The following is a 136,515-nucleotide window of genomic DNA, read 5'->3' as shown; positions in this document are numbered from 1 at the left end:
TTTTGTCAGAAAAAAAAGCCTTACTATACATGGTCGTTTTTTCGTCGGAAAAAAAAGCCTTACTATACATGGTGGTTTTTTTGTCATAAAAAAAAAGCCTTACTATACATGGTCGTTTTTTTTTGTCAGAAAAAAAAAGCCTTACTATACATGGTCGTTTTTTTTGTCAGAAAAAAAAGCCTTACTATACATGGTCGTTTTTTGTCAGAAAAAAACAGCCTTACTATACATGGTCGTTTTTTGTCAGAAAAAAAAAGCCTTACCATACATGGTCGTTTTTTCGTCTGAAAAAAAAAAGCCTGACTATACATGGTCGTTTTTTTTGTCCGAAAAAAAAGCCTTACTATACATGGTCGTTTTTTTGTCAGAAAAAAAAGCCTTACTATACATGGTCGTTTTTTTGTCGGGAAAAAAAAGCCTTACTATACATGGCCATTTTTTGTTGGAAAAAAAAGCCTTACTATACATGGTCGTTTTTTTGTCAGAAAAAAAAGCCTTACTATACATGGTCGTTTTTTTGTCAGAAAAAAAAGCCTTACTATACATGGTCGTTTTTTTGTCAGAAAAAAAAGCCTTACTATACATGGTCGTTTTTTGTCAGAAAAAAAAGCCTTACTATACATGGTCGTTTTTTTGTCTGAAAAAAAAAGCCTTCCTATACATGGTCGTTTTTTTGTCCGAAAAAAAAAAGCCTTACTATACATGGTCGTTTTTTTTGTCGGAAAAAAAAGCCTTACTATACATGGTCTTTTTTTGTCGGAAAAAAAAGCCTTACTATACATGGTCGTTTTTTTGTCTGAAAAAAAAAAGCCTTACTATACATGGTCGTTTTTTTGTCAGAAAAAAAAGCCTTACTATACATGGTCGTTTTTTTTTTTTGTCAGAAAAAATGCCTTACTATACATGGTCGTTTTATTGTCGAAAAAAAAAAAGCCTTACTATACATGGTCGTTTTTTGTCAGAAAAAAAAGCCTTACTATACATGGTCGTTTTTTTGTCAGAAAAAAAAAAGCCTTACCATACATGGTCGTTTTTTCGTCGGAAAAAAAAGCCTTACTATACATGGTCGTTTTTTTGTCGAAAAAAAAAAAGCCTTACTATACATGGTCGTTTTTTTGTCTGAAAAAAAAAAGCCTTACTATACATGGTCGTTTTTTTTGTCGGAAAAAAAAGCCTTACTATACATGGTCGTTTTTTTGTCAGAAAAAAAAGCCTTACTATACATGGTCGTTTTTTTTTGTCAGAAAAAAAAGCCTTACTATATACATGGTCGTTTTTTTGTCAGAAAAAAAAGCCTTACTATACATGGTCGTTTTTTGTCAGAAAAAAAAGCCTTACTATACATGGTCGTTTTTTTGTCAGAAAAAAAAAAAGCCTTACCATACATGGTCGTTTTTTCGTCGGAAAAAAAAGCCTTACTATACATGGTCGTTTTTTTGTCAGAAAAAAAAGCCTTACTATACATGGTCGTTTTTTTTTTTTGTCAGAAAAAAAAGCCTTACTATACATGGTCGTTTTTTGTCAGAAAAAAAAGCCTTACTATACATGGTCGTTTTTTCGTCGGAAAAAAAAGCCTTACTATACATGGTCGTTTTTTTATCGAAAAAAAAAAGCCTTACTATACATGGTCATTTGGTTTGACTCAGCCTGGGATCGAACCCACTACCTCAGTGTCTGAAGGTAGACACTCTACCACTAGACCACAGGGCTGTTAGCCTGTTTACTGGAAAGAGGGGCAATTTAGTTTAGTAAGTATGACTAGGATTTGAAAAAAAAAAAAAAAACCTTACTATACATGGTTTTTTTTTGTCGGGAAAAAAAGGCTTACTATACATGGTCGTTTTTTTGTTGGAAAAAAAAGCCTTACTATACATGGTCGTTTTTTTGTCAGAAAAAAAAGCCTTACTATACATGGTCGTTTTTTTGTCAGAAAAAAAAGCCTTACTATACATGGTCGCTTTTTTGTCAGAAAAAAAAGCCTTACTATACATGGTCGTTTTTTCGTCGGAAAAAAAAGCCTTACTATACATGGTGGTTTTTTTGTCATAAAAAAAAAAGCCTTACTATACATGGTCGTTTTTTTTTGTCAGAAAAAAAAAGCCTTACTATACATGGTCGTTTTTTTTGTCAGAAAAAAAAGCCTTACTATACATGGTCGTTTTTTGTCAGAAAAAAACAGCCTTACTATACATGGTCGTTTTTTGTCAGAAAAAAAAAGCCTTACCATACATGGTCGTTTTTTCGTCTGAAAAAAAAAAGCCTGACTATACATGGTCGTTTTTTTTGTCCGAAAAAAAAGCCTTACTATACATGGTCGTTTTTTTGTCAGAAAAAAAAGCCTTACTATACATGGTCGTTTTTTTGTCGGGAAAAAAAAGCCTTACTATACATGGCCATTTTTTGTTGGAAAAAAAAGCCTTACTATACATGGTCGTTTTTTTGTCAGAAAAAAAAGCCTTACTATACATGGTCGTTTTTTTGTCAGAAAAAAAAAGCCTTACTATACATGATCGTTTTTTTGTCAGAAAAAAAAGCCTTACTATACATGGTCGTTTTTTGTCAGAAAAAAAAGCCTTACTATACATGGTCGTTTTTTTGTCTGAAAAAAAAAGCCTTCCTATACATGGTCGTTTTTTTGTCCGAAAAAAAAAAGCCTTACTATACATGGTCGTTTTTTTTGTCGGAAAAAAAAGCCTTACTATACATGGTCTTTTTTTGTCGGAAAAAAAAGCCTTACTATACATGGTCGTTTTTTTGTCTGAAAAAAAAAAAGCCTTACTATACATGGTCGTTTTTTTGTCAGAAAAAAAAGCCTTACTATACATGGTCGTTTTTTTTTTTTGTCAGAAAAAATGCCTTACTATACATGGTCGTTTTATTGTCGAAAAAAAAAAAGCCTTACTATACATGGTCGTTTTTTGTCAGAAAAAAAAGCCTTACTATACATGGTCGTTTTTTTGTCAGAAAAAAAAAAGCCTTACCATACATGGTCGTTTTTTCGTCGGAAAAAAAAGCCTTACTATACATGGTCGTTTTTTTGTCGAAAAATAAAAAGCCTTACTATACATGGTCGTTTTTTTGTCTGAAAAAAAAAAGCCTTACTATACATGGTCGTTTTTTTTGTCGGAAAAAAAAGCCTTACTATACATGGTCGTTTTTTTGTCAGAAAAAAAAGCCTTACTATACATGGTCGTTTTTTTTTGTCAGAAAAAAAAGCCTTACTATACATGGTCGTTTTTTTGTCAGAAAAAAAAGCCTTACTATACATGGTCGTTTTTTGTCAGAAAAAAAAGCCTTACTATACATGGTCGTTTTTTTGTCAGAAAAAAAAAAGCCTTACCATACATGGTCGTTTTTTCGTCGGAAAAAAAAGCCTTACTATACATGGTCGTTTTTTTGTCAGAAAAAAAAGCCTTACTATACATGGTCGTTTTTTTTTTTTTGTCAGAAAAAAAAGCCTTACTATACATGGTCGTTTTTTTGTCAGAAAAAAAAGCCTTACTATACATGGTCGTTTTTTGTCAGAAAAAAAAGCCTTACTATACATGGTCGTTTTTTTGTCAGAAAAAAAAGCCTTACTATACATGGTCGTTTTTTTGTCAGAAAAAAAAAAGCCTTACCATACATGGTCGTTTTTTCGTCGGAAAAAAAAGCCTTACTATACATGGTCGTTTTTTTGTCAGAAAAAAAAGCCTTACTATACATGGTCGTTTTTTTTTTTTTGTCAGAAAAAAAAGCCTTACTATACATGGTCGTTTTTTTGTCAGAAAAAAAAGCCTTACTATACATGGTCGTTTTTTGTCAGAAAAAAAAGCCTTACTATACATGGTCGTTTTTTCGTCGGAAAAAAAAGCCTTACTATACATGGTCGTTTTTTTATCGAAAAAAAAAAGCCTTACTATACATGGTCATTTGGTTTGACTCAGCCTGGGATCGAACCCACTACCTCAGTGTCTGAAGGCAGACACTCTACCACTAGACCACAGGGATGTTAGCCTGTTTACTGGAAAGAGGGGCAATGAGTTTAGTAAGTATGACTAGGATTTGGAAAAAAAAAAAAAAAACTTACTATACATGGTCTTTTTTTGTCGGAAAAAAAAGGCTTACTATACATGGTCGTTTTTTTGTCTGAAAAAAAAAGCCTTACTATACATGGTCGTTTTTTCGTCTGAAAAAAAACAAAGCCTGACTATACATGGTCGTTTTTTTGTCAGAAAAAAAAGCCTTACTATACATGGTCGTTTTTTTTTGTCAGAAAAAAAAGCCTTACTATACATGGTCGTTTTTTGTCAGAAAAAAACAGCCTTACTATACATGGTCGTTTTTTGTCAGAAAAAAAAAGCCTTACCATACATGGTCGTTTTTTCGTCTGAAAAAAAAAAGCCTGACTATACATGGTCGTTTTTTTTGTCCGAAAAAAAAGCCTTACTATACATGGTCGTTTTTTTGTCAGAAAAAAAAGCCTTACTATACATGGTCGTTTTTTTGTCGGGAAAAAAAAGCCTTACTATACATGGCCATTTTTTGTTGGAAAAAAAAGCCTTACTATACATGGTCGTTTTTTTGTCAGAAAAAAAAGCCTTACTATACATGGTCGTTTTTTTGTCAGAAAAAAAAAGCCTTACTATACATGATCGTTTTTTTGTCAGAAAAAAAAGCCTTACTATACATGGTCGTTTTTTGTCAGAAAAAAAAGCCTTACTATACATGGTCGTTTTTTTGTCTGAAAAAAAAAGCCTTCCTATACATGGTCGTTTTTTTGTCCGAAAAAAAAAAGCCTTACTATACATGGTCGTTTTTTTTGTCGGAAAAAAAAGCCTTACTATACATGGTCTTTTTTTGTCGGAAAAAAAAGCCTTACTATACATGGTCGTTTTTTTGTCTGAAAAAAAAAAAGCCTTACTATACATGGTCGTTTTTTTGTCAGAAAAAAAAGCCTTACTATACATGGTCGTTTTTTTTTTTTGTCAGAAAAAATGCCTTACTATACATGGTCGTTTTATTGTCGAAAAAAAAAAAGCCTTACTATACATGGTCGTTTTTTGTCCGAAAAAAAAGCCTTACTATACATGGTCGTTTTTTTGTCAGAAAAAAAAAAGCCTTACCATACATGGTCGTTTTTTCGTCGGAAAAAAAAGCCTTACTATACATGGTCGTTTTTTTGTCGAAAAAAAAAAAGCCTTACTATACATGGTCGTTTTTTTGTCTGAAAAAAAAAAGCCTTACTATACATGGTCGTTTTTTTTGTCGGAAAAAAAAGCCTTACTATACATGGTCGTTTTTTTGTCAGAAAAAAAAGCCTTACTATACATGGTCGTTTTTTTTTGTCAGAAAAAAAAGCCTTACTATACATGGTCGTTTTTTTGTCAGAAAAAAAAGCCTTACTATACATGGTCGTTTTTTGTCAGAAAAAAAAGCCTTACTATACATGGTCGTTTTTTTGTCAGAAAAAAAAAAGCCTTACCATACATGGTCGTTTTTTCGTCGGAAAAAAAAGCCTTACTATACATGGTCGTTTTTTTGTCAGAAAAAAAAGCCTTACTATACATGGTCGTTTTTTTTTTTTTGTCAGAAAAAAAAGCCTTACTATACATGGTCGTTTTTTTGTCAGAAAAAAAAGCCTTACTATACATGGTCGTTTTTTGTCAGAAAAAAAAGCCTTACTATACATGGTCGTTTTTTTGTCAGAAAAAAAAGCCTTACTATACATGGTCGTTTTTTTGTCAGAAAAAAAAAAGCCTTACCATACATGGTCGTTTTTTCGTCGGAAAAAAAAGCCTTACTATACATGGTCGTTTTTTTGTCAGAAAAAAAAGCCTTACTATACATGGTCGTTTTTTTTTTTTTGTCAGAAAAAAAAGCCTTACTATACATGGTCGTTTTTTTGTCAGAAAAAAAAGCCTTACTATACATGGTCGTTTTTTGTCAGAAAAAAAAGCCTTACTATACATGGTCGTTTTTTCGTCGGAAAAAAAAGCCTTACTATACATGGTCGTTTTTTTATCGAAAAAAAAAAGCCTTACTATACATGGTCATTTGGTTTGACTCAGCCTGGGATCGAACCCACTACCTCAGTGTCTGAAGGCAGACACTCTACCACTAGACCACAGGGATGTTAGCCTGTTTACTGGAAAGAGGGGCAATGAGTTTAGTAAGTATGACTAGGATTTGGAAAAAAAAAAAAAAAACTTACTATACATGGTCTTTTTTTGTCGGAAAAAAAAGGCTTACTATACATGGTCGTTTTTTTGTCTGAAAAAAAAAGCCTTACTATACATGGTCGTTTTTTCGTCTGAAAAAAAACAAAGCCTGACTATACATGGTCGTTTTTTTGTCAGAAAAAAAAGCCTTACTATACATGGTCGTTTTTTTGTCAAAAAAAAAAAAGCCTTACTATACATGGTCGTTTTTTTGTCGAAAAAAAAAAAAGCCTTACTATACATGGTCGTTTTTTTTGTCGGAAAAAAAAAGCCTTACCATACATGGTCTTTTTTTGTCGGAAAAAAAAGCCTTACTATACATGGTCGTTTTTTTGTCAGAAAAAAAAGCCTTACTATACATGGTCGTTTTTTGTCAGAAAAAAAAGCCTTACTATACATGGTCGTTTTTTTGTCTGAAAAAAAAAGCCTTCCTATACATGGTCGTTTTTTTGTCCGAAAAAAAAAAGCCTTACTATACATGGTCGTTTTTTTTGTCGGAAAAAAAAGCCTTACTATACATGGTCTTTTTTTGTCGGAAAAAAAAGCCTTACTATACATGGTCGTTTTTTTGTCTGAAAAAAAAAAAGCCTTACTATACATGGTCGTTTTTTTGTCAGAAAAAAAAGCCTTACTATACATGGTCGTTTTTTTTTTTGTCAGAAAAAATGCCTTACTATACATGGTCGTTTTATTGTCGAAAAAAAAAAAGCCTTACTATACATGGTCGTTTTTTGTCAGAAAAAAAAGCCTTACTATACATGGTCGTTTTTTTGTCAGAAAAAAAAGCCTTACTATACATGGTCGTTTTTTTGTCGGGAAAAAAAAGCCTTACTATACATGGCCATTTTTTGTTGGAAAAAAAAGCCTTACTATACATGGTCGTTTTTTTGTCAGAAAAAAAAGCCTTACTATACATGGTCGTTTTTTTGTCAGAAAAAAAAAGCCTTACTATACATGATCGTTTTTTTGTCAGAAAAAAAAGCCTTACTATACATGGTCGTTTTTTGTCAGAAAAAAAAGCCTTACTATACATGGTCGTTTTTTTGTCTGAAAAAAAAAGCCTTCCTATACATGGTCGTTTTTTTGTCCGAAAAAAAAAAGCCTTACTATACATGGTCGTTTTTTTTGTCGGAAAAAAAAGCCTTACTATACATGGTCTTTTTTTGTCGGAAAAAAAAGCCTTACTATACATGGTCGTTTTTTTGTCTGAAAAAAAAAAAGCCTTACTATACATGGTCGTTTTTTTGTCAGAAAAAAAAGCCTTACTATACATGGTCGTTTTTTTTTTTTGTCAGAAAAAATGCCTTACTATACATGGTCGTTTTATTGTCGAAAAAAAAAAAGCCTTACTATACATGGTCGTTTTTTGTCAGAAAAAAAAGCCTTACTATACATGGTCGTTTTTTTGTCAGAAAAAAAAAAGCCTTACCATACATGGTCGTTTTTTCGTCGGAAAAAAAAGCCTTACTATACATGGTCGTTTTTTTGTCGAAAAATAAAAAGCCTTACTATACATGGTCGTTTTTTTGTCTGAAAAAAAAAAGCCTTACTATACATGGTCGTTTTTTTTGTCGGAAAAAAAAGCCTTACTATACATGGTCGTTTTTTTGTCAGAAAAAAAAGCCTTACTATACATGGTCGTTTTTTTTTGTCAGAAAAAAAAGCCTTACTATACATGGTCGTTTTTTTGTCAGAAAAAAAAGCCTTACTATACATGGTCGTTTTTTGTCAGAAAAAAAAGCCTTACTATACATGGTCGTTTTTTTGTCAGAAAAAAAAAAGCCTTACCATACATGGTCGTTTTTTCGTCGGAAAAAAAAGCCTTACTATACATGGTCGTTTTTTTGTCAGAAAAAAAAGCCTTACTATACATGGTCGTTTTTTTTTTTTTGTCAGAAAAAAAAGCCTTACTATACATGGTCGTTTTTTTGTCAGAAAAAAAAGCCTTACTATACATGGTCGTTTTTTGTCAGAAAAAAAAGCCTTACTATACATGGTCGTTTTTTTGTCAGAAAAAAAAGCCTTACTATACATGGTCGTTTTTTTGTCAGAAAAAAAAAAGCCTTACCATACATGGTCGTTTTTTCGTCGGAAAAAAAAGCCTTACTATACATGGTCGTTTTTTTGTCAGAAAAAAAAGCCTTACTATACATGGTCGTTTTTTTTTTTTTGTCAGAAAAAAAAGCCTTACTATACATGGTCGTTTTTTTGTCAGAAAAAAAAGCCTTACTATACATGGTCGTTTTTTGTCAGAAAAAAAAGCCTTACTATACATGGTCGTTTTTTCGTCGGAAAAAAAAGCCTTACTATACATGGTCGTTTTTTTATCGAAAAAAAAAAGCCTTACTATACATGGTCATTTGGTTTGACTCAGCCTGGGATCGAACCCACTACCTCAGTGTCTGAAGGCAGACACTCTACCACTAGACCACAGGGATGTTAGCCTGTTTACTGGAAAGAGGGGCAATGAGTTTAGTAAGTATGACTAGGATTTGGAAAAAAAAAAAAAAAACTTACTATACATGGTCTTTTTTTGTCGGAAAAAAAAGGCTTACTATACATGGTCGTTTTTTTGTCTGAAAAAAAAAGCCTTACTATACATGGTCGTTTTTTCGTCTGAAAAAAAACAAAGCCTGACTATACATGGTCGTTTTTTTGTCAGAAAAAAAAGCCTTACTATACATGGTCGTTTTTTTTTGTCAGAAAAAAAAGCCTTACTATACATGGTCGTTTTTTGTCAGAAAAAAACAGCCTTACTATACATGGTCGTTTTTTGTCAGAAAAAAAAAGCCTTACCATACATGGTCGTTTTTTCGTCTGAAAAAAAAAAGCCTGACTATACATGGTCGTTTTTTTTGTCCGAAAAAAAAGCCTTACTATACATGGTCGTTTTTTTGTCAGAAAAAAAAGCCTTACTATACATGGTCGTTTTTTTGTCGGGAAAAAAAAGCCTTACTATACATGGCCATTTTTTGTTGGAAAAAAAAGCCTTACTATACATGGTCGTTTTTTTGTCAGAAAAAAAAGCCTTACTATACATGGTCGTTTTTTTGTCAGAAAAAAAAAGCCTTACTATACATGATCGTTTTTTTGTCAGAAAAAAAAGCCTTACTATACATGGTCGTTTTTTGTCAGAAAAAAAAGCCTTACTATACATGGTCGTTTTTTTGTCTGAAAAAAAAAGCCTTCCTATACATGGTCGTTTTTTTGTCCGAAAAAAAAAAGCCTTACTATACATGGTCGTTTTTTTTGTCGGAAAAAAAAGCCTTACTATACATGGTCTTTTTTTGTCGGAAAAAAAAGCCTTACTATACATGGTCGTTTTTTTGTCTGAAAAAAAAAAAGCCTTACTATACATGGTCGTTTTTTTGTCAGAAAAAAAAGCCTTACTATACATGGTCGTTTTTTTTTTTTGTCAGAAAAAATGCCTTACTATACATGGTCGTTTTATTGTCGAAAAAAAAAAAGCCTTACTATACATGGTCGTTTTTTGTCCGAAAAAAAAGCCTTACTATACATGGTCGTTTTTTTGTCAGAAAAAAAAAAGCCTTACCATACATGGTCGTTTTTTCGTCGGAAAAAAAAGCCTTACTATACATGGTCGTTTTTTTGTCGAAAAAAAAAAGCCTTACTATACATGGTCGTTTTTTTGTCTGAAAAAAAAAAGCCTTACTATACATGGTCGTTTTTTTTGTCGGAAAAAAAAGCCTTACTATACATGGTCGTTTTTTTGTCAGAAAAAAAAGCCTTACTATACATGGTCGTTTTTTTTTGTCAGAAAAAAAAGCCTTACTATACATGGTCGTTTTTTTGTCAGAAAAAAAAGCCTTACTATACATGGTCGTTTTTTGTCAGAAAAAAAAGCCTTACTATACATGGTCGTTTTTTTGTCAGAAAAAAAAAAGCCTTACCATACATGGTCGTTTTTTCGTCGGAAAAAAAAGCCTTACTATACATGGTCGTTTTTTTGTCAGAAAAAAAAGCCTTACTATACATGGTCGTTTTTTTTTTTTTGTCAGAAAAAAAAGCCTTACTATACATGGTCGTTTTTTTGTCAGAAAAAAAAGCCTTACTATACATGGTCGTTTTTTGTCAGAAAAAAAAGCCTTACTATACATGGTCGTTTTTTTGTCAGAAAAAAAAGCCTTACTATACATGGTCGTTTTTTTGTCAGAAAAAAAAAAGCCTTACCATACATGGTCGTTTTTTCGTCGGAAAAAAAAGCCTTACTATACATGGTCGTTTTTTTGTCAGAAAAAAAAGCCTTACTATACATGGTCGTTTTTTTTTTTTTGTCAGAAAAAAAAGCCTTACTATACATGGTCGTTTTTTTGTCAGAAAAAAAAGCCTTACTATACATGGTCGTTTTTTGTCAGAAAAAAAAGCCTTACTATACATGGTCGTTTTTTCGTCGGAAAAAAAAGCCTTACTATACATGGTCGTTTTTTTATCGAAAAAAAAAAGCCTTACTATACATGGTCATTTGGTTTGACTCAGCCTGGGATCGAACCCACTACCTCAGTGTCTGAAGGCAGACACTCTACCACTAGACCACAGGGATGTTAGCCTGTTTACTGGAAAGAGGGGCAATGAGTTTAGTAAGTATGACTAGGATTTGGAAAAAAAAAAAAAAAACTTACTATACATGGTCTTTTTTTGTCGGAAAAAAAAGGCTTACTATACATGGTCGTTTTTTTGTCTGAAAAAAAAAGCCTTACTATACATGGTCGTTTTTTCGTCTGAAAAAAAACAAAGCCTGACTATACATGGTCGTTTTTTTGTCAGAAAAAAAAGCCTTACTATACATGGTCGTTTTTTTGTCAAAAAAAAAAAAGCCTTACTATACATGGTCGTTTTTTTGTCGAAAAAAAAAAAAGCCTTACTATACATGGTCGTTTTTTTTGTCGGAAAAAAAAAGCCTTACCATACATGGTCTTTTTTTGTCGGAAAAAAAAGCCTTACTATACATGGTCGTTTTTTTGTCAGAAAAAAAAGCCTTACTATACATGGTCGTTTTTTGTCAGAAAAAAAAGCCTTACTATACATGGTCGTTTTTTTGTCTGAAAAAAAAAGCCTTCCTATACATGGTCGTTTTTTTGTCCGAAAAAAAAAAGCCTTACTATACATGGTCGTTTTTTTTGTCGGAAAAAAAAGCCTTACTATACATGGTCTTTTTTTGTCGGAAAAAAAAGCCTTACTATACATGGTCGTTTTTTTGTCTGAAAAAAAAAAAGCCTTACTATACATGGTCGTTTTTTTGTCAGAAAAAAAAGCCTTACTATACATGGTCGTTTTTTTTTTTGTCAGAAAAAATGCCTTACTATACATGGTCGTTTTATTGTCGAAAAAAAAAAAGCCTTACTATACATGGTCGTTTTTTGTCAGAAAAAAAAGCCTTACTATACATGGTCGTTTTTTTGTCAGAAAAAAAAAAGCCTTACCATACATGGTCGTTTTTTCGTCGGAAAAAAAAGCCTTACTATACATGGTCGTTTTTTTGTCGAAAAAAAAAAAAGCCTTACTATACATGGTCGTTTTTTTGTCTGAAAAAAAAAAGCCTTACTATACATGGTCGTTTTTTTTGTCGGAAAAAAAAGCCTTACTATACATGGTCGTTTTTTTGTCAGAAAAAAAAGCCTTACTATACATGGTCGTTTTTTTTTGTCAGAAAAAAAAGCCTTACTATACATGGTCGTTTTTTTGTCAGAAAAAAAAGCCTTACTATACATGGTTGTTTTTTGTCAGAAAAAAAAGCCTTACTATACATGGTCGTTTTTTCGTCGGAAAAAAAAGCCTTACTATACATGGTCGTTTTTTTATCGAAAAAAAAAAGCCTTACTATACATGGTCATTTGGTTTGACTCAGCCTGGGATCGAACCCACTACCTCAGTGTCTGAAGGCAGACACTCTACCACTAGACCACAGGGATGTTAGCCTGTTTACTGGAAAGAGGGGCAATGAGTTTAGTAAGTATGACTAGGATTTGGAAAAAAAAAAAAAAAACTTACTATACATGTTCTTTTTTTGTCGGAAAAAAAAGGCTTACTATACATGGTCGTTTTTTTGTCTGAAAAAAAAAGCCTTACTATACATGGTCGTTTTTTCGTCTGAAAAAAAACAAAGCCTGACTATACATGGTCGTTTTTTTGTCAGAAAAAAAAGCCTTACTATACATGGTCGTTTTTTTGTCAAAAAAAAAAAAGCCTTACTATACATGGTCGTTTTTTTGTCGAAAAAAAAAAAAGCCTTACTATACATGGTCGTTTTTTTTGTCGGAAAAAAAAAGCCTTTTTGTCGGAAAAAAAAGCCTTACTATACATGGTCGTTTTTTTGTCAGAAAAAAAAGCCTTACTATACATGGTCGTTTTTTGTCAGAAAAAAAAGCCTTACTATACATGGTCGTTTTTTTGTCTGAAAAAAAAAGCCTTCCTATACATGGTCGTTTTTTTGTCCGAAAAAAAAAAGCCTTACTATACATGGTCGTTTTTTTTGTCGGAAAAAAAAGCCTTACTATACATGGTCTTTTTTTGTCGGAAAAAAAAGCCTTACTATACATGGTCGTTTTTTTGTCTGAAAAAAAAAAAGCCTTACTATACATGGTCGTTTTTTTGTCAGAAAAAAAAGCCTTACTATACATGGTCGTTTTTTTTTTTGTCAGAAAAAATGCCTTACTATACATGGTCGTTTTATTGTCGAAAAAAAAAAAGCCTTACTATACATGGTCGTTTTTTGTCAGAAAAAAAAGCCTTACTATACATGGTCGTTTTTTTGTCAGAAAAAAAAAAGCCTTACCATACATGGTCGTTTTTTCGTCGGAAAAAAAAGCCTTACTATACATGGTCGTTTTTTTGTCGAAAAAAAAAAAAGCCTTACTATACATGGTCGTTTTTTTGTCTGAAAAAAAAAAGCCTTACTATACATGGTCGTTTTTTTTGTCGGAAAAAAAAGCCTTACTATACATGGTCGTTTTTTTGTCAGAAAAAAAAGCCTTACTATACATGGTCGTTTTTTTTTGTCAGAAAAAAAAGCCTTACTATACATGGTCGTTTTTTTGTCAGAAAAAAAAGCCTTACTATACATGGTTTTTTGTCAGAAAAAAAAGCCTTACTATACATGGTCGTTTTTTTGTCAGAAAAAAAAGCCTTACTATACATGGTCGTTTTTTTGTCAGAAAAAAAAGCCTTACTATACATGGTCGTTTTTTTGTCAGAAAAAAAAGCCTTACTATACATGGTCGTTTTTTGTCAGAAAAAAAAGCCTTACTATACATGGTCTTTTTTTGTCGGAAAAAAAAGCCTTACTATACATGGTCGTTTTTTTGTCTGAAAAAAAAAAAGCCTTACTATACATGGTCGTTTTTTTGTCAGAAAAAAAAGCCTTACTATACATGGTCGTTTTTTTTTTTGTCAGAAAAAATGCCTTACTATACATGGTCGTTTTATTGTCGAAAAAAAAAAAGCCTTACTATACATGGTCGTTTTTTGTCAGAAAAAAAAGCCTTACTATACATGGTCGTTTTTTTGTCAGAAAAAAAAAAGCCTTACCATACATGGTCGTTTTTTCGTCGGAAAAAAAAGCCTTACTATACATGGTCGTTTTTTTGTCGAAAAAAAAAAAAGCCTTACTATACATGGTCGTTTTTTTGTCTGAAAAAAAAAAGCCTTACTATACATGGTCGTTTTTTTTGTCGGAAAAAAAAGCCTTACTATACATGGTCGTTTTTTTGTCAGAAAAAAAAGCCTTACTATACATGGTCGTTTTTTTTTGTCAGAAAAAAAAGCCTTACTATACATGGTCGTTTTTTTGTCAGAAAAAAAAGCCTTACTATACATGGTTGTTTTTTGTCAGAAAAAAAAGCCTTACTATACATGGTCGTTTTTTTGTCAGAAAAAAAAGCCTTACTATACATGGTCGTTTTTTTGTCAGAAAAAAAAGCCTTACTATACATGGTCGTTTTTTTGTCAGAAAAAAAAGCCTTACTATACATGGTCGTTTTTTGTCAGAAAAAAAAGCCTTACTATACATGGTCGTTTTTTTGTCGAAAAAAAAAAGCCTTACTATACATGGTCATTTGGTTTGACTCAGCCTGGGATCGAACCCACTACCTCAGTGTCTGAAGGTAGACACTCTACCACTAGACCACAGGGATGTTAGCCTGTTTACTGGAAAGAGGGGCAATGAGTTTAGTAAGTATGACTAGGATTTTGGAAAAAAAAAAAAAAAAAAAAAAAAAAAAACTTACTATACATGGTCTTTTTTTGTCGGAAAAAAAAGGCTTACTATACATGGTCGTTTTTTTGTCTGAAAAAAAAAGCCTTACTATACATGGTCGTTTTTTCGTCTGAAAAAAAACAAAGCCTGACTATACATGGTCGTTTTTTTGTCAGAAAAAAAAAGCCTTACTGTACATGGTCGTTTTTTTGTCAAAAAAAAAAAAGCCTTACTATACATGGTCGTTTTTTTGTCGAAAAAAAAAAAGCCTTACTATACATGGTCGTTTTTTTTGTCGGAAAAAAAAAAGCCTTACCATACATGGTCTTTTTTTGTCGGAAAAAAAAGCCTTACTATACATGGTCGTTTTTTTGTCAGAAAAAAAAAGCCTAACTATACATGGTCGTTTTTTTGTCAGAAAAAAAAGCCTTACCATACATGGTCGTTTTTTTTCGTTGGAAAAAAAAGCCTTACTATACATGGTCGTTTTTTTGTCGGAAAAAAAAAGCCTTACCATACATGGTCTTTTTTTGTCGGAAAAAAAAGCCTTACTATACATGGTCGTTTTTTTGTCAGAAAAAAAAAGCCTAACTATACATGGTCGTTTTTTTGTCAGAAAAAAAAGCCTTACCATACATGGTCGTTTTTTTCGTTGGAAAAAAAAGCCTTACTATACATGGTCGTTTTTTTGTCGGAAAAAAAAAGCCTTACTATACATGGTCGTTGTTTGTCAGAAAAAAAAAGCCTTACTATACATGGTCGTATTTTTGTCAGAAAAAAAAAGCCTTACCATACATGGTCGTTTTTTCGTCGGAAAAAAAAGCCTTACTATACATGGTCGTTTTTTTGTCGGAAAAAAAAAAGCCTTACTATATATACATGGTCATTTGGTTTGACTCAGCCTGGGATTGAACCCACTACCTCAGTGTCTGAAGGCAGACACTCTACCACTAGACCATGGGGCTGTTAGCCTGTTTAGTGGAAAGAGGGGCAATGAGTTTAGTAAGTATAACTTGGATTTAAAAAAAAAAAAAAAAAAAAAAAAAAAAAGCCTTACTATACATGGTCGTTTTTTTGTCGGAAAAAAAAGCCTTACTATACATGGTCGTTTTTTCGTCGGAAAAAAAAGCCTTACTATACATGGTCGTTTTTTTGTCGGAAAAAAAAGCCTTACCATACATGTTCGTTTTTTTCGTCGGAAAAAAAAGCCTTTTATACATGGTCGTTTTTTAAAAAAACAAAAAAAGAAACGCCTTAGTATACATGGTCGTTTTTTTTTTTTTAAAATAACGCCATACTATACATGGTCGTTTAAAAAAAAAAAAACAAAAAAAAACGCCTTAGTATACATGGTCGTTTTTTTAAAAAAAACAAAACGTCATACTATACATGGTCGTTTGAAAAAAAAACAAAAAAACAAAACAAAAACGCCTTAGTATACATGGTCGTTTTTTTTCCGTTTTTTTTTTTTTTTTAAACGCCTTAGTATACATGGTTTTAAAAAAAAAAAAAAAAAAAAAAAAAAAAACGCCTTAGTATACATGGTCGTTTTTTTTTTTTAAAGAAACGCCATACTATACATGGTCGTTTAAAAAAAACAAAAAAAAAACGCCTTAGTATACATGGTCGTTTAAAAAAAAACAAAAACAAAAACGCCTTAGTATACATGGTCGTTTGAAAAAAACAAACAAAAAAAACAAAAAAACGCCTTAGTGTACATGGTCGTTTTAAAAAAAAAAAAAAAAACGCCATACTATACATGGTCGTTTGAAAAAAAAAACAAAAAAAAACAAAACGCCTTAGTATACATGGTCGTTTTTAAAAAAAAAAACGCCACACTTTCCATGGTCGTTAAAAAAAAAAAAAAAAAACGCTGTACTATACATGGTCATTTATTTTTATAGTCTTTGGTTGCGACCCAGCCGGGGATTGAACCCAGGACCTCCCAGTCTCAGGGTGGACACTCGACCACTTGACCACGGAGATGGTCCTTGAAAAAACAAAAAAACGCCTTAGTATACATGGTCGTTTTTGTTTTTTTGTTTTTTTTTTAAACGCCTTAGTATACATGGTCGTTTGAAAAAAAAAACAAAAAAAAAACGCCTTAGTATACATGGTCGTTTTTTTAAAAAAAAACGCCATACTATACATGGTCGTTTAAAAAAACAAAAAACAAAAACGCCTTAGTATACATGGTCGTTTTTTAAAAAAAACGCCATACTATACATGGTTGTTTAAAAAAAAAAAAGAAAACTCCTTAGTATACATGGTCGTTTTTTTTTTTCAAAAAAACCCCCGCCATACTATACATGGTCGTTTAAAAAAAAAAAAAAAAAAAAAAAAAAAACGCCTTAGTATACATGGTCGTTTTAAAAAAAAAACAAAAAACGCCATACTATACATGGTCGTTTGAAAAAAAAAAAAAAAAAAAAAAAAAAACGCCTTAGTATACATGGTCGTTTAAAAAAAAAAAAACAAAAAAAAACGCCATATACTATACATGGTCGTTTGAAAAACAAAACAAACAAACAAAAAAAAACGCCTTAGTATACATGGTCGGTTTTTTTGTTTTTGTTTTTTTAAAACGCCTTAGTAAACATGGTCATTAAAAAAAAACACACAAAAAAAACGCCTTAGTATACATGGTCGTTTTTTGTTTTTTTTTTTAAAATAAAACGGCATACTATAAAAAACAAAACGAAAAAAAACCTGCCATGGTCATTTTTAAATAAAAAAAAAACCCGCCATACTATACATGGTCGTTTGGAAAAAAAAAACAACAAAAAAAACGCCTTCGTATACATGGTCGTTTTTTTTTTTGTTTTTTTTTTTAAACGCCATACTATACATGGTCGTTTGAAAAAAAAAAAAAACGCCTTAGTATACATGGTCTTTTTAAAAAAAAAAAAAAAAAAAAAACACCCGGCATACTATACATGGTCGTTTAAAAAAAAAAAAAAAAAAAAAAAAAAAAAAAAACGCCTTAGTATACATGGTCATACATGCCATACTATACATGGTCGCTTGAAAAAAAAACAAAAAAACAAAAAACAAAAAACAAAAAAAAAACCGCCTTAGTATACATGGTCGTTTTTTTTGTTTTTTAAAACGGCATACTATACACGGTCGTTTGAAAAAAAAAAAAAAGAAAAAAAAAAGAAAAAGAAAAAAAAACGCCTTTCTATACATGGTCGTTTTTTTTTTTTTTTTTTTTTAAAAGGCCATACTATACATGGTTGTTTGAAGAAAAAAAAATGCCTCAGTATACATGGTCGTGTTTTAAAAACAAAAAACAAAACAAAAAAAAAACAGCATACTATACATGGTCGTTTGAAAAAAAAACAAAAAAACAAAAAAGGAAGGTGGAAGGTTAAACTTCTTATTTTTTCCCCCCACAAAAGAGAGGGTTAAACTTATATTAACACCCCCCCCCCCCCCCCCCAAAAAAATGGTCACATTTTAACTTTACTGCAGGTATTGAAACATATTCTCTGCAATAAATAGCAGTTCACTGTACTAAATGAAAGGAAAAAAACAACAAACTATGTAATGTAAAGTCCGGCCGCCAAATTTCGCATGGAATAGTTCCGGAAAGTTCCTGGATTTGTTTCGACTATTTGCAACCAAAACTGCAACACAGTGTTCATGTGCTCTGTAGAAAAATCTTTGACTTTTTTTCATTTGATGTGACATGTCAGGGAAATAAGCGTCAGTGTGAAAAAGCTTCCAGAATGCATTTGGCAGAGGGACCAGGTGGTATTGAGTAACAGCGCGCTAGCACACACGCTCTGTACGCTGGATATCCACAATGTGCGTTTTTAATAACACCAGGCAGCTGACACAGGTGGATGTAATCTGGCTGTCAGTCAACGTAACATGAAAGAAGAAAAAAACCCAACGTGAGTTGCTCTCCAAAGGGTTAAACGCTGCGCTCATCCCCCGCACTACCAAACGCCAAAATCCGCAACTGGCAGGTGCTTCATCTGACAAATGTTATTCATTTGGCTCCGTTCTTTACGCATGTGAGAAATCTGCTCACTTTGCATCCTTGCGAGCGGTGGAAGGGTTCCAGGCCCAGAGTGCACCGAGGACACGCTCGGGATGCGAGCGGCAAAAAGGGAAAAGCAAATCGAATGTTGTGAGAGCAACAAGAACTGCTGAGTCATGCCGAGGACGAGTTCTTCTGTCCGACCTGTGAGAAAACCTGAGTTAGGACTGGGATTAGGTGCTCGGGTTCAATTTAGGGTTTGGGCTGGAATTGGGATTTAGGTTAGACACAACCCTCTTCAACACAACGTCGATTATAGAACACTTTGGAAAACGTAAACAAAAAAGTATTGAGTTTGTCATGACTGGGTCATGTTTGGGTCATGCAAGGGTTATGTTTGGGTCATGGTACTGTCATGACTGGGTCATGCCAGGATTATGTTTGGGTCATGCGAGGGCATGACAGGGTTATGTTAGTGTCATGCAAGGGTTATGCTTACTTTGACTAGGTAAGGGTTATGTTTACTGTCATGACTAGGGTCATGTAAGGGTTATGTTTGGGTCATGACCGTGAGGTCAAGTGTCTGTTTTGAACTGCTGTCATCGGCATCTAGTTTCAACTGGTAAGACGCTATGTGATGTCAGGAATCTTTAATCTCTTTATCTAGTCAACAGCCAATCAGATAATTCCATGTCAGTCCTGTTACCCACGTGTACAGCCACAACCAATCAGATTGATTCACTGTCTATATGAGCTGTCTGAGAAGTGTGTGTTTTTGTCGGAGTATTACCTCTGTTCATCTGTGCACCTCCACAGCTCAAATTAGCTTAGCGTCTCGTGATTCTCGATACATTCTCGTTGTTTCTCGTCTAGTCAAGTTTGTTCTACGCCTCTCGATGTTATGCGAATAAAGAGTTAATATCTTATTTGTGTCTGCATTTTTGGATCCAACCTCAGAACATAACATAGTTTTTCATTACTTGCTTAAAAAAGTAACTGAGTTAGTAATTGAATTACTTCAGAATAAAAGTAACTCATTACCAAGCAAATTTTTATTATTATTGTATTATTATTATTATTTTCACCTTTATTTTCACTACTTAAAAAAAGTTTTCTATCAAATAATTTGGATTTTATTTTTTTATATTATTATTATTATTATTATTATTATTATTGTTATATATTTATTTTTTATACAAGGAATTCATATTATGTTCAGGCTATATAGGGTGTTTTCATTTATTTTTGTGAATATTTGTCACATTAATGCCTCACTCCATAATGACATCATATACTACTACTACTAATAATAATTATATTAATAATAATCATGATAATAGTATAATTTTATGATAATTTTAAGACAATCAAGGACACTGTACAACAATAAAAAAAAATACATTTAAACCAAAAATTCTACAGATTAAAAAGAATTTAAAAAATATCAAGAAAAGAGCAGTGTGGTTATACTGTGTAGGCAATCTTAAATAGGTGAGTTTTTACTTTGGATTTGAAAATACTCAAGGAGGGTGAATTGTGGAGATCAGGAGTCAGAGAGCTCGAAAGCCGGGGAGCAGAGCAAAATGTTGCCTGGTGAAGCATTGTAAACAAGAGAGAAAGAAAAACATTTTGAGGTGAGTTAAGGTTAGGGATTAGTTTAGCGCTAGTGTTGAGGTTAAGTGGGAGTAGAGTAGTTTGGTGTAACCAAGTAACAAAATAGATAGCAACTCGTTGGCAGAGGTCTACTGAGTCACATTTCTTGGCACTCCCTGAAAACCTTCAGGAGGCCAAGAAACACATTCAAATGCAGATGAACTATGACGCATTTGATGTGAACATGGATCAGTAAACGTGGACCTTCCTATGATGATTAACAAACAATCGATATTGCGTAAATCAATATTACACCGTGTATTCCTCAGGAAGCGCCCTTGTAGGACGTCCCGACACGTCACGTGACCTTTCCCGTTGAGCTTAGCATTGAAGGTGGCTAATGTTAATATAAGCACTGAAATATTGATTAAAAAAATCAACATAATCCCCTGAGCCTCCAGGCGGGGGAAGCACATCAGACGGGGGTCCTACGCCGTGGTTGACCTGCTCAATTAAACATCAGCGAAATTTACCTTTAAGTGATTATTAATAATTTACACAGAAATAATCCTATCTTTAAAAAAAAAAAAACAGCACCTTTCTGGATTATTTCATCATTTAGAACGGTACAGATAGGATTAATGTTCCAAGCGATTAAAAGATGATTGACATCCAGACAAGCATGAAAGTAATGAGTCACGGGAGTGTCATCAAAAATGTTTACACATTATTAATTATTATTTTTTTGATCCACGTGGCAAATTAACAATTACCTTAAGTCAACCTTATTTTGTCTTCTAACACAACACCTTTGATCGTCACGGAACAAAAATGTCTGCAATCACAACACATGATCAGATAGTCAGACTACAGAACTACCATGTTTGTTTTATGAGTGCAAAAAAAAGCGAAGAACACAACAAATGGCAAATACATATTTTAATTGCCACTGATTACACAACCAAAAATATAAGGAAAATTCTATTAACTCTAAGCAAGAAATGAAAGTTTTTTTTCTTGCCAAAAATACAAAATTAAACTTAAAAAAGTGAAAATTATGATATACAATAATTGACAAAAAATTAAATAAAAAAAGAAAATATATTTATTTTGAGCAAATAATATGTACCAACAATATAAGACAATTAATGAACAAAAAAAATGCAAGATTTAATATTTTGAGCAAAAATTATACTTAATTTAAAGAGGACTACAAAATTTAAGCAAAAATAAATGTTTAAGGAAAACTTTTAAAACATTAATGAAATAAAACATAAATCCAAAATTTAGGTAACAAAACTGAACTGAAATCATGAACTGAGATGGTAATTTAATAAAAAAAAAGTGAAGAAAAATTATGTACAATTTACATTGACTCAAAAAGAAAAGAAAATGATGTTAATTTGGGCATAATATAATTGTTATATTTAAAAATATGCTACACAAAAAAAGAAGTTAATAAGCACAAGTAAATAAAATACTGTAATTAGTTACTGTAATTAGTTACTGTAATTAATTACTGTAACTAGTTACTTTAATTAATTACTGTAGTTAGTTACTGTAATTAGTTACTGTAATTAGTTATTTTAGTTGTTATTGTAGTTGTAATTTGTTATTGTAGTTGTTATTGTGATTAGTTATTGTAATTAGTTATTGTAATTAGTTATTGTAATTAGTTATTGTAATTAGTTACTTTAATTAGTTATTGTAGTTGTTGTTGTAATTAGTTATTGTAGTTGTTGTTGTAATTAGTTATTGTAGTTGTAATTTGTTATTGTAGTTGTAATTTGTTATTGTAGTTGTTGTAATTTGTTATTATGATTATTAATTATTATAATTAATTATTATAATTAATTAAAACACACGTGTGCTAAGCTAACATTTGTCTCTTCCCTGACCCCAGTGGTGTTCACTTCCTGTCTGCCGCGTTCAGGGGGTCACACACGGTTAGCTTGTGCATTATCTTCCCGACTCCCACCCGTCGCGACCTTGTGCTTTGTATCCCAGGCCGCCTTCTTCTCGGCCCCCTCAATCAAGGCGGCGCAAGATTTAGAGAGGAGGTAAACAGTCTGGTTTTATGATTGGGCCCCTTCTTACAGCGCGGCCGGATAATTGAAAAGCCCTCAGTGACTATTTTGAGAACGCTAGTGGGAACGGGCTCTTTGCTGCATTCACCCCAAACGCGCAAGGCCACTTTTTTTTATTTTTTTTATGTAACAAATACGCAGGACACAAAACAAACAGCAGCCTTCTCTCAGCCGTCAATCGGGCCAGCAAATAAGACGTGTCGCGCCGCTTGCTTGTGTGTGTTTTGCAAACAGGTTTTTCCACTCCCGGCAGCTGCCGCCGCCGCCAAACATCACGCCGCAAAAACCCCAAATTACCGTTGTTTGAATGCGAGTTTAAAGTTTAAGCAAACACAAATATCAGCAGTCAGCGTCTTGGGGCCGCATGAGCGGACCGGTGGGACTTGGGCCACGCTTTCCTCGCCACTTTTAAGCTAATATTAAAGTTGGGGAATAGACAGAACGCAGGATTAGATGCGAGTAAACTGAGTGTGATGGAAATCACTGTCAGGAGCGCTGTTATTGCATCTATAAATGTACTGTATTATGCATTCAATGATTAAAACTTCTTTTTTTCTAATTTTGTGTTAGCTCTCTGTTTAATACAGTGGTTCTTAAAAGTAGGCTACCACTGGAAAAAAAAACAAAAAACTTATCTCCAATTACTACTATCATGACCAACTTCAAAATACAGATACAGATAGTGTTCATCAAATGTATAGTAAAAGTTTAAAAACAAAACAACAAAAACCTGAACTGTACTTAGGCAGTGATTCTTTCATGGACCACTAGAGGGAGTACGCATACCACACTTACTGTCGGAGCCCCATGTTTGAGTTATTTTTACCTCCAACCACTAGGGGGCAGTGGTGGTGGACAATCCCCCACTTTACCACATACTGAGAAGCATTGATTTTTACTTCAACACAAAAAGGGCCCTGTGTGGCAGAGTGGTACCATCACTTAGCTTCGGTGAGGGTTCGCTTCCCCACCTGGGAGACCATGATTGTTTGTTAGTGAGAAAAACAAAAAAAAAACAAAAAAAAACCTTCAAAACAAAAATCCCCCATTTTATTTTTTTCCAGGTACGAGCAATCGATCGCCATTACATCAATACATCCACATTTTTTTTTTTTTATCATTATATCACCCATGTCCTCTTTCTGTTGCATCTTGTGTCTTCCTTATGGACTAAAAAAACATGACACAGTGCAACATTGAAAGTGTAAAACCCTCGGTTAAAAACAATGCTCACTGCATTTTTTTTCTACCTTATTTGATAGTAATATGCTACCAACGCGATGAAAAGGCCAACTTCAAAATAAACCTTACCAAATAATCTATGGACAGCGATGCCTTGTTTGGTATGCTTTCATTTTGAAGTTGTTCATGCCAGCGTGTCATCGCGTAATGGCTTACGTGACTAATTTTTTGTTTTTTTTTGGTCACAAACTTTTGCCACCGACATCATCCTGAAATCAAGTTCAATCGTTAATTAAGAATAAAAAAAATTAAAAAAAATACTGAATTATGCTGACCTAGCATTATGCGGCACCTGTTGCTAGCATTAGCTCCAGCGTTAGCAGATAGCAGCTAGCCGCTAAATTACTTTTCAAAGGAAGTTGAATACACAAAAATGACGATAGGTGCAGCCTTAGTTTTATAAATGTAAAATGTTATTTCAGTTATCTTTTTTTTAAGCATTTTCATTTCGTTTACTTAATTTGTTAGTTTTCATTAACCATGATAACCTTGGCCCCTAGGTCCAAAAAGTTTGAGAACCTCTGTTCTAGATTATTATTCTGTTCCAATTAGTAAAACAAACGCCCCAGTAGACGGGAGAAGAAGAGAAGAAAAAGATCAGGTGAAGTTGGACCACTCTGTCAAGATTGGAACATTTCAAATCAATACACATTCCTTACGCAACTGCAAATCAAAGTGGGTGTCCGGGAACCCGACACCGCTCGCGTTAACACTGAAAATATGCGAGTTTCATTACAGCCAATTATGACAGATATATTCCCGCACGGATGTAAGTAAGTAAGCGCCCGGGCCCTTGCAATTATTCCAATTACACGTTGGACGTAAACCAAGCGTTAGTGTGGCGAGCGTGGATACATATCTGCACGACAGCACGCGGGCCAGCTGCAAACCATCTCGCTCGCTGTGACGTCGGGAGTAAATGACAGAGAGGGTGACAGCATCCGAGCGCGCGCACCAGAGGGACGGACGCTCCTGTGAAATTCATTGTGGTTCTTGCCACTGGGACTGGTGGGCACTTTGATGAGCGCTTGGATGTTAAATTCAGACACGAACATTAAATCATTGCATCGTCGCTGTTTGTTCAATGGCAAGTACGTAACTCCAATTTTTGTCTTGTGAGTCTTCATCTTTTAATCCGAAAGAACAACAAACAAAAGTAAGCAAAGGGTTTTTTTTTTTGTGTGTTTTGGGGAGAAAAAGTCGCAATATGCTTTTTAAAAACCTTTTTGAACATAAACTATGTAAATGAATTTCTTTGTATTTCAGATACAATGTTAAGTTAGAAGTATTTTGCACATTATTTTTTGATAATATTTGGAGATAAATGCTTTTCACTGAAAAGCTACCAATAATAAAAAACAAAATGTCTACTAAAAAGCCTGTATCTACAATGCTTTTTAAAAATCTATCCAAAACACAAAATAAGTATTTTTGTTTGTTATTTACTGACTTTAAAATACACTGTGACATACTTTTTATATAAACACAATGATGAAAATGGCAAAAAGGTGACCAGAGGTGACCCTCAAAAAAATATTAGCATGCCTACATAGCAGATTTAGAAGAATGCAATCTGGGCCTTCAGTTGGGTATTTAAGTGACCTAAGTGACCTAAATCACCTCCTCACAACACCATCCTGTCTCTAAATAATGTACAAAAATGCTATATAACTATGTGTGTGGCATATAAGAAGAGGTAGAGGCATTGACAGACAACTATTATAAGATTTATTTATTTATTTTGGGTGGTGTGAGATATTTAGTCGATTCAACAAACATTTTTAGACATGCAGGAATATAAAAGTGCAGTTACAAAAAAAAAAAAAAAAAAAAAAAAAAAAAAAAAAAAAGCTACCATCTGTAGCAGTAAAGCTACCATGCTAGCTCACTATGTTAACGAGCACTGATGCTACCATGCTAGCTCACTATGCTGTCGGGCAGCCGTGTTTCCGACGACTAAGAGTCGTGCAGTTGAGCTCCCGGCAAGCGTGTTTGTACATTTCAAAGTCAGCCACAATCATTACATGTGATTCCAGAAAAAGATCCGAGGGAGCACACGCCAAGAAAAGACTCCTCACAAGAGAAAGAGAGAGGGGGAAAAAAGGATGCTTGTTTTACATTTAGAGTCATCCTGAAACTCCTCACAGAGATCTTTCTTATTACAAACAATGAAAGGCACGCACGCTGAAGTCTTTCAAGAGCGAATTGTTTTTTATGTTGTTCAACTTTAAACATGAAGAGCAGCCACGATGGCGCGTCTACGCCGCGTAGCATGACCACAAAGACGACTTAGTTAAGCGTTAGCGTCAATCGGCCGACAATAAAGCCACCAAATGAAACGCAGAGCTGTTTTGTGACATCAGGCATTTTATAACACATGATGGGATTTCAACGTTTTCGAATAATCTCATAAAAATCCTGACTTTTTCTTTTTACGTCTAGACGATTTTTTATTTTATTTTTTACTGTCGTGATTGCTCGTGGCTAATTAAGATCTTATAGCAAACACTGTTGTTTTTGCAAAGCTTCTGTCATTCCTGGTGTCGCAGCCGACCAGCCAATGTACCCCAAAGAACAATTTTGGAGGACTATTTCAGCTTTTCAGATGTAACTAAATGACTGTTGCGAGACCTTTAGTCAGCAGCTTTCACTGACTGATGATGTAACGGCAAAGTGTCATTCTAGAATTATTTAAAACAGTGTATGCCTCAGGCCTTGGTTGATTTTACTCCCCTTTCAGCTTGTGTGTGGCCATTTTTGATTATGTACAGACAATGTTTATTTATTTATATTTGTGCCACTTTTGTTGCATAAGTATGATTGGCTGGTAATTGTTGGCGTTGCATCACCAGTAAAAGATGCTGAATTGTCAATCAAGCTAGCATTTAGTATTAGCTAAAGTAAAAACACAACCAGATTAACTATCAATTACATTTGATATACTTTAAATAGTTCCTGGGGCGAATATATTATATTTGATTTTCAGCAAAATTGTCGCGTCCCAGTTTTTACTTCTGAAAATCTCATCACCTTCATAATACGGCGGTAGAGGAAATACTAGTTCAAACTTGAGACGTACGAGCTATAGTAGCTAGCTACTTCTCATTAATATAGTGCATGTGAGTATTATTTAGCAATGGAATTTACTGTTGAAAATTACATTATTTGTATCTACCGGTAGTCATTAATGAGTTTAGGTAGGCACAAAAGAATGAAAATTAGTTAACATTAGTTGGTTTGTGACATTTGAGCCATTTGTGACATGTGTAACGTACATAATATGCTGCCTCCTGTTATTGTCATGTTTTGGTTCTGTTTGGGGTAGGTTTTGCTTTGTTTTTGTTGGGTTTTGAGTTTGTCATGTTTATGTTCTGCTTTTCTTGTCTTCCCTAGTCTCGTTAAGCCTTGCCATGTCCACCTGTGTTTGCCTGCCCTTCCTCATGTGTCAACCAATCAGCATCCCCTTCCACTTGTGTCTTGCCCAGCTGTGTCTCATCGTGCTCAATTAGTGTGTGTACTTAGTTTTCGGTTTTCGCTTCAGTTCTTGTCGGTTCATTGTTCTTGTTTCCCCACGTCCATGTTCCCATAGTTAAGTCTGCTCGTGTATTGTTTTTCCCTTCGGTATTTTGTTATTCTTTGTTACCAAGCCCTGTTGGCAACTTTAGTTTTGTTTGATTAAATTTACTCCGTTTTCGCACCTCTGCCTCCCTGACTTGTCCGCCTCCTGCATTTGGGTCCACCACCACGCTTCCGAGCCCTGACAGAATGAACCGACCACGAAAGGACCCAGCAGGGAGCCGGTGCCGACCGGCACGACGTCGGCCAGCTCCCAGACGCCATCAGCCTGTTGACCAACCCCGTTCCCTCTATGTGGGTTCAGCTTTCTCTTCTGGTACTTGTGTCTCCGTGTTCCCCTCACCTGTTAAAACCTATTTATCCAGTTCACCACCTTATGATTCCCATTACAGTTATTTAAGTGATTCTGATTTGGAACTCACAGACACAGAGTTAAACATTTCTGATTTTGACACCAGTTTTTGTTCACCTAGTGAGTCTCCCCGGGCACTTCCTTATGACACGATTTTGTCACCCCACGTTTTTGTTGACCACGATCCCGAGTTTGATTTTGATTCAGAGTTAGAGGATGATTGTGAAGTGAGTGAGCACACCAAGTTTGGTTTGAGTGCGAGTGAAAGCTTTTATAGTTTTTTGTTTGCACGTTCCCCGTCACGTCAAGTAGCACCTGTTTCCGCGTCACCTGGTTCCCCGTTGTCTCGAGTTCCCCGGTCCCTTGGTCAACAGGCTGGTGTGACTACAGCCCCAGCTTCCCGCAGACAGAGGAGGAGGCAGAGGCGACCCAAGCCACAGCCTGTGCCGCTGCCGCCGCAGCCCCTGGCCGCTTCGCCTGTGCCGCCGCAGCCCCTGGCCGCTTCGCCTGTGCCGCTGCCGCCGCAGCCCCTGGCCGCTTCGCCTGTGCCGCTGCCGCCGCAGCCCCTGGCCGCTTCGCCTGTGCCGCTGCCGCCGCAGCCCCTGGCCGCTTCGCCTGTGCCGCTGCCGCCGCAGCCCCTGGCCGCTTCGCCTGTGCCGCTGCCGCCGCAGCCCCTGGCCGCTTCGCCTGTGCCGCTGCCGCCGCAGCCCCTGGCCGCTTCGCCCGGGCCGCCACCTCCTGTTCCTCGTCAGGCGGCGCATGGAATGCGGCCGCCACCTTCTGTTCCTCGTCAGGCGGCGCATGGAATGCGGCCGCCACCTTCTGTTCCTCGTCAGGCGGCGCATGGAATGCGGCCGCCACCCCCTGTTCCTCGTCAGGCGGCGCACGGAATGCGGCCGCCACCCCCTGTTCCTCGTCCGGCGGCGCACGGAATGCGGCCGCCGCCCCCTGTTCCTCGTCCGGCGGCGCACGGAATGCGGCCGCCGCCTCCTGTTCCTCGTCAGGCGGCGCACGGATTGCGGCCGCCGCCTCCTGTTCCTCGTCCGGCGGCGCACGGAATGCGGCCGCCGCCCCCTGTTCCTCGTCCGGCGGCGCACGGAATGCGGCCGCCGCCCCCTGTTCCTCGTCCGGCGGCGCACGGAATGCGGCCGCCGCCTCCTGTTCCTCGTCAGGCGGCGCATGGAATGCGGCCGCCACCTCCTGTTCCTCGTCCGGCGGCGCATGGATTGCGGCCGCCGCCTCCTGTTCCTCGTCCGGCGGCGCATGGATTGCGGCCGCCGCCTCCTGTTCCTCGTCAGGCAGCGCATGGAATGCGGCCGCCGCCTCCTGTTCCTCGTCCGGCGGCGCATGGATTGCGGCCGCCGCCTCCTGTTCCTCGTCCGGCGGCGCATGGATTGCGGCCGCCGCCTCCTGTTCCTCGTCCGGCGGCGCATGGATTGCGGCCGCCGCCTCCTGTTCCTCGTCCGGCGGCGCATGGATTGCGGCCGCCGCCTCCTGTTCCTTGTCCGGCGGCGCATGGATTGCGGCCGCCGCCTCCTGCTCCTCGACCGGCGGCGCCTGGCCAGCGGCCGCCTTCGCTTGCACCAGTTCCGGCGGCGCCCGGCCAGCGGCCGCCTTCGCCTGCACCAGTTCCGGCGGCGCCCGGCCAGCGGCCGCCATCGCCTGCACCAGTTCCGGCGGCGCCCGGTCAGCGGCCGCCTTCTCCACCAGTTCCGGCGGCGCCCGGCCAGCGGCCGCCTTCGCCAGCATCAGTTCCGGCGGCGCCCGGGCAGCGGCCGCCATCGCCTGCACCAGTTCCGGCGGCGCCCGGCCAGCGGCCGCCATCGCCTGCACCAGTTCCGGCGGCGCCCGGCCAGCGGCCGCCTTCGCCTGCACCAGTTCCGGCGGCGCCCGGCCAGCGGCCGCCATCGCCTGCACCAGTTCCGGCGGCGCCCGGTCAGCGGCCGCCTTCTCCACCAGTTCCGGCGGCGCCCGGCCAGCGGCCGCCTTCGCCAGCATCAGTTCCGGCGGCGCCCGGGCAGCGGCCGCCATCGCCTGCACCAGTTCCGGCGGCGCCCGGCCAGCGGCCGCCATCGCCTGCACCAGTTCCGGCGGCGCCCGGCCAGCGGTCGTCATCGCCTGCACCAGTTCCGGCGGCGCCCGGCCAGCGGCCGCCATCGCCTGCACCAGTTCCGGCGGCGTCCGGCCAGCGGCCGCCTCCAGGTCCTCGTCTGGCGGCGACCATCCCGCCGCCCCCTCTGCTACTCGTCGGGCGTCGAGGACGCCCTCCTGACCGGCCCCGCCGGGTCCTCCTCGTCGGGCGTCGAGGACGCCCTCCTGACCGGCCCCGCCGGGTCCTCCTCGTCGGGCGTCGAGGACGCCCTCCTGACCGGCCCCGCCGGGCCCTCCTCGTCGGGCGCCGAGGACGCCCTCCTGACCGGCCCCGCCGGGCCCTCCTCGTCGGGCGTCGAGGACGCCCTCCTGACCGGCCCCGCCGGGCCCTCCTCGTCGGGCGCCGAGGACGCCCTCCTGACCGGCCCCGCCGGGCCCTCCTCGTCGGGCGTCGAGGACGCCCTCCTGACCGGCCCCGCCGGGCCCTCCTCGTCGGGCGTCGAGGACGCCCTCCTGACCGGCCCCGCCGGGCCCTCCTCGTCGGGCGTCGAGGACGCCCTCCTGACCGGCCCCGCCGGGCCCTCCTCGTCGGGCGTCGAGGACGCCCTCCTGACCGGCCCCGCCGGGCCCTCCTCGTCGGGCGCCGAGGACGCCCTCCTGACCGGCCCCGCCGGGCCCTCCTCGTCGGGCGCCGAGGACGCCCTCCTGACCGGCCCCGCCGGGCCCTCCTCGTCGGGCGTCGAGGACGCCCTCCTGACCGGCCCCGCCGGGCCCTCCTCGTCGGGCGTCAGGGACGCCCTCCTGACCGGCCCCGCCGGGTCCTCCTCGTCGGGCGTCAGGGACGCCCTCCTGACCGGCCCCGCCGGGTCCTTCTCGTTTGGCGTCCGGGACGTCCACCAGACTGGCCCCGCTGGGCACTCCTCGTTTGGCGTCCGGGACGCCCACCTGACTGGCCCCGCTGGGCACTCCTCGTTTGGCGTCCGGGACGTCCACCAGACTGGCCCTGCTGGGCACTCCTCGTCTGGCGTCCGGGACGCCCACCTGACTGGCCCTCTGGGCACTCCTCGTCTGGCCACCTCTAGGCTTTTGGCATTTTGTTTGTTTTTTTTTGGACTGCCCTCGATAGTGGGCCACGCACCCTCCCGCCTGTTTTTGTTGTTTATGGACCTTATGGGACATCTGGGAGCTGTCCCTTGAAGGGGGGGTACTGTCATGTTTTGGTTCTGTTTGGGGTAGGTTTTGCTTTGTTTTTGTTGGGTTTTGAGTTTGTCATGTTTATGTTCTGCTTTTCTTGTCTTCCCTAGTCTCGTTAAGCCTTGCCATGTCCACCTGTGTTTGCCTGCCCTTCCTCATGTGTCAACCAATCAGCATCCCCTTCCACTTGTGTCTTGCCCAGCTGTGTCTCATCGTGCTCAATTAGTGTGTGTACTTAGTTTTCGGTTTTCGCTTCAGTTCTTGTCGGTTCATTGTTCTTGTTTCCCCACGTCCATGTTCCCATAGTTAAGTCTGCTCGTGTATTGTTTTTCCCTTCGGTATTTTGTTATTCTTTGTTACCAAGCCCTGTTGGCAACTTTAGTTTTGTTTGATTAAATTTACTCCGTTTTCGCACCTCTGCCTCCCTGACTTGTCCGCCTCCTGCATTTGGGTCCACCACCACGCTTCCGAGCCCTGACAGTTATTGTTTCTATTACTTGCTGTTTCCTAATGTTAGCCATTGTTAGCTAAGTACATTCAGTCATCATGTGATATATACACGGAGTGGAAACCTGAACCAAAAAATGTAATGACAACTGAAACAAAAAGTAACTATTAAGGACAGATGCTAGGCTGCCTTTATCAAGTTACACTTTATGCCACCTTTCCTGTGTATATAGCTATTCCTCTTGCCAATACTTAGTTGACTTTTTTTTTTTTTTTTTTTTTTTTATACATCAGATGTAGACCGGCTGCTCTCCACTTGCCAGCTGTGTCCAAAAGTGGGGACGTTCAAGTTTTTCCATGCGATTCCACAGGGAGAAACTGTCATTTTCCATAGCCAAAAGGTAAACAACAGGTGTTATATACAGGACACCCTGAGGCGGACTTGGCTAAATAGCGGACGGTGGATTGGATGACCTTCCAAATATCATTGTTTGTAACTGTGTGATGGCCTAGTTTGAGCCCTCTGGCCAGTTTTAAAACACAAAAATACATTCTAGCTTCTTAGACATGAAAAATGGCAACCATGTTACAATTTATAGTAGTTGTACAGTGTTGAGTCAATAATTGTTTGAATGGAGTAAAAAGTAAAAGCAAACCCATCTTATATGTGACAATGTGTCCTTTAATTGACGACTATTACAAAATGTTTGTCATCTAACACTCATATTTTGAAACGACTATGTGGTAGGATACAACAAAATAACAGCACACGTCATGAACAAGACATTTCACCAAAACGTGTTTGGCCAGAGAAAAGTAACGGCAATTCCATCCTGAATGTGAGGCACATTTTGTTGTTTGATTGCAAAGTAATCTGTTGAGAAATGACGACTGTAATAAAACCAGTTTAAGATTCACACTTGTCCAAATGCTTGTTTAACATCCTGCTAGGGTACGACATGGTGCTGAAAAAGTCCAATGTTTTTGAATCAATAAGTGTTTGGACACAGAAACATTATACAACATCATTCCCAAATGAGATGCACATTTTATCATTTGACTGCAAAATGACATAGCTTATAAAAAAAACGTTTGTCAATAAACACTTAAAAAAAATAAATAAAAAAAAATGGGTAGAAATGGGCAAGAATGTGTTCTTTGTGAATGGTTTGACTGACATTTAATCCTGGCAATTCTTTCTAATGATGATCGTTTGTCTTTGCAACCCCCTCAGGAAACGATCAACTGGGCAAATATTTTTACTGGAAACTAACTAAAGTATTTCTGCACCCTCCCCGTAATTCCCAGATGTTTTGCCAGGGTTTTTTATGTGGTAACATAGCCCTATCTAAGCTATACTCATCCACTTTGAACCAACTCAGTGCCTAAAGCAAACATGATTTACTTGAGTGGCACTTGGCACATACCTCCCCCAAGGCTCATTTAGACTACAGTAACTGCAAATTTCTTGCATGGAAATAATTTTGTAGTGTATATGTGATGATGCTTACAAATAACCATATTTAAAAAAAAAAAAAAAAAAAAAGGCTTCTGCAGTCTGAATCTTGACATCACATAGCCTAAAACCAGTAAAAACTAAATGCTGGTTACATCAGTTCAAAACAGACACTTGTTACATCAGTACATAACAGACACTTGACCTTACGGTCATGAACCCAAACTTAACAGGTCATGAACTCAAACTTAACCCTGGCGTGACCACAGACATGACAAGTGCACGACCAAACCATTGCATTCGTGGAGACAAGCTAACGACGACAAGAAGAGTTCAGCTGAGCCAAATGTTGCTTTTTACTTGCCCCTGCTTATATTATGAGTGTGATGGGTATTGTTCTGGATCTGTGTGAACATTATTTCATGAAACCCTGGGTGCGGATGGTAGGATAACGAATGAAACACGCCATCTGGCCAGCAAGATATTGTCACCCTGGCCACCTCACTGAAAAATTTCTGGCTACGCCTCGGCTCATAGGATGTCAATGTTGCTTTAAAACAGTATCATCAACAAGTTAAAAACAAAAAAAAGTCAAATTTAGTGTGTAAAGCATTCACAAGAGTATCTGTTTAAGTCATAGAAGAGTCTTTGTCGTCACAATGAGCCACTTTGCTGCCTAAACGCTGCAAATTCTGCCTCAGGGGCCCGAAACGGCTCGAGTGATGGCTTTTTCTCTGGAGACGAGCACCCAGACAAAGAAGCTGAGGTGGTAACCGAAGCTTTCTGGACCTGGATAGCGTGCAGACGGTGTTGGAGGGCCTAGATTGTGTCCCTGTCAGGTGGGAGAGGGAGGTGTCCTGTAACACCGGATTCACCGGCTGCTCTGGTTACTTGGAAGAAAAATGGGAGACACTTCCCAAATGGTTGGTCAAATTCACACTACTGTTCTGGATTACTAATCACATATTGACTTACTTGTCGTCTATCTTTTTGTTGTATTCATCAAGTTATGAAAATGAAGTCTATTCTCTGTGTCTGTGACCTAACATCAACCACTTTGTGTGTGCGTGAGGATTGAGGAAGTAGTAGCGCACATTAGTTTGTGTGCATGTGTATTGTGCGCACTCAGGTTCATATCGCACAAATGCTAACTTGCGGCTATTGTGAATGGCTGTTGTGTTGACACACACACAAACGCCATGCAACTGGACATGAGCGCAGGTGGTGCATTTGTTGAGGGAAAAAAAGTTGTAAAATATACATTACAAAAATATGCCAAGTTCCAAGAATAACGTCATGTTAGACAGATAATATTGGATTTATATATATATATATATATATATATATATATATATATATATATATATATATATATATATATATATAATATTGGAATAGAAGATTACAGTCAAATTACAGGGAAAAATAGCTATAAAAATAAAGCTCTATTTGGTTGAGACAAAAAAAATCATATTATTATGTAAATAAAGTTGATTTGAATATAGTAAAACGATGAAAAATGTTAAATAAATAAATAAGCTGTTTAAAAAGTTTAAATGAGAGAAAAAAAATCCTGAAATAAAAAATCAATACAGTGACTTTTTTTTTTTTTAATTAAACAAAAGCATTTGGTAAAAGAATGTAATGTTGTGTTACATAAAGTATTACAATATTTAATGGCCCATAAATACAAATATTATAAAGGTGACAATAAAAAAAAAAGGCAGTCAAAGGAATAGTAAAACGAAGCCACAGTTTATCCCAGATTATTTCTATTTACTATGAGAAAACTAGCTTGGTAAACTAAACAAATGGAAAGTTGACCATTCAGATTTTTATCCCCATTGCTTTTGTTTACATTTCGTCTCATCTTGCACAAGCAAACGCAAACATTGTGTGACACTCTTGGGAAAACCTCGTAAACGTCCCAAAACGAGCGCTGAAATCAAGCTGGTGTGTGTGTGTACACTGCGTGTAAGGAGACAAGAGTGAAGCAATGCAAAAACATCTGTTTCTTGATGACGCACTTTTTGTGTGTGTTTCTTTTATGGAGCTGGACATGACTTGAGGTGCAGGGCGGACATGTTGTATGGAAAACTCACAAAGGAGTCATCCCGTTGTCCCGTTTGGCACAATCATGTTGATGTAAAGCACGCCGCTCGTACATGTTTACATGAGCGCGTGTATGACCAGCTGTCATCAACATGGCAACGTGCCCGCTAACTCCGCTAACTTCTTCTTTCTCGGCAATCGTGCCAAAAAAAGACGACACCCAATGCCTGTGTGGATCAGCTGTGATTTAGCACATGCACACAATTTAACTAGTCACGAGCCGAGATACTAGCGAGTTTAGCCTACTAAGCTAGCAAGGTTATAGCCATTTAGGTTGCTGCCCAAAATGCTAATGAGCCCAAGTAAATATATGTGGGAGTAGCAAATTTAGCCCGCTAAGATAACGAGACTACATTAATTGTTTGTGTAGATACTAGCTGTTATTAAGCTTTAGAAGCTGGCTACTGACAATAACTATCACTCACACAACAAAATGCTGAAGTTACACTACTGACATGAGGCCAAGTCGCTATCCATGACACTAGCTAACCAGCTATGCCAGCTTAGCTAACCAAAATGTTAGACTGAGTCAGTATGTAATGTAAGATAATTATATTTAATCATTTTCTGTGTCTCCATGGGGTCGCCATTGTTGAATGATATTAGATTGAAGAAACTGTCAAGTGGAGGTAGATTTTTTATTTTTTATTTTTCAGAATTTTGAGACTCGGACCTCCCAGTTTGAGTGATGTTTCCTGGTTGGAGCTCAGAAATTCTCAATGTCCCACTTTCCTGGCTAGCTACTTAGCATGGTCAAGAAAATGCTAATTTTATGCTGCTGGCTTGAGACCGAGTCTCTATCCAGCCAAACTATGGGTGCTCACTATTTAGCTTATTAACCAATATATTCACGCATCGCTATTGACATGAGGCTAGCAAATGTTGCCAAAATACAAACATTACATTGGTAAATTGAGTCCAGGTCACGATCTGTGGTGCTATTGAGCTTAGATAGCTAATCTAACAAGTCACACTACTAACGACCAAAACTATTCGACAAGGTTCCCTTTAAGCTGGAGTCACCAACTGGCAACTGGGCTGGGCAAGGTATTGGGGAACTAGCCGAGAATGAAACCTGCGCAGTCTTCATTATAGGTAACAGCATGCCCCACTACATAAAGCTCAATTCACACTGGCTCACATCTGCTCCCAACAGACCACAAGATCACGTGGGGTTCACGCTTGAGAGTTGAGTTCACCCAATAACAACCGTGTATAGTCCTATTTGTAAACAATAGACACGCTTGCCCGCTGTCACATCGATATGCTTTTTGGACATTATTTCTGGGACTTCTACCATGGCTGTTCTACCATGGGTAAATATGTTTTGTGTTTAAATAGTGCCATTTTGTCAAGTTTAATTTATTATGAGCTCATTTTTTGTCTTAACTCATTCACTGCCATTGATGTGTATATCCGTCAATGGCAGTGAATGAGTTAAGTCAATTCCGTTACCATTGACGTGTATATCCGTCATTGGCAGTGAATGAGTTAAATGTCCGACTGATGTCATGCTAGGTAACTAGCTAGCTTCCCTCCCAAAAAAACAAGTTTGTAAACTGTTTTATTTTTAAATATACCGGATTTACCGTGATGCGAGACGCCCGATTTCATGTCCGGCTTGTGTAATTTCTTCAGCTTCATGAAAATCCGCATACGGCGTCTGGAAGAAATAGAACGCTTGTGGAAAACTTCCGCATCGCCGCAGTCGTTCCGCACCGCACTGCAGCTAGTGTGAATTGACACGTTAGACTTGAATGCGTTCTATCCTTGTGGCGTCCGTACGGAAAACGCACCGCATCTGTTCCGCAGCCAGTGTGAATTGGGCTTAAGTGCATGTAATGTTATGCATCTGAGCCTTAATTTTAGCAAAGGCACATTTGTAACACTAAGGCCATGAAAGAAAACAATGCCTTAGCTAATCTGACTTTTGTCATTTTGCATATTTTTAGAGTTGCGTCACGCTGTTTTTGGGCCCAAAACGCGTTCCAAAAGCCATGTTTGAGGAAGAGGAGGGAAAAGAAAAGCAGATGCTTACTCGGGAGGAGGCAAGCGCTCCGCTATGCTCCGTCCTCTTCATACCTAACACTGAGTCAAGTCCAGTCAGTTTTATTTATATAGCGCCGATTCACAACACAAGTGACACTCCACATAATCACATATACGTAGACGAAAGTAGCAACCAACTGAGCCCGACATGAGCAAGCACATGGCAAAATCTTTTATCTGTTTTTATAACATCTTTGGGGTATTGGCAATTGACTGCGTTTGCCTGATGGTCTTCACCACTGATTACAAGCAGGTAAATATGAAGATGCAACAGCTGTAACCATAGTAAAAGCCATGCCGTTATTCCAAACAAGTTGAGACAAACAAAGCATCAGGACATAAAAAGATGGAATTGCGAGAGAATTGCGAGAGATTTCCTCGGAATGCGCAGCGTGCGCGCACACACATTGGTGCGTGAGGCAGCGGGGCGCGGCCGGCGGGGATCCACTCCGCTTAGCGGGCCTGCGTTTCATCACGGGGGAAAGCCTGCCAGGCTTTATCACTTTAATAAGACCGTGGTGTGTTTGCTTTGGACCGCGTTTCATTAAGCACGCCTCGTTGGGAATTGCCAAGTATCCCGTTCACTCGTGACGACGACGCACGCGCACACATGCGCTCGCGCACACAATTTCTCGACCGCCGTAATGTATCCCACTAGACATTTTGGGCATGCTTGCATATGTTGCAATGTGCAAGTTGATAAAAGTCAAATGGGTGTCATTTATTGTGGCCGTGATCTGTATCATTATTAACTTCACTGATACTTTACAGTCATATGTTGTATCTGCCCCAACACGGTATTCCAATTAATATTGTGTTTGTGCAATATGAATTAAGCAGCAAAATCCGCCCGTTTTTATCAATCTTAGGCGGCAACCATTTTGTCACTTGTCGACTGAAAATGACATCGATGGTTGCTCAGGGCTCAAGTGAAAAGACCAATCACGACAAACCTGTTTTCTGAAGCTGAGCCGTGACTGGTCATTACCTGCCCCCTGAGATGGATAAAATGGGAGGATTTTGCTGTTTAATTCATATTCCAAATTGTAAAGAAAGATTTATTTTTTTTGGTTGACTTCCCCCTTTAATGCAAAGTAAATATTATTGCTGAACAAGAAATTAAAGCTAAAAAAAAAAAAGAGAGAATTTTTCCATTTATGTCAAAAAAAGAAACATTTTGTGAAAAATGTTTAAAACAGAGTTGTGTGACTTTACTGTTTATCTCAATAGCAACAACTTGTGAAATTGTAGGTGTTTTAATTTTTAAATCCCAAAACATTATTTTGACTGTTTTTTTTATTCTTATTTAAAAAAAAAAAAAAAAAAAAGCTTGTATGAGTTGATTCTAATCCCCAAGACAAAATTTCTGAGTTAAAACAAATAAATAATATTTTTCACTTTACATTTTTTTTGAATAAAATAAAACAATTTTGTTATTCATTCTTCTTTTTCTACAATTATTTTACATTTAATTGTCTTTCTTTCTTTTTTTTTTAAGCCATAAAGAAAATATTTGTTTAAAATTTGAACCCTTTATTACACTACTACAACATATCTCACTTGGCATTTTTGTTTTTCTATAGCGCTCACTGTTCAGAGCTCACAACCTGGACTCGTCACCATTCAGTCACAGACAGACAGACAGACAGACAGACAGACATCCATTCACTCTCATATTTACACTGATATTGAATAGGAAGTGAACCCCCAGTGCCTGCATGGAGGTTAGCATAAGCTACCATTAGCGTTTTGGTTGATGAGCTGCTGATAATGACGAACACTCACAATAGTGTGTTGGTGAACAAGTTAAGTACGACACCATCAATGAATTATTTACATTTAGAAACTGTTTTATGTATTGATTAATAGATGTCGAATAATATTTACACACATTTTATTATATTATGATCAGGGTACATCCTGAATTATTTGCCAGCCAATCGCAGAGTTCCGTACATAATATTATCATCACACCGTTGTTTACAAATGAATGTAAAAAATGAGCATGGTTACTTTTGCGTGGAGCTTTTTGTGTGTCAGCGCAGATGTAGCTAATGTTTTGGTGTCGTGTAGCGCTATGCTAACAGGAAGCAAACAAGTGGCCAACATCAAGGCTTTACTATGTTTGCTCCTCATCGTTTAAACAGCCCTCGGCTATACTTGACGCTCGGAAACCATTGCATTCATTAATAATAATGTGTGTTCATGGGGAATATGCGATGAGGTCACATGAGTTGATCAAAATTAGGGTAAAAATGAATATGGATCGCGACAGCATACATAATCAAGTACCACTTTGCAATGAAGACTTCAAATGTTTGAGGTAATTACATGAAACAACAGTAACTTGACAAATAATGAGCCTTCGTTAAACACTAATGCTTCAGACACACGTTTACACATTTATTTCTTTATCAATTTCATATAAACATAGTGATGCAACTGTGTCATCCCAGACATTTTACTGCCACTTGAGCGTCCCGGAAAACGGTCCCATTCCAATTGTGAATCATTGTCAAGGCTGCACGAGCGTTGCCAGTGTTGCTACGCTTGCGCACTTTAACGACGTCAACACGGAGATAAACTTTTTCCTCCATTTTATGCAACATGTGCATCAAGACCCAAGTGATTGTCCAATATGCGAGTTTTCCAAATTTTATTAGCTCAAGAGACAAATTTGGAATGCGCTTCCTCCCTGGGAACAAAACTTAGGAAAATATGTCAGAACATCCACATATGGGACATAAAGTTGTAATATTACATGAAGAAGTTTTAATGCTACAAGAATGAGGATGTAATACAGTCAAGAACAACGGTCTAAATGTAATAAAAATAAAATTATATTGTTTTCAAGAAGTAAGTGTAATGAGTTAGGACGTAATGGTTTGAAAAGTACAGAAAGGTTCTGCGTAAAGTTCTTAACGTATGAGAATAACGTTTATTTTTAAGAATAAAGATAATTTTCCATAAAACTTGGAATAGTAGCAATATACAGAGAGAAAAAAAGTTGTAATGTTAGAAGAATAAAGTTGTAGTATAATGATTTAAAAAAAAGTATTAAAGTTATGAAACAAAAAATCTGTAAAATTTGATTTTATGTGAATAAGACTTATTTAAAGGAAAAAGTTATGATGCACAATCAGAAAAAAAGTCTTAATCTTACTAGATAGTCTGAATTATGGCACAATAAAGACAATACGACAAGTTGTGTTGTTCCAAGAATAAAGTTAAAGGGATACTTGACTCATTGAACCATTTTCATCAGTGAAAAGTTCATATTTTGTCCACAATTAATTTGATAACATCATTATTTTTCATGTACAATTAATACCTTTAAAAAGTAATTTTTTCTACTTGCTGTCGACATCACCTGTGCTAACGGCCAATCATGGCTCACCTGTTTTCTGGGGTTGGTCAGCAAACGGAGCCATGATTGGTCGTTACCTACTTCCTCAGCACAGGTGATGTCATCATCAGTCGACAGCAAGTCGAAAAATTACTTTTTAAAGGTATTAATTGTACATGAAAAATAATGAAGCTACCACATTTATTATAGACAAAATATGAATTTTTTTGCTGCTGAAAATGACTCAATGAGTCAAGGATCCCTTTAACAATATACAAATAAAAATTAAATATTACAAAAGTTACTAGATTACTTAAAAAAATACTAAAGACTAAGCTAACATAACAAAATTTTATAAAGTCACAATATTACCAGAAAAGGTACTTTTTTGTGTGTGTGACCTTCAAAAAAAAAAAAAAAAAAAAAAAATCCAACAATGAGGTAATTCGACTTAACAGTTGAAAACTGATGAAAATCTTGAGGAACATCATGCGTTCAATCATGGAGGCTCGTTCCGAAAGTGCTCGAGTCGTTTTTTTTTTTTTGGAATTTAAGAGAACCCGAGCAAAAAGCTGCTGTTTCAGTCCAAAAGTGGGCGGATGGGAACACGTGCGATGAGTCACAACAACAACATTTGGATCTGATGCGTATCCTCCGTGATGATCGGGTCAGTCCTCTAATGACGGACTATAAATTCAATTGGAAGGAGGATGGGGGTGTTGGGTACAAACCACTTAAAAAAAAATAATAATACGGAATCCTACTAGAAAAAGAGACTCAAATACAAAAAGTACGAGAGAAGCTCCATAATCCACCACTTGAAAATATGTTTTAGTTTGATTTCATTTTAGGTGTGGTTAGCGTGTTTTTACATGAACGCATGCGTTACAGTTATGTGATGTTGTGCAACATTAAAACTGTGTCTGCACTTTAGAAAAATGATACTTAATTTTTTATTAATTTTCAGTGGTGTCTATGCCGGTATGAATGTTAGGAATAACTGACTTGTACCAGTACAAGTAGTAAGTACTCAACTCTTGAGTAGTTACTAGTCAGTGATACCACTGACCACATACTTTTGATACATAAATGTTCTCCCCAAAATCAATGTATGATCTTTTAAAAGAAGGCCAATAAAGACAATTTTCTGTTCTTTTAATTTCTAGTTCCTGATCGTAAAATGGCCACAAGAGTGTGTCGGACACTTGTATTGGTTGACATGATGAGAACCGCTACCGTGAAATACGGCCTGGTATTGGCCCGATACTGATACCTGGTAACGGTGCTCATCCACCTCTACTTAAAACATTGATTGAACAATTAATAAAGGTTTTATGAGGGCGACAGAATGAAGGAATTGAATTTTAAGCATTACTAACAGTCTAAAAAACATTCAGCCTTTTTTTCCAGTTTCATTTTTTTTTTTTAGTTTTATTATACAATGATTAGCTTTATTTTATTTTATTTTTATGTTTTTGTTACACTTGTACCTAAACATTACCTGGACAGTAGATAAAGGCGATGGCAACTAATGAAATTAATTCACTTTGTATTTTTTACCCCCAAAAAGTTAAGTATTTTTCTAAATTTTAGTTTTATTACACCCTTAAATCTGTTGTCTCAAAAATAACCCAATTTGGGCCAAAAAGGTTAAATTGATCCAAATAGCAGGTCGGTGTGATTTTTTATTAGAATGGATTGGATCTAATTGGATTGGACTGAAAATTCAGTTTCAAAAGAGGGTTGGTCAAATTTTTGACCCAAATTGTTGTTTTTTTATTTTTTTTTACCCAGCTTTGGTTCAATTTGACCTTAGGAGCGGGGTCGATCAAAGGACCCCAGCAGTTTTACGAGTGTATAAAGTGGTCAGTTTGTTTTTGCATTTGTATGACAGCTAGTAATGAAATGTGACATAAAACATGGCCCGTTTTATGATGCTGACAGAAGGAATGAATTGACTTAACATTGTTTCCAAAGGAAAATGGTGGTTTTGTAATTAAACAAACAGAACACACTGTGTTATAATATAATGAAGTTCTAAAAGAAGAACTCGGTGGGGGCTGCAGTACATTAGCATCAAAAGAACGCGGCCACTCGTGGTTAACAAGGATTCATCGGCTTTTGTTAAATTGCCTCCAGGGGGACATAATTATTGTCAAATGTGTCACCACAGTATATTCCAGCAGCGTTTCAGATGGAGCCGATTGCGTTGAAATTATCGCAGTGGAGGAATTTCATCACCGGCATAAATCAGCGTCGCAACCTTATAGGACGACAACCGCGTCCAAATGAATCGTCCTTGTGTCAACATTTGCCTCGGCCGCCGGCTGACTGACATCAATCAAGCCTAACGCGCTTATCACCTCGTGATCGGAGCGCTGCGGTTGGCGCTAATGTCGTCACGTGGCCGAGTCGTGAGCTCAGGCGATGATGAGTCCGGTTGCACGACCGGTTGGGCAGCACTCAAGAGAACAACTTGCCTCGATCGAGACCTGCAACCGCTCATTATCGATAAAACAGGTTGATTACAGTTTTAGTTCACAGATATTAACATAATTGTACGACAACAACACAATGTATCTCCTACATTTCGGACAACATCGTCACAAGTCCATTTTACGATGATTTTGTCTGGTTGTGATCTAAAAATGAAGATTGAGATTTTTCACCATTAACGGTTTAAGGAAAAAAAAAAAAGAAACTGGATTGTGGATTACGACTTGGTATGCGCAGGGAATTAAACCCGGGGGTCACCAGAGTTTAAGGTCGCTCTCACTGCCATCCCCACCCCCTCCAAAACCACAACACCCTCACTTTCCACCATGTTGCTTCCTTCCCTCAGCTAATCCTGCTGCTGCGGTGGGGAAAAACAACCCACGTGCCTTCAATGTGTTGGAGAACTTCTTGCAAAGCTTCAACGCGAACTAAAGATAGAACGTGAGAGGCGGTGGACAATTACGGACCCTTCCTCCAAAATTACTGCCATCCCTTCCTGAAAAAAAATATTCACTTTCCACACACACAGTGAGACCTGACAGAGTTTGGTATTCCCGGTATTTTTTTTTTACTCAACTGCAGATGGAAAAGAATATAACAATATCTTGACATCGTGTGAAACTGGAGTTTAAAATGCAAAAAAAAAACATTGTGGAGCCAGCATGTCTCAAGGAATGCTAATATTTGCTAAAGATACATACAGTATAGTACTGCATAACAGTTTGTAGTTAAATGTAAACAAAATGTCTGCTTCAAACCAAAATGTCCGACTTCCTGTTCAATTTCAAGCAACACTTCTTGACACTGTTTTGGGATCATACCAAATCACAAAAAGATCAAATAAAATAAGTTCTAACCAAGCAGATTTTGATTTTCGTGAAAGTACTTGTGGTGTACTTGTTCATAGTGATCTCACAACACAAAATCTCAAATTTTAGGCCAATCGTAGCTCCGAATTGTAATATTTTCTCCACAAAGGGGCGTGGTTTCTTTGAACCCTTATATCTCAGGAACTATTGGGTCAAAAGTCACAAAACATGTCACAAAACATCTGTAACATTAGAAGATTGGGGTATATTCTAGTAACCTTTTGTTTTCATCCATCCATCCATTTTCTTGACCGCTTATTCCTCACAAGGGTCGCGGGGGCTGCTGGCGCCTATCTCAGCTGGCTCTGGGCAGTAGGCGGGGGACACCCTGGACTGGTTGCCAACCAATCGCAGGGCACTTTTGTTTTCATTGATATTCAATTTTCAAAGACTATTCAATGAATATTCAACTTTAAATGACTATTCTTTAAATATTCAGTGAATATCTGAGGGTATGGGTACTGCCAAACAAACAAACAAACAAACCCACTCTGAAACTTTTATACGTTTTAGAGAACATGTGAGAGACTACATTTAATAAAAAATGTTGTTGAAGTCAAGTGATCCACAAGGTCAATTTCAATGTCAATGTAAACAAAAGGTTGCTAAAATATGCACCAAACTTCTAAATGATTTAGAGTCTTTGTTGATTTCCCTTTCCAAAAATATCCGTTTTGTGAAGATTAACGAAGTAGTTCCTGAGATATACAAATTCGGCGGGCCGTAGCTCCCAAAGCCCTGCTCCAATTGACCGAAAATTTCAGATTTTGTGTTGTGAGGTCACGATCAACAAGTGCACCAAGTTCCATTCAAATCAAAACTTGCAACTGGGTGATTTGGCATGAAATGACCTTTCGTACGTATCGTCATAACAGACATGTTTGCTTAATTATGTGTCGATCAGTCAAACTGGTGTCAATTTATTTATTTATTTAACTTTCTAAGAATGCTTGAAATTATCCAAATTTGACACCATGCCCCACCCACATTAGATGGCATCAGCTACTTGCTCAAAAGTTTTACATCAAATACCACCAAACTGATCAACCAACATAACTTAGATACACTTTAAACGTAACAATAACAAAAACAAACAGTAGCTGTAGCATTTATGCTAGCAACTCCCACCAGAAATTACGCTGCATATTGTATTCAATGATATGACAAGTAAAACTGCTCATTGATGCCAAGAAAAGAGAGTGTAAAAAACACAACAATAAAAGCATCAGGAGGGAAAACAGAGAGAAGAAGACAAAGGTTCTCTTCATGTAACCCAGAGCAAATATGAACGCTCATCGCTCATTTGTTAGTGTTGCCGTTTGCCCACACGTGCTTTCCATTTGCGAGGCGGGTCGAGGGTCATCGTACGTCTTAATCAGCACATAATAAGTGTCTGCGTGACCTCTCACCTCGACCGTCCGAGGCTTCGCGGCTCGGGTGGCCGGCGGCTGGAATCTCTGCGATCGCATGAGATAACGACATTATTCATCGATGCGCAGATGTTCTCGCGAAAACCCAACATTGTTGTTGTTTGACGCTCATCTGGACCCGCGTGGTCAAACATGAGCATCGTGTATCCCGGATCGCATTGTAATAGTACACAAAGGAAAAACGACGACCGTTACTTTGTTTTTATAAACCATGTAGTTACAAACTTAGATAATCAATGTAATGTTTTGAACCGATGATTAACAATAACAATTTAAGATTGCTCAAAAAAAAAAATCACTGTTTTGACAATAAGCAAAGACTCAAGATGGTGAATCCCTGAGCCAGTAGCAGTTACTTTGTTTTAATCAAGCAAATGCGCCAACCTAATGTGGTGTTACAAGTTTATTGATGATAAAGGTTTCATTTCAGATTTAAAAAGACGTTTGACTGGTGAAGACGGGAACCGATCGCCATTATTTTGCTTTAATAAACAACCTTGGATAATCAACGTAATATTTTGAGCAGGTGATTGACAATATAAGTTTGATTACGGTTAAAAAAAAACAAAAAAAACATTAAAATTACTGAATAAGCACTCATAATGGTGAAAATCATATAAATCAAAACAAAACAAATTTGATGATAGTCCGAAACGAAATATCATCCCAAAATCAGTCAAGATAGGAACCAATTAGCGTTACTTTGTATTAATAACACAGTTGCCGACAATCTTGGATCATGAACGGAATGTTTCGAGCAGATGATTTCATAACTGCTCATTTTCAGTCTGTTCTGGGTCAATTTTGACCAGGGCAAAATATACATTCACAATAATTTTCAAAATGTATTAATTCCCTGTCTGACATTAATCAACAGACAATTAATTGTTCATCTTTTAGAGAAAAGGGAATGTGTATTTTACTTGATACAATACAGTCACTTGTTTTTGCACGTGCAGTTCTTGCGCCTATCAAACTAAAGGCACCTTCTGACCTCAATATGAGTCATAAGTTATGATCTTTCTTTTGTTGTTTTACTCAAGATTCCCCCGTGAACCTTTAAAGACCGGCAGATGTATGAACCTGTGCAAATGTGATGGACACTTTCAAATATACCCGTGTCCCCCGTTCCATAAAAATACATATAAACCTGAGTTGGACTCCGAAATTGACCTCTCAAAGACCAACAGGTGCGTGTTTCTGCAGAAATATGTAAATGTGGTGAGGACATAACCTCAGTAGGACCGACACTACAGAAGAATGACATTTGAGCATTTTTATTGCTGTCAAATGTCAAAATGCAAAACATTATGTCAGTGTTAAATTTTGGTGCACGAACAGATCTCAAGTATTGTTTTCAACGCACATGAAAACCCTCCGCAGGATTGACTTGAAGTCCAAGGTATCCCGGTGGGATACAATAAACTCCTTGTGAGCTATAAAGAAAACAGATAACGAGACGCAAAAGCCCGTCAGAGCCGCAAGCCCCGCCCCCATCCCGCCGCCGACGCGTGTGTGTTCAGCAAATGCGATTAAGGGTCAACGGCCGAGGAACATTTTGACACATGTCTTGTATTTGGAGCGAGATATCGCCGACATCGGATCCACAGTCCAGATGGTGGTGTCGTGTCGTGCTTTTTTTTTTTTTTTTTTTCCTGCGGTCCTCGCACGCCGGAACGCGCTCGCGAGACTGACGTGACCCCGCGTCGCCACATGCGTACGTTCCGCGGAGGCCTTTTCCGACGTCAGCGCGCGGCTCTGGAACCACTAACGCGACCTCTTTGTTTTGGTAAACAGGCCTCTAGAAACCGCTGCAATCACAACGCGGGGCCGAGCGCTGCCAAAATGAATACGCGGCTAACGACGCGCTTTGGCCCGCCGCCCGCCCCCGCTGCTATTGATCCAATGTGGATTCTTCCAGCCCACTTTATTGCCCTAATGCGAAACATCCATCACGGAGGATTCCTGCTGTCCAAGTCAGCTGAAAATGCAGGATTTCCCCTTCGAGGTTCTGCATATTTGACATGCAAGGTAGAAGACGCCATGCTTAATAAACTGGGCTAGAGGTCGCGGGGACAAGGACAGCAGCGTGTTATGCAGGGTACACACATTCCAATTCTTCTAGAGCACATTTTCAACACGTAAATCCAGGTACATGGTATTTTTAACGCAGTAAACGCACATACGAATCATTGTGGGAATGCTGAAAGCATCCCACAAATGTTATTCGGATTTTTATTCTCCTCACTTTTTTCGCCGAGAAACTACTCCCACATAATACTTCCGATTTACACCGTTCAAATTTAAAAAATTCACGCATTCCGGGGTATATATCGTCTGATTCCACGCTACTTACAGTACTTGGACAATTTGACGTTAAATAGCCTATCAACTTTTCCACATTCATTTTCAATGGGACTGACATTGAACGTTTTCTCAGTCCCACTTTCCACGCGCACTTCCATACATACAACTGATCATCATTACCAGCTCTGATACTGCTCAGTTCTTTTCATTCATTTATTGTTCAACTTCAATTAAAACTGTCATTTTCACATAATTTATCTTTCGATTTACTTCATAAGTATTCAGCTTAGCATTCAGCTATTGGCAGTCAGTTTTCAGCATTCCCACGCAATTTCTCCAGGAATTGCACTTAGTCTAGTTGTGGGAATGCTGAAAGCATCCAAAAATATTTATCATTTAAAGTTGGGTATGCAGTACACCAGAATTATAATTAGAGCTGTCCAAATCACATTTTTTTTTATAGTCAACTCAGAGTACGAGTCACTTAAGTTTTCAGCATGATTTTATTTATTTTTTTTCTTAAAAAAAGCTTTAAGTCAGCAGCGGTTATACTGAAATAAATACAAGGCAAAATTGAAGGACATTTTCACTTTATTTTCAGTCAGTGTATTAAACATAAGATGTACTATCATTAAGTTTTCATGTTTTTTTTAAACATTTTTTTGTTTTTTTCAATTTTAGCTTTAGCTATTTCATTAGTTTTCATTAACTATAAAAACATTGGTGCAACACATGCCAATTTTTTTTTTTTTTTTTATCTTTAGAGCGGGGTACACACGTACCAATTTTAAAACGTTTATGCAGGGTACACACATCCTGACTTTTAACATTTAAAGTGGGATACACTCGTACCAATTACCAACATTAAGATGGGATCTAACTTCCATCCATCCATCCATTTTCTTGACCGCTTATTCCTCACAAGGGTCGCGGGGGCTGCTGGCGCCTATCTCAGCTGGCTTTGGGCAGTAGGCGGGGGACACCCTGGTTGGTTGCCAACCAATCGCAGGGCACACAGAGACGAACAACCGTCCACACTCACACGCACACCTAGGGACAATTCGGAGCGCCCAATTAACCTGCCATGCATGTCTTTGGAATGTGGGAGGAGACCGGAGTACCCGGAGAAGACCCACACGGGCACGGGGAGAACATGCAAACTCCACCCAGGAAGGTCCGAGCCTGGACTCGAACCGGAGACCTCAGAACTGGGAAGTGGACGTGCTAACCACTCGAGTACCGTGCCGCCAGGGGATCTAACTTACCGATTATTAATATTTAAATTTGGGTACATGCACAGTTGCACACAATTTCTTAACATCTTCAAGTGCACGAGTACATTACACTCATACCGACTTTTAACTTTATCATAATTTTTGTAAATTTGAACACATCAGTTTTAACATCTTAAAGCTGCGTACTCGCATACCAATTTGTAAAATTTGTTTTGATGTGAGGGAAAAATCAGTGTGCTCTTACTGCTCTTATCACCACACCACATAACGATGGTATCGTTTCACACCAAATTGCAAATATTGACTCGGTAATATATTTGCAATTGTTGACCATGACCCTTTTCCAAACAGATTGGAGAGGAAAAATCACTTAACACAACAATTACCACAGGATCTAATAATCTTTCAAAGACCTCCAATAATCGGCCAATGCTGACTTTAAATGAAAGGAAAAAGACTCAAATTCATCCCGATTATCGGCATGTGTATGCTCCGCTTGACTGGGCCAGAAAATAGCCCTTAAAAGTGTTGTTTATCTGTCACATTACAGGATTACAGCATGAGGGATATTCTTACTTTATCGCAACAACATCTGGAGAAGATTTGACCAGAGCGTGTGGCGTAAAGTCGACTGAAGCGGCTAATTAAGAGTCGGGATGCCGTCATCGGCTTTGAGCTTCGCGAGTCGCTCATTCAAACTGTCTTGTCTATCTTGACTGACTGTCTGTCTGTCTGTCTGTCTGTCTGACCAGAAACCGGGATGAGTGCCATGAGCGTGTTGAAAGCGCTTTGCGGTGGTTTCCAAGGCTCGCTGCAAGGCTCGTGATAAGCTTTGATAAACACTCGCTTCTGATGAGAGTCGCACTTTCAGTGACGTCCATGAAAAGAAGTGGAAATAAAAAAAAGCTTTAAGGGTATATGTCGTAAATTGATGATTTATTAGCTTGTTAACACTTTCTAAAACTGCCATAAGCCATTTGGCGAAAACAGAAAGAGTGAACTCCTGCTTGCCATATCGTGATTCCCACATCTGGTGGTGGTAGTAGCAAGCTTTCCCGTTGCGCGAGTTGTCATAAACAGATGTTTCAAGAAATGTGAATTGTTCTACCTGTTGGAGTGGTGTGACAGCCATACAGCTTCTCTAACTGTCGGGGACAGAAAAACATCTTCGCTATTCTTTTGAAGACCAGATTTAATATTAAGAAAGACAAATCCTGGAATGATCAAGTCTTATCAACCACACAGAAATGGAAGAAGGTCTAAACCGATCCAAAAATGATCCCCTGTTCATATACTGTCTTAATTACATCCACACGGTTGGTGACGTAGCTTATACTATTATACTTCTAATGATGCCAAGGATGCAATCGATAGGAAATGTGCATAGCGCTTGGCAAAATAAAACGCCAGCGCAATAGAAGAATCAGCACACAACAGAAAAGTCACAGTATCTAATTACATGTGAGAGAGGCCTAAATCTAACATTTAATAACCAAGCCAAGCTCAGTCATTAGCCCAAGAAAGCGTAAAATAATGACATCAAATGGGGCACACAAGAATGCAAAAATGCATCCAAAACTAACAACAAAGTGAGCATAATTAACTTTTTAAAGGCTGCACATTTGATACAGTGCTTGCATTGGCTTTCATTGGTGTAGTGTGGTTACAACTTTCCTAAGCTGTACGCTTGAAAGTCCATGTGACTATTAAAACGAGAAGTCATTTATAAATGTCCCAATCCTTTCCCGTCCCATCCCATGCATGCCATATACTATAGTCACCTTCCTCTGACCATTTGTTCTCCTTTTCACCCTTTGTTCCCGCTTGAAGCCAAATCAGTAATAACTCTGTGTTGGAAACAGTGAGAGCAGCACAACGCCAATGTGTCCAAAAACCACACTACAAATATAAACAGCACTAAATAGCCAAAGGAAAGCCACACTCATGTTGATTGAATTAGCCTAATTGCTCCTTTTGGCCTCCTATGGACACACACTCACACAAACACGCACCCACACACTCGCACAAATATACATGATGAACCCCCACGGGGTCCATTTTTATTGTTTTTTTTACAGTACAGTAACCAGGAAAGTCCAACTTTTGAGTTTTTGCACCTACAGTGTACCACAACATAAGCAGCACTGAGCTAGCGTGGAAGAGATGAAGTTTAAAAGAAAGAGAAGAAACAGAGGTCTCCAGTTAAAATAAAAATAGAGAATATATGCCCTTAAGAATTGTTGTTGCATTTTATGTAGCAGTTGTTTTAAGGTTTATAATAACCGAAACATGGAAGCTAATAGCCTACGTTCATGTTAGTATTGCGCTAATCAACTTTCCATGGTTTGGTTAAAGGGACATTCAGTGATCCTTAGCAGTGGTGAGCTAATAATTCATTCACTTAAAAAAAAAAACAGTTTATGTCAATAGTATGCAAAAAATACAGTATGTTGTATCGCATAAATGTATTTTTTGTAATATGATAGTAGGTCTAGTAATCACTAATTAAAGGTGGATTCAATGATCTCGAAAAGTGGAAGCCAAACATCTGTCACGTTTAAAAAAACGTTCTGGGGGAAACGCCTCTCATATGTCGCTAACGTAAGAGCTCATCATCATCATCTTCACCTTCATCAGTCTTTGCAGGTCTCGTATGAAGTCCCGTTTCATACGGATGTCCTCTTGCGGTTCTCAGATATTTTCAAAGTACGCGGTCAGCTTGGTGGAGCTACAACGATGAATGGCCGAATCCGACGCTCACTACACGAAGCTAGCTACACGCTACAAACACTCGAAGTGCGCATGCGCAGCTAGGAACGAGCACGCGCGACGTCGTTACGCAGATTGATTGACAGGCTCGAGAAACAATCGTTAAGATGATCCACGCGGAAGACGCAGCGACAAAAATATCCTTGAACCCACCTTTAACTAACTCCCACTTTCAGCTTTGCTCTCGCAAGTTTTTATTAACTTTTTTTTTTTTCCAACTAGCTCCTCCCACTAGCCGCTCTTGTTAGCTGCTCCGGCTAAAATGGCTCGCTCGGTTGTTTGGCGTCGCTCGCCAAGGCTTCATAATCGCTACCAAGTCGCCGAGATGCCCGTTTGCTCACGCCAAATAAGAACTGGTGGTAGGCTTATGAAATGTGGCCTCTCTGAGCCACAGTAGTGTGCGCTCCTGCGTGCTTCATTTGCTACCACTAGATGGTGCTAGGGATCACTGAACGTCTCTTTAAACATTTTGGTGTGAGACTACAAATTCTTTAACACACCCCCACACACAAACTCAGAAACGGCAAATGTTACGGCCAACTTTATCGGGACCAACCAGTCCCCAAAATACGTCCCCGTAATCCAAAATACGCACGTCAAATGCAGCCATGCACGCACACGCTGACATGTGTGAAGGCGTCATTAAAATCCAGCTGCCTCCCATCCGAGCTCGATCAACATTGCCAAAGGATGATGATGATGATGATGGTGATGATGATGCTGTTGATGATGAAGTTGCACTGGACGCCGCTGGTCCCATGATGACATCACAGGATGATGTCATGAGGGTCGGGCGTGGCAGCCTGACAAGCAGCTGAGAAGGGGAATGTTTCAATGTGTGTGCGCACGTGTGTGTGTGTGTGTGTGTGTTAGGGCGCAAGAATGCAGCGAGTCCGGTGAGGTTTTGCGCACAGTCAGATGTTTGGACGGACGCTCGCTGTTACGTTTGCGTCGTGGGAGGAAAAGACGGAGGAAGTGGAGAGGAAAAAGTTGGATGTGTAGCAAAAGTTAGACATTAGAGTAAATGTTGCTAACAACAAAGCTAGCTACTTGACACAATAATCTGCGAAGCCATCCAAGAATTCGGTCCATTGTGTGGAGCTGATTAATCATGAGGGAATTTGAGACCAAATGGAGTGCACTACTTCGCTGCAACCAGTAGAGGCAGTGTTGATACATGCTCAGTGAACAAGATGACTACAAGGAGACAACCTAAAAATGTTGCTTTATAATACTAAATGTTATATGCAGCCCCACGAGTCTAAACAAGGTGTTCTCAATAATATTGTGCTTGTGGAATATGAATTAAGCAGCAAAATTCACCCGTCTTATCCATCTCAGGGGCGGCCATTTTTGCCACTTTTTGTTGACTGAAAATGACATAACAGTTGCACAGGGCTCAGGTAATAAGCAGTCACGGCTCAGCTTGCAAACGTCACTCAGCAAATAACGCACAAACGCATCCATTTTCCTGACCGCTTATTCCTCACTAGAGTCACGTGTGTTGGTGCTGGAGCCTATCTCAGCTGGCTTTGGGCAGGAGGCGGTGTACACCTGGTTGCCAGCCAATCGCAAGGCACACAGAGACGAATAACCGTCCACGCTCACACTCACACCTAGGGACAATTCGGAGCGGCCAATAACCTGCCATGCATGTCTTTGGAATGTGGGAGGAGACCGGAGTACCCGGAGAAGACCCACGCAGGCACGGGGAGGACATGCAAACTCCAACCAGTAAGGCCGGAGCCTGGACTCGAACCCGAGTCCTCAGTACTGGGAGGCGGACGTGCTAAACACTCATTCACCGTGCCGCCATGTCACATATATTTGAGCATAATTCCACTTTCAGATACAAAAGTGCATCTCTATTGCGATGCGGTCAATGTAGGTCAACGGAAACTTCAGTGTCACCTCCAGACAGTGAGTCGGCAATAAAATGACGAAACAGTAGATTCTGCAAACCTGTTTTTTCCGCTGTCCCGTCCTTGTAAAGGTAAAGCAGGTGCCGCTTCTGTTGCTTGGACTTTGCTCAGCCTCCTTGTGGCAGTAAATTGCAGCACAAACCTCCCACGCAGTCCATCGGTGATGAAGAAAAAAAAACAAAAAACAAGCATATCAGGAGATGTAGCTATGCAGAACTGTGACGTTGTCACAACAAAGTTACAAAGTAAAGGTGAGCAAGTACACGCAAGTTACTATACTACACGGTTTTGTAGGGAAAGGGGCAGATAGCGGCAAGTCGGACGTGGATGAAGTCACGGGAGAAGAACAGGCAAACCAGTTTTAGGATTGGCGATGAGTCACGAGTGGGTGAAAGCACACAAGTAGGCCATCATTAACATCACTTATATTGTCAAACATGCCAAAGAGTGACAAGGGGGGAAAATATGTTGTGTTACAAGTCAAGCACAAAAAGACTTTCACACCGCCTTGTTTAGGTCAGTGTGTCCCAACCTGTAGTGACACATGTTACACATAGGAACAATTATTAAAAAACAAACAAACAAACAAACAAAAAGTAATCAATGCAATGTTAGCCCAAAGAAAATCAATAAGCACATTGAAAATAAATATTTCTTTTAAATCAATTGGTGATGTCAGCCCAAAAGGGGATTGGGGAGGGGGCGGGACCCAAAAAAAAAAAAAAAATCAACAATCGAAATACTCCTACATTTTGCTAACCTGGCAATAGCTCCCCTCCACAGTAATTTTGTCGGGAAAAGGCGGGAGATTCTGTACAATAATTTCAGCTGATTGGACGATGCGACATTCTACACGTTTGTTTTAACCAATCACGGTCACGGGTGAAAATTTCGTGTTCGTTCTTGCCGAAGGGGGGAAAAGCACGAACATCTTACTAGCTAGAAATGTACGAAGCGCCTCTCACTGTTCAAAATTCAACAAGGAAACGGTGAGTAATTCTGCGAGAACAGAATCAATTGTAGCATTTTGCGTTTTCCATGACAAAACTCCTAAATCAATAAAAAAAATTGTTTAACAAATACCAAATTCACCAGTTCTCATCTGACTCCAATCATGTGAAAAATTCCTACTTTGCGCACTTGGACCTGTAAGTATAAATCCGGCCTCGATAACCTGATCGTGGGAACCAAGGAACTGACTTGCTAAAATAGCAGGTTCAGCTAGCCTACCTACTGCGACTGTGTTGCGTTACATAATTTGGATTTTCTTTTCCCCGCCGCGATGACGCAATTGCAAACATGGCCTCGCAAACCCCGCAAGTTAGCTTTATAGACGTGTAATTGACTTTTATAAGCCCCCGCTTTAGGAGCCCAGCGTCAAAGAAAGAAAAATAACTGCCAGTGTTGGCGCTGAGCACTAGAACAACGCTGGGCGGTACCGGCCCAATGGTAAAAAGCTTATATGAGAGTGAGACAGTCTCGCCAGTGTGAGTCTGTGCAGATTAAAACTTGTGTTTTTTTCTGGAATCTCATGTACGCCATCAAAAAGGCAAGAAAGTGATATTATTACAGTAAACGGACTAGTTTGCTGATACAGTTCAGACTGTATGTATTTGCACAGTGATGGTGATTCCCATTGTTTGGACTGCTCTCCATCATCTGGAATGAAGACCGTGAGGGTGAATGTGGATTATGGTCTATGAACCGGTACTGTTAGTGGGTTGTAAAGTACAGTACAACAATATACATACTACAGGAAAGCGGTGAAGGCTAGTAGAGGGTTGTATAACAAGGTGAAGTTCAGTATACTGCAGAGTGGTAACCACCAATTCTCAAGCAAGTTCCAAGTCACTGTGGTCGCCACAGTACCATTCCCCGGACACATAGCCACAGTGTCTTAGAGCAAGATGCTGATACCCTGTACTTACTTCCTGGCTACTTAAGAAGGGATGATTTCATATTGAAATACATGTGGGACTGAACATTTATAATGATCAGATTTTTTTTTTTTAAACTACATAGAGTATGTTGATTTTACTGCCAATATGTTTCCCAAATCTATTGTGTGTAAATGGGTGAAGGCAAAGGTTGTAGTACAGTAAAGCGGACGTGTATTAATTTACAGAGGAACTGCCATATGGCGAACCCACTCAAGATCATAAAAGTACTGAAAGTGGAGTCTATGTACATGCTTAAATAACAATGGCTTTAATAATGGTACAGCTCCGAGATTACACTCTTCATGTTGTCTAATCTATTGTTTTATTGTCTTCTAAATAAAACCAACATCAAGTTAATATTTGACCAGCTATCGGTGAGCCAAGATACCGATGATGTCACGCTAACCTAGCTAGCTGAGCTTATCTCACTTGCGTCTGAATGATGGAAGTAAAAATTGTCAATGTCTCTTATTTTCGTGTTTCAAACCTTGCATGTTGCTGTTGTCTTTTTCACGATTCCATCAAAGGAAGGACCCAGATGGACCTTAAACTTTTTCAGAAGTACAGTGAAGCAAAACAAGGAAGATCTCAAGATATTTTTAGGACTGTTGATGGTTGAATTTGTTGTTCTGAAACCGGGCCATGGTCCAAAAAAGCTTAGGGCCTTCGGTTGCACGCCTCAGTCACAGCCGAGGATTTGAAATGAAGCAACTAGAGGTCTTATCTGATGCTCTCTCCCTTTCTGCTTTCCTACCTGCTAATTCAGTCACAGCCGAGGATTTGAAATGAAGCAACTAGAGGTCTTATCTGATGCTCTCTCCCTTTCTGCTTTCCTACCTGCTAATTCCAATCCAAACTGTGGCTCGTTCCTCAGGTACTCCCTCTCGGGGTGAACAAGAAAACCTCCAGTCCTTAAGACCCCCCCCCCCATCAATCCATTTGCTGCCCAGTTACTGTCGCAGTTAGACCAAGTCGTACATTATGATTACATTTTTTTTTTCGAGAAACCACTGAACTGCAGCGTGTACAGTACACCGTTAGTTGGGCAAAGCAAAGGTGAGCTCAGAGAAAAGTCTGCGAAAACAGCACTCAGAAGGTCAAACATCGGCATGAAGTAACAACTACCAAAACATCCATTTGAAACTAAAGAGGGGCTGCTCAGCCTGTGCTCACATTAAACTGACAGTGACAGACTTTTTAGGCGAGGCGGCAGTGTTGATCGTGTGCCAGACGCTAATGAATACACATCACTTGCCAGCCACACGTCAAAACCTTTTGGCAATGGCCAGCGCATCCCGCCATGGCTGGATAGATGGTGTGCTGTCTGGCAGTCCGGTGCCCAGAGGAGTCAGGGAACTTAACAAGGGCACACGTACTTGAGAGACATTTTGAAGAAGGAACGGTGGGATGAGGAGAGGTGTGGTAAAGAGATTCCGATATTCAGTATGTGACTGGCACGAGCTCTTATCACAAATTATTTCACCAACTAAGACTAAATTTCCTTCATATACTTCTTGAATTTTCTGCTTTCTAGATTCACAGCAGAGAAATCACGGTCACCATCTGTCAGGGAATCAACCCCCAAACTGTTAAGCAAAGCATATTTTCCTTCCACTGATCTTGATGGAAGAGTATGTAATACTTTGAGGTAGACCAGTTGAAGACTTGTCCTTGGTGGGTTCTCAGGCCTCCCTCAGGATGTACGTGCCACCAGACGTGAACAAGAAAATCAGCTTCCAGTCCCTCCAGACTGAGCTAGCGCAGCATCAAACCTGTGTAAACCAGAATCAAACCGGTGTTGACCAAAATGCTGCGATAGACGTTGCACTGCCCATTCACACAAAAAAAATAAACATAGTTGACGTGATTTGTCGTTATTGGCGGTACTTGGTTGGTGTGTCCTTAACGTCAATTGCCGTTTTTGGCAGGAAAAGAGTTCAAAATTAACAAGTGTGATTGAAACTGGACTAAAACAGACTAAATTTAAAAATGGCTGATAAAATGAACACTTTCGCCGGTCTCTCCAAACACACCAAAGTGCTCATCTTGGTCGTGTGATACAAGATGTTTAGATTTGTATTTCACTACCGGCACATCAAAAATATTACTTTACATGAAACCGATCCATGGTTCAAAAAAAGCTGGGGAGTGCCGCGTCAAGATGCAGGACTCAGTCGAGGTCAAGAGTCAAGAGGCTAAAATAAAACGTGCCAGCGTTCTTATCCGTCGCTCCCTTCCCTTCTGCTTTCCTTCCTGCTAATTCAGATCCGAGCTGCGACCTGTCTAAACAGCCGCCCTCCCCCGCGAGAGGGAGACGGGGAGATGCATCTGTCCTCGGCGCTTCCTCGCCAACCGGGGAACCGGCTTACATAACATCTGGTTGAAGGGGACGCCGCCCCCCTCCGAGGTCACCCGCCTCCCTCCTCAATAAGCGACGTGAGCCGACTGGGCTCAATCTCCAGCCGGCTCCTCCCTTCCTGAGTGCATCCTGTGATACGGAGTGAAAGTAGGTTAACATTTTGGGCCTGGAACATGAACATAACAATAATTGGTTTATATAAAAGATGTGTATATATATATATATATATATATATATATATATATATATATATATATATATATACACATATACATACATATATATATATGTATATATATATATATATATACACATATACATACATATATATATATATATATATATATATATACACATATACATACATATATATATATATATATATATATATATATACACATATACATACATATATATATATATATATATATATATATATATATATATATATATATATATATATATATATATATATATATATATATATATATATTAGGGGTGTTAAAAAAAATCGATTCGGCGATATATCGCGATACTACATCGCGCGATTCTCGAATCGATTCAAAAATCGGCAGAATCGATTTTTTTTTTTTTTTTTTTTTTTTAGGATTCACACCTTGAGCATGGAAGAATGTTATATAAACGGCACTTTAAGCCTTAATATTTTTATTTTAATGCTGTTCAAATGTGAAACAGATTGCAAACTGTTTGTGTACAGTGGCTCACGGTTATAAGCCTCAAGTTTTAGATAAATATATTCATACAAATCTTACAGTGTACATGTGTACATGTACAAATTTACTGATAGTATTTTCTAAATTTGAATGGAAAAAAATCGCAACAATCGACTTATAAATTCGTATCGGGATTAATCGGTATCGAATCGTGACCATTCGTATCGGGATTAATCGGTATCGAATCGAATCGTGACCTGTGAATCGTGATACGAATCGAATCGTCAGGTACTAGGCAATTCACACCCCTAATATATATATTTTATATATGTACGTACACGCACACTAATGAAATGTTTAGGTTCATGAAGCCTCACAAGCCACTCTTGGACCTATTTTGAGTCTATCACGTTCAGGTGAGAAAATACAACATACAGACAGTCTTAATCCACAAAATCTGCCTCTATCCCCGCGGACACTTTTCCCTCTGTTGGAATGGGTGCCAGCAATTACCGAAGACATAAACACTATCTTTGTGCTTATCACTCAACACAACAGGAAATGGTCGCATAATGAGCACACTGGGCCGGTACGCCACGTAGCGAGTCAATTAGCCGCCACCGCCGACCATGATGATTACGCACCTGTGTGTATTTTTTGAAGGGGACCTTTACACACAAGGTCGCTTTGAGAAGCTACGAAAAGGTGCATTTTTCCTTCTTTTTTTTTTGTCACTGGCGCTTTCAGGAGTTATCTGATTATCCGTGCGAGCGTCGTAAAGGCCTAACTGGCTATGTTTTTGTGACGTACCTGGACCGAGTGGTGCAGGAACACAGCGATATACATCTAATTGGCCCAGAAGATGACAAATACTTGTTTTCTTAAAGTATATTTAAACTATATTTTCCTTGTATTTGTTTCCATTTTTATTCTTCATCTTTTATAAAACAAATTTTCAGGGTCATTTTAAACATATTTATTTTGATATTGCCCTACTTCCATAGGTACAACAAAGTCAAACATTTTTTGTACTCCATATATTTAAAAAAAAAAAAAACTAATACTAATAAAAACCAAACTAAAAAGAAGCATTTTCTAAAAGTAAAAAAAATGAAAAATAATTCACGAAAACTCCAAAACGGCGTCAGTGATCAGTCTCTTTAGTAAACAAGCAATGAAATAGTAATAAAAGAACAACGAAGAGGCAACCGGCTAGCATTAGCGCTACTTGGCTACCAATAAACGAGGAGTTTTTTGAGGTATGATATGATTTTGATGCACTATGGGTGATAAGTGACCTCTATGGACCTCTGGAAGTGATGGGAAGCTCGTAAAGTCTTCGGAATACATGTTCACGTTTTCTGACTCTTACTTGGATGTGAGCTAGACATGTAAACCACCACACCTGCGAAAACGAAAATATATTACACTTTGAAAGTAACTTGACCAGCATCAAATCCCACATTCTGATTTAGAATGCTTTGTCGTATTGTATTGCTGGCATGAGTGCAGTGTGACGTTATAACGGAGCTAACACCCAGTTTGCCGGCTTAATGGGGCTTCAGGGGTGACATAATACTACAGAGACCCAAGCACTCAAGCAGCCCTTCAACCGACGACCCAACACAACATTATTCGTCTTTCTCCTTCCAACGCATGCTTTGGGCCAACGTGCCAATCTTGTTCAAAAGTAAATGTGAGCCAAAAGTCCGAGTCAGCCAAGCTTTACAGCAGCCTGGCGGCGCGGTGACAATAAACACGCAGCGGCATCATAATGGCACGAGCAGTGGAATACTACTCCGGCTTGCTTACGCACACTTCACAATGACTCACACAGGGAGGGGAGGGTGCACCCCCTTACACACACGCACAAGGGCTCTCCCGCCCTAATGCAACTTTGCGGTGACGCATTAAAATAAAATAGGAGAGGAAGAAGAAGAAAAAAAAAAGTTTGACAGGCAGTTACACAAGCCGGGTCCAAGCGTGGGATGCATGTGTAAAGTTTCTTTAGATAGAATTGATTAAACGGGCCCAAGAAGCTCTCGGTGTATGTAGCAATACAGCAGAACCTCCAAGATTGCAATACTGTTTTAGTCCAGGGTTTTCCCATAGGAAGTTAGGGAAACAGAAATAATCAATCATTATGTGTTAGAACATATTGAAATGCGTTCGAACATGTTGAAATACGTTCGAACATATTTGCAAGTATGTTTGCACATATTTGCGAGTATGTTCGAACATATTTCAATACGTTGGAACATATTTGCATGTATTTTCCCACATATTTGCGAGTATGTTCGAACATACTCGCCAGCCAAAAATGTTTACTCCACATTGGCAGCTCTACGCTTCCGTACTACATAGATGGGCGACATTACATTTTTTTTGCTCAAATCTCCTAATGTAGGCGGAGCATGGAGTTAAAGTGAGATGATTATTCTGAGGTTTCTCATAAAGTTACAACAATGTAACACCCAACACGAATTTGAGTGGACGTGTCCATCATAAGAGAATGCATGAAAAAGTCTCAAGGACCCAGGCAAAAAATTATATCACGTCAAAGTTTGATGATAATTTTGAGGAGTCGCCAGGAAAAAGGTGGTTTCGTCGCTTCTCGCAGCTCTATTTATTATTATTTATTTTTAAATTCATCGTGTGCCAACACTGTAATGTTGATGGCTGTGTGAAAGAGTCTCAAGACTGGGATGACGTATTAATTTTATTTTGTCTAAATATAGCTCTGGAAGGTGTTTGAAGTGGAAGCCTACAAGGAAACAGTCATAATCGTGGTGGCACAACACAGGTGGTGAAAACGACACATTTTCACCAGCACACGAATTGTTTGCAATGCCCAAACTCTTTGCTCATCACAAGCAAACAAGCCCAAAGACACTCATTGTGTCCGAATAAAAGGCAGCCACGAATAAAAGCCTCCATTGATAGCGCGTCCGGTGCTTGAAATGGCCGCCTTCGTTTTTTTTGTTTTTTTTCTCTTGCCCAAACGCGGCGACAGCGGCACTCGTAGGGTCCAACACAAACAACAAGTTGTATTTTTCCCCTGGCGGCACACAGAGCCAGAGTGTTTTTATGCTAACGCACCGCTAGCACACATCCCCGCGTCGTCACTTTTTCCCCCCGAAGACGTCTGATGAGGACGTGAGCTTGCATACGACCAAGTGGAACGAGGTCATGTCGCCGGGTACGTCATTTAGAAGTCAGGTGCATATATATATTTTTTATAGTAACATGAGAAAACATTGGATGCGTTCCGTAATAAGCCACATTTATGTGTCACTCCAACTGAAACCTTAATAGGTGTTTAAAAACATCTTTGGGGAGTAAAAGCTACAATGAAAGCAACACAGTTACAATGCTAAGTGGTGATAGTTTTCAAGTTTATTGCAAAATCAGAACTTAAAATCATTTTAACGGTCTGGAGTCGCCAATGATACTGGTGCTTTTGTTTTGCTTAAGTGCTTCATGGGAGAGCTAACGTAACTACGGTAATCGCTAAAAGACAAAATTGCTGAAGTGCTAGCATCAGAGCTAACGTAAGTTTTTACGAGCTTTTAAGTACATTTTAATTCTGACTATTGACTGCATAAGACTCGGCATTGTTTGTGTTTATGGTGCTTACTGTTTTTGTGTTATTAATTGTCGGTTATTGTACAACTGATTTTTACACCATGTACAGCACCTTGTATGCAGCGATGTTTGTTTTTTTAAAGTGCTTTGTAAATAAAGTTGACCTGAGATTCAAACGCAGAACCTCAGTGCTGTGACACAGATGTGCTAACTGCATTGCCACATGTATTGTTTTTTCCCTTTAGAAACAAGACTTCGCCTGTCAAACAACTTTCTGATTTTTATTTCAACAAAGGATGCAATAAACACTTTTGTGTGATGCCTCGGAGCAATAAACTTTATACACTATGACTGAACGTCCATGAATCAATCCAATTTATAAAACAGTCCAAACACAAGTTTAATATTTTTACACACCTGCTCACTTACTAAAGTCGCACACTTGTTGCATCAGTTTCAGTGATCTGAATAATAATTAGTAATGTGTCCAATTCTAGTGTGAAAAAATAAATAAAAATTAAAAAATAAATAAAAAACATATTCCAAGGGTTGTCATGACCTACCCGACTTCCTGCTAAAGATGGATTTATTTTCTTATTTATTTACTTTATTTTTTTTTAGCAGTTGGCCGACTCTTGTAGTGGTTGCCATTGGTTTGTCGTGTTTTATGCGAGGGAATTTCTACTGTAATTGACTGCTGGATTACACTATTATTGATTAGTGTTTGGATCCTTCCAACTGTTTGACTTTTGATGGTATTTGCAAATTCAGTGCTAATGATTCCCATGTGAACCTTTAATTTATTTCATATTAAAAAGTCAGTAGCGCTGGTTAGACGTTTTTGGCATGAGTGACAGCTCGAACTGAAAAGATTGATGATTTGTTGTTAGCTTAGCCTAGCATCAACATCTCAAAAACATGGCAGTCACGTAGCAAAAGCCGTCGAAGCCTCTGAGCACGTTAAAATGCAGTTTTCCAAATTAGCTACGACAACTCTGGCGACTTTTCCGGGCAGTTTTAGTTTGTTTGTGGTTTGGAGCCGCCGCGCCAAACGCGAAGCTAGGCGACCGAGTTGCTGGCTAGCGACGGAGATTTAGCATGCAAATATAAGAGAGATGTCATGTCACATTTCCCGAAGGCGCTGGTAGCCGGCCACAAGGCGGTGCATCAGATGCGCCGCTACAACCCATCTTTAATTTATTATCAGCTGCTAACTGCTACCCACAAACCACCTTGGCCCATTTGCAAAGCTAAAGTTTGTCTTTTTTTTTTCCAATGAAAAAATAACCCCTACTTAAAGTAGACTTCTTACTACACTAGAATGGAGTACACAGTGTGTGCTTCGGGTTGTAGTCCTATTGGAACAGGAGCAGGTTTTTATCCAGGATGTCTCTGTACATTCAACTTTCCCTCAATCTTGATTAGTCTCCCACTTTTTACCACTGAAAATCATCCCCACATCATGATGCTGCCACCACTATGATTCAATGTAGTGACAATATTGGTCAGGTGATGAACAGTTCCTGATTTCCTCCTATCATCACACCAAACGGTTCAATTTAAAAGGTAAGAGTTGCTCCTTTGGTATTGCCGGTGTTAGCTTAGCATGATATTGACCCAGTTCATAGTTCATTTTGTGCTATGCAACAAGCAGGTGATGTCAAGACTGCTATGCAACTTTGTTCATACATACATACATACATACTTTCTTGCCAATTGTCCATGCCCCCCCCCCCCCTAATAATTAATAGCAAGGTAGCAAATTTGTTTAATCAGTGTAAATTGGGTCAACAAATGCCAATTTTATGTCATTTAAATTTCTTTGAGCCACGAAGCCGCGACACATCTGGTTTGAGTAACGACATGTTGGCTTGGCTTTGTTAACTTTGTTGCATAGCTAAGTATGTGATCGTTGAAAATGTTTCATTACAACGCAGTCAAACAAATATTTTGAGGCTGCCAAATGTTTTTTATGCTTTAAAGAAACAAAGCGTATATCTGACTGCTTTTTAATTGATATGAAGTAAATTTGTTAACTTTAGTTAAATGTTTATATGTAACAAATATTTGGGTGTTGAATGAAATGGATGCGTGTATCAATGTCTGTTTTTGTTGAAAAACAAAATAAAATTGCTAAATTTTAAGATACATGCTTTTTAATCAACAGTGACTAAATCAACTATTTTTTCCATTCAATACTGTATATCTCAAATTTTATTTATGTTTGTTTTTAAGCTTTATAATCAACATTAACTGAAAAAGACAATACAACAGAATACTTTGGGAATGTCTAACAATTCATATATCCGTATAAATAGATATATACATATATATCATGGAAAAGATCAGGACGCTTTAACATTGAAACATACTTCCTCACCAGCTTGACATTTTTTGCAGCTATTGGAAAGTTATCAAATACTTACAAGCGGTATAACTAGGGCCATGAAGGTCCACTTTACGACATTGTATTCCATGCTTATTAAGTATTTGTTTGAGCCAAAACGCTGCGACACCGCGAGCGAGTTCACTAGCTGGTGGCCCATCTGGTTTGAGTAACCCCCAAAACCCCCCTAAAACTCCCTTCCCTCCTCCTCCGCATGATGTCAATAAAACGTCAAAGTGGAGAGGCGATCACTTAAATTGGGCCCGTCAAGCGATCGCTTTTTTTGCTCAGCATTCCGGCGGGGACCGTCCGTCTGAGATGATTTGTAGTTTGATTAAGGTTACCGCAAAACGCCATGTCCTATTATGAACAAAGTGAGCTCGCTAGCCCATTACTGAAGGTACCGTCTACTGTAATAAATATGGTGCAGAGGAATGAAAAGTGAAGATTTGGACATCAGATTTATGTCGAAACGTTAAACTTTATACTTTGGCGGTTTGAAGAAATATTGTTAACGTTTCGCCTCTCTTATTGCCCCTCGGATTTATTGAGGAGCTTAAAATGTGGATCTTTGGACAGCATCAAAACATTAAAGGAGAGACAGTATTTATTTCAGCCATTTTTTTCTACAATTTAAAGCAGTTCCCTGGTGTCTTAATAAAACCTGACTGTGACATGCTTTGGGCTTAAATAACCTAACGAGCAAAAGTTATATCCCCTCTTACCCAGTAAAACACCTCAACCAATTATCGCAAATGTCACAAGCTAATAGAAACAACATAGTTACGCTAATCTGCGCAGCCAACAACAACGCAACTCTGCTTAGATTGTGTGCGCACAAGCTACCTTAGCTAAGCTTAGTTAGATTTTTATGCTAATTAAAACTAAAGCTGGTACACTATATTGATTCCAAAATTGCAGTCAGTTTTCTCTTAAAAACTCTTAGAGCCCACAGCCGATAATCACTCAGGATCGAGAAGAGAAATGCGATCATGCTGACACGTTTTCTGGTCTTGGGAGCTCACGAGAAGACTGTGGCTGTGTAATTCCAAACTTGATGGGTGGGCAGCCACTCCAGAGACACACACAACTATTTGTATACAAGCAACTAAGGAGTTACGTGTCGCCATCCACGATTGCCGCTGTTATCGTTAGCATCCCACCTCACCGCTAAGAGCGGTTGCCCCCAATTTGCCGGCACGTTTCCAGACAAACCTGGAACAAAATGGGGAATACACGGAAAAGGTCACACATTCCCAAGTGCTCCCAATGGGAAAACAGGCGAGTCCGCCGCGCCTGCTCTGGAACGTGGAAGGCCTCGAACGCACGCCGCAATCTGACAACAATTACCGCAAGGGATGTCAGCGTATCATAATGCCACTTGGAGATGGACCGCAGATGATTTGGAGCTGGAAAAGCCATCCAGAATTCCAACGTCTCCAATCAATCAAGTCAAAACGTAACAGCCGAGCTGCATCGGGAGAACGTCGACACCTGATTAGCTCGCCTGTGGATCTGGGAATACTTGTGATCTCTTGCAGAAACACAACTTGAATCCTCGTATGTTTCCATAGGAACCGCGCTGACGTCGTAAAGCTGTGGTCTCCCTTTATTGGCAAGCTTTAACATAACTTTTTTTTTTTCCAAATTTGATTGTTCGTATGTAGCTCTGGAAGAATTTTTTTTTTCACGAAAGCATGCACGCAAGCACTGGGAATAATAATGGCAACATTTAGGGAACGATAACCGCTTGCTGGCTTCAGGCGCAGCTCATTGAGTTGCCGGCTAGCCAAGTCACATGGCGGGATATGTTATGAGAGGCCTCTTGTGATTGTCTCGTTTTCTGTTTATGTCATTAGCAGATGACTTGAACTGGCCAGAGATGCCATTGGTGGCTTGCGAAGCATCATTTATTTAGCGGGTCATTGGTTTAGGGCGGAGTTTTGTTCCCGTGGCGGCGGATGTACCAAAAACTTGCAGGCAAATCAGAATGTGCCTCAGTTAAGTCAGAATTGCATTTTATGAGAAACACTTCTAGTCTATAAATATAAAACAATCCATTAAAAGGCTAACTGAGCATACCACGTCTTCCTGTAGGGAATGATATTGCATACAAGTTGGATCAAGTGCTCTCAAATTTAATATCAAAATACAACACGGTCTTGTTTGGCTTTGTCACAACTGAAAAATAAACCAAATAAATCCTGATTTGAAGGCTAGCATAGCATCGCTGATCATGTGGCACAAGTGAAATGACGTCGATACCAGCACATTGACTTAAGTTTTCCTCATATTAGTCAAAAGTTTTTGCCCAGTGTCCTATGGTAAGTTTGAGTTCGGCCAGCAGTGTTGCCAATTTTGTTTTTTTTTTGTTTTTTTTGTCAAAACAGACTAGCAACCAATCGAGCGACTTTTTCTGGTGTTCATTAGTGTTTATTTTCACTCACTTTTTGCCTCTCCTACGACGTTATTCCTCTCTCCTAACAACGTCAATTACTATTACATGCAAATTGACAATTATGACAATTAGGTAATGACAACATTTAGTGACTTTTAGGACAGCCAGTAGCGACTTTCCTTACTGGGGAGTTAGCAACACTGTCGGCCAGTAGCACATCATCCATTGTCTTCAATACCAACTTTGTTCCATAACAACAACATCAAAGTTTGTCTATCACAGCAATCTTTTTTTTTTTAATCCATTTTATAGTTGGAGAGCACATGATACAACATTTTAATCAAAAGTACAATAAATTTTCATCACCAGGAACTACACCAATTAACAAATTTGATTGCCAGTCAATTTGGTGACCAGTGGAGGTTGTGTTACTACTTTAGCTAGGCTAGGCTAGTAGGACTACATTTCCCATGATTCTTAGACACAGAGGCAGGAAGTAGTGAAAGTTCCAGTATGGCAAAAATCACGCCTGATAGCGATTAGATGTGGATGAAAATGAGATCACAAACGAGAATGTGAAAGTAAATAGGAAAGAATTTAACAGTTAAATACCATTTTTAATTGGTTTATCGTATGAATCGCTATGACAACTGTATGATCGACAAACATGGTGCAAACAATTGGCTTGCTGACTGGACTAATAACAAAACAAATTGGAATGCCAGGATGGGACCTGCGTAAAAGTCATAGTAGAAGAAGAAATTATTGGTTATCCTTCTTTTCAAGTCACAATGGAGTCCGCGACTCGGCCCAACTCACACACACATACATACAGTAAATGTTGAACAGGTGTAACAACCACACTATAGGATAATCGCTCAGGGTAATCTTTTAGAGACACCGGATCGTTGCTGGGTTTCATTAGAGGGCGGAAAAATGCTAAAATTCAGCCCAATTACTGGTGTGCATTTGTATCCCATTGAAGGAAGCTTATTTATGTAGCAGCGACGTCAGTGCAGAACTACGCCCAGAATGGCCTGAAATCAGCCAACCTGATGTTTATCTGCACAGCCATAGTTTATCCAAACATTTTTGCACAATTCGGGTCAAAACAGATGCTGATTTGGAAAAATTTTCTCATCACTAAAATGTTTTTACGTCTTTCCGAGCACACTCAAGGCCTTCAGTATATTGCGCATCTTCAATAAAGAACGGAATTTCCTCACGAGACGTCTATGTACAAGTATTGTGCTCAGGTTTCAGATGAACAAGATTTTTTATTTTAATAATAGCATTCAAATGTCACTAAGGCAAGCAAAAAAAACAATGGCGTACCCGTTCAGTCAATTCTTTCAGGGTATGTAGACTTGTGAGCACAACTCATTGATGGTTATCCAACCATGTTCGATCGTGTTCGTCATCAGATTTGGGGATGAGTCAGACCTTATCAACGGTTAACTTTGAGGCGAGGTATGACCTAAACTGGCCCCCGGCCAATCACATATTGACACTCACCTTCATTAAGAATGCTCAATGAATAGGGGTGGAGCCAATATTTTTCAACTTACTAAGGGGTGGCTATACGTTATCCACAATTCTAATCATTAGACCGTGTTGAAATGACAGCAAAGTGGAACGAATTACCCGCAGCACAGATTCACACTTGTCAAAATCTTAAGACGTGGGAATGGCTGGAAAACGGTGAGACAACCACACGATCCTTCATGAAAGAAGACGTATCTTCTATGTTTAATCAAAATAAGACATTTTATGTTATGAATAAAATAATGAAAAATAAATAATAACCGAACCGGCAACATAGTGCATCAATACACGATACAGAACAATAGCACTCCACAGAAGCGACATCCACACAAGAAGGCCCAAGCCAACATTTGAACTTGTGACCTCTCAGCTGTGAAGCACACGTGCTAACCAACCGGCAAACTATGTTTACGTGACCGAAAACATCAGCTGTACACTTAATTAAGGTTTTAAGACGGTTGGAGCCTGGAAGGAATGAATTCACTTGACATGACTTCCTACGGGACCAATTGTTTTCATAATTAGAACAACTTGGAAGTCAGCCAGTGTGGCGAAACAGATCAGGTTGGAGAAAGAACATTTTTCATGGTTGTTATCATTACTATTGCGGCACATTTCAAACTTGAGCGTCCGCAGATTTAGAGAAAGCTCCCTGGCGGGTTGCGCCTTGTTTCATCATCACCGTCGGCCTGAAAAAGACGCTAATCAGGCCCAAATGTGAATCGTCAATCCCGGCACACCTCGAGACCCGCGTGGCAGCAACGGCGAGGAACAGGAAGCGCGTTAGCCTAAAAATGAAGCTGAGAGCAGGCTGGAAGTCGTATAAAAATCAATTGTGTGACGTCGGCGAGCCGCGACGGCGTCCAAGTTGAATCAATAAGGTGAGCTCATGGGAAGTCCCTGACTCTCCCGCGTCCGACAGACAGCGTTCACTCTGCTGGAGTCGCGGGGGCTTTGCTTTTTAGAGGCTTCTAATCCTGGCCACATCCCCTCCCTCCCACCACCATCCACCACTGTCTCCACACACCCCCGCTGTCTGCTGATGTACCCTCAATCCCTCGATGATGCATCGCAAACATGCTCGGTGAGAGAGTCCAAGCCTGCAAAAACTTTCTCCTCCAGCTGCCCGGACTGTCATGTGACCAGGAAGTGCGGCTCCCCCCCTTCATTTCCCCTCCTGGCAGAGAGGAAACACTGTAGCAGAGAAAGCGGCAGAGGGGGGGGCGGTGCTGGGCTCCGTGACGTGGGCAGTTAAAAATAACCGCCATATTTAAGGCTGCCGAGGAATCCCGGAGCAGGCAGAGGCCGGACAGCCGGCGGCCTGGCGGGAGCTCCCTCGCTCTGCGACATCCTGTAATGCCAACGGAAGCCGCAGCGCTTAGTCAGTTAGACGTGACAGAACCTTGTGGTTCAGCTTCAACCTCCGTCATAAAGCTCACAAATCAGACACAATACACAACTCCGTCCACATTTTAATTGTACATTTCCGGAAATGTTTGTTTTGAGCACTAAGATGACTAAACGCGATATGAAGCATTTTACAGGCATCAGATACGCCAACAAGCTCAAGCATGCGGACATTAGCGCGCTAACGCTTGAAAAACAAACAGAATCAGAATCATCTTTATTCACCAAAACACACAAGGAATTTGTCACCGGTAGTTTGAGCCACTGTAATACCACTGTAAACAAGCCACGGTAACAAACTATATTTTTAGAAGATAAGCACATACTTTAGTTACAGAGTCATTGAGCGATGTAGCAGTAGTATGCTAACTCTGATACAACAAGAAGACCTCGTACACCCCTTTTTAATGGCGGCACTGGCAAACTGATGCTATGCTCAGCTCATGCTCGAAGGAATAGGCAAAAACAAAACAACACTTGCCAATCTAATTTGCCCAAAATGGCTGCTCAAAAGCAAAATGGCCACTTTCAGCATGCCGTTGACATTACGCACACCACGTTTAACCAATATAAGAGCTCACTGAGATCCTCAAAAATGATGATCAAATATTGACATTGTGCTCGGCGTGAGTAAGAAAGCTTGGCAATTTACCGTCACCCACCTGTCGAGTACATCTGCTACCGACTGAGGCTCACCTGGTCTAATTCCCTTATTCCTACAAGTCCTGGAATTTGCACAAAATGGTTGCCGCAAAACAAAAAAGTTCACCTCCATGTTTTGTTGAGACTTTTGGGCTGTCCTGTCATGATAGCGGAGGAGGATGACTTTTTCGAATTTATAGCAGGGGCCAGAGTGAGTTTTAAGGGGTAATGTTGAGGACCACCAAAATTCATATATTTTTCCTGGGTTACCAGCACTTGTAAATATTTTCGAGTTTCAGGCATGTCAATTTGTTGGACGTTTGCAGTGCCACGTGCTAGGAGGCTAAAAAAATGAACACACAGTGACAATAGAAAAAGACAAATGGTTGTTTTTGTATGTTTTTCATTGATTAAGTTATTTATGCCCTGTTTGACAGCTGAGGACGTTAAATAATGAAATGCTTCACACTGGGACAAAAAAGGAAACAAACAAAAAATCCCAGTCATTAGTTTTTAACAACTTTAACTATCAAATTGTTTTACAATTATTACAACTATATATTTTTAAAAATGACATGAGATATTTATAATTAAAGTGATACTTCACCTATTTAGCCCATTATAGCAATAAAAAGTGAATAGTTTGTCTATAATTAATTTGATACTTTCATTATTTTTCACATACAAATAGTACCTTTAAAAACACATTTTGCAACTTGCTGTCGACTGAAAATGACATCACAAGGGCTCAGGTCACCAATCACAGCTCACCTGTTCTCGGTTTGGTCATGTGACACTCACAAGCTGAGCTGTAATTGGTTACCTGAGCCCTTGTGATGTCATTTTCAGTCAACAGCAAGTTGCAAAATGTGGTTTTAAAGATACTAATTGTAAATGAAAAATAATGAAATTATCAAAAGTATCTCTTTAAGTCAAAAGGCCTGTTTAGAGAATAAGAACATGGGAAGATTTAACACAAACATGAAGTGGACTGACATCCCTCCCACACATTTGCATTAAGCATTAAGCAAGATAAAAGTGGTTTTATAATAGAAACAAGAGTGAGTTTTTACCGAATTAAAAACCGTTTTGGTCACGGAAAAACAAAACACATTTGTGCCGCCGACCCTCCACTTTACATAGTGTGACGGCCTGCGTGAGGTAGCGACTCGACTTTCACGAATTAGCGCAAGAATGACAACTATTTCTAATCATTACTGAGCGGCATCCGGAGCGGAGTGGCCCAACGCTCGCTTGCATACCTTCAGTCCTAATCTGCCGCTACTCAAATTTACTCGGTGACCACTGATTGTTTACAGTTCACCTGCAAAAGCATTAAGAGGGGAGCATTAGGATAATGGCTAACACCTGAGCTAACTTAATGTGATAAGACAGCACGCGTGTCATGTCACAGCTAATGAATGGAAAATGTTACACCTCTTAACAGGCTGTTATTCATGCCGCTATAATAATAATAAGATAATAAAACGACGCCCATATGTCTACGTGTTTGTCAAAGCACGAGCTTTAGAATTCGCCTAAAATGGTTTGCTTCGAACCAAAATGTCTTCTTGCTGTCTTCTGAGCATGGGTAACTTTCCAGGGGTTGCTCTTGAGTAACTTTTTAAAGGTTCTTGTCCGAGAACTCTAAAACAGACACGAAAAGGGTTTTCGGGGAAGTCAGTGCCTCAAAATGAAGATGAATTTGTCGGAACAATAATAAACGCAAGAATTCTAATTTAATAACACAGTAATGACCTCAATCTCTCCACATCTCGTTCCTACGCTGTGCTCTGGTCAGAGTGGTGAATTTATGGTTGATATTTGGCTTGTTGTGCTTTAAAATATGATTCATGCTGGGTGGGCTGCGGAATTCCAAGAGTTCGACAACAAGGAATGTAAATCATCCTGTTGATGATGTGAGTCGGCATTTGCTCTCTGGGCCAATTGGGATTGTTGATAGTGTAGTCTTCTTGTCAAAAGTCATTACTCCACATCTTTTCGGGATGAGACCTCTGCCAAGGAACAAAATCCTAATTAAAATGGCATCTCATCTTTGACTTGGATTTAGTCTATTCAGATGAAAGCAGGAACAGTTTCATGTGAATTGACCTTATTGTTGGATCCTGTTGAACAACTTTTATAAAACAGACTGCCCTGGGAAGCTGCTCCGATTTTAATTTCTCCCATAGGAAATGATGGAATGAATCCACTATCATCATTGTACCATTGTAAATTACACAAGGCACATTTTAAAGCCATATTCCTAACGTAAAGGTAACCTTAGGTGCAAAAACGGAAAACTTTGATGACAAGGGTGAAGCTATGGTCCCTTGCACACTGGCTTTATCTGGCCCATTTACTGACTCTCCATTACTCCAGACATTATACGGGCTCGCAGTCTGCTAGTTGCGGGATAGATTTCAAAATTCAGCTACTGGTCTTAAAAAAACACAACTCATTCAAGCCGTTTTTAATACTTTGTTATTCATTCCCAAAAATGTGTTTACACTTTTTTTTCTTTTTTTTTATGCAAGAGCATACAGAAGGCTTTGATGCAGCTTCTGACATAAAGAGGTGGCTTAAAGCAATAGTAATTATTTAAAAACACGGCCAGAAGGTGGCAGCAGAGTATAAGAGAGCAGCCGGGGCCATGTAGCAAAAGCGTTGTTTGTCAGTGTTTTCACCATTAATGTGAATATTGATGAAACATAGCTAATGCTAATGGCTGCAAAATAGAAACAGATACAAATATACTTTTTTTTCCTGATGAAAGAAGAGACTCTAATCTTTCTTTTTGTAGGTTTGATGTTTTTATAGCAATAGAACACAATATTCTGTGGGCCTTGCGAAATCTGTCAAAAGGGGGTTTCTTCAATGAAATTGGCTGGGAGTCAATGAGTTAATAGTTTGGGTCCTGAATAGATCAAAGAAATGCTTGTTGAATATAAACCCACAACATAAACAAGGTGAAGCAGCATTCAGTTGTTATGCTGCACACAAATGGAATAAGTTGCCATCAGAGGTGAAGTCAACCAGGTTCAAAACTATGCTTTCTTCCTATCCCTTTGATTAAGGTATTTCAAGTATTTTATTTTTTTAAATCGATTTCACTCTATGGTTTTGTTAGTAATTTCAGAAAACTACTTTTTATTTCTTTCCTTTTCTTTTAAATGTCTTACATTTTTTTTGGCTGCAAATGTGCTTAAATGTCAATTCGTAATTTTAATAAGCTACTATTGCTCTGTTTGCTTTGCAAATATCTCCAGATATTCTATTTGTTTGTGCTTTTGGTTGTGTGGCGCACACTGAACGCCTTGCGTATGAAATGTGCTATATGCAGTAAACAAACTTGCCTTGCCTTTCCTGTGTATAAGGTACAGAGAAGGCAGAGTGTCCACCTATCTACCTGTGCAACCTATATGCAGGTAAACTGGAAGAAGACAAAAGCACCATGTACAGACCCATTCACACCTGAGGACAAATTAAGAGTCTTCAAAGATCCTGCTTCCAATTATCTCAATGCGGGGAAGTTGCAGCGGCTATGTGATCACTTCAGCCAATAAATCCGAGATGTACTTTTATGAACTGAACCACCCAAAAACATAAAAAACAACACTACTATTAACAGCTACTTGACTTAAGTTTATGTGTGCAATTGTTGAAGAAAAAGCCAAACCAAGCCTGTGTGACGTCATGCATGATACCGGGTTTGAACTCTGGACTTTTCCTCCGGAAAATTGTACTTTATGTCACAGTTCCGTTGTCTTCAAGTGTAATTTTACTCAGTGGGACACACTAAGCCGCCGTCATTGTGTTGAAAGGTGGATGGAAACGCAGCAAGACAGTGGTGTCATTTTCTCAGCCTTTATCTCTTTTCACTCTTCCCCCTCACTCCTTTGGTTATTATTGCCATGCAAAGCATGGATCATTTTCAAAAAAAGCATTATCTGGCCACATAAAGAAGCGGGCTACAATAGCCGTAGCCCATATTGAGCTAGTTTGGGGAGTATTGTCAGGGTTAAAGTCGTTTTGGTGTGTTTAGAGCAGACATCCTAATGGTGTTTAGACAGATTACCTAATAGATCATGTGTATCCCCGCGGGATACGTTTTCTCTTGCATAAAAATGTTTCTTTCCCACCACTGTTTTGTGTGTGTAGGCCAAGAAAAAAGTGGCGCGCACTCAGGTAAACGACAGTGACACTTCCTGTGTGTCTCGTTGGAATGACGGCATGTTTGTTGACATGCCCAACAGACAAGATCCTGATGCAAGCAGGATGAGCAGCGGAGACCTTTGTTTGCTCTCAAAACTTGGCCAATCGTAATTGTGGCAAAGACAGACTGCGTATGAGAGAAAGTGAGCGAACGGGAGTGTGTGAGAGAGAAAGAGGCTTGCCTTAGTTCACGAGCTCTGAGCAAACACAAGCACTTCAAAACCAGTTCAAACGCAGCACTGCAAAACGCTCGCAGCCATTGTGATAACTCCCCGGGTGAGTTTTTCTCGTGTCAGATTTTCATAACTCGTGATTGGAATTAGTCTCGTGTTTTGCAATTCGGAATTTCTCTTAACGTGCCATATCGATACCGGAGTGATATTTTGACAGTCCTGTTGGAAGTCCAAGAAAAGCCAGAGACAAGTTTGAAGGAGGGTCACAAAAAAAGAGAGATAGACATACTGATATGCAAGTGTGCAAGATTGATATTCTTTCTGATAAGGTATGATTTGATCATGATTTTGATCAAGAAGTCAAATAACAACATGTATATATGGTATAATGTACATATATGGACTTAACTAATAAGGCATATATGCATAAATAATAAAAATGCAAGTTTAAAATATATATATATATATTTTTAAAACATTTACAATCTACAGTTGTTTCATTAAATTGTATTAATTTCCATTCTCCCAATTTCCTAGCGTTGCTCTTAGCTGCACTGATTCCGGTTGTACCATACTGTATGTAATATTTATTTATTTATTTATTTTGTCCAATCAGATTTCAGCCTTTATATTCTACCATGTCACTCTAATCTGCTCAAGTCTTCAAGAATCCGTAATGTGGGCCATGTAACCAACTATACCTGCAGAGAGCTGTTTCTTTAACCACTCATCGATCTAATTTCACCTCACAGGGTCAGAGCTGGCCCTCGATGGCGTCAACATTTTACTGCCCTCTGATTGGTTGATCAGAGAAAACTTTTTGCGGTCAACTTTGGGCTAGCAAAATCTGTATCTGCACACACTATTGCATTCAATAATCACCATCAATTTTGAGTTTGATATATTAAAAAACATATATCGTGTAATTAGATAGTGATTTTGAGCTGCTCCGGGTCAATTAAGTTTTCTAAAATTACGGCATGAAGGGGGTGGATTTGTCCCCACTGAGCAATGGGAGCAAACCTTAACATGGTACCCAATGTAAAAGTGTAAATACGGCAGCAAGCGACCGGGTGACCCTCCTGACACAATAAACTACTCTTCCGGGGAATAACTTTTTACAAGTCTTCAGTCACTTTTCACAGGACCAAGCGCGCAGTGCGCATGGGTAACTGTTGCTAACACAAACAACGCTCAGGCTCGGGCTGCTGGTGTTTTGTAGCCCGTTGCCTCAGCAACGGGGAGGAGCCTCAGCCGGCGCTTTAAGAGCAACTGCTGGGTGCGCAGCTCCCAGTCCACACGCACCAAGACGCGCTGCCACCGCTCCTTTTGCGCGTGGCCAGCGAGGGAATCCCCCCCGACTTCCCCCAGCCCCCACAAACACGGCCGGCGCCTTCGTGTCTTCCCACAACAAAAATAAGAAGTAACCCACGCGCGGGATGCTTCTTCTTTCACAGCATGTCTTGACACACAGCAGAACTACTTTTTACCCTCCGCACTTCTTCCAAGTTCGAGCAGAACTTCTCGTGAATGAGGTGACTTTTTGTTTTTTTTTCCTTTGAGGACCACCACCACCACCACCAAGGATTTACAGCATCAGGACCAGCACTTTATTTGTTGTTTTGTCGTCTATCATTAGGCAGCCTCCAAATGACGTGGAGATGGCTTTAGGAGGGACCCTGCTGCCGTCTATTTCCACCTTCACCAGCCCCGCTGTCAAGACCAAAGCCATAGGAAGTGCCAACCTAGTGAGTATACCAGATTCCCACTTTCTGGGTACAACAATCTATTACAGAGGCCGGGTTGTAGTTTTCTCATAAAAAGCTGTCTGTAACGCAACTTTTCTCCAAACTACAAGATCCGTAACACAAATGTGGTTCACTTCCTTTTACACAACTTGTTCAACTATAACATATAGGCTATTGATAAAATAACGGCTTAAATATATATATATATTTTAAGGACACCAATGACAGGTTAGACAGATCAGTAATGGCTCAAATGATTTTGTTTCTGCCATAATTAATACACCAGTCAAATGATGTTTTTGTGCAAATACATTTTCCCTCCCAAACTCATCATTTTGCATAAAAACGGGAAAAGCACAAACTTGCTCAAATATATATTAGCATATACACCACATTTCAGTGCAATGTAGGTTTTATGCTACAGCTGGTCTAAATAAACAGCATTGGTCATAACCAAAATCTATATTTATAAAAAATAAAAAAAATAAAAAATAAAAAAAATACAATGTATGACACATTATACTTACATGTTATATACATGTTCAAATTGCTTAGAGAACAGAAAAATAAGTTTTAGTGGTTTTTACCACCTGCGATTGGCTGGCAACCAGTCCAGGGTGTCCCCCGCCTCCTGCCCAAAGCCAGCTGAGATAGGCTCCAGCACCCCCCGCGACCCTTGTGAGGAATAAGCGGTCAAGAAAATGGATGGATGGATGGATGGGTTTTTACCACAAAATGAAGAGAATTCACAGAATAATTGAATATTGAATAATTCTGCGCACATTAAAACTTGTTGCTGCTGAATGCTCATCTTGGTTTTTTTTTCCTAGAAATTATTTCTCGACTCAAAAAGCCATCTGCCAGTAGTAAATGATGAATACTAACAACATAGCCTGTACACAATGAATTTGGAATGAAAACAACCAACATTCATTGAAGTGCAGACTTTCAGATTTGATTTCAGATGATTGACAAAAATAAAACATTTGCATCAAACCAAATTGTTAGGTTGTAACTTTCAGATAACTGTGGATAACACAAAACATACTGCAAAGGCACATTTTTTTAAAGACAAAAAATTAATATCTTTCAATAGTTGAGTCATTACCCTGATCTCAAACCAACAGATTCTGCAATTTGGCCTCATTCATGACCGCCATAATTCAGACAGTCATTGACAACAAAAGAATTTCCATTGAAATATTTACAAATATGTCTGTAATTCATGAATGACGCCATCTTTACATACAAAACCTCTTAAATTAAAGCTGAAAGTTTTGTACTTCAAGGCCTAGCTGCACATATTTCTTGGGTGATATGCAATGTAGTGGTTCACATAGTTGACCATGAACGGGATAAACAGGAAAACGAAACCAAACCTTTCAGTAGAAAAGTAGGTCAAATTTGTACCTTTGGGGGTACTTCTTTACTACCTTTGACAACTGGCCTTATAGGAACACTTTTGGATCTGGAATTGTTACATTGTGGACACACTGGATTCAAACTATCAGCCAGATTAAGCAGTAAATTCTACCTTTAAGAACAGCAATTGAACCAAGATGAACTCAATCAGATACATTTCTTGACTTAAAGTACATTGCACTTTTGCGGGGGTACTACGACTTGTATGACTTTCAACCACCTATCTACCTCCAGAGATGAACTGTCAAATAGTAGATTGTTGTACCTTAAGGGTAAAATATGGTACAATAGCTCATCCTATAGTCATGAATAGCATGGAAACTTATCTCTAGAAAGCCCTAGTCGAATTTCATGTAACCTAATCTATATACAGACCCTAACCCTGCCAATTTGACACCTTAGATTAGACTCTTAGAAAAGGTAGATTGACATACTTTAAGGTAAAAATATCTTGTCCCGTGACAGGATACCATCGGCCTACCATTAGAGATAACTGTCCAAAGCCAATCTGATATAACTTTAGTTTTATACGTTGGACTCTCAGGAAAAGGTAGATTGTTGTACTTTACGGGTACAATGGCTAGTCCCTACCCACACTTGACCTTGAAAGCATTTTTACCTTGGAGTCTAGCAATCGGATCCTAACCTTAAAGGACCCCCCTCGTTAATCCTGAATCTCGTCACTAACTTCCACGCTGATTAGTTCACTATCCCGGCCATTAATGCCTCTGTAACTTTCCTCTAGAGATGGAAGGAGGAGCTGTGCCATCTTAAGAGACTCAGTGTGCCAACGGGAAGCTCGGGCCCAGACCGTCCAACTGCCACCTGCACCACAAGCCCCAGCATGTCCAAGAAAGACACTGAGCCAGACCTGGACTTGGACTATGACTTCATTCTGTCAAACTCCATGCTGCTGCAGCAGCAGCAACAGCAACAACAACAGCAGGATGACGTGATGGCATGCGGATCCGTCCAGGCCCTGCCGCCCAGCTCGCCCGGTTCCTTCTCCTCCTCGTACCCGCTACTGCCGTCCCCTCAGGGCTCGGCAGAGTTGCTCTACACTATCCCGGACATCAGTGACGTGTCGCCGTCCGGGGGCTTCGTGGCGGAGCTCATGAGACCTGAACTGGACCCGGCATACCTCCACCCCACCAGCCTGCATGGCAAGTTTGTGGTCAAGACCACAGTGGACCTGGGGGAGTACAACCCCAAGGCTTGCGTCAACGTCGCGTCGGACCGTCCCGCTTCACGGGCGTCGCCGCCCTTTACGTGCCACCGGATAAAGCAGGAGGCCCCCAGTAACTGTACCATGGAGCTGCAGCGGCAGCGGCCGGGCCACCTGGAGCTGCACGGCTTCCCCGGAAACGGCGGCCGCCTGTCCTCGTCCTCGTCGCTGTCCCCGGATCACCCCCTGAGCCGCGAGCACCAGGTGCTGGGCCACCCTCACGCTCAGATTCCGTTACCTCCCCACGGATACCACCACAGCTCGCCACAGGGATACACCGCCTACCCTCAGCCCACCGCCATGCAGCAGTACCAAGGTAGCGGCATGTTCAACATCCGTGCATTAGTTGGAAGGAAAATAAAACGCAGACACTAACAAAGAGCAGATTGTCAAAGAAATCTTTTTTTAAATACAACATGGTGGCTTGTAATTACAGCCTAAAACAAGCGCTTGAATGGGATTAAAACCGACATCCCACGGCCTTGGACGCAAAACTGTCTCTTAATCGTAGAGTTGCCGAAACCAGACCAGATGTGAAGCAAATGAAACGTATTGTTTTTTGTACGACTTGTTTTCCTCTCTAGTTCTTTGCATCAAAATCTCTCAAAAGTGTAACGCCTCCCTCTTTTTTTTTTCTTTTTTTTTTTTAAACGCAGACCCCCTCATGGTCTCTAGTGGCGACTGCTTGCCAGAGGAGCCCAAGCCCAAGCGCGGGCGGCGCTCGTGGCCCCGGAAGCGCGTGGCCACGCACACGTGCGACTACGTCGGCTGCGGGAAGACGTACACCAAGAGCTCGCACCTCAAAGCGCATCACCGCACGCACACAGGTAACCAATCAAAGACGCAACCCGTTAAGCATTACTCAGAAACTCAGATATGATCACATTTTTTGTTTTAATTTGAAAAAAAGAGAAAAAAGGATTTAGAAGCTTTTCACGCACACATTTTGACCAGGCATGGCATCCAGCATAATAAATAGATCATTTGGGTATACATTATGCATGTTTTCATAAAAATTTATGGAATGTAAAATATCAGAATGAGTATTGGCTTGAAGGCCATGTAACGAGATACGTATTGTATCATGAGGTTATTGGCAATACCCAGCTTTCGTACCAGCAAAGATGTATTTATATTAGGCTCCAAACAAGGGTTGGTTTGTTTTTGTAATAGCAGAAACGAAAAGTAAATGGAAACATGGATGTTTTTTGGTTGAAAACCAAATTCACACAGCATAATATGCACTTCCAGCTCTGAAAATATGAAATAAAGTGATTTCTGAAGCCAAGTTATCCTAATGTCAAAGTATTTTTTGCTGTAATTTGAAGTTGAATTAATATGTGCCACTGACATTGACTAGCTTATGAATGTAAAAAGAAGGTAACCCCTGTATAACAAAAAAAAAAAAAAAAAAAAAAACTGCAACTACTCACCCTTGAGGACACCTGCCAGAATGGTTCAGGAACGGGGTAATACTGCCACCCAGTGGCATTTTATAGCTGCTGCTACAGTTGTAGCAACCTAGTGTATGTGCATTTTTTTTTTTTTAAGGTTTCACTAATCCTTAAAGCAACAACAGCACATGTATACTGTAATTTAGTGATGTCCAAACTTTTCTCACTGAAGACTATGTAGAGGAAAATGAAGATGGAAATGAAACATGCTAAAATCAATACAATATGCCATGAGCATTGTGTTATCTTTATTATTTTTAAGTAAAAAAAAAAAAAGTGCATCCTCAATGCACCTACTGGGCAGCGGGTCACCAGTGTGAGCTGCCAGCAAAGAACTTAAACCTCAAAACAACCGATTTCATAATTGATCGCTTATCAGCCGTTAAATTAAAAAAATAAATAAATGTCTGATGTCAATATGCACCAAAATGCCAAATAGCGGCCCCACCAGTCTTTCACCAGAAAAGCTATTGACAATTTCTATTTTTTCTTTGACATAGTGTGACATCATGTAACCACTTTTTTTCCCCCTTGTTCTTGTAGCCCTCTGATGCATGTTTAAATGTATTATTTAGAATACACTGAACAGAAAGTATCTGGTGGGGCTGGGGCTAAATTTTGGACACCGCTGACATAATACATGTGGGGACATTTACAATCTGCTCTCCACTGACCTCCATTTTGTGTGCATGTTACCCACCCCTATAGGAGAAAAGCCTTACCATTGCGACTGGGAAGGCTGCGGCTGGAAGTTCGCACGCTCCGATGAGCTAACGCGTCACTACAGGAAGCACACAGGCCACCGGCCGTTCCAGTGCCAGAAGTGTGACCGGGCCTTTTCCAGATCGGACCACCTGGCCCTCCATATGAAGAGACACTTATGAGGAGGGACCTGCAAAAAACAAACAAATAAATAAATCAAACATTCAAATGACATGCTGTGGCGTTCACGGCTAAAGACAATCAAGACGAGACCTGCGAGCGTGGGTCAGAACGGGACCAAAAACTGGAAGTCAACTTTATTTATGTGACCAAATTCAAAGAGGACCAGCAACTGGAATCTCATGTGATGGAAATCTCCAGAGGCCTTTCATTCACCCGCCAACGACACTGTATTAACAATACATAGCTGTATTTATACATATTCACATTTCACCTGTCACTTCAGGTATAATGTTAATTAATTTATACCGACTGGTGCTCAGTGACTTTTGCCCAAAAAAGGTACCAAAGAAGCGGTGACAAAGTGCCATATATCAAGTGTTTCCCCTCTCTTCCACACTAAAAATCAGGTTATGGAGCGGTGAAGGCAATCTGAGAATGCACTGCAAGTCGCATAGTGCAATAATTTATAAGAAAACCTTCCTATTTTTTATAATGGAAAGAGTGACTCTGAACAAAAAAAAAAGGTTTTTTTGTTTTTTATATAGCCAAAATGAAAAATGTAATATAAACTTAATCTTTGTACATTTGTAGATAAAAAAAAATACTTTGTTATTAAATGCTTTGTATTTTAAGGTATAATAAAATGTATTTCAACTAAAGAAACTTTTTTTCTTTTTTTTTGCTTTCCCGACACATCCACAGCAAACATTACTTTTATTTAAAAAATAAAAAATAAATAAAAATACAATGAGCAAGGTGCCTGAACTTCATTATAGACTGGAATCAACAAATACAGTTCAAGTACAAGTTTGAAATAACCTGAAAATATATGTTAGATTTTTTTGAATTGACTTTAAAGACCAACGGTATTACTGGTGCCATTCAAGATGTCATTTAAAAATACAATTTTCCACATTTTCATTCAAAGCATAGCAGTTCTAATTTTCAAGCAACAGCCCTCTAAGCGCAGACCACCATGTTAGTGCTGATGGAGTTGCTTTACAATGCACTTAAAAACTAACCACGTTCAACATGATTGAAATGAATTCTCGTGACTCACCAGCAGGGCTGGAGAGCCGCCTGGTGGTCTCTGTTGCCCTCTGTCGGTACATTCGTGAAAGCACAGCACTGCAGGCTCACGGGAATAACAGAACTCTGGCATTTGGCGCACACAATGAACATGTTGCAACTTGCCAACAGGCGGCCGAGTGCTGAGGTGACAGTTAAAACATACAAAAATAATCTGAAATAGTAACAAATAGGTTAAATAGTTCCAAATGGGGGCATACGCAGTTAGAGCACGTTATTTATTTCAGATTGAATGACAAGATCATTTTTTATGTGTGTAAATGCACATATAACTTCAGCTTACTCACATGCTGATAAGGTTTGTGTGGTGGAAGGGACAAGATGTCCAACAAAAAATACGACATGATTAACACACAAGTTCAAGTTGTTAAAAATTAGAAAAAAAATAATAATAAGACCTTGGGTATGTGTACAGTTTACAGCCATTTTAAACCAAACTGATTTTCCTTTAATAAAAAATGGTGTCATTATTATAATAAAAAATAAAAAATAAAAAAATAAAAAAAAAAGGTCACGACTACTAATTAACACAGTCGTGAATGAGATCGTTTTGGGGAGTGAGGTGGTTTAAATGGCTTATATTCAACAGCTGCAATCAAACATAAGAATTCAAACAAAAATCAGAAGTCGGTCGTCTCTCAATCGTCATCAAAGTTCTGCTGTAAAAGGAAGTTGGCGGCCAAATTCTCGTTCTTCTCGCACGCGAAGTAAGCTTGTATGACCAGTCCCTCGGGAAAGCCTAACGCTTTTAACTGCAACACACACACACACACACACACACACACACACACACACACACACACATGGGATAAGCACAAATTAGACACGCCAAAGTGAAACAATGCTCTCCGTCAAGCTCAAACAGGCCCTCGCGCCATCCATGTTGCAAATCATAGCCAATCAAAATGCACGGAAGCTTTCACGCAGGAGAAAAATCAATTTCCGGATTGGAAGCGAGCGAGAGATAGCTACCCACCAAGCGCCGCCAAACAACAAGAATGCAGTATACACAGTACACAATGTCTTTTACAACAATACTTGATTATATTTATAAATATATTTTGTGGAGGTAATATCAACATAGAGTTCAGACACAGTTGATTTATTTTAGATCTAAACCAAACTTTTTTTAAACCCCAGAAATTTTTCCAAAAAGAAAAAAAAAAAGAAAAATGGGGGATAAAGTGAACCCCCCCCCCCTTTTTTTGGGCGATAAACAGTGAATCCTCCCAAAATAAACTTTTTATATATATATATTAAAGAAATTCTTTAAAAAATAAATAAATAAAAAATGGGCGATAAAAAAAACAAACAGACATAATCAAATAAACTTGATATTAAAAAAAAAATTATTCAAAAAAAAAAAAGTGTAAAATCTCCATTTCATTTTCGATAAACACATAAACCTACACTGCTGTGTTTCAATGTGGGTCATGATGGCGGGACTTGGAAAGTTCAGCGTCCTTTCAGGTGGTACTTGGTGCAAAAAGTTGGAGTCTAGTAAAAGCGACTGATTGGGGTTCTTTCAGGTGAATTCCCACGTGGGGATTTAACATAATCTGAAGCCTGGAATTCAACCAAATGGCTCCTTCAAACCAAAATGGCAGACTTTCAGGTTTCGGCATGGTTCTTTGATACTTTTTTATGTGTCCTGTTATAGTAAATATGTTCACCCAATTTCCTGTTCATCAGTCAAACTGGTGGGGTGTCTGTTGTGTTTTTGTAGTCTAAGGGAGTCTCAGACAAACTATAAAACAATTGCTAGAGAAGTTGTTAAAGTTGGCAACACTGGGTATCATTATCATAAAACTTTTCCTCTATGCCACCTGTACCATTTTTGGTGGCAATGAAGACAAAATTCAAAAGAACAAAGGTGTCCCCCTGTGTGCTCACCCTCTCGATGGCTTCCTTCTCCTGCGGCGTGACATGGATGTAGCTCATGTTGCTACCACTCTGCGAGTCATTGGGTGCACTTCCGGAGCCCTCTGAGTCATGGGCCATAGGCCCGGGTGACTCGGGGAGTGGCTCGTTTAGCATCTGAATGAAGTGCTCCTGGTTGTTGCTGATCTCCTGCGGTGGGAAATGGCATTCATCTTTAAACCAGGAAAAAAAAACTACTTGTAACAATAGAACTGCAATATAAGAAAGAAATGGTCTACTACATGTTTTTCAGAAAGTGCAAATGATATCAATCAGCTCAGAAGTTGAGTTGTAGCGAATCAGGATTTTGGGTACGAGTCTGAGTTTGAGTGTTTAAATAATCTGGAGTGTTTTTACCTGTGCTAACTACTAAGGTGTTCATCTTATCTTCTATTCAAGTCTGTCCTTTAGTGATTTGTTCTTAATAGTCAAGATAGCGTTTAACTCTTTTTCTCAATTTCACTTTTCCAGATTTTTTGTCGATGTGGCGAAAACCAAGCCCTTTTCTAGCATGAGTCAGTGTTGTATGAATCAATGTCTGCGCTTTTACCTGCAGCAGCTCAGGATTCATCCTCCCGATCTCTTGCAACAGAGCAGGAAGCAGAGAGGCGTTCTGCTGGATCACGTGCCGCATCATTTCGAACTGTGGCTGATTCCTTAAGAAATTCAGCGGATTATCTGCCAGAGCAACCACCATGTCAATCCATGATGTGAGGATTTAACATGAAATCATTGCTGCTGCAACTTGCGCTACCTGCACCCAGTGAGGTACCCATGTTTTCGGGGTCATTTACATCCCCCGTGGGTCCGGCCGGAGCTCCACTCAATGCGGTATCGGATTCTCTGTCCTGGATCTGGTCCCTGTCTGGGATACCCTGTGGAATGAGTCATGACATTGTTTGAAATCTACGAGGTGTAGAAAAGACAAAATACTTGTCTGACAGTGAAGACGGCTGTCAACACAACAGGTAAGTGTCTGGTGTTAAACCTTGACACTGAACATGACATCGTAATCAGTAAAGTGAACATTCAGTACATTCTAGTTAACGGACTGTCAGTTCTTACCGAGAGCAGGTACTCCACGGCCCGGTCGGGGTTGTTGAAGCTGGCTCTCATCGCCTCTACAACCTGCTCCCTCTCATAGCCCATCAGCATCATCTCTGTCACCATGCTGTCAAACGATGCGCCCGTCACTACAACGGCAACAAAGTACGCTTTGGTGGTTGGCTCAAACGTTTGGGGAAAAATGTCTTAAATGCATGGAAAATGCTTGATGTCAACATGCCTCGCTGAAGGTAATTTAAGACAGCATCAACTGTTTAACTATGTAACGCTGCTCTTGTACAGTTAGCAAGCGTTTCAGTCATGGCAGTATTTATGGTGGACCAAAACTGCCAAAATTCAAAATAAATAAATTACTAAATAACTGACCAAAAGTTAAAATAAAAACGGACATAAAAAAATATTAATATAAATAAGATAAATTTTAAAAGTCTCGCCGGCTTGCAATGGCGAGATCCAGCAATGGTCCACTCACAGTGTACAAAATGTACTGTAGAGTGTTATGTTAGATTTATTGTTTTACATTAGTGGCTTTTGGCTTGCGTGGCATTAATGGTGGCAGTTTGTACTTGTGGCTTTCACTGGGATTTTTATTTCATTTCCAAACAAAACCAAGGTCCTCCAGCAACACGGAACAGACTGTGTTCAAATTAGGGATAGACGGATTATCGGCGACGATATTTAGCATTTTGATGAATATTGTCATCTGCCATTTTGAATAAATCATATGCACGATAGTAGATCCATTCTAAAAAGTGTTAACTTCAGGGAAAAAAATATTTAAATTTTTAGAAATGCTGCTGACCCTGTACCTTCTATTTTTGTTTGAAATTCAAACTAAGATAAGTAAAATTTCAATACACGACTTCCGATATGTTTACATTTACTATTTACTTCAGTTTTTATTTAACTTTTGAAAACATGCTTCTTCCCCTGGGAGATTCCTGAACTTTTTGTTAAACTCCAAATATTTAATGAACCCTAAAAGTTGCTCAATAAACATATTCTTAAAAAAATAAAATAAAAAAAAATAATAAAAAAAATTAAGAGCTGAAGTTTGTATATTTTCAAATTTTGATGCCAATATTTTCCCTTTTAGAAAATGATAATCAGCGTCCTTGACTACTAATAATCAGTATCGTCCATAAAAAAAAAGTATCGGTCTATCTCTATTTCAAATTTGACAGAATAACATGGGCTTACCAACATTTGAACCAGCCTCATCCATTAAGTTACTGGCAGTCTCCAAGAGTCTGCGAAAGACAGCAAAATAGCGTGAGATCCACAAAACGCAGGACATTACATCCATTTTCACACAGTTACCCAGTTGAGGGAGAAGCCGTGTTGGTAGCGGAGTCCTCAGCCGAAGCCGCAGCAGCAGGGGGTCGCCTTGCTTCTGCTTGGCCGTCCGCAGGAAGTCGAACGGATGGATTGTGCGAAGCGGATAATGGTGTCGGAGGAGGCGCCGTGCCGGCCGTCGGCGTGGCTGGCGCCGGCTGAGATGCAGAAGGGGCCTTTTTAGGCTTCAACACAAAAACACAACATTTTTATACGCAACATGCATCCATTTTCTATACCGCTTGTTTTCATTAGTTTGGAATGTCGCAGGAAGCCGGGGTATCAGTGGAGAAAACCCAGCAGACATGCTGGCCTGTTTAATATTTCATTATTTATTAGACTATTACAAAAAGAGAAACATTCGGGTACGGTGATACCTTTGTCACCATGACGACCACAAAGTTCTTTTCATCAATTTTATATTCTTTGAGCACAGAATCATTGCTGAGGATTTTACCTAGGGGGAAAAAGTAAAGAGAAATTCACAAACTAAACCAAATTTGAAAGGAAAAAAAATCTCTATTGTACTACACAGTGGTGCCTTGAGATACAAGTGACAGTAACCAAACTTTTTTGAGATACGACCCGTCGTTCTGCCATTTTTTTTTTTTGCTTTGACTTGTAAGCAAAAAAATTGAGAAACGAACGATGACAGCAATGAAATGAATTCACCTAATTTTACAACAAGCAACTGTTTGACAGACAAAATTTGGTAAAAAGAGAGTTTTCAAGCTGTTATTACCAGTCGTTTGGTGCTCAAATTGTTTATTGGACATCAAGCACATAGTTAAACAGCTAAGGTGAACCATTTTAAGTCAGGCAGGTAATTGAACAGCTAAGTGTCCTGAAAAGGAAAAGTATTGAGTCCAGTTCCAATTGTGTCCACATACTAAATAAAGTTGACTTAACTATATGTGGAGAAGTGAGGAAAAGAATAGAAACATAACAATGTCAATCAGACTATTAAAGGCTCAAACGGATTAATAACATTTACACAAGAGATCAGAGTGCTTTGACTTCGACTTGACAAATATGGGCAGGGAACAAATTAAACCCATATCTCAAAGCACAACTGTATATTGAGAAAGAAGAAGATAATGTTAATTAAAGCATAACATCAAAGGATACGTTCATTTTAAACAGTAAAGTGCGACAAATTGCTTTAGTAAAAATAGAATACAGTACCAGCATAGATGAGCTTCTGCCCGGAAACAGGAAAACTGTCCTTGCCCTTCTCTTGTTCAATCCTCTCTTTTAACGTAGTCACCTTTAAGTGAAACCTTACATATTATTCAATTATCGTTATATTTTTGAACAATAGTATATGCCCAGCCACAACTTGAGGTATAACTACACACATTTATTTAAAGGCATCCAACCAAAGGTCCAAAGTGTACTTTGTAGCCATAAACTGAACCTGAAGGCTCATTTATGGCGTCACTTGTCACCGAGCTAGCACCTTTATTAAGCTGTTAGTCAAATGTCAAAACAAATTAATTGCATGCAAATTTACATAAAATAGTTCAAACCTAACCTTATGTAATAAGTTCATTATAGGGGGAGAGTAATAGGCTTGTATTTTACATTGTACAAATACGCACATTCGTGATTATCAATTCACATAAAACGTACGCTATATAAAATTCTGAAAGTTATGACACGGACATATTAGCTTTCAAACCACATAGAGGTGATTTACACAAAATGGTGACACAAATAGTCTTGCTCCAGTCACCCGCCCCCTCTTCCTCGCATGATTCCATGAATGTTTACACTCCTACCGTCTCCTCCTCGTCGATGTCGATTTTGAACGTCTGCTGTTGTAAAGTTTTCAAAGTGATCTGCATTATGGCGGTGCAGTTATAGCCACAGACACGGTGTAAAGGCGATATGTTAAACTTGCAGGACTCTGTGATCCTTTCACTGTCACATTACAAACTGTCAGCCGCCATGCCGCTTTTGCGCCACTCTTCTTCTACGGTTTATGCACTCTTCTTCTGTAGTTTTCTGTGTCCGATTTTAATAGTTCATGTATTTACAATAAAATAAATGCGTGAATAAAATCAACTAAGAACATTTGGCATAAGGAAACTTTAGAGTTTGAAAAAAAAATACAAAACGTTCAACGTATTCGTTTTTGTCAGTTATGTTGCTTTGTTTGTTTTAAACGCACTGTTGCATTCGGTTACACTGGGACATCTAAATACTCATGTGGTGTGTGCGCATCTTTGTCCGCTTAAGGTAAGAATATCACCACGACACGCATTTTTATACAGTATTCTTTTCTTTGTTTCGTGATGTAAAGCGTGCGTGTGCTCTTTATAGGTTCTTGGAGTGTGACGTTGGCGAGGTGGCTTGAAACTCTGAATTTCTAGGCTAACCTGAACGCAGCATGAATTTGTCTCCCTCGAGCATCACACAGGGAAACGTACATTTTGGAGCGTTTTGGCTTTTCGTCGACAGCTAATCTGCATGTACGCCATTAGAAACCAAATACATTTAGACTGGGTACATTTTGAGCGTTTTACGCCGCGAATGATAGTCTTATATTTCGATGACGTCACAACCAGCGCTGATTTAAAAATCTCATTTGAATACAATGTTTCACACTTTCATGTAAACGTGTTAATACATTTAGAGGAATATGCTAAAAAATAAAAACATGTACGTTATGCTTGCTGCTAATGGAGGACCAAAACTGCCAGAATAAAACAAAAGTGAAAGTAAAAATGAATACTTTTTTTTTTTTTTTACAAATATAATAAATGTAAACAAATGTAAAAGTACAAATGAATAAAAAAAAATAAACGTGGAAATACAAAAATTATACAATGAAAACGCTCTGCCTCATTTATTTCATGCTGCAAGACAAAGTATTAAATACACAACAATATGTTATTCAAGTCCATACGCTGTGCCTGGCTGAGTACAGTGCAGTACTGTATAAAATGGCCACTTTCTAGTAGATTGTGTGTTGGTGTATATGTATAGGGAGCATATCTGATTTTTGAGTTTGATCTAATTGTTGTTTTATGCCAGAATTACGTAAGAACCATCCATGCATAACTACACTTATCTTTTGACTGACCTACTTGTAAATGTTAAGTGAGGGAATCACTGATCTGAAGTCACACGTGTAATGAATACATGAATCTGTCAATCTTCACATAAGCCTCTTTCCATCTGGACTTCTTTTTCTATGGTAAGACTTCATCTTCGTCTGTCTTGGCACACCCTAGCGTTGTGTCCTCCTTTGCCCCTGGTCTGAAGCAGTAAAGCGGGAGATTAAAAATCTGATCCTCTGCGATCTGGAAATAGTGCTAAGACTTGACATAAGACATGTGAGAATGCGTCTCAACAACCCCACACACGTCCCTCAAAAAGCTAGCATGCTAATATCAGATGAAATTTGCACAGCGCAGAGACGACAAATGAGCGTTATCTGATAACTTTATTATCAAGTTAAAAAAAGACAATGAATTACAATATGTACAGAATATCCAGAGATAACATGGAATCAAATTGTAAACAATCATCCTAGGCAACGATCACAACCCACCATATCAGTGATTTAGATTGAAATGAGAAGAAAAAGGCAAAGAAGTTCAGAAGGTCAGATTCTAGTGTCAACTATATGGATCAAAGAAAAAGAAAAAACATATGTACAAAGCATATATCCAGTGTGTTGTCAGCAGGGACTAAACTTTGGGTTAAGTAGGAGTTTTTTTTTTTCTTTTTCTTTTTTTACAGTCAGAACCTGACTATGATTACACAGTAAGGGGAGATTCATAGTCACAAACTAGTCAAAATCTTCACAGAATTACAAAAAAAACAAAAACAAACAACAACAAAACCTTTCAAGGGCCTCAAATTCCGAGATTGTCCCGGCATCTGGTTTTCACAATGGGAGGAGGTCCAACCGAGCAACGAGAACTCGGCATTGACCTGATCACTACGATAAAGTTGGGGAAAGGAGGAGCACAGACAAACTGATACATTCCCGCCTTTTGCCAACTACGAACGCATGGTGACTGGTAAAAATGTCAAGGATTAACGGGAACCCAGTGTCTAGGGATTGTCGGGTTGACTTGTGAAGCAACTATGCTGTATGAATGGGAAGGGTGTACAAAATCAATCCGGCCATTTTCCACCTTCGGAGGTAGTAGTATCAGAGCCGTAACAGCGGTAGGAGTATGTGTGCGCTGGTAAAAGTCAGTTTTTTTTCCGCTGTTGTTTTCCAGCCCTCACACGTGATGGCGGTGCAAAGTCAACCCAGCTATTTTCTAGCTTCAGAGGTTGCATCATGTGATGCGTCATTATTTGCTGCTGGCAATATTGCACTTTACTGAAGGGTTACAATAAAGGTCGCCGGTTACGGCTCCGATGCAACGGTTCTGGCTAACTGTGTGTAAGAGGCTTAACGGAAATATTTACCTTTTAGTATGTTGTAGCTTAAAGCAAGTGTTGACTTACTCAAACGTGGTTCCGATACTATTATTTTCCCCAATGTTAACAGAAGCTGTACAGCAAATCTGGGACGAGTCAACTATCATAATTATTTTTTCAAGCATAACTAGGACATTGAAAGTAAAATAAATAGAAAAAAAATAGGTTGGGGGCTGTTCTGTAGCGTATTTTTCTCGAAAGACCACATTTCAAACACGTAACAAATAGCTTTGTAGTCTGTACACAAATATCAGCTGGAGTTTTGACATTATAAGCACAAATTTCCCTTTTTTCTCAACATAGCTAGTCTGACAGCGAGCTGGATGACGCGCGATACAACTTACTTAAATGCGCTCATTTTTATTTTAATGTAATTAATTTGGGAACGAAAGTCTGATTGCTATATTACGTTTTCTCTTAAGGCTTTAGGGCATTCGAGCAGCAACTTTCAAAGCACAAATACAATCTATGCCATTTTTTTTCTATTACTAAAAATAAGTGTATAAATGCAGATGATGACAAGAGAAAGAAGAGGAGGGATTGACGATTATTTAAATGAAGTTTGTTTGTACTTAGTATCAAGGTTGCGCTTGTCTTTTTAAGGTTCTCTGATCACGACAATCTCCACATTCAAGTTGCTAACAAAGAATATGCAGTATCAGTGTTGGAAATGTACGTAATTCGCCAAATAAGCACATTTCTTTTTAAAGGTTTTTGACTGCTACAAAATTTGGGAAACCTTTGATGAAAAAATTTGAAAAAAATGCTGCACTCATCGAGACTAATAGGAAAAAAACAAAACCGTTTTATAACTTTTAGTTTTCCGTTTAATCTCACATAAACGGAATTGCCTTTATCGATTATGAGGAACTTGAACACACTATCAATCAATTGTTGAATGTTTCTATGCAAACTAATGCTGATCGTGATAGATGTAGCTGATCTTCTAATAGCTGACGTCAAGCAAACTAGAGTGAATAAACAGCGGCTTTGTGAGCTGCAGCCAAATAGTGTACTTCATTTTGTAATAAATTCTTTCAAGGTATCATCAATGAACAATTGATTTATTCATGACCAAAACAGACAAATGCAACCTTAAATGAAGATGCTAACCTGTAGTCCAGGTAGGTAGGAACCCTAACTCTTCTCAACTTTAAACGCACTCGTAATCAAATAGCTGTGTGGAGTGTTTGTGAAACCTCGACCTAGTCATTGTGTGCATCCACCGAGCTTTGATGATGGTGATACTGGTAACTGGGTTGGAACGTGGTGAAATTATTGAACAATCATCATAAATAGTACAGTCCAAACAGTTAGGACTGAAGGCTTATAGTTTGTATATCATAAAGGATCTAATAGCAATTTGCTAAAAAAACATGGGGAGGTCAATTGTTTCTACCAATAAGGATTAGTAGTAAACAACATAAGGTGCGAGCCTTACTACACGTTTTATAACACAAGGCTTGAATGGGAACAAAATAAGCTAGCTCTCTACATTGTTTACTTCTTTTTTCATGTGAGTGTCAAAGGTGCTTCAAATACGCTCAATTTTGATAATCATGTTGGGGCAACATTCTCTATAAATAATTTGTATATAGATAGGTGGCATCTTTCACTGTACTTTTTGACCAGAATGTCAGCAATAAAGTTCACTATTGGTTACCAATATATTAAAATCTGTCCTAGGGGACCGCCAGCTTTTTCTTGTGTTTTCTTTTAAAGCAGCACAACCTAATACTTGTATATATGTATCGATATTTATAACACCTACAATCTACAGATGCGCAAACTTGTAAAAAGTTTTCACTTGTATCTTTTTTTTTCTGTTTTCTTTTTTCCTTAAACGTCCTATTTTAACCTAACCTTTAAAAGTCCCAATTGGGTCAACCCGACTATTGATCCTTTTTGGCATCAAGCGGCTCCTCATCATCCGCGTGAAAATTCGAAGTGTTCTGATCCTCGTCACGGTTGGTGGAAAGTTCCAGTCCGGTGTCAACAGAAGTGGAAGAGAGGGAAGATGGGGCAGAGGCGTCCATGTTGGAATTCGTGCTGGTGTCCAGTTGACTACTGTTCACCGTCCTATAAGAGATAATATAAATGGACACTAAATGTATGGTGGTAGAAGACTATGGTACAATCAATCCCACGTGTTTTGTTAAATGTGCCATTTTACGAGAATAAAGTTGTGATACTGTACTGTAAGAAAAAAAAAATCAAATCAAAGAAAAAAAAGAAAAATCAAAAAAATCTATTTTCTTTAAAACGTAAAATCATGTAGTTCTACAAAAATATTTATATAACAAGTCTTTTTATCAGAATAAATTTGAAATATTACAAAAAATGTTTTCAGAATAAAACTGTATCACAAGAACAAAAAAATCATTTTATGTCAATCCATCAATTTGCAAGCATAAATGTATATTACCAGAAAAACGAAAAAAAAAAATCCTTATTCTGAGAATAAGATTGCATTATGAGAAAATACCATAAAATAATTAAATTGAGAAAAACTAACTGCACTTTGCAGTATTTCATGAAAATAATAGTTGAAATATTAGTGTTAAATAATAGTTAAATAATAATAAATGTGTAATATTTGGTATGCTTTTACAACAGTAGTCAGTGCTCACCGTTGTGCTTTTCAAAATGAAATAGGCAGGAAATGTAAAAAAATGATGCAATAATAATACTTACATGCCATGGCGAAGAACATGGCGTTCCCACTCAAAATTGTTAGTGAAGCAGCGTCCACAGAATTCGCAGGGAAAACGCTTCTCTGCTGAGCTGCTGCTACTGCTGCTCGTTGGAGAAGAAAGGACTTCTGGGAAACGAGGGTTTCATAGACGCATCAGTTTCATATTGATACGAGTTATTTGGATTTATTGTGAAATATGTTTTGATAAACAACCTTGTAGTGGTGGCCTGTCTTCTTCCACCTCATTGAACTCCTCATTCTCCTCATCCTCTTTGATGTTGTCCTCCTGCTCGCCATCCTTCACATCTTCCGCTTCCTCTCCCGGGTTCTCTGCCACCTCCATGCCTTCGTCCTCCTCCGCCACAGCCACGCTTTCGTCTACCGCCATCTCCAGCTTTTCTCCCTGTTCCTGTTGCTCTTCCTCCTCCCCCTCCCCCATCTCCAGCTGCTGCTGTTGCTGCAGCTCCTGCTGCTCCTCGTCACTGCTGCTGTTTTCCTGATCCTCCATCATCTCCAGCTGGTCTAAGTTGACGCGGCCCATCAGCTCGAAGTTCCGGATGACCTGATCGCAGCAAAGATGACTCATTGAGTTTGACATGCTAATAGAAAATACTACTTTTCACTCCCAAGAGTGAATAATTGATAAGCTCAGAAATAAACAGGAATGAAGTTGGGAAAAAAAATCTCTTTTTAAAATAAATCATTTGGAGGATTTTTTAAAATATTAATGATTTTATCAGAAATGTCATTTATGTGCAATTTTATGTTATCAGTATTTTCTAGTATGTTTTTTTAATAGTAATATTAGTATCACAAAAATAGTAAATGTGTAATATTAAAATATTTAATGATAAAATGGAAAAAAAATACGCTGTGTGACTAGGAAATTAAACTACAAATTTAGCACTGCAAGAGTAAAGTATGAATATGAATTATTAAGAAGAATGAAATATGAAAAACTTGTAATTTTAGGGAAAAAAAATGGAGTAAAGAAAGAGAAGGAAAAAACGATTGACGTAAGAGATGCAAGTTGGAATATTAAGATCCTAACCAATACAATAAAACAATTACTAAAAAAAACAAAATATATATATATATATAAAATAATAATAATAATAAAAAGTCGATTAGTCGTCAAATATATGAGAAGTCAAGTCGATTTTTAAAAAAGCCGTTAGTGATAGCCCTACTACTTATTAATTACTTCTGTGTAGCTATTGTTTTTTGCAATAAAAAATTTTACTGAATATTTAACAATGACGTTTTTGGAGCTTTATATCGTGTCCACATCATTCCTTTTGACAGGATTTAACCGGACGCGCAGAAAGGCCTGTGCAGCGTGGTAAAAAGATCCAACTACGATTGATCAATTTAAGTGGATTTAAAAAAAAAAAAAAAAAAAACGTGTTATTGCAGCGCATGGGCCAGCATCAGTGAACTTCGAATTCGAATGGGCCAACAAAATCACGTAATGGGCGAATGGGCCTCGGACCACCATTAATGTAGAGCCCTGACTGTGAGAATTAATTTAGAAATATTACAACAACAAAGAATCTTAGGCGAACAAAGTACCACAAATGTCGTATATACATATCCTGTATTCTCAGTAAGATTCTCCTTTCCAGCCAACTTGCATGTGGAACATAACGCCGCAGCATATTTGTGGATTCTCACGGTTCTGACCTTATGCTCAAGGCGAAGGTGCTCCTCCAGCTGACTGCGGCGGCGGCTGTCATAGTAGCACAGCTGACAACGGAAGGGCTTGAGCTCGTGCTTGTGCAGGTGCAGCTGCAGGGCGTGGTCGTTGGAGCACGTGAATGTGCACTTGTGGCAACGCAAGACCACACCCTGGAGATGACGCGACAGCTTGGAGCGATTCACCTCGAGCGGACCCACACGCTCTTCTGGTGGAAATAAAAGGACATAACATTAGGTACACCTGCTTAATTAATGACACCCCATCCTTCAATTTTCTATAGCACTTGGCCTCATATGGGTCACTGAGTGAGCTGGAACTTATCCAAGAACTTTGACAAAGAGGCGGAGTACACCCCGGCAATGGCAGTCCTAAGAGCAAATGGCAAAATTCGAGTCCTTCTATAAGTCTAACAAATACATTGAAACATTGTATAAACTTTGCACAATGTTTCAATGTATGTAAAGCGCCATGAAGCTAAATTTTATTGATATGAGCCACAACCACAACAGATGGACCAACGTGGCATGTCTATAATTCTGGATTTCTTAATCATCTGTTTTATCAGTATGAAATCAAATTTCCGATAATTATCGGCAGATTTCTCTATTATCTGGTTTATCTGTTTGATGTCAAATTGGTCAATAATTGCCAATAATTATCAGCCACCGATATTATCGTGCATCCCTAATTATTTGTGTATATGTATTGTCCGAGGAGGTTCTCGATTTGTACGCAGACTAAGAACAAAGTCAAGTCAGAAGTTACATCTTGATACATCACAAATTTGTGCATTAAATTTTTTAGATTTAGACACAAAAGTAGTGGGTACGGGCTATAAATGAGGCCCACTGTGAATGTATTACGAATGGCAAGCTGATTTGTTAATGACCAAATTGTTGTGGAGCTTTGATGTTAATGAAGTCCCTGCTAAGTTTAAGAGTAAAAAGATTTTAATGACTAGCTTCTTTTAAAATGACACACTTGGAAGTATGTTGAGGCATCTTGTGTACCTCTGTGCAGGACAATGTGGTCGATCATACTGCTCTTGTATTTGGTGTGGTAGAGACACAGAGGGCAACGAAGGTCTTTCAGGACGTCCTCTGACACATTGCTTCTGCTGCTGCTGCTGTTGTTGTTGTGGCCCGCCTCCACATGCAGGGTGAATGTATTCCTAAGAACATTACAGCTCTGTTAACATCATCTCCAAACTTTCATTCTTCAGCAAAGTGTTGCCTCACTTGTAGCAGGTGAAAAAGGAGCAGTCCTTGCACTTAAAGAGCTTCTTGCCACCATGGCGGTCCCGGTAGTGTCGCCGCAGGCTCTGCATGTAGCCTGAGCTGAACTCACAGAATTCACAGGTGAGGATGCTGTCGGGGCGATGGTCGCCCGGGGACGTGTGACTGCGAGAGGCGGTCTGGTAATGGCTGAGCTGCTTACGGACGTCAGCCGGCTCCCAGTATGGGGTATCTGAAAGATGAGCACAGTCTCTGATATTAATTGCTGCACAAAAGTTTTTAAATTGAATTAAGCTGAAATAATGAGTGAAAAAATGTGCACTGAAAAGAAAGCTAAGAAGACTAAAATTGTAATACTATTATCATGTATTTTATAGTAGTGCAATGTGACGAGAAAAAATAAATAAAGCTGTAACTGAAAATGATTTTGGGGAAAAACTGGGTTAAAAAAAAAAGATATGTGGGCAGGACAGGCATGTTCAATGCAGTGCATGATTCCCAATTCAGAGTTTTTTTTTTTAAATATTTTTAAAAATACGATCTAATTATATATAGTAGTTGTTTGCATTACAATAACAAATCCATCTTCTAATACATGTAGGTTACAATACTGATGCAACAGATGCAATTTCAATTATTTTGTGCTTGAATGTATCGGTCCCATCATGTGTTTATCAATTTCGATTACGTCTTCTATTCGTCGCTGTTTTCTTCTCCTTTGTCTGTTTTGTTTAACAACTGTGACAGTCGCTTTCTGATGATGAATAGGTAAGATGAGCACCGGTCGCATCGGATAAAAAAACAATTTGAATCCACATAGGAAGGAGGCCTGGGTCAGACTTGAAAAAAATCTTAATTCTACGGTTCCCATTGAAGTGAAAATACATGTCACATACACAATCAGAAATGCCCTGCACTATGAACATAGCCAACATGCTGTGAGGAGAAACACTGCACACACAAAAAAAAAGTTGTAGTATTACATTAGTTTTATTTGACTTGATTTATTTCATTACATTAGTTTTATTTATAAGACCAGAGTCGAAAATGAGGAAAAAAAATTGTGATAATGTAATATTAAAAGAAAAAGAAAGTCGCCAAGTTGCAATTTTATATATATATTCAGCGGAGGTTGCCTTTATTTCCTAATATTGCAGGACTTTTGATTGGCAGGCATTTGGTTTTAATCTATAACGTATTGTGGCAAATTAACAACTCTAATCTCATTTTAAATATCAATCACATGCATACATCCCACTTGGGATTATCAATCGATCATAGTCCGGTAGCGGCACAGCAAACGTGCACATGCTTCATTCGTTCTCACAAGAGAGAGTAGTGAATGAGCAAGCTCATCTCGCCCTACTTTGAGGCTCAGACACATCAATAAATAAACCACCGTGACACTAATAGAATATCTATCTACCTGAAAAATGCACCATTCTGCACTCAGAAGTTTGCCGACACATGCAGGATAAATACATTGCGGCTCAGCTTCACTACAATGCTTCCTTGCTTTGCAGTAAAGGTGGAGGAATTCAACACATGAATCAAGCATGCTTTATAGAGAGATGAGATAAGGATATCTGCTAACGTTATACATTTCAAAACACTTCCGTCATCTGTTTGTATAAGAATCAAGTCATATTTTTACAAAAAATATGCACCATGTTTCAAAGGAAAAACATTTTAATGTCAAAATTCCTATATATGCTCACTTGGTATCTCCAATGTCGAGGTCATTGCACTACATTGTACTGCATGAATAACATTGCTGAGTTTGCACAGAGGGATTTTGTCCTTGAGGTGGACAGCCTTTGTCAGAGGGTGTTGCTAGATTTGAAGTGCGTTGGCATGCTATATTTAAAGATTTTCACTGACAAACCAGCCACGTACGGGACCACCACATTCTGCCTCAAATTCTGTATGGTGATGTATTAGTTAAGATAAAGGAGGCAAAGGGATCAATAAAGTCAAGTCTAAGTCTAAGTCTTTTGCCACCGGGCAGGTGAACAACCACCAGAAACATATGGCAGCTTTACTCCTACAATTTAGAAATTAAGAAGCCTTTTGGATAAATAAATTTAAAAAAAAAAAAAAGACTTCAGTTTCCTTGATTTAAACTTTTGCCATTGTTGCTTATGTTTTCATGACTATATTTGAACCCAGTCTCAAGAACGCCATACCTTCTGGAGTCAAGGGGCTGTGCTCCACGTTGGTGGTCAATCGGGTGGGGGTCCTGAGGGCAGCGTGAGCTGCCTGCGTGGCGGCCCGCAATTTGGTGAGGGTGAGAGATTCGCCGTGATCTCGCAATGAATGTTCCTTCAGCTGGCTGATGGTCATGGAGGTGAAGGGGCAAGACAAGCACTTGTACGTGTGCTGCTCTCCTATTGGGATCAAATACAATTTGAAATATTACAATATGTATTATCATAGTTGCGTGTGAGTACAATCTCCAGCTGTGAATGTAGATATATTTCCACAAATTGTGACAATAGTTTACTCAACTGCAGATAGTTTTGTGAGCAGCGTTAAACATTCAATCCTACAATTTATGCCAAGTGAAAATGGTTTAAAATAAAGCGAGAAACAGCAAAAAACAACCCTCTCTCTCTTCTATATCGATATTATTTCTGTCTATTATTTATATAATACATGTGACTATAATGGGTATGAGGGTGTACATATTTACCAGTGTGTGCCTTGTGCAGGTGGCTCTTCAAGCGGCTCACGTAGGCAGACTTAAAGGGGCACAGTTTGCACTTGAAGGGTTTGTGGTGGCCGTGGTGAGACTGCATGTGTCTGTCCAAACTGGTCATGAGAGACGGAGACAAGAAATAAAAATGTTAAAACTACAACAAAGGGGATGGAAGATAAAACAGGAATCAAGCACTGCTATGGTTTTGAAGTGCATTTTCCAGAGCAGGGCACCACGTTGGAGGAGGAGACGGGGAACTCATCTTCCCACAATCCCCCTTGGGGGGGTGCCTGTGGGGAAGCTGCCTGTTTTTTGAATGCCAGCCTGCCTAGGTGGCATGGGAGTGCAGCTTGTTTCTAGGTCAGGACACACAGTATACAGTGGAGATTACACCTGACTCTCAGTCCTACTCGCTCCGTGTCTGATGGATCAAAAACAAATTGTGTCTGTCCCCGAACAGACAGGAATTGCGCATTGCAATTATTTATTTAATTTTTTTTAACTGGACATGAACAGATGTGTAAAAGTGCTTCACGTGCAAAAAAAAACACAACAACAACAACAACCACCAGAGATTGGTCACAAATTGGGATTGGAAGGTCAGTCTTTTTAAAGATTGGGGATTAGTGATTGGCCAGAAAATTTCATCGGTACACCCCTAATAAAAAAGTATATATATATTTTTTTGACAAATTATTCGATAATAATTGATTAATCAATAGTTGCCCTAAATAGCCCTAAAAATGTCATGAATATAAATAAACAACAAACAAAAAAAAGAAATATTTTTGAAATAAAAGTCAGGTACATGAATATACTATTAAACACCAAAGTTGAGTTAAAAAAAAAAAAAGTGTCATAAATCTTACAGGTGCTCCTCCCACTCACTTGTGTCTGAAGGGTGAGACAAACTGGCAATACTGGCAGCTATACTTGTCCTCCCTGATTATCATGGCCATGGCCGAGTGGCTCCTCTCGTGGGAACGGAGGCCCTGCATGGACATGAAGACCCGGTCGCATTGGGCGCATGGGTGGCCCCCCGTCGCCAACCGTTGCTTCAGCGTTGAAGACCTCCCTTCGACGGCATCCAGGTCTGGTTCCAGTGGTTCGCTGGAAGTGGCGGCGGGGAACGAAGCGAGGCCTTTCGTGGCATCTTCGGGTCTCTCGAGGTTTCCAGTTTCATCCTCCTCCAAATCACCATTAACGAGTTTCTCCGACGGCATGGTAAGGGCCACTTCACTGACCTCCTGCTGAAAAATAAAGATTTAGTCCGGACCTTCTTTTGGCCATCCGTCCTTCAATTCTGTATCACCTATTGTATTCCGTTTGATCTGAATAATTTGCAATTTATTTTGCATGCATCATCTAATGTGAGCAAGGCACAGATCCCTTTGAGGTTTCTGGGTGACACAAAATTGGGTGGATATACTGTACATCTACCTAACAGGACGCACAGAAATGTTTCAAGGATGCCGTTTAATGAAGGATGGGCACATGGCATGAAAATTTGACAATTATTCCAAGAGTCGCCGTGGGGTGAAGAAAAAAAGAGGATGGCGAAGGCCCATTAATTGCTGGTCAGAGCACATTTTATTTGTCAAAAAGCAATCATAATGTTGAAATTCTAAAAATTGTATATTATATTTCATTTTATTTCAAAACTAGAGGGCAAGCTTGGAGGCGCCTTAGCCTTTGTGCAGGTTAGCAAAACTTAACTGTCCGATTAAAAGTATGCATCCAAGAATGATTTATTTTTTCTCTGATGCAAAACACAAAAGAGATGGTTCACTACAGTATCATCATACTACATTTTGAGGTTCCGAACAGAGCACAATGAACATTTTTACATGGCGGTGCAAGAATATGTGTCATAAAGCAGCACAAGAAGGCATGCTCAGTAACTGCAGTACTTAATGTTTTTTGTTTTGTATCTATGATATTTGTTCATGCAAATATTTGTAATTATAACTTTACATCTGCATCAACATAGGTTACTGATAGGCTACGGCATATTCTAACTTGAGCACAAATTCACAAATTCAGATGATGGTACAAGCACAGGAACAGAAATGTCGTAAACAGAGTTTCCCTGTACGTACTTTACACTCAAAAGGGAGAAGCAGGACAAGCATTCAGCAACAGCTTGAGATTCTGTGAATACTACATCTGAAACCACTTTGTCTCTTAATCCTTATTCTAGTGTTGTGCACTGAACTTCTTTTCATTTCAGCCTACTGGCAAGAGGGCCTGTTTTTCCATTCATTTCTATCTCTCCTCATCTTTTGCAGAGGCTTTCTGCGGCTGTCACAAGTCGGCGGACAATCACCAAAACTTCTTTCATAGCCTCAAGGAGGCTCATCCATGCCTGTGGAAAGCCCTGCCCCTGCACTTCATGCAGCCATAATATAAGATGTGGCATCTCCACAGTGAACCTCTCCAAAAAAAATCACCTGAGAAGGAAGAAGGCTCTGTAAAACGCATAAATGAAACTGTAGCTATGGTGCAGTGTGCTGGTTGACTATCAAGTCCATTAATGTTCTCCGTTTGGTTAAGGCCTTGTTTCCACAGGCCTGTTCCCAGTCTCTTCAGAATACTAATGCTCCAACAGATACCCGCCGCTATCCTGCAAGTAATAGCTTACGCTCTGTTCTCATCCCCGCTCCCTCTCTCGTGCTGTCTCGAGGGGAGGCTGGCAGACGCCTCTGTCGCTGGCGAAAGCCAATGGGAAAGAACAAGATGCACGCGTCAAGGGAAACAGATCACAGAGAACTGATAAGGTTGCTGTGGTGGTGAAGTCAGAAAGGCTGTCACGGCTTTAAAATGACAGTTGCACCAAATCTAGAAAAACAAAACCAGAGTCAACGGTGTTATGCTTAATTTTTCAAGACATTGGAGAATCTCATCAAACACAGCTGAGTGAGCATGGCAAGGGTTTTCCTTCGGCTTTTTTTGTGTGACACCAGCACAGAAATATTGGACATCTCTATATTGTCCACAGGCATGAATGTGAGTGTGATTGGTTGTTTGACTATATGTGTCGAGTGATTGGTTAGTGACCACCAGTCTCAGACACCACTGTGGACAAGTGTTATAGAAAATGAATGGTGGGTGGATGGATGGATGGATGGATAGCAAATCGGGCATAGAATGTCTACATATTTCATGTTTATCGTTTATCCATTTTTTGTTATTTGTAGTGCACCACTTTGAGGAGCCATCCAAGTACCAACACTTAAAGAAATTAAAAAGGCAGCAGAATTGTTCTTAAAACACCTGCATATTTAACAATAACTCAACAGATTACTGGTCTCAACATTTTTTCTCATCCTGATTTAAGCGTGTTACACACATAAAATTGGGTTGAATTTTTAAGAATTTTTTTACTCAAGCGCTCAAAGTCAGCTAGGCCTGATCCTTGGATGTCATTAAAAGATTATCCTGAGCAATCATCCTGTGGTGTGGGGGGTGGGTTTTTTTCCCTCCCAGTTCTGCTTGGAAACCACTTGGGCGCCTAATCATAAACAATAAACCTGTTCAATATTTACAATGGCAAATCTTTTTACCGAGTTGGGGCCAACTATGGACGAAACAGAACGATAGCTAATCAGTGCTTTTTATCTAAGAGTGACGGCTTGTGTTGCGAGCGTATAAAGTCTCTCAAAACATTTATCACAGTAAAAAAGAAAAACAAAAACAAAACAAAAAAACACAAAAAAAACCCGACAGTTTCCAACCAGAATTTAGCTACTAGATAAGCTAAGGCTTAGCTCAGCTTCTACAATTTTTCTGTGCACATGCTATATCTCACAGCTCAGTCTTGCATATGACAGGCATGCGGTTTGAGGGATTGTCTGTCGATGGAAATTGAAGACACAAGTTGACAGATAGATGGAGAAAACAAACTGTAGGCTTCAAATAACAAAATTTACCTTGACATGTCCCTCTTTGACCTCTCCATACTGGACATGCTTCCTCAGGTGGTTGCAGATAGCTCGGATGGTAGTGTGCACCTCAATACAAAAGTTACACCTGAAGCCTATAGGAGCTTTGTTTGCACTGCTTTCCTGTCAATGACCCACAAAAAAAAACACGCACACAAAAAAAACCAGGCGTGATATATTTGGCATCTTTTAGGCAACTTTACAAAATCTATTTCTGATTTGCATCTTTTGTTTTTAAATGACGAAATAGAAAAGTCATCACCTTGGGTGTTTGAGGCAAGCATAAGTTAAAACTATAAACTATTGACAAATGTGTAGGGAGGTTAATGGTAATTCTTATGAAATCATTTATTTATTATTATTAATTAATTTTCAAATCTCTTTACATGCTATACTCCTACTTACAATGGAGTTAATATATCGACTCTCCTAAAAGACGTTTTCAGAGTATTTTGGCTGCTTTGTGTATATAATTAAGAAATGAGACCTTCAGTATGATAGATAGCATAACTCTTGCGATTATGACAGATAATTACTAAGACACTCATCCGCTCACCTTCTCAGACTTGTTGTCCGGTACGGCTGCTGCTTTGTGTTTGCTGAGAAGCTGACGTCTCCTTTCATGCCTCGTGGCCCTCTTCTGAAATTCGTCGTTGTGATTGAGCAGATGCGTGGCGAGCGTGGGGAGCGACAGAAATTTCAGCTCGCAATGGGAACACTGGAAGGACTCACAGGCGCTGTCTTCATCCTCAGGGTCCGGCGACACTGAAAAGTCCCTCTTGAAGTCCGCCCTGTGGTGGTCATTGTAGTGCATAGACAGCAGCAGGCCGGTGTTGAAGGATAACCGGAAACATTTGAGACACTTAAATGGCAGCCAGTCCCCATCTTGCTCTGAATCGGGGGCGTCCTCCAACACCCCCTTGTCGTCTTCTTCCACAGGACTATCCTCGGGTTTCTCGGGTTCTTTGGCATAGATGACAGTAAAGTAGCGACTGAGCTTACTAGCGTGCTGCTTCTTGGGGAAGACACCCGGATGGCGTTTAATATAATGTGACACAATGCTCTTCCTGCTGAATGCCTGGAAGGGACAAAGAGAACACTTTCGCCTCTCTACAGCCAAGCGGACTTCTTCGCTCATCTCAGAATTCTCCTGATGGGAGGGGGGCGGTAATATTACTTTGTTGGGTTTCTCAGTCATTGTCTTGGAAGCAGCGAGACAGTGGGTATAGTAGGCATCAATATCATGACGCTTCTGGTAGTGCGCCGCCAGGCCCTTGCGAATAGGGTTCGTGTATGAACACAGCGCACATTTGAAGACGTTGTTTTTACCCTCGGGCTGAGCACGGACATTGTTGTGCTTGATACGGTAGTGGCGAGCAATGCCTTTGCGGGTGGAGCAGAAGTATTTGCAAAGCTGACATTTAAACACGGCATGCTTCTCAGGCTTATTGATGGCTAACTGTGAGACGGTGAAGTTCACGTCACTGACCTCCTGGACATTTCCTGCGCTTGATGTATGACTGGCGCTGCATTCCGCTACTGGCTCTGTGTCTTGGCTGACTGAAAAATGTGTCAAACCGGGAGTGAAAATCTCAGTGGCCGACTGATTGTGATACTTCTCATAGTGGATTTTGAGTTTTTCCAGTGTTCCGTGTGTATACGAGCACATTTTGCACCGGTATGCACCGTAGCCCTGCCTTTGAGTCTTGTTCTTGTCCTCTGCCTCATTTGTGTCTGCGATTTGCTCAATGTCATTTGCAAAATCCTCCGCCGTGACTTTCACCAATGGGTGTCTTTTCTGGTAGTGGGTGAGGACACCATGGATGCGGGAGTTCACATAGGGACAGTGGCGACACTTGTACACAGAGCTGGGGTTGATGTCTGCCTCCTGTGCAAAGTCTGCCGCTTTGACTTTCATACCGGGGTGCTTCTTTCCATAATGGGTGAGGAGGCCATGGAGGCTGTTGTACTCGGACAGACACACAGTGCATTGATAGGGATTATTCGAAATAGATAAACGTGGGTGAGCAGGATGTGGGTTGCTCTCTCGAGGTGGTGTGGCAATGTAGAGAGCACCATCGTCATCTTCGACAGACTGGCAATTGAAAGATGCATGTTCTTTGGGCATCTTCTCGACTGAAGGTGTTCCTTTAATAATATCTAAAATAACAGATTCGTCCCCTTGGATCGCCCAGGGGTGCACTGCCTTATAGTGACTAGTTATGTCATATACTGTGCAAGCCTCAAAAGCACAGTCCCTACATTTGTAATGTTTTGTTTCAAGGTTCCCCCCTTGTTGAGTGGTCTCTGGCCCAGCCCACAACTTGCTGGCCATGTAGGCGTAGTCTACATTATGCTCTGGGTGGCGTCTTTGGTAATGGAGAAGCAGGCCTTGGGGTTCAGTGTGGGAGTAAATGCACCACTCGCAGTGATAGCCCGCCTCCAGAATGCTATCTTGGTAAGCCCAGTGTAAAATGGTCAAGGCCGTGGCCTTTACAGTTGGGTGATCCTTCTTGAGATGCTTCTTGAGGGCGTAGACATAAGGGGATGTGTATGTACAGTGTCGGCACTTCAGGGAACGTAGGGGTGCAGTGTTCTCAGGGTCTGGAGGGGCCGGGACGGCGGCAGAAGAGACGCTGCTCGACTGTGCACGTTCACGCTGACTCCGAACGACGGCGGTATGACGACGCACTAGGTCGGCATTAGCTTTAGTTTCCTTGTGCTTTTTCTGGTAATGAATGAGCACTCCTTTGACAGTCCTATTACCGTAATCGCAGTGCTGACAGAAGAACAGCTCGTCCTCACACTTCTCTCCACTTCCCGGTTTAGGGCTTGAGTTGTTGGAGCCGTCATGACCATTGTTTGGGAACTGCGTCATAAACTGCTTAGGCGCTGCAATTTGTAATTCGTCAATTAGTTTCAGCAAACCCGGGGTGGGGGCACCATGTTTGATGTATTTGGCTGTCACCTTTACTTCGGGGTGCCTCTTTTGATAATGCACCAACACTCCCACAACAGATTTGTTGCTGTATATACAGTGTTTACAGTAGAACATATCCTCATCTGATCCATACAGCGCTGCGCTTGATTTTTTGGGGGTAGATGACGCGTGTAAGTTAAACGAGGAGTTAGCGACAGGCTGATCTGCAGAGATAACCTTCATAGATTTCTGTATGCGGAAATATGATGCCTTTTGCTCAGGGTGTTTCTTTTGATAGTGGACCAAAACAGAGTGCATGTTGGGGCTGGAAAAAGAACATACATCACAATCATAGACAACGACACTTCCAGCAATGGCGTCCTTGAGTGGATCCACCTCTGTGCCTGATTCAGGGGTCTTGGACACAGTTTTAAGCAGTGGGCTTGAGGAGGACCTCGGAGTGGACGTGGCTGAGTTAAACATTTTGGGGCCAGAGTTTAATATCTCCCTCAGAGTCTGTGATTCGCCAGACTTATGCGACTGCTCCACGACATAGCTGGAGAAGATCATTGCATTGTTGATCTTCACTGTGGGATGCATTCTTTGGTAGTGAGGCATTAGGCTTCTTACATTGGGGCTCGTGTACGAACAGAAGCGACACATGTAAACCAAATTGGGCTGGTTAAAATTGAGCACATTGCTGGCTTCCGGGTGGTGATCCATGTAATGTTGGTGTAGGTCGTTGTAGTTTGTGTACTCAATGTAGCACTCTAAGCAGCGAAAGACGGCACTTTGGTCCTCAGGGTCCAGGATGTATTTAAAGCTGAATTTGATGTAAGGGTGCATCCTCTGGTAATGGGTGCTGACGCTACGAGCAGACTTGTTGTGGTAATCACAGTGTTTACAGTAGAAACGCGCCATTCCAGGATCCCCGGAATATTCACTGTTCTCTTGGGTAACCTCTCGACTATCAGTCAGATCACCTGAAATATTTTCACTGTCATCAGAAAGAGTCAGGGACAGAGGAAGGCTGCTGGATTTTGATTTAGGGTTGCTTTTTCGTTTCCCTATCCTGCTTCCCTTGTAAGATGAATCCCTTGTGTGAGGCTGCAGTATGTTATAGGTAAAGACGGCATTTTTTCCATCATGGTTTCTTCCAACATTGCTGTTATGGTCGGCCATGTCCTCATCTTCAATGTCATCCAGATTTATGATCAGGTCCTGCTGGCTTTGGCTTATTTTACTTTGAAGATTGCTCGCAATTTCATCAATTCTCGTTCTCTTTTTGACCGAGGACAAATCCAAAGGCAAGTCGTTGATGGACTTCCTCGCACGTTTACCGCCGACTAAGGGTTTTTTGGTGGCGAGCCCTAATATGGACGTCTGGGTTTTTTGTAGACAGGTTGGCGAGGATGCTACCTCCGTATCCACTTGGTCGGCCAACTGACTTTCAAAGGCAGCGGGATCCATGTCATCACAGTAGGAGTGCTTGTGTTGTTGGTGAACCCTCAGTCCTTTCAGAGTGGTGGTGGAGTAGTTGCAGAGCGTGCAGCGATGTGGATTCTGCTGGTCGTTCAACACACTGGTTGACTTTTTTCCATTCATTTTGGACATACTTACATTTCCCCCGTTGACGGGCTCACCAGTGCTGTCATTGTGAGGTTCTGGGCTGTCGCTTGTAAGGTCCATGGTCTCCACATCAGAGGAACTGTGGCTCTGTTTGTGTGTGCCTAATTTAAGAGGGCTGGTGCAAATAAATGGGCATTCATCACATTTATATACTGTGGTTTTACCAGAGAGGTGAATGTTTTCAATGTGGCGCGAGATGCTACGCCTGTGCATGGTAAGAAAGGAGCAAAAGGGGCATTGGAAACGGTTCTGGTACTTCCTGAAAGGTATTCCTTTCGTCTCCAGCAGCTTATTGTCCTCATCTGTTAATAGCTGTTTCGCGTCTGCCGACAGTGTTCCAGTGTAGTTGGGATCATCTATATCTCCTAGTTCTTCATCTTCACCCTCTAAGCTGCTCCTTGAGTCCTCTTCATTTAGTAAGTTGGCCTGTATCTCATTGCCACTGTTGGGCCTCTTGGGTGAAACAGAGCATTCTGCACTGTGGGGTGTGACTGCAGCAATCTGCCCCGATGCGTTTTTAAGCTTTTCTCCCATTGACTCCTCTTCTTCAGTCAGCTCTGTTTTTGATCTAGTGGGGCTTTGGGATGGGGAATCTGGTTGAGGTTTAGGTGAGCTTGCACCTGCATCCCCCTCCGGTGTGGGAATACTTGACACTATATTGACCTTGTCGCTGTGTTCCTTGACCACGTGACTGGTCCAGCTGGCTTTCTGGTCAGTCTGATAATCGCACCATTCGCAGGCTAACGTTCCCCCCATGACACCGCTGGATGAGCATGACTCCCCGTCAGGTTCGGAGACCCCCGAGGGAACTTGCCTATGATACATAAGGTGGTGTTTCATCATTCTTGCTTTGCGCGGAGTCTTGTAGGCGCAATGCTGGCAGGAATACACCTTGGAATTGTCCGTCTGAGATGAGACCTGTGCGACCACGTCCTCCTCGACAACATTGTGCACCTTCTTGTTGTGGTTCCTTAGGAACGACTTGGATCTGAAGTAACGGACACAGAACTTGCATTGGTAAAAAAGCAGATGGGTCTCTGCGCTTTGCTTCGGTGATGCGTTGGTGGAGCTGTCAGCAGAGTTGGGACCTGAACAAAAAGATTAGTAAGTGCATTAGACATCTGCTACATGGGGCTGGATTTTAATGTCAATTAAAGTGACATTATATACTCCGTTTTCTTTCGGCTCCTGGATAGCATCATAATGAACAAGAGGGAATTGGGGCAGTTCTGGCTAACAAAATGCAATTTAATGTGATAATTGCATATGTTGTGTTTTACACCTGTGTGTCTCTGTGTTTAAATACATATAAACTCTTTAAAAAAAAATGGATCAAGGGACAAAATGAGGAGGAAGTAGTCACATATAGGACTAGGCTAATATATTGATACTGCAAGATCAAAATCGCTCACCATGCAGTACCGAAATGGCAATATCAGATATCGATGCATTTTACACCTAATATACCAAGTTTGACTTTTTAAAGTGATCACCAAATTTAAGTAATCACCATTGAATCTAAGAACAATGAATTATAATGTCAAGAACGTTGAAAATAGTTATTTTGTTTTAATAACTAATTGCTGGGGAGTAAATGTCATTGCTTTATCTGTCCGATGTGTGTCATTTGAGGCATTTTATTTAATGACACACTACCAAATGACACACTACCATTGTCATTATGATAGTATGTTTGGCCATATTTCAGCTACCCTGAGATTCCCATTTTGAAGCTGTTGTGCACCATTGAGTAAATCTATATTCGTGAACCTCTATTAGAACAAACAATGATCCTTTTATGCAGAACTGTGTCTATAAATGCTGGATAAATGAACTGTAACACCTTAATTTATGAGGGAGGCTTACTCATTCCAGCTTTAGGAGGTATGTGAGTCTTGTCATCCTTGTCTCCGCTTTCCTGCGCTCCTGCTTCCTCCTCCACCTGCTTGACGTCATCGTCGTCTTCTTCTTCTTCTTCCTCCTCCTCCTCCTCCTCGTCTTTCAACGAGTCAGAATCGTCTGCGTCGGCAGGCTGCAAGAAGACTGTGTGCACTTCCTGAATGTGGCTCTTCAAGTCATCGTATGAGTCTGCGCGGAAGTCACAGCCGTCACACTGCAGTACCTCCATCACTAAACGGAGGGAGCACTCCCTGGAAAATCAGGGAAACCTGGGAAGAAAACAGACAAATGCATTCAGGCCAAAAAAAAAAAATGCAACATAGCTTGTTGCTATTGCCTCCAAAAAATCAAGTGTATGTCTTCTCCATATACTGCAATAAGCAAGGGAATGACTGTCCAGCAGTCAGTTTTACTCTTTCAAACGTAATTTATCTGAGGGAAAAAAAAAAATCAGTGCAGCAAAGTAACTTTACTGGACAATCGGGGAAATGCATTGCTATTCTCAACTGTTGTTCATGAAATCCCTTTCTCTAATATATTAAATAAAACGCAAACACATTCTAAGTGCAGTTATGGTCAGTGTTGGGTTGATTCTTGACGCTTGACATTAGAATTTTTAGACAATTTATCTTCTAAACAAAAACACTTTGTTATGCCAAAATGGACAAAACACTGCAACAATGACCACCACCACAATAACAGGTAGCTATAATCAAGTGTAAAATGTCGTGTTCCTTGAGGGAGGCTCACTGTCCTACAGACCTAAATACGTATAAAATAAAGCCTATGGCTTGAGGTCATGATCTATTTGGCTAGCAGCAGACACTTGAAGACAGCTCTGAAATCAATTTGTAAACCTCTAATGGTAACAAAATCACTCAGATGATGTTCGTTGTAATAGTAGTGGTAAGGGTCCCATTTTTTAGTGCAACATCATTCCAGGAACAATGGAGGGACGAAAGAGGGATTATGGCTTGATTCATCCCATTTTTATTACCTTGGGATAAGCAACAGCTGGACAGCAGCTCCACACAGCATTTAGAGCAGAACATTCCATCAAATTGTATCAACTGTGTTAAAAAAAGATTGAGGGATGATGGCTTTTACATCTCCTTCAGCCTTGTCTGTGGTTTGGGTTGTCATAGTTTAGAATCATTTCACAGCTACGTTGCTTGAAATCCCTGTAACATTACAGCTTTATGAGGCAATATGGTGGTAATTATTATTAACAAACAACGAATAAGACCCCCAACTCTGACTGTGTCACAAGTTTTGGACATTATAATTCCTCTTAGGTTGTAATGATAGTTACCAAGGTGTATCATTGCATCTACAGTGCGTTATTCGTTTACGAATTCCAACTTCACTGTCTGACACAAGGCAGTTTCAAAATTATCAATGTAGTTCAAAATTCTCAATGGCACACAGTGAATTAGTTTGAAAGTGGGTTGGTAATATGTCGTCATGTGGCATAAGGTCTACTGGGTTACAGCCATGCAGGTTTCGGTTTTTCATTAGTTTTTATATTCATAGCCGACAAGTGCAACCAGGCTGCAGAATAATTTAGTAATTGTGGCCTGCCTCTCTACTTTTAAAAGGTTGAGTGACTTTCTAAGACTCTACACCTTTTCCTATTCCAACATTGATGTGAATTGTGAACGATAGCCCTTGAGCAAAAACATAAGACTTTGTAGTAGTCAGCTAGAAAAATCCAGTACCACAGACTGTGGCTGAATCCAACCAGCTTTCCACGTGCAACTGGTCGACCAGGGAAGAGGTCCACGTGAGCCACAATGGCCCTGAGCAAGCAGGGGATCCATTGTTAGGAGTCATGTTACAGCCGCGCCCTGCTCTCTTGGCATTTCAACACAGTTTTCCACCAAGTGGCTTCCAAATGCCAGTATTCTTGACATGGGTATCAAGAAAGGGGAAAGACAAACAAACACCATCTGCCAGGAGTTGGCGGAGTCTACACTTTGCCACACCAAGTTAATGGGGGCGATAGTACATGCTTTCATCTAGTCTACTGGAGCTCTGACAGGAGGTGACTGAGCTGCTCAGATCCTCCTCCTGAGATGAGCTTCAAGGGCAGCCATTTTAAGAGCTGACTACATGCACTTAACTTAGGTGTTCAGCCAGCCAGCAGTACAACACGGACCCACGGACCTGATCCTCTTCCTCAACGAAAAAAAAAAGGGCTGGGCGGCCTGTCACGGAGGAAGTGCTGACAGAAATCTATCTGCCAGATGTACAACACAAGCTCAGCAGAAAGCATCTCACGCTCTCACCAGCCCGACTCCGCCTCTCATTTCTCAGGACTTTATCTGTAGCATCAGGATATTCTCTGAGAAACGCCAGGGTTTGCGCTTCGAGGAGAGTTGTTGCAACCCTTTGTGGAAAAAGACGAAGAAGTGCAGCTTCTCCTCTGCTTCCACTCGTTTTGTGGAAGCAGCCAACGACATTCCACAAGGGGGTCTAAAAATGCAAGGCATGTTTGAACTTCTTTATCTGGGAGTTCTGCAGGCCCTCAGGAGTGCAAGGGAAGGGGCAGAAGGGGGATATGGCAGGCCTGAAGGGGAAGGGTGGGAGGAGCAGGGAGCGTGACGGAGCAACCTGGAAGACCTTTTTTGTGGAGAGCAGTGCAGGACAAAGCAATCAGACTGGGCTCCCCAGATTCCAAAGTCTACAGACATTTGTTAATCACCAACCGGTCTCGCTGCATCGGCGAGCTATGCCAGTAGTCACACCCTCCACTCTGCAGCTGCATCGTCTGAAAGAGGGCCTTTGAGTAAGCCAGCATTAAGCTGATTAGAAGTGCTGAGGCATCGTCCCCAACTGCTGGCTCTAGCTACTATCATGTTGTCGAAGGGGGGGGGGGGGGTTCGATGTGAGTATAATATGCAGACTGATAGCACATTTGGAAAGAAGTCATTCTACAACTGTCCATTGTGGGTAGGTAGAAAAATCTCTGTCCAAAACGATAACCCTGAACTTTCAGAACCTTACAGTCAATCAGAAACATGAATAAAGTGTTCTCCAGAAAATGCACAATAACTACAATGTTAACAAAAAACTAAAATAAATACATTAAGAAATAAAAAGAGCACCTCATTCGTGTTTGTTCATCCATCCGTTTCAAAGTAGTAGCTACTTCATGTCAGTCCTCTAAAATTTTCTGAACATCAGTGGGTCTAATGCAGGGTCTTTATGACATGGTCCCTTGCAAATTATCAATTTTTCTGTTTTGGACTTTGGCCTTTGTGGTCTTTGAAGTTCCACCGTCCTATGGTGTGGATTGTTGTTTACTTCCCATCTTCTTCTGTTCACACACTTTTTGCCTACCCACCTGTATCATGAGTCTTGCAACCACTACATGGCCAGTATGTAGTCAGAAAATTCCTGACCTTTGGCCAGTCAATTGGAAAAGCTCACATTCTGCGTCCAAGTCAGTGTGTGCATATATTCCATAAATTTTCTCTGCATGAAGTTACAATAAAATAGACTATTTCAAAAGCCGAAACAACTAGTTCTGTTGTCAATTTTGGAGTGCTGCAAATAATCTCCTCACAACTGCAAATATACTACAAACAACTGGCGGCATTAACTACAATACATTTTTAGCTAATTGGAAACGCTGGTTCAAGCTTATACTAATAGTCGTCACCAGTAGTCACAAGTGACTTTTTAGTAAAAGCATGGCATGTGTTAGCATAATCATCCAGTGCTATAAACACCAATAGAGCAAAACATTTTCACAATAGATGGAATTGTACAGTCATGCCAATGTGCCTCAAATTACATACTGTAAATGCCATAATGTAACAATAAATTCCTTGCCTTTATTTGAATCCAAACGAAGATGTAATGGGTTATTCACAATCGGTTAAATAGCCTAATAGCATCACAGTACTCTTGAACACAACCTCTTGAACAACCAACAAAAGCGACAGCGCTAAATCAGCACTCTGACATCATAAAAGGAGTCAGTGTTTGACTTTCATCTTAGTCATTGTCAGTACGACTGAATTATCGGAAAAAAATTAAAGTGATAAAAATATACGGATTACCGCTCAAGCTGTTAAAAAGTGTTCACACTGGATAGAATGCTCCAGAAATAGTGACCTAAAACAGAGTTCATGAAAGGACAAAAATGTATAGGAAATACCTATGTTCTATTGGAAGAGGCAAGACAAGATCAAGCCAACCGATACACAATTAATGAGTAACAGACTGTGAATGACAGTCTGTAAGGCCAGGTACTGTACACACAAAGACAATCGGGGCTGTTTCTCTCCTGATTTTGCCCCTTCCTGACCGAAAAAGGATGTCAAACGCCCAACTATCTTATGTCTTATAAGATTGTCTTATAAGAATATTCTCATGTCTGAGGTGTATTATGGATTGATTTGTCCTAGGTCCAAAACGAGGCAGGGCCAATAATCTTATTAAAGCGGAAGTTTTGTCCAAAATGTTCTTAATATGTAATATGTATATGTCTTAATATGTAATATCTAATGACATTCTGCTTAATATAGTGGTTGTGGAATATGAATTAAGTTGGGGGGTACAAGCAGCAGGAAGCCTGGAGGTACAATGTAAATGCCACCAAGACATTATTCAATAATGAACTTAACTGAAAACTGGGCTCTAGATCATCCAACTGCACCACTTTGATAAAAAGAGCTCAATGGAGAAGAATGTCATCTAACTGCAAGGACGTCAGGGAACATTACATCACCACCAGGGTAAGAGAGACCACGCAAGCTAAAGATGGCTGCTGCTCATCCTGTGACGTTAGAGGTCCCTGAAAAGCTTGTTGCATCATGTGGAAGCGTGCAACACCTGTTCAAAAGACTGATACACAAAACAGGATGGTTTGGGATTAGACACATTTACCTGTTATCATATTCGTACAAAAGCAACTCATACGAATATGACATTTTATCTACGTACACTATGAAATAAAGCTTTGCATATGGTACTATTTTGCAATATTTTCTGAAAAATCTGAAGTCCAGAGAGTAGGTCAACTGTTGTTTTGACTACCTATTCATATTGCTGGCAGTAAAAACAGACCCACATAATAAAATGCAGATTAAAACAAGAATAATATCGATGTATATCATTTGAACAGGGGTGTGTATACTTTCTATATCCACTCTATATGTTACTCTTGGCATACTGACATGAATCATACCTGACCAACTTGCTTATCTTGTCACTCTGAATGCCACGTAGGTTTCTAAACACACATTAAATCAAGTACCGGTACCAAAGACATTACCTCTCTAAAACAATAGCTTCACATGCCTAGCTACCTCACTGGCTCACAGTCTGTTTTTTTTTTATCAGTAGGCATGTTGAAAATAACAACAGTGGTTTAAAAAAAAAAAAAAAGGAAAACCTGGTCCGACTTGACTGACCTTTATATTCCACTAGGCCTTACTTCCAATATGTGGTGATCAAAAAGCACTACCATGACACTTCATGAGTGAGGAAAGGGTGGAATGACAACAATACGTATACTAACGTTGCATTCAAAATATTTATGACTTTTACAAATGTATGTTGAAAATAGATGCTGTATGGTATTGGGTTTTCTTTCAAAAGAAGGCCCTCTTAGCCCACGTTGACAGTAAACAATAGATTTCATGGAACAAGGGTGGCTTGAGAAGGGTGAAATGTATGAAGACAGCAGCTTTTTTTTTTAACTAATAATGGTATTTGTCAATTGTATTCCAAGGCCAACTTCATGTTTCAACCAACCCATCCCACAATTTTTCAAGGATATGTTCCTCCACCACATAAGCACTTGCTACTATATTATATATATATATATACACCGTGTACTTCATTTTGTGACTTTTACAGTAATAGGCTAGCATACGACAAATACTGATTACCATTTAGAGGATTCCGAGAAAAGCAATTGGTAATTCTAAGCGTTGTGTCAACTGCCAACAAACAGTAAAAGCTGTTAAGTGTTGGAGTTACACAGAATACGTCTTGCGTGTCGTTTGTCCACTACATTGAGCTCTGACTCCATTCAAACCAATTAGCGCCTTGGCTGAGTTAATGAGTTAGTTGTCCCAAATTCTCACCCATTCGAACAAATGTCAATATTTACAACTATGGTACAATGGGGGATTACCATGTTAGCTTTGGGCGTTCATCAGAAGCTCCTAAGACTGATGCTGTTTTCTTCAGCAAAATCATCAAGTCAAAACAGTCAGCAACAAGTGGAGATGAAGAAGAGTTAAGTAACACATGTTCTTAAATCCAATGTGCATACCAGAAAGGTAAAGAGGAGAAAGTTTTAGCCAAGGTTCAATGGCTACTGTACACATAATAATAATAACAACAACATTATTATTATTATTATTATTATTATTATTATTATTATTATTATTAATATTATTATTATGTGTACAGTAGCCATTCGTCATAATTATTAACCCCACCAAGGAGGTCATGCAATGTTTGAATATCTGTTTGTTATTAGTAGAGTAGGCGGGCATCATACCAATTTATTGGTCAAGATATGTTAATCTTGTCTTGAAGCAATTGAGACAAAAAGCGGTGCACTACTAGCTTTCTTTGTGCTAACACTCCTAGCCTTCTACTGCAACAGCAGCATTACTAAAAAGCAACTTGAGTAAAACCCTTTTCTCATTAGAATCAATTCCCAAACCTACACAGACCTGAAATCTAAGTTATTCTCGTCTTGATGATCATATCACTTTTAATCGCAATCACATGTCAGCACTTGTGAGAAGACAAAGCAGTGAGCTAGATCACCGTCCTCATCTGAGGCATCTGAGCTGAGAACTGAGGTTCCTGAAATGATGCGATCACATGATGCCGCACATTTGAGGAAGTATGAATACACTTGAGATGAGACATCGATTTCCACCAGCCGATCAATGAACTCCTGCGCCTTCTCAGACCTGAGATGGAACTAGTCCATCATGTTCAGCCATGAGAGGTTTGTCATAAAGAGTCACAGACTGAAATGCAATAAAAAATAATATAAAAAAAAAATGTGGGACAAATACACAGTATGTCAGCAGTACAGCTTTTTGAAAGACTTTGATTATTACAACTTTTTAAAATCGAATTAAGCCAAAACCTCATTAGTATCGTGTGATGTCACGTTTAAGTGTGCCCCTTGCGGTGGAGGACAGGGCGTCAATGCGAGTGAATTAGAAAACAATCAGTGTGACCCAGAAAATAGGTCAAACAGCTGATAAATCAGCAACCGATGCTATGGTGAACTTGTGCGCGGCCTACGGATGCTCTAATCGCTCAAAGGGAGATGAGGTCATTCTTTCGGCTTGCCGGCAGTGATTCAAAATCAGGCGGAAGACAGTGAGGAGCGAAAGACGGGCACGGTGGCTAGCGCGAAACTACGACGCAACTGCTTTGCATACACAAAAAGTACGAGGGTATGCTCAGATCATTTTATATCAGGAGGTTTTCTCTTTTTCATATAGAGCTGGTCATAACATTAACCTCTCATTGTAAATTCCAGTCAGAGGTAATTAATGTGCCGTATTATCTTTCATCATTGTTCATACTTTTTTTTTTTTTTTTTGCACAAGTATTCAAGTCATTTTGAACAAAAAGCTAACAATTGAATACAATTATCACAACACTAACACAGGCTTCATCTCTGGTAAGGAATGTGTTGTAAACGTGCGGTCTGTTTCTTCGCAGCAAAGCAAGCTAAGATAGCTTGAAAACTTCAGTATACAGCAGGGGTGTCAAACTCATGTTAGCTCAGGGGCCGCATGGAGGAAAATATATTACCAAGTGGGCCGCATCGGTAAAATAACGGTATATAATTTAAAAATGATTGCCGCCATTTTCATTTTGATTTCATTTCATTTTGCCGTCATCATTCGATGCTACTGTTTATAGTGGTCCACCAAATTTCAATGCTAACAGTAGCATCATAGATGCCCTATGTTTCATAGATTAAATCCCATTATCCGTTTGTGCAAACCTGATTAAAATCCGTTTTAGTGGACTTGATTGCAGTGGAAGCAGATAAATCTGACCTAAAGAAACAACTACTGGTTACTATTGTTACCCAGCGAAAACACGAATGGTTGTCTTTTGTATTAAAGTGCCAGGGAAGGAGGGAGGAAAGTCAGGTTTTTGTGAGGACAAACAAGCAAACAAGCAAGCAAAGCAGTGTGTCTCCAGAGGCAGTGGAAAATGGAGGTGCAGAGCTGCTTGGGCACTGCAATCCAGAGAGCTTTGCTGATCTGTCTGCAGCCTGACCTTCACTGGTGTCACATTCACAGGACATAAAAAAAGGAAGCGCTGCAGCGCGCCACATTACAGCTCAAAGACCATCTTCCTCAAGGACTGCGTTTACAACCACCGACATCCCATTCAGTTGACTGCTTTGACTGGCAGACCACCAGAATTAAAGGGGTTTAGTTTAGCATCTAAAATTCAAGCTAAATCGTGACATGGTTCACAGAATGTAGGACCAAGAGTATTTTGCCAGAGGCAATAGCAAAAGGAATGCCACTACCAGCAAACCGCTAATCCCATATTTTATGTCTGGGTCCTCCATACTGCAAGGTCAGACCGTCTCTATGTGACAGATGGCTACCTGACATCAGCCACCTATCCAGACAGTGAGACAGACTTCTCCCTTTTTATCTTTATTCGCAAGCCTTCTCAATTAACGACTCGCTGAGGCCACGTTTGCGCTCCAAAGCTGCATGAAAAATTGGTGGAGAAGCGGCCGTTGTGGTAACCTTGCTCCAAGGGTAGCCTTCTGTTTTGCAAGAGCTCAGCTTGCTGAAAAAAAAAAAAAACGTAGCAGGGGTGGGAGGGGGTTGGGGTGTGTGACACAGAGCATTAAGTAGCAACATTCGGCCTATTTTGCGCAAGATAGGACCAAGGAGATTATGAGGAGCATTAATGACCATTTCCTTGTGTCTTTAAGGCACCCGTTTCATGAAATCTCCTAGACTGGCACCATGAGATTGTGGGGGTATATTTGATACCTTCGGGGTTGTGATTTATGCGTAGGTTTTCTCCGGGTACTCTCATTCCAAAGACATGCATGGCAGGTTAATCGAACACTCTAAATTGTCCCTAGGTGTGGTTGTGAGTGTCGACGGTTGTTCGTCTCTGTGTGCCCTACGGTTGGCTGGAAACCTGTTCACAATGTACCCCGCCTACTGCCCGAAGCCGGATGGGATAGACACCAGCACCCCCGCGACCCTTGTGAGGAATAAGCGGTTAAGAAAATGGATGGATGGATGATATGTAGATTACATTAATCATTGGGACGTTTAAAGGTTCAAAGCAAACTTTTTGTCTTCACATCATGTTTAACCGCGTTAGCTATCCAGCCGCAGCTTCTGAGTCATGGAGGCAAAATAGTGTACAACAAGCATTCTCCAATACGAACAGTGGAAAACAGTGAGGTGATGCAGGCGAACAATTTGAGCATTTCTGTTACACTTAGCAGTGCGCACGTAAGGGGACAGACATGACAGACAGGGTCCAAATCACTACCTTCGAGCAAATTCATCCTTATATTGAAGATACCATCTATTCCACATACCCCTAACTGGTGACTCACCAAACATCATGTTATAGTGTACTCATCAAAGTTCTTGGTTCACATTTTGGTACACTGGTTCAACTAGGGATGGATTGGCTGACAGTTATTTGATTACCTTGATCAATTCTGCGAAGAAGCTCTCTGCAAACTCCTTTAACCAGAAACCTAGATGAGACTGAATCAACAGCACGAAGTGCTCACAATCACTTTAGGTTTAATCAATAAATTCTACACAACCTACAGGTTACTTCACTGTCAATTAATATGCCCATTGGTCCCGCCAACTGATTCAGATCAGAGAAACAAACTGTAGCTGTGATAATGTAAGCCTTTAAGATATCATCCTTCAATCTTTGTTGACGAAAGAACTTTTCTTCATTTTTTTTTTGTATAAGGCTAATGCACAAACAATGAAGATAAAGGCAGTCCAGTGGGTTTAGAGGAGCAATAAGAGGAAGCAGACGTGCATGTCCAGTGTTGTCTGGAGGTCTGCTCAATCTTTCTTCGGTGTACAGTCACTTCACTTGGCTGCTTTCTCATCTCTCTCTTGGGGCAGCCAGAATTATCTTCTGCATCACAGGCGAAGCCCGGGCCAATGCTCCACACCAAGGGCTCCATTTCACACTGTAGCTACTCTGCGGCCAAGGACACGCTGTCTGTCACGATGGAATATCGATGGCACAACCACCCACCATTTTGTGCTCCTAGAGGTCTTTGGCTGGCCCTGTGAGAGCATAGAGAAGAGCTGCTGCCTCTGCTCGCGCTATCTTGTTACACAGATGGAAATGTTTAAACTCTCCTGCTGGTTCCTCTGCAGACCGTCATAGCTGGCGGTCAGCAGAAGTTAAAAGAAGATGGCCGCTGAGAGAATGCTGGAAACTAGAGGCTCTAAATTTGGAGATTTGAATCACCCTGTCACACAAGCCTGTGAGACATATGTCCAAGTTACTGTGGACATCAAATACGGGTGCCCTCACATTTAGAATATCAGAGCAACATGATCCATGTTGTGGGCATAATTAAACATTCCATCTTAACATGATTGGTTATCAGTACATGCTTTAATTAATAGACCTAGGGTGTCATTATTTTTACAATTAAATGTACAAAAGGAGTGACTGGTTAGTTGGCTTCCTCCAGAGGGCTCTCCCTCAAGCTTAAAGAGGACATTGCTCCGAAACAGACTTCTCAAGCAAACAAATTATAGGGTTTAATGTATTGTAGGAACAAACCATCACAAAGTATATCATTGTTATTACTTTGATGTATGGTGTTGCTATAGCAGCATCAAGTAATCTGTCCAATTAAACAAGGTGTCAAATCCAGATAAAAAATAAATAAAAAATCCCACCACATTATGTCATTAACCACAAACAAGCATCCCCCACCCCCTGCCGAGTTCACCTGCGAACGTGTACACAGAGAAATGACCTGCTTTGATGAGTTCTACGTGAAAAGATGCAGATGAATAAATGCAAAATGTACCCTTGCGACAACTATATAAAAGGTCTGTGTGAAAGTGGCTTTCACAATCACAGTCTTTTGATACTCAGGGTTTTTCGCCTAGTGCCGTTTAGCGCTGGCAGAGGTCTGCTAGGCTTTTTGTGCCCAGCCCGCGCCAGGCTAAGCATTACGCAGCCTCAGTCGAATAGTAATCACTGACCACCGTACAGTACTCAGTCGACGAAAGATGAATACAATTCGGCGACTGCGGTTCGTCCAGTCCGTCCCCACCAGACTTAGCAAGTTTTTTGTGGAAAACCCCAACATATTCCTGGTAAATTACCATATTATGAGATATTCTATGATTCCTATTGTAGACACTTTTCTGTTCCACATAGCAGTGAGCATTGGCCCATCCAATAATATTCCACATTCTGTGTTTTAGCATCGCCCTGCTAACAAGATAGATCATAGAAAAAAAAAATCATCTTTCCCGGTGGTGTTGATGACAAAAATAGGTTGGGATACTTTATTTGGTTGAACAAAACAAGTAATTCTTGTAAATACGCAACAAGCTGCCCTATTGTCAACAACAACCACCACCAATCCAGTTACTGTAAATGTGATTTACTCAGTCATCCTACAGCGGACACACAACCACACAACACAACACTCAAGTCTCAAGCTCATGTAGAAAGTCCAAGGACAGGTCATGAAGAGAAACTAGGAAGTGTTTTTTCACAAGGACAATCACGCCAGGAAACCTTGCATTCCACACCGCCATCTCCCTTAGGAAACCATTTCCTGACATAAATCAATCCAACGTCATGTATTATTTCAAAATATAGGAGAAACTATTACATACAGTAGTCCTACTTGGTGGTCCAACAGTAAATTATTAGCTCCATCTTTGCACCCAATAGATACAATGCCCCCTGCTGTGCCCTAAAAGTATTGAAAGAAAAAGCTTGTAAGCTGAGCCACACAAAAACGTTACTTGTAAATGCGCCTGAATGGACGAATGCCAGTAAACACCATCAAGCATACAAGGAAGTCAGCGTTGCAAACACTCCGCTCACAGCCACTGAGAGAGGTTCAGCAGCATGTATGGATGGAGTATACCAGACACAGCCACGGAAGAGCGTAAGAGGACGCGGGATGCAATTAGGAATGAAAAAGTCCAAGCGGTTTGCTGCAGGAATGTTTGTGAGGGTGGTGGGAAAGCTTTAAAAAGCTAGGGCTAAGTTTAGAAGAGGTTCCTCCCCAGGTTGGGACCTCTTGAGGTAACTCAACAAGTTAAGAGACGAGGGTGGGAAAGATGAGAGAGCTATCAATATTAACTTACCACGGAGACCTCCTTTCCAAACTCTTAAATATTTAATCGTCCTTGGACAGCTCTGTTGCTTCCAGCCAGTGGATCTTTTCTACAAGAGTACTCCTGTTCCAACTCAATGAAGGCCTTGTCCCGTGGCACCACACTGCCCAAGGAACGGGCGTCTCCAAAGAATTCAGGGATTTTTTTTTCCCTTCCCACCACAGGCAGCTTTCGTCTGACAGAGCTTGGGTTCACTGTATCTTACTAGAAGAAAGAGTATAAATCCAGAATTTAGGGCAGGAAACCTGAGCGTGTCAGTGGGCTTCATTTATCAACCACAACACGCTTTCTTCATCTAAACCAGAGATGCGGAATGTTCAGGGTGTTAATAAGCCTACTGATGAAGACAATGAACTGCTTTTTTTCCCTTCACAGCAGAGAAGGCAGCGTTGGGACTGTTGATGTTCTGATGGAAAGCAGAGAAGAGGAACCAGTTTGGCGGTGGTGTAACGTGGCAACTGACAACAGAAACTGGAAATACACCTCTCTCACTTGGTCTCTTTAGCAAGACACACACACACGCACACACATCACTTCCTCGTTGAAGTTTAACCTAACATGAAGCTGCAGCACTTTAGGTTCAACAACCACGGACTGGAATTTGAACGGAAGCAATCTGAAGTACCTCACGCATTGCCATAACATCAACATATAGAGTACATAAACGAAGAACCCATAATACATTTACTCTGTGTGGAGCTGTGGAACTGGAAGCTACCCACTTTTAATGACATTTTTCTACTTGACAATTGGGTTCTCTTGAGCAAACACACAACAAGAAGGAAGCGAATGGCATAACAAGAGCAGTAGCAGCAGCAGAGGGGCCGGCCTGCATCTCATGAACCGTGCATCACGCCAAGAAAGCATTCACTGGAGCATTTCAATTTGCTTTTGTCTGAGACACTCTTCGCTGCCCCAGGTAGAGAAAAATGGGCGAGTGCAATGAGAGCGACCAGTAGAAAGACTGATGGGCCACGCACACACACATCCTTGCTATATCAAATCCATTACTTGTTTTTAATAATATTGACATACAGTGAAACATTAACTTTGTTGACGTTTAACATCACTTTACATAGGAAATAATGGAAAATGAATCCATCCATCCATCCATTTTCTTGACCGCTAATTCCTCAGGTTCCTCATAAAACGTGTAATAACCATGGAGTCAACAGTATAAAAAACAAGTTAATATGTGGGATGCAAAACATGTCTAATCAAAATTTAAGTGCAGTAATATGGTAAACTAACCACCTGAGGGTGCTCGAAATGCACAAATGGAAAACCTGACCTTTTTAACAGATGGAGTGGTAAGCCGTGGCTCAGTGATATGGTGGATGTCTCCCAACCCAGATGTTGGGTTCGATCCCATGCCATTGTGACCACGTCAAAGTATCCTTGAGCAAGATACTAAAACCCCAGTTACTACTACTACTACTAATAATAATAATAATAATAATAACAATTAAAAAAATACTCCTTAATAACAAACATGTTTTTTTTTATTATTATTATTGCCAATTTAGCCATACTGTACAAAGCATCTGTAATGCTTTCTAAATTTGGAAAAATGCTTACCTGCTCCATTTCCAGTTCTTGGATTGTTTATTTAATACTGCAAGTACTCACTGAGCTTAAAGTCTCCCAGGATTTATCAACTTTATGTATTACAGCATTTCAACCGGAATGATTTTATACCCAGTAAGAGAAATTTGGTCTAAAATCGCTGTGCCATGACATATTTAAAAATAAATAAATAAATAAATAAATAAATAATATTAAACTAACTCATCTTTAAATGATTCACATTTTAAATATTTTGAAAGTAGCCAAAAGCAAGAAAAGCGTGACTAGCATGTTTGGAAAAGTAATTTTATCATCTGATGACACTTGCGCATACAAATTACATTTAAAAAAATAATAAGGGTCTCAATTAAACATTAAGCCATTGATGTGTGAAAGGGCTTGTCTTAACCAAACTAGCTATAATCTTTAAGGTTTATTTAGTTTTATGCTTTAATCATATTAAAAGATAAAAACAAGTGCATGATGTTCTGGTTGCATGATAATGTGTTTGTCAGTATCATCGCAGTTGCTTCCTCCATTCATCAGGGAAAAGCAATTCATTTTTATCGCAAAAGACAATTTCACTTACATTTAGACCGTGAAATCCCATTTTAGGTGCGAGACTGCCAGTGTTTGCCACAAATAATATAAATCATCGGCTTCATCGCACTATGCTAACGATCCCAATAACAACAAGCCATTAAATGAGATAGTTTACACCACTTAGATTAACTTGAAAAAATATGATACCCAAATATGAATGATTAAAGTCGACACCCAGAGGTAATTCCACACTATATACACTTCTGTTGTAAAATGAATTATACCGAGTTAAACACTTTGTACTGCAGGATGAATCAATACACATCATCTTAAGTCTAACACTATTGTTAATTAACATTGTGCTAGATAATACCTAGTTAATTAGTGCTTTATATATGTGCGATAACTGTTTAGCCCGAGAACTGATTTTTATTTATTTACTATTGGAAAATTGCTTTGAAATCGTAACATTACCAGTGAAACAAAGTACTTACAGGAAATGCCAGTTAACTCAACATAAGTACAAAAGAATGGCAAAAGTGTTCAAAGTTAACAGCAGATTCTAGTGAGGCCATCACACCACCCAGACTTTGGAGAGCACAGGGCTCATCCACCAACACGGCAGCAGCCTGCCAGAGAAATGTGTCGAGCGCAGCAGATTCCTGCCAGGCTCCTCCTCGAGGAACCTGCCACGCCAGGGAGAGAGAAGGAGCATCGCCACCATTTTGATTTGGATGGCTCTCCTCTGCCTGGGCGCTGTCGCAGCACACCATGTGTCAAGATCTCGCACACACAAACACACCCTGCTCGTCAGCAACATTGCACACTACAATCACCGCTGCGGAACACCAACACACACATGCAAACACACACGCAACTCTTGAGAGGCTGAACACCTTCAGAGTATTTTCTGTGCAAAGTCATTCAAGTTGCAGTGGCCACAATATGAGACGGATCTTGAGAACTTCCTGACACGGACTGTGTGCCATTACTTCTTCACACATATCTGAGCATTAACCACAATGATTTAGTCAAAACACTGCAATGGTCAGCATATGTAATCACCAGTCATCAAATATCCACACTGCTGCAAAAGTGTAAAAAAATATTAAAAGTGGAGGTCTGGAGGACTTGACAAGGGTGTTTAGCAGCACGTTCCTCATACAAAAGAACCTCTAAGGTCGACCATTTTAACATTTTTTTTATTAGCAATAAAAAAAAAAAAAGGAGCAAACCACTGCTTACAGTAACATGTAAAAACAATAAAACAGTCTGTGATGATTGATGATGGAATAGCTTAGGAGTGAACATTTCTGTTTGTCTTCGTTCATCATTAATGACACACTATTGTACTGAGAAGTGAGAAACCAAGATGTTAACTTCCGTTTCTATGATCATATTTTCCCACTTGACCATTACTGGTAGAGTTTCAGTCAAGAAAACCAAAAAAAGTCCCGACATGAGCAAGCACTATGGTCATGGAAAATCTCACAACAAGAAGAAACCACCTTGGACAAAACCACGACTCAATGTGAACGTCTATCTGCTTTGACCACTTGAGTTGAAAGAGTAGTTGGGTCTTTGAATGACAGAAAAAAACAACAAAGAAAAACTACAATGTAGGTGAAACCTTGCAGGGTTCATCTAGTGAATTTTCAGGCTTTTCCAGTGCCGTGCTGATTAGATAAATGGCATATTTATTTGAGTATGTAATATATATTCAAAGTAGAATGGTTGCTAATTCTGATGTTAAAATATTGGATATTATATAAATATAAATTATGTTTCCTAAATTTACGCTTTTCTGTCTTCATTGAAAATTCATTCTCAGAAGTTTCAATTCCTTGCATGAAGCCTGTCGCAGTATAAAATGATGTGAAATTGAGATTGTAATACTCCTATAATTGGAACTGATGATATTATGATAAGTCAGTAAAGTGCAGATCCTGGTCAAGGCCAAAAAATGACCACTTCACACCACTTCATTCATTGAAGTGTCAAACAATATAAGAAACTTCAAACCCCTCAATGGGAACTTTATATATACAGTAAATTACTTGCAACACACTTTTATTACAACTTTACGATTACGCTGCAGACCTCTACCAAGGCTGAACAATTATTCAAAACAGTTGTACATTACATCCAATCCTGAACATTTAATAAAAATGGATTGTGAAAAAAATAAACAGCCGAGCCAATGCTGTTCTATTCCACTCTTGCAGGTGGCAGTAATTCAGATAATGATGCTAACTGTTAGATAAACTTAAAAAAAAAAAATAATACAAAAAACACACCATGTAAACACGAGATTCATCATCTCAAATCAAAGACTTTTTTTTTTTTAAGAAAAACGCGCCAACAGCAAGACACTGTTGTTACTATTGTAACATTTCACTCGAAATGCTTATAAAATAAATAAAAATTTAAATTGAAAACATTGTAGCGCAACGTGTGCCTCTTAACTTTTCTTGCAGTGCTCCTAAAACTTGAAGTTAGTGGACTACTGTACAGTGAGTAAAAAGTGTTAGTCTGGAGCCCTGAATTATGAGACATTAATCTTCTTCTTTCGGCTTGTGCTTGCTCAAAAAATGTCTTACTTTTTTTCTTTTTATCTGTGTAGATCTCAGTCATCCAGAGCATGGTAATCCATAAAGGTTGATTCGAGGTAACTAGAGCCCCGTTAAATTCTTTGTGTTTTCTTCTTTTTTTCCCCCACAAATATCCAGATATGACTTGGGCAACTAGATGCCATCAAGGAAGCAACACTGATAATGGTAATGACGCAACGCCCACACCGCAGATGTCATATTTTACCATAGTTCTTCTTCTTCAGGCCACAAACTAGTTGAGACCAAACAAAAACAGCAGTGCCTCTACTGGCCACTGCTTAGAAGTGCACAACAGTTTGTGCCTCGACTGTTCCAAAGTTGACATTTCCCATGTTTGTTGATTATTATGTTCTGAGCTATACTAGAACCACACCGAAATTTAAATTGGTAGGAGTCAATTGAGTAGTTTTTTTGTGTAAGATTTTAATAATGACAAGTATTTATTCATGTATTTATTTATGTATTTATTAAATAAAAGCTAAAAGTTCCCATAATCCAACTGCAGATGGCAGCCTGACTTCTGCTGCTGCTCCTTCTTCTTCTACTGCTATAGTACTATGTCCTCGTCCATCTGTCTAGCCCTGCAGCTCCATGTCAAACACCACCTTTGTTCTGCCCTCCCTCCCCTCCCCTTGGAAGACTCATCTGCCAGCCTCCATTTTATGCTTGGAGCTCCACTGTAAAAAAAAAAACACACACACACACACACACATACAAGCACCTGACCCAAGACCAGTGACAGGCAGCCAGGAGCCGCATCAACACAATGACAGCACATTTGCAACACCATCATCCAGTCAAATATGTTGGGGGGGGGGGGGGGGGGGGGGGTAAAAATGGCCGCCAGATTTAGGAAAGAGGGAGGGGAGGGTTAACAATCCTCATGCTGGACACTTGCATGGCAGCTCCTAATGGAGGACACAGAGGAGGACAACCATCCGTGCTTGGCTTCTCCTCCCGGCCAACTCACTATCCCCTCCACGATTTTTTTTTTTTTTTTTTTTTAATGAGTAAGAGAGTCATAAAATAAGCTTCACATCTTAGCGTCAACGTTTCATTTCCTTGAATGAAGTGCCGGACTCGAGAGCGAACGAACCGGTTAGCGAGGAGAAGACACTTGACTTTGGGCTTACATGGTGGCCATTTAAAAAAAGAATAAAACGGATCCTGCCCGTGGAGGAGGAGGACGAGGAGGGAAGGGGGTCAAGCTCTTTCCAGGTCACGCATGAGGCGAAAAGCTATCCCATGATCCACCAATGGCGACGTTCTCGCAAGTCCTTGAAAGCCCCAACGAAAGCGCCCCCTCCATGAAAGTGGAATCGCGTCGCCGCCGTTAAAGCGTGACAAAATAGAGCGAATAAACGGTCAAAACTCACCGCTACTATCTTCTCCTTCTCCTCCAAAGTTGTCGGTCTCATGCGTGCGCCTGCTCCGGCTAGTGGGTGATCGCCATCTTTCCTCCTGCTTCTCCTTCTCCTCCTTCTTCTTCTTCTTCTTCTTCTCCTTCTTCTTCTTCGCCGCCGCAGCTGCAGATGACCTGAGCTCCTCCGCCGAGCGGCTCGCAGTCACACGCGGGGAGGAGGAAGAGCAGGAAGACGAGCACCACCACCAACACAACAAAGATAATGTGACGAACGGGCCACACAAAGGAGGAGAAGGAGAAGGACAAGAAGTTCGGCAGGCGGCGAGCGAGCACCAGAGGGTGCGCGAGAGTTGGCCACAGGACGAGTGAGGATCGGCGGAATGGACGCCCGAGAAGCTCATCATTCATCGCCACTCCAAGCCAACACCGAGCCGCTAACCACAGAGCCCCCTCAGCCGGCGCGCACCCGCGCATGCACACACAAACACGCGCACGCAGCCCAGGCGACATTTTTGTGGATTGTATGCGTATAGGTTTTCTATACGCGTTTGCGTGCGCGTGCTACGTCACGAGGTTATCTGCAGTTCACGGTGGTGGCAGATGAAGTGGATGCTCCATATCTAATGTATATGGCTTTAAAAATAGTATATATGATACATTGTTCTCTTTTAAAAGCCATTTATTTCCACTATTATAATAAATAAAATTTGCAGAATATTGTAGCTATGACAGTTTGCATTTTCCTTTAGTTGTTAATGTAATAATTCAAATATACATGACAATATATTATTTCAAAAATACATTTTAAACAATTTAATTTTACTCACAGCAATAAAACATTTAAAATAGCCTACAGTAATATTTGTAATAATTGAATATAAGCATATAATGTAAAAATGTTCCTGCTGTTAATATATAATTTTATCAATTTGTATGGGCCCCACTAGATAGATAGATAGATAGATAGACAGACATTTTTATCAAAGGTTATTATAATGACACGTATCTTGTAGAGATAATCAATGACACACTTAAGACTTTTTTTAACCTACAGGACTTAATCCATTGCTCAATTAAATAATCCATTAAAAAAAAAAAAAAAAAAAAAACAGACATACATTCCTAAGCACAAAAGAAGCGGTGGGGTTAATTGCGTGAGTCAAGCATTGGCAGGCTGGCAGCAATACACTCCTTTAACCCAGCGTCCAATCCGATTACAGTGATGTCACGCTGGTACTGATCACAACCACTGGAGGGCATATTTGGATACGACCTGGTGGTTGCCATAATAGGTTGTGATGTTCTTGTAATGAATGTATAATGTGATGTTGTAATAGATTGTTTTAATAGTCCTTTGAATGTTAAGTCAGCTCAAACTTCTATTTCTTCATAATGTTGACTTTAAAATAAGGATAGTCACAGCCACTACTGATCATTTAGACTACCTAATGAAAAGCCAAACCAACATGTCATCAGTTATGGTAGAATATTGGTGTGAGTGTCGAAACGTCGATGCCTTCGCTGCCTCCGCTGCAAACTGGGTGCTTTCGCTAACAAAGAAGAGCCCCAAACAAAAGGTGTTCACATCCATGTTGTCAGTGCAATGATGGCTTGGTGGGTGGTGGGGGCCAGAGGGGGTGGTTGAGCTTGGGGCAGCAAGGAGAGGAGGCGGTGCCAAGGGAATCCCACGTGATGGGACATTTATCTGTCTTTGATGGCTTTGTGTAGTTTGTGAGGATTTTCATGGTAAATCATGTCATGTGACAACAGTCTTGCGCTTCCAGGAGGAAATGCAGTGTTTTGAGGCATGCTTTTTTTTGTGGCTTCCAGTTCCTCCATGCGACCTTAAATGATATCCATTCGTTTTTAATGTTTTGCCTATAGCATATTATGTTAGCATGCCAGAGATTTCTCCAAGTCTTTTGCCATCATGCTCGAATTTTTCTTCACCTCAGTGAGCATAAGCATTCTCCTCCGTGCTCTTGCTGTCATCTTCACAGGACGGCCAAATTCCTTGGAAGAGAAGTAACAGTGCTCAAATTTCTCCATTTGCAGTATACATAATCTGTTTTACACTGGACTGATGAACACAAATCTTTTTTTTTTTTTTTTTTTTTTAAAGATACTTTTGCGACCAATCTTCTGGGAGTTCTTTTGTGTAAGGCATTGTGCACATCAAGCAGCTTTGACCAACACCTCCAATCTCGTCCCATTGATTGGACTCCAGGTTTGCTGACCCGGACTCTGACTAAATTAAGATGTAGTGTAAACACATAAGGAAGTTTGAAATACTGTAAGATTGTGTATCTGTTACAGATCATATACATAAAGATAAAACATAATAATAATCAATCGTCATTTAGCAGTTTTGGTCTTATTGTGAGTGATGTGCTCAGATAATCTCAACACAGAGCACCATACACACTAGGTTTGAATGAATTCCTCCTCCAGCAAAAAATTCACATAATCACATGTAATCTCTCAACAACGAAGAAGAACAGACACTCCAGGAAATGCTCTGATGATGCTTAACTGTTAAGGACTGGATGTGGGTGTGTTGTAAAATGGCAATGTTGTCATGAAAACACTTGCTTTAGAAAATGCATATTGCCGTCTGGGGAACCCACTTTCAAACAAAAGTGTTTCTTTGTTTGTCAATCAGTCAGATTGCTTCTTTAATTGTTTACATTCTGTTTACGTCACAGTTCCCTTGGCTAAATGATTTCCCGACATTGTTGGTGGTAAACATTGAAGACATTTAGTACCGTATTTAAGCAGAGGTGTCAAATCCAGGTCCAGAAAGTAAAAACCCAGCCACAGTTTGGCTTTAGCCACAGGTGCTTCTATTCGCTTGTTTGACTTTATCCAGAGATGTTTCTACTCAACTGACAGATAAATGAAAACTCGTTTACCTGCCAATGCTTAAGTCAATCAGTGGTAGGGTTTTTATTTTCTGAATCTGGATTTGACATCTCTTTATTTACAATTGTCTGCCCCAACCCAAATGATCTCATTTTAGGACAAATACATGCAGAAATTCTTTTTTTTGCTGAAGGTCTAATCAGTTTTGAAAGACATTACGTTGGTTTACTTTTGCACATACATGATGTACATGATGGTTAATAATAATAAACATTACCAAAACATTGCCTATATTTTTAATAAATGTTTTATATTGGCAACACTTTCCTCTGGGAAAAAGAGGGGGGATGTGCTGTTGAGACAACAGATGGAATACCTTCATATGTTGCGTTGTAGTGACGCACATAGCCCCATGTATTTCCCCAAACCACTACACCAGCACACATTATTGTTGATAGAGTGCCCTGTGGGTGCCAGGTAGCAGCCGGGGGTTTATCACACTGCTCGGACATATGGCTGCTCCAGCAAATCTGATTAATATGGGATGGCCTCTAGTCCAGAGTGCAGGACAAGACTGCACCAGAGCAGCCGGGCTAAACCACATCACATGCAACCCCAAACGTGCACAGTGCCAAGCATGGCTAAAAACAAACCAATCAACGGAGAGTCCGAGTCACACAGTCCAAAACGGTGTTCATTTTATATTTATTTCATATTAAGACCATGATTGGCTGGTGACTAGTTCTGGGTGCAACCCACCTCTCACAGGGGGTTGCCGGTAGGATTGGCGCCAGTAAATTGATGGATGGATGGTTGGATGGATGATGTAGTTCTACTTTTTTATTCTATTATTTATTACAATAAAATGCATGTCGTATAGTTTATGCCACTATTGAAAATGCCTGCCCCTTCTGCAGTTGAGTTAGTAAGTACCCAGCCATTCACCGAAAAACGCATTTCATCATGTTAGTGTGTAGCCTACGTCTCTCCTCCCTCTTCAAGACAAGTAGATAAAATGACAGCCTTAATTAAGAAACTTTTCACCGCCCACGATATCTTCAGGTTGAGCCTCATCTCATCTCACCTTGATCCTCTCCGACACCTCATGCATGAGAATCTACATGACAGATTTTTGTGAAACATAATGCCATGTGCTCAAATATCATGAATGATTAATTCTTTATTAATTAACAGCAGTTTGTGTATATTTTTTAGGGTAAATTCATGTGTTTTGGGGGAAAATATGCATGTTCACATGCATGTAGATATTGTGTGTGGTCCCAAAACAATCATTTTCTGATCAGTCCGAAATGTTTACATTATGAAATTTTCTAATTTGTTCTGTTTTTGTTTTATTTGCAACACATTTAGATTTGTTTTTTTTATTATTTATGAAATGCTATACCGTTTAGTTTTTTATTTATTTTGATATTTTCCTATTTATTATTCATTGTTTAGCACCCCATCCCCACCATTGCTGATCAGTTGTGGGAAATCATGCAAATCAGGAGATTTGCATGATTTCAGTCATGCGTTCAGGCAACTACTTTAGTCACCAAACCCGGCGCTATGCCTGACAGAGGCCCAAAGTTTCCTGTATCAGCAAACAAGAGGGAGAAGAAGAACATAAAGCGTGTTAAATAATGTCAATAATGTCATGTGAAATTGCAGTTGACAAGGTATATGTATGATATAGGCTACCTGGTAGGTAAAGTTACAATCATAGCCAGGGGAGACATTCATCAGTGTAATGATTCGAACATGACAAAGCCAGCGTGCCTTCCTTCCGTCATTTGAACACACCTTCCATGCCTCATTTGCCTGAGTTATGCTAAAGTCGGAATTCTCTGATTAGATTCTTGCCACTGGTTACATCTGCAAAAAGATGGAAGATCGCATTCCAGCTGACATTAAAGGTGCTGTCAGACATTTTTCCGTTGCTGTTTGTAAACACAACATTCAAAACTGATGCTCGAGGAAGCCGAGTACAGCAGCCAACCAGGAACTAGCATCAAACCAGCCCGCCAATCAGGAGCAGGTTTTTGAACAGCCGAATTTGCATATGCATAAAAGACACAGAAATAAAACTCCTCTAACACATCTGCGGAAACAGTCCACCAATCAGGAGCGGGCGCTCGCACAGCAAAATTTGCATATGCCACTGATCGCAGCTTGCCTCTGCGGTGTGGCAAAACGTTGAGTCTCCACCCAGAAACGTCCCGGACCGGCCAAAATGTAACGGAAACCAATTTGGTGTTGATTTAAAAGATGTGAGTGCATTGAATAGAACTGAATATATACTGTATAAGTACAGTATATAACATTTCTTTGAAGGAAATGCCACATTCACACTACTGACACGTTCGTTCATATTGTAAAGTGACAAGAAACTCATTGCATCATACAGTGTCGAACTGAGACGTACCATGCCAAATCAAATTAAATAGCACTCAGATGAAGTGAATTGCATTGTTCAACTTTAAAATAAAGCATCATTGAATCGTATTGCACCCTATATCATATCATATTTTATTGGAGGGATGCACATCCCTAGTATCGATAGTAATCGTCATCTTTGTGTTTGAATGTGCTCATGCTCCCAGTGGAGGGCAACAACAAACGCTGACATTGAACCTCCAGCCATTCCCAACAATACTTCACTTCCTGGGCTAAAAGAAGAAGAAAACGATTGCCTGACTTCCCTATGAGCAACGGATGACTAACCCCCAAAGAAGCAGATGCGCAATGTGCGTCAAGAGATGACAAATAACACACATCACGCAAAGACCTTCTACTTACATCCACGTTTCATCTCCCTTTGAAGATCCTTATTTACTGTTGCCATGACGATAAAGCGTTTGCAGTCTATGGTGCCTCATCTTTGTCCCCCACCATCATCTGCAATAAATCTGCTCTCTGAACTGAAATGTCCCCCTAGGTGAGAGGGAACAAGCAAACACTGGACAGTCCCTGGGATTAAAAACTGCTGCATCTACTCTTCCTGGCGCCCTTTGACGGATGGATAAAGCCTTGGACGGCATCTTCTGAGAGGGAGAGAGAGAGAGAGGCACACAGACACACACACAGACAGGCAGATAGAAAAGAGAGCCTAGGGAGCCTTGGAATCCATAGACCCTTCTTCAAATGGCTTTGCGAGAGGTTTGTGCTGAGCATGCCGTAGCTGAAAGGGTCCATTAAGGTAAAGCCAGGGTCCTCAGTGTGGAACCGGGACATATAGGCAAAGATAATGGTAGCTTGCGGTCAGGATGTGACAGGTTGTTAGGTGGGACTCGGTCAAAACAACAGCAAAATCATCTCTTTTTTTACACATTCCTCTGTTGTCTGCCTACTGGGAATAAGTCTTGCACACACACATTCCCAGACAGCTACACCCTATTTAAGCACATATCAAACTGAGTGTCTGAAAGCCTTGTTTCCACCAGCTGATACGGTTCGGCTAAATTTGGTATAGTGTGCAATGTTCAGCATTAGCATTATAAACTATTCGACCTGTACCGTTCCACTTTTTAAATTCAGCTTCCTGGTTAACTGGTTGCATTTGTGTTGTTACCAAAGAAAGCCAAAGTTAATTGTAAAGGGTAAGAAAATATGGAGACCATTGTGGAATCGTGTTCTGGATCAGGATTTATTGTTTCAAACTGCACCAGGGTAGACCAAACAAAACTTGACTACTAGATGTGTCTGAAACACATTTTCGTTCTCTTTGGTATAGGATGGATTTTTTTTTTTTTGTGACTTTCTGCAGGTTCCCAAAAACTGTACTTGTGCTATCTCAATTTTGAGTCCCCTTTTGTTGGGAGTAATGATGACGATAGGACGAACATTTTGCTTGTAAACAGTGGTACAATTGACTTCAGTTTAGAAGGGTACGCGAGTTGGGCATTTTTATTTGAAAATTCAACGTTACATACCACTTTTTTTCGGATACCCTTTCATTCAGTTGGTGGTTGAAGTATTCCAGACATGCGACAAACATGCGACGTGTTTGTTTCAAACAGGCTCATGCAATCCTCTTGTCAGTTCGAATAAAAACCATCAACGTAATGACATGGCATAATGTAAATTAATTTCAGAATGAGAAGAAACAGGAAGAGTATTCGTTTCCATGTGAGAAATAGTATGAGCCATGCGATTGACTGGTGACTGGCTGAGATAGGTTCAAGTTCACCGACCACCCTAGTGAGGATAAGCAGTATAGAAAATGGATGGATGCAACACGTATTGTGAAACCCTCTGTTGTTGTCTTGAATAAACCTTTGCAGTTCCAACCGATTAGAATGTGGTCGGACAGGATGAGAAGGGAAGAGTGAAGGCCGAAGGGGAAGGGAATGGGGGGTGGAGGTTGTTGCTGAACTGGTTGTGTATTTGAGACACATTTGTCATTTGCTCTTCCTTCCACCTGCTCGCGCCCTCCCTCCCCCTGTCATGCATCCTGCCAAAGGGGGAAATGCAGCCCGATTTCTGAGGACAACAGCAGGACGGGGAAGGCTGCTTGGATGTGAATGAGAAAGAGGAGATGTTAAAAATATGCGTGCCGTTGGTGCAGAAGCTCTATGTAAATGGGCGTCAGATTACTCCTGCTTCATTTGCTATTCATATATTTGCAAGGTGACTCACTCCAGACAAAGGAGGTGATCAAGAGCTCTTCTTTTTTCTCCTTCAGCATCCCACTGGGCGAAAAAGCGGAAAGTCGTAAGCCCTCGGAAGCACCAGAAGATTCCATACGATATGTATTCCATCAACAAGCTTCATTTAATCCATTTTGCCTGTTAGAAGCATCTTGGAGTGTAGAGCAGAGGGAAAAACAAGAGGCACACACGACACATTCACATTCACACAGTAAGAAAAACAATGTGCTTTGTGATGTTTTTCCATCACGCAAGACGCTAAGCAGGTGTCAGTGCTCCTCCAAGGTCGCTCTTCTTATTATTTTTCTTCTTCTTCTTCTTTTTGTCTCCACCAGGGCTTGTCATGTCATCACAGAAACATGGCGAGAACGCGCCATCCTCAGAGGAGGGAGTCGGCTCTTGTCTTGTGATGGCTGACAAGAGGGAATTTGGACTAAATTCCTTTCAGAGAAATTCCTCTTATACAACATTTTAGGCTGTCCATAAACTGAATTCTGTGGTGAATCCAACATCTTACCATTTTAAACTGTTGTACAAGTCTAAAGAGAAATTAATCAATAATTAACTGTGTAATGAAACTAAAAAAGTAAAATCATTATTTTCCACTTTACCATCAACCTTCTATGAGCTATTTTACAGTCACCCGAAAAAAAATAAAGAAAAAGAGAATGAGATTTACTGATTTTTCCCAGACACGTTGCTTGAACTGGTTCATATTCTTACAGCTGGAACACCCAAGTGGTCTTACAAGTCAAACCGCAAAAGTAAAAACAAACCCATCATCATATGTGAGAGCTTCAAATTTTACAGGACTTCAATTCAGTTAACGCAATACAAGTCTTATAACACATTTCCCAGTAATGGATTAGGCCTTGTGGAAATGCCTAACTATTCCTACTGTGGGCTAA

The 136,515-nt window shown here is 40.0% G+C and overlaps 4 protein-coding genes and 1 long non-coding RNA gene across 6 annotated transcripts; 3 read left to right on the top strand and 2 right to left on the bottom strand.

Moving 5' to 3' along the window:
* Nucleotides 1-27,021: 27,021 nt before the first annotated feature.
* LOC144002811 (uncharacterized) lies at nucleotides 27,022-31,387 on the top strand. Its single transcript, XM_077498387.1, has 3 exons — nucleotides 27,022-27,192; nucleotides 27,657-28,081; nucleotides 31,354-31,387. The coding sequence occupies exons 1-3, from the start codon at nucleotides 27,088-27,090 to the stop codon at nucleotides 31,385-31,387; spliced, it is 564 nt and encodes a 187-aa protein (XP_077354513.1). The 5' UTR covers nucleotides 27,022-27,087.
* Nucleotides 31,388-75,423: 44,036 nt separating this feature from the next.
* klf4 (Kruppel like factor 4) lies at nucleotides 75,424-81,684 on the top strand. The gene is made up of 5 exons (XM_077497681.1): nucleotides 75,424-75,832; nucleotides 75,937-76,045; nucleotides 78,213-79,008; nucleotides 79,349-79,519; nucleotides 80,855-81,684. Exons 1-5 carry the CDS (start codon nucleotides 75,828-75,830, stop codon nucleotides 81,028-81,030), a joined length of 1,257 nt encoding a protein of 418 aa, XP_077353807.1. The 5' UTR covers nucleotides 75,424-75,827; the 3' UTR covers nucleotides 81,031-81,684.
* Nucleotides 81,685-82,324: 640 nt separating this feature from the next.
* rad23b (RAD23 homolog B, nucleotide excision repair protein) lies at nucleotides 82,325-88,692 on the bottom strand. Its single transcript, XM_077497682.1, has 10 exons — nucleotides 88,222-88,692; nucleotides 87,626-87,707; nucleotides 86,818-86,897; nucleotides 86,426-86,625; nucleotides 86,306-86,355; nucleotides 85,106-85,233; nucleotides 84,795-84,915; nucleotides 84,591-84,718; nucleotides 84,014-84,190; nucleotides 82,325-82,872 (listed from the first exon to the last, which is right to left on the bottom strand). The coding sequence occupies exons 1-10, from the start codon at nucleotides 88,285-88,287 to the stop codon at nucleotides 82,759-82,761; spliced, it is 1,146 nt and encodes a 381-aa protein (XP_077353808.1). The 5' UTR covers nucleotides 88,288-88,692; the 3' UTR covers nucleotides 82,325-82,758.
* A 1,180-nt stretch (nucleotides 88,693-89,872) lies between these two features.
* znf462 (zinc finger protein 462) lies at nucleotides 89,873-128,589 on the bottom strand. Of its 2 annotated transcripts, none has more exons than XM_077496894.1 (13): nucleotides 128,110-128,589; nucleotides 109,570-109,871; nucleotides 103,711-108,791; nucleotides 103,143-103,277; nucleotides 100,102-100,460; nucleotides 99,208-99,326; nucleotides 98,702-98,902; nucleotides 96,519-96,747; nucleotides 96,291-96,451; nucleotides 95,265-95,485; nucleotides 93,795-94,143; nucleotides 93,581-93,707; nucleotides 89,873-92,965 (listed from the first exon to the last, which is right to left on the bottom strand). In XM_077496894.1, exons 2-13 carry the CDS (start codon nucleotides 109,829-109,831, stop codon nucleotides 92,779-92,781), a joined length of 7,431 nt encoding a protein of 2,476 aa, XP_077353020.1. In that variant the 5' UTR covers nucleotides 109,832-109,871; nucleotides 128,110-128,589; the 3' UTR covers nucleotides 89,873-92,778. The 2 variants fall into 2 exon arrangements, with proteins under 2 accessions (XP_077353020.1, XP_077353019.1); XM_077496893.1 differs by having other exon boundaries at nucleotides 100,102-100,463; nucleotides 128,110-128,588.
* Nucleotides 128,590-133,812: 5,223 nt separating this feature from the next.
* LOC144002859 (uncharacterized) lies at nucleotides 133,813-136,130 on the top strand. The gene is made up of 3 exons (XR_013278827.1): nucleotides 133,813-134,117; nucleotides 135,643-135,818; nucleotides 135,943-136,130. It is a non-coding gene; the product is annotated as an uncharacterized LOC144002859 (long non-coding RNA).
* Nucleotides 136,131-136,515: the final 385 nt, after the last annotated feature.

Source organism: Festucalex cinctus, chromosome 15, assembly GCF_051991245.1.
Source record: "Festucalex cinctus isolate MCC-2025b chromosome 15, RoL_Fcin_1.0, whole genome shotgun sequence".
Taxonomy (NCBI): domain Eukaryota; kingdom Metazoa; phylum Chordata; class Actinopteri; order Syngnathiformes; family Syngnathidae; genus Festucalex; species Festucalex cinctus.
This window is presented reverse-complemented; position numbering and strand designations above follow the sequence as displayed.

Bases quoted from the DNA above. Each gene is read 5' to 3' on its own strand.
- LOC144002811 (XM_077498387.1), top strand. From the start codon at position 27,088: ATGAACCGACCACGAAAGGACCCAGCAGGGAGCCGGTGCCGACCGGCA. The intron at 27,193-27,656 runs GTGGGTTCAGCT...AGCTTCCCGCAG, and splicing joins ACCAACCCCGTTCCCTCTAT to ACAGAGGAGGAGGCAGAGGC. The intron at 28,082-31,353 runs GTCAGGCGGCGC...GCGATTCCACAG, and splicing joins GCCGCCACCTTCTGTTCCTC to GGAGAAACTGTCATTTTCCA.
- klf4 (XM_077497681.1), top strand. The intron at 79,009-79,348 runs GTAGCGGCATGT...TTTTAAACGCAG, and splicing joins CGCCATGCAGCAGTACCAAG to ACCCCCTCATGGTCTCTAGT. The intron at 79,520-80,854 runs GTAACCAATCAA...CCACCCCTATAG, and splicing joins GCATCACCGCACGCACACAG to GAGAAAAGCCTTACCATTGC.
- rad23b (XM_077497682.1), bottom strand. From the start codon at position 88,287: ATGCAGATCACTTTGAAAACTTTACAACAGCAGACGTTCAAAATCGAC. The intron at 86,898-87,625 runs GTACTGTATTCT...TTTTCCCCCTAG, and splicing joins GCAGAAGCTCATCTATGCTG to GTAAAATCCTCAGCAATGAT. The intron at 84,916-85,105 runs GTAAGAACTGAC...CTCATTCCACAG, and splicing joins CCGTGGAGTACCTGCTCTCG to GGTATCCCAGACAGGGACCA.
- znf462 (XM_077496893.1), bottom strand. From the start codon at position 109,831: ATGGAGGTACTGCAGTGTGACGGCTGTGACTTCCGCGCAGACTCATAC. The intron at 99,327-100,101 runs GTGAGTGGGAGG...TCTCATGACCAG, and splicing joins GTCTCACCCTTCAGACACAA to TTTGGACAGACACATGCAGT. The intron at 93,708-93,794 runs GTTGTTTATCAA...CTCGTTTCCCAG, and splicing joins AGACAGGCCACCACTACAAG to AAGTCCTTTCTTCTCCAACG.